This window comes from Leptodactylus fuscus, chromosome 7 (genome assembly GCF_031893055.1).
Source record: "Leptodactylus fuscus isolate aLepFus1 chromosome 7, aLepFus1.hap2, whole genome shotgun sequence".
Taxonomy (NCBI): domain Eukaryota; kingdom Metazoa; phylum Chordata; class Amphibia; order Anura; family Leptodactylidae; genus Leptodactylus; species Leptodactylus fuscus.
The window spans coordinates 72,044,135-72,166,030 of NC_134271.1; the positions used below are offsets into that span (position 1 = coordinate 72,044,135).

The following is a 121,896-nucleotide window of genomic DNA, read 5'->3' on the forward strand; positions in this document are numbered from 1 at the left end:
TTCACATCTGCATTTGGTAATCTGTTCGGGGAGTCCGCATGGAGACCCCCCGAACGGACTATCGAACGCACTGGCAAGTGGTGTGCAGTGAAAGCACACAGAACCCATAGACTATAATGGGGTCCTTGTGCTTTCCGCACGCTACCCACACGAATCATGCGGACCCCATTATAGTCTATGGGGTCTGTGTGCTTTCACTGCACACCGCTTGCCAGTGCTTCCGGTAGTCCGTTCGGGAGGGTCCCCATGCGGACTCCCCCGAATGGATTACCAACGCAGATGTGAACGAGGCCTTAATGGGTGATATAGTGGAGGTTTTTTCAAGAGATGTATAGATGTTGCTACAGATAGATAGAAAGAAATATATAAAGTACTGTGCAAATGTTTTAGATAAGTGTGAAAATAAGTAAGCAGGTAAGTAATGGCGTAAACCTTTAGTTATTCTGTAACTTCCTCTGACTTTACATTAGCAAAAAATGGACCAAGCAAAGTAGGAATGTTTTAAAAAATGGAAGTGTTACGCTAGGTTCACACTAGTGTCACCTCTCCATTGTTGTAGCTTTGCCGGGTGATGACGTGACCAATGACACGCGCAAAAAGGCATCGAGAAAAGACAGAGGTGCGGATGAGAATAATAAAGGTAGGAGAACAATAGCTTTTCTAAACGCTATTCCAACGTGGTCTTTGTAGAAAAAGGGATTCTAATGATAGAATCCCTTTAAGGTCGGGTTTACATGGCAAAAAGTTAAGAAGAATTTGAGGCAGACATCCATCTCATATCCCTCTTCATTTTCTGGCTCTGCTTTGCCGTGGCTTTCCCTCACTATTTAGGCTCAGCTGAATGAGTCCAATCAGGTGGGGGTGTTACTCTGTGGACTCTGCGGATGAATCAGCTGCAGAATTTGCATAAAATTCCAGCAGGACACTTATTTTTTCAGTGTCCTGCTTTAATGTCTGCTTTCTATTGAGAATAATGGGTGGCAGAATCAAGACAGACATCTGGCACTAATTTTGTGGTAGAAACCACCTCAAAATCGCTGCCAGATTCTGACGTGTGAACAAAGTCTTATATTCCCCCCTAATGTCCCACAAAGTTTAATGCTTCACCAACTAATGCCTATCACTGTCCCCATACTGTATAATGGCCCCCATACAGTAGTCCTCCATACAATAAAAGCTCCCCCCTATAGTGGCCCCCACACAATGTTGTAGTATAGTACTTACCTCTCTATTTGCTCTCCAGCCGTGCTCTTCCTCTGCTCGAGCACACTGTTGTGATATCATGTGCGCCCGAGTAAGATGGTGATGGAGAGGTCAGGGAGCATAGAAGTAACTACTTGACCATGCTTATCACTCATTACAGCAGCTTGTAGGCCAGCAGGCTTACAAGTCAGAGAGTGGTAGGGCTGGAAGCCTTTGACCTCTTGTTGTGCCAGAAGGCCCCTCTTCTCCTTAGTTGTGTTATTCGGTTATAATTTTAACCATCGGATTGGCAGAACCGGAAAGAACATGCTGGATTCTACCTCTGTATTCAGGTTCCAGCTTTGTACAATATCTAAGAGGGAAGAAATTTCACAAACAAATTTCTTACAACAGTGACATCCCATTGCAGTACCATGATGAAATTTTAGCTCATTAGCCATTGTTTTACTGATGACTGTAAAGATAGCTTGACTAGGTACTGGAGTCTATACACCTGTGACACTAGGACTGAATCAAACACCTAAACTCAGTGAGCTGTGCCTCAATACTTTTTTCCATATAGCGTATAGTAAAGAATCATATTTGGTGCATGGCACAACACTGCCTCTAGTGACAGAACGGGAACATTACATGCTCAATATTTTCCACATAAGAGTTTCTTACTTCATCTTAAGCCTACAATTGAGTTCCTCTGCACGCTACAAGTGGAGAGAAGGTATACAAAAGACAAACCAGCATCTCAAATAATGCCAGAAATAATCCTTTAATCTAAACACTTTCATAGAAGGACAGAAAACTCTTATAACGTTGACAATCTTAAACTGTCTGCTAACATGAGTTGGGAAAAGCAATAAAAATTATAGAATTAAGCTCCATTTAACACATGCAGTAATTTTATGTATATAATTGTATATTTTTGCTACCTTTTGGCTGACGTTTACATTTAGCATATTATATTTGATATTAAATATTCTATTTAGCAAATCCTCAGTAGAATTCTAGTCCTCATCTTATTGTATACAATACAATGTCCACTGTAGTTATGACTGTTTTGTTCATGAACCAGTAAGATTTGGGTGAACAATATGAAGCACAGAGCACTGAATAATGATACACTGAAAAATGTGTATTTACCATTGCTATGATTAAGTAGTGTTGCATCTTGACAGTGAATGAGGGTCTCTTGGAAGATCACTGCCATGTCTAGAAGCAATATATTTAGTAAGACATAATAAACAAGTCTGAATATGGAGAATCCCTGTTAAGTCTCCTGTTTACAAGTTTTAGGTAACACTGCCATTACCCATGTGATAATTTTAGCCCATGGACTTGGTTGTATATCTGTAAGCATTTACTGTCAGGGACAAATGCAGAACAAAGGGGTGACCTTGTGTGTCCTCTGCTGTCTGTCACCAACAGGAAGTGTCACAGCAGCTAGATACTTCTGGGACAATGGCTGTCTGACAACACTGATAGCAAATACAGCGATAAGAGGCTCGCTATCATTACCCTTCCCCCAGATTATTGGATTGCTCCTGTGAATATTGTCACCTCTGGGATCACCGATGATATGATGGTAAATTAGGTGATGGGCACCTAGATCTGAATGGGATCCAAATCAACCTGACTTACATAGACATTGCTTCCATGGCTAGGGTCAGCCATGGGGGAAGTCCATATCATGGCCACATAAGTACACCAAAAAAGTGGTGTCAAAGTTTTTAGACACTACATGCATCAGACGTATCATTAATTTTGGCAGTTTTCTGGTATTAATTATGCCTGTAATCTTTGCGAGAAAGCGCATTCTCCAGCAGCACAAGAACTATCAAGACCGGCATACAAATCTCCAGTCTTGATAAATACCACCATTGAGGGATTGTTTGGAATGACACTTTACTGTTAAGTCACACTTCATGGATATTGGCTACACACTGACTGCTGTTTACTTTACCAAAACAACTCCAGAGATGTGTGAACATTCCTGATGCTTCAGTGTTGGTGCAAAATACATTAAAAGGACAACTTTTAAAGTATTGCTTATGTAATCATATATATATGATTTTTTAGAACGCTTATTGGCCTAGATGTTCATATAATGTGAAGGTAGGGGGGAAAGGATATTTAAAAACCAAAACTCAGCACATTAACAAAGCCCTACAAATACATAGGTTAGGGTCACCTGAATCAAACAGTGTCTTTCCCCTGTGAATCAATGTTTCAATTGCAGAGATATGGCATTGTCACTTTGTTTTTCTGATGGTAGCCTGTCTCCTTACACTCTGGGGTCCCATACGTGCTGTCATAGATGTCAGAAACTTGATGACAATTTTAGGCACGTGATATGGGACTGCAATCATGTCAAAGACATTTAGGAGGAAGTCTACTTAGTAACAGAAATAGTGGCCGAACCATTAAACCTTACACCTAAGACAGTGGTATAATTAGGAATGGCGGGGCCCCGTGGTGAACTTTTGACATGGCCCCCCCCCCCCCCGACCGACACAGACGCCGAAGACCTCGACCGACCCCCTCCTACGCATTCCTGCGCGTACTATTATTCCCCATAGTGGGCCCTGCACATAGTATTATCCCCCATAGTGGACCCTGCACACAGTATTATCCCCCATAGTGGCCCCTGCAAACAGTATTATCCCCCATAGTGGCCCCTGCACACAGAATTATCCCCCATAGTGGCCCCTGCACACAGTATTATCCCCCATAGTGGCCCCTGCACACAGTATTATCCCCCATAGTGGCCCCTGCACACAGTATTATCCCCCATGGTGGCCCCTGCACACAGAATTATCCCCCATAGTGGCCCCTGCAAACAGTATTATCCCCCATAGTGGCCCCTGCACACAGTATTATCCCCCATAGTGGCCCCTGCACACAGTATTATCTCCCATAGTGGCCCCTGCACACAGTATTATCCCCCATAGTGGCCCCTGCACACAGTATTATCTCCCATAGTGGCCCCTGCACACAGTATTATCCCCCATAGTGGCCCCTACACACAGTATTATCCCCCATAGTGGCCCCTGCAGACAGTATTATCCCCCATAGTGTCTCCTGCACACAGTATTATGTCCCACTGTGGACACCCATAAACAATTATTATACTCTGGGGTCTTTTCAGACCCCAGAGTATAATAATCGGAGACCCGGGGGAATAAAAACATAAAAAACTACTGTTTCTTACCTGTCCCCCGGCTTCTACGCTGTCAGTCTCCGCTGCCGACCTTCTGCAATGACGTCGGACATCACATGACCTGGGATGCAGGTCGGGTTCAAGTGACGTCAGAGACATCAGACAACAAGGAAGGAGGCCTGGCAGGATCATGGAGAGGTAAGTAACAGTGTTTTTTATGTTTCTTACCTCTCCCGGTCCGCCAATCATCATACTCGGGGTTCCGAAAAGATCCCCGAGTATAATGATAGCAGCGGTAGCGGCTGTCACTGGGCCCCTAATGTCCCAGGCCCTGTGGCAGCTGCTTCTGCTGCTATGGCGATAGTTACACCACTGACCTAAGACCTATTTAGGGTTATAGCAATAAGAGCACTGCCCTCTTAATAAATAATAAATTCAGTAACCCTCAGGAGGATGTCAGATCATCTTTCATCTATATAACAGTGGAAATCACTGAGAAGATCATTCCATACAAAAATGTGGTATATAAAAAAAGAAAATACCTCTAGAAATTTATCAATTTTGAGGTTTCTGGTGTGATTCCCTCCTCATACGCTGCCCTATTCATACCTTGCAAATGTCCCTCAGCCACTCTCAGAACCCTCAGTTATAACGCATCATATTTATGTCATTGTACCTGTACTGTACATTCTGTGTGGAAACTCAGTATTGTAAAACTTGTAATGCTTGTCATGGAAGAAACCGTCAAGTTGCAATGAATGAGATAAATAAAGTGCATGTCAGGAACACATAGAGTAGACTGCTAGAAGTGTCATGAAGGAGTTAAGTCCTTGGCAGGGGGAATAGCAGGTACCAGTCAGTGATGTGATCAATGTGACATGGGGCGGCACTGAGGCAGAAAGAGGATTAAAAATCACCAGAGAGCCTGCACTAATATCTGGCGTTCCTCCTGTCTCCAATTACATGCGACTAAAGGTTACATAACCATTTAGGTGTTCAGAACGTTCACGCCTGGAACAAGGGTCTGGGACTTTATGGGGACAGGTATTAAAGGGACCATCAGCATAGTATATTTTTTTTTTCTTTAATGTAGGTTGTGAGCCCCACATAGAACTCACAATGTACATTTTTCCCTATCAGTATGTCTTTGGAATATGGGATGGAAATCCATGAAACCACGGGGAGAACATACAAACTCCTTGCAGATGTTTTTTTTTTTTGTCCTTGGCAGGATTTGAACACCAGGACTCCAGCACTGCAAGGCTGCAGTGCTAACCACTGAGCCACCATACCAATTTCTACAGTTTCAAACGCAATCTAAAGACACATCTTTTCACACAGGCCTATCACAATTTCTAACGTAAACCCTTCCGTACTATAATTAGAATCCCCAAAATTTAACCCTCCTCTGTCTCCGCTCCCACATTTCCCCACATGATATGATGCCATTTCAGGCTAATTTTATAGGTCCAAGCTCCATCCACATGTTAAATGACACGACTGGTGACAGCTCATATAGCTTTAGGTTTGTGTAATGACAGTAACCTCTATTACAAAGTGTCTGACCTCTGTATAAGCAATGCCGCCCCTGCTACCTCTTGTCACCCCCTCTACCTCATAGATTGTAAGCTCTTGCGAGCAGGGCCCTCAGTCCCATTGTGTGAAATGACTTTCTTTGTAATGTATCTTTCTGTCTGTATTTAAACCCTACAAATTGTACAGTGCTGCAGAATATGTTGGCGCTATAGAAATAAAATTTATTATTATTATACTGAGCAGTTCAGCTAAAAGTTGCTGGAAAACATATATTAAAGTATTTAAACAATGATAAGGGATGACATCTGAAGCAAAACTTCCTTGTTCTGTTTCTCACTGTTTGGGCTCTTGCTCCTTTCCCCTTCTCTCTCTCTATAGACCTCTATGTAACCTGATCTGTGTGTGCTCTCTAGCCTGCCTATACTTAAGAAGAGTCTGAGCAGTGAAGAGAGCAGCGCAGCAGGTAGGAGAGGAGCTGATAACTGGAGATCACTTTCCTCTAATAAGCTAGATTACAAAGTTTCTTAAATTCACGCAAACTATTAATTTAGTAAAATTACCTTTTAAGTATCTGGTCAAGAAAAAACAATTAATACAGTTATAATTCTACAGATGAATGTGCCTGATGGACTTTCTGTCACTGTGTGATTCCCCGTTGCCAGGGTTGTAGCTATAAAGGGTGGAGAGGTAGCTTTCAGGGTCCTATCCAGCCCTGGAGGCTGAGGGGCACTAAGGGCCTTTTCAGATAAGGCACTGGGGTTATACACAGCACATGGTTAATGAGGGCCCTATTACATATTTGGACTCAGGGCCCAGGAGCTTCTAGTTCCACCCCTGCTTGGTACTGAATGCAGTTATGGAATGCTCACATGTTTTTCTCATTTTCAGCTGCTATTGTGGATTAATCCTCAAAATCCTCAAATCAACAACTCTCGGCAAAGAGAATTTCCTTTTCTTTCTACACAAAAGTCAAGCTGCCTCAGCTTCTATCTCTCTGAAACAGACTTCCTTTTCCATCATAACACCAGGTTTGTGCTTTTTACAAAGCTTTGCTACTTGTTATAACATAACATCACACGTAGGTTTTAGCAATATTTTACAATGTAAATCTAAGTAAAAGGCCATGTATACCAGTGATATCAAGTTTTGTTCTCCGTTCACATCTAAAGCAGAACATTCCAATATTTGATACCTTTACTATTTCTGAACCCCTGATTTCAGAATCATTAGCAGAATTGAAATTCCCTAGAGCAGAACTCCACCTATCTGGGCAGGACCTATAATATATTTACCCAGAGCACCTGAGCTGAATTTGTAGATGCAGCATATTCTATATGCTCAGAACCTATAGCAGTGGTCTCAAACCTGTGGTTCTCCTGTGGTTGCAGCAAAACTACAACTAGAGATCCTGTTGTGAACCTCTAAACTATGGTATGTCTTGGGGTTGGTATTGTGTGACATACAAGCAGAGTAGTAAGAAAATGGGGAATAATTCTGCATTGCAGTGCAATTTTGTATACCATTCAGGATCTAACAGCAATAATAGCTTCAGCATGTGGTAGTCACGTATGGCAGGATCGCTCACAAATGGATGGGGCATCTGAGATCATTTCAGGTCATTATATGATTTTAGCGGGACGTTTCCTCTGCAGTTGTTTTCTAAATATTCTCTCGGTGTAATGCAATCTACATTTTCAGATACTTAATTATAGTTTTTCTTTTCTTCTCATGTCCTCCGCTAGTAAAACTGTTTTACCCTGGTATTTACCATCCAGAACATCAACAATTCAATGGCGGCTATATAATCAGCTATAATAAAAAGACAAATAATAACAGTGTATTAATCCCCTCATTACATCATATTTCCATGACTTCAGCTGAATGTACAACCAGCCGCTTGTGATGCAACCTGAAACCAAGCGAGTTCCAGGCTCAATTATAGCCGGGAACCAGGCAATTATGGCTCAGTGAATCAGCAGCTTCTCCGCAATTTGTTCTCATCTTCCAGATTCAGAAAGCTGGCGGTTTGGGGGAAATTGCCAGGAAAATGTCTTCAGTGTGGACAAGATGTTGAGGGACTATCTCCTGGGAAGAGGCTGAGATCACAGTCTGACTTTAGAGGTATTATTTTCTGCATAACCAATTTGGAAAGTAAATGAGATTTCTAGTTTTATGTCAATAAAGCTTAAAGGGAGTCTGTCACCAAAACATTCACTATTGACCTATAAACACAGTCAGATAGGAGGGCTTCATCTGAATAAAATGCTTTTTTCTGCTTACCAATCGGTGCCTCCGTTGCTGAGATATTAACTTTTGCCTTTGGTCACATGACCATACTCAGCGCCATTCATTTAAATGCATCGGCCTGTGAAAAAACTGAATTTTGACGCTAATTAACTTCTCAGCTCTGTGTAGCTTGCAGCGCTATATTCTCAGCAAAAAAACGGAAAGCTGAAGAGACCTTCCATTTTTATTTTAACATTAACATGGAAGAGAACAGATACAAACAGAAAGTCTTCCATTCGTGTCAATCAATAAGGGAAACTTCAGTGGCCCAGATTTACGATTGTGGTTATGACTACATAAGAGTCACGGCTTAAATCAGCCGTAATGCGGAAAAAATATATACAAGTGTGTTGTAAAATGAAAAAGTAAAATGTGGTATAAAATGATACTAGCTAGTCTAAAGATACTGTCACTGTGCCCATGTTCAGACCGTCTAGTTTGTGCTATTAGTAAATTGGGGCCAATGTCTATTGATCTGATCCCCAGCAGTAATTCACTGGCAATGTAAATGTACCCTGACCATAACTTGTCATAATACAATTAAGTTTCATTTACATAAAATTATAAAATTTTTAACAGAAAACGACTGTATAAAGGAGGTTCTAATAAGTGATTACAATGATTAGTATCAGGATGTACATACAGATGTTCTGACAGGCCTGTGTAATGGTCTTATTAACCCTTTACTCCAAGCTCAGGGACAATAGGACCATATAGATGCCAGCCATCTTTCAATAAATTGGTAAAAATGATATACAATTATCTGACATATTTTTTCGTCTGCCAAAAGAAGCGTATGGCAACCAAAATGGCTACCCTTTGTAACCCATATGGAGCAGTCATCATGCGTGTCTGATAAGTAAGCATAGTTGTGGCACATCACAGGAGCAGGATATGTGTAACTAGGCAGGTTTGTCATTCAGATTTTGACACTTGTGTAAATGCAGCGTTTTCGGCTCTTGTTTTGAAATGCTGTGAAAAAAACGTGGTGTTTTATAGTCCCAGGAAAGTGAACAAGATTTCATTTAATCTCATCTACATACTGCAGAAAAATATGCTGCAGACAAGCTGTGTTTTCCACAACACGTGCATTTTAAAAAAGTTAAAGTTTCTACCACTAGAAACCCTTTTTCCAATAAATACACGTAGAAATAACCTTTATTATTCTGATGTTCTTTCTTCCTTATGCTAATGAGTTTTCTTACAGCACTATGGGCATCCCCAGTGCTGCTTGAAAACTCTCCAGTGGCGGCTTTTTTTCTCTTCACTGCCTCTGCCTTCTTCTTCCGCGCTCCTTCTTCTCTGGGTCCAAAAGTGTAGACTGCAAATGTCCTTCAGCCATTTTCCCATGGCCTTTCCCCTTCAGCCCACAGGTAAATGGCCAACGGACATGCGCAGTCGGCACTTTTGGACCCAGAGAAGAAGGCGGAGGCGGTGAAGAAAAAAAGAGGCCGTCGCTGGAGAGTTTTCAAGCAGTACTGGGGATGCCCCTCGTGCTGTAAGAAAACTCATTAGCATAAGGAAGAAAGAAGTAATTCCTCAAGAATGGCGACGCAGATCAGAATAATAAAGGTAAGAGAAGAATAGCTTTTCTTAAGGTTATTCGTACGTGTATTTATTGGAAAAAGGGTTTTTAATGATAGAACCCTTTTAAGTTTACCTGTGGAAACAGCATGTTCACCAGACTTATAAGGGGTAGGGAGGCAAGCATTTAATAAACACAGTGAAAATGCAAGTGTTTTTGCTGCTTGTTCTTCTGCTGCATTTTTTTCTCAGCATTTGGCTACTTGCGGCCTGAGCTGGACATAAACTTGGGTTGGCCAAAACGGCATGACAATAGTCTATCAAAAATAGTTCAGCCATGTTGGATATTATTGTCCAGTGGTTAGCCAAGAATATGAGTGTTTGGAATGATCGTCTGTTCTTGCATTCTCGTGAACCAATTTGTACAGACTTGCTCTACATTTTACAAACTAAACATGCCACTGACAAGCCAGTTTAATTGTTAATATTGATTTTGGGACTGTTTGTCCAAATGATTCCACCATTGATCAAACAACTGTATCATGGTCTTCAAAAAAACAACTGTGTATGGCTAGCTTCAGAAATTTAGGTAACAACCAGTGACATAACTAGCAAAGCCTGGGCCCCATAGCTGGACCCCCACACACACAGTATAGCACCCCTTTCCTGCCACCACACAGTAAAAAGCCCCATTTACACACACTATAATATCCCAAAGTGGCCTTCAGAATATATAATATCCCATAGCTGCCCCTCCTCACAGTATAATGCCTCATAGTGGCCTCTTCACACACTATAATGTCATATAGGGGACCCTCCACACAATATAATGTTCCATAGCGGCCTCTCTACACTATATTATGTCACATTGTGGCCCCTATGGTGTGCGTTGCAAATACTGCAAAAATTTCAGGTTTGGCAGATATTTAGAGTGCACCACCCACAAACTATTATTATACTATTTTCAGGCCCCAGAGTATAATGATCAGAAGCCCAGGGGAAACGAGAAACAAAATCAAGTGCTACTCACCTCCCCAGCGCAACTCCATGCTGTTTTCAGCCCTTTTCAATGACGTCACAGATACACTGGCGGTTTTATACTTTGTGACACTGGCCTGACCCAAGTGACCCTGTGACGTGACTATTGAGGCCAAGGACAGGAGGGAGTCACAACGGAGAAGTGAGTAACACTCGTTTTTAAGTTTGCACTCCTCCCCTCGGCCTCCAATCATTATACTCTGGGGCCTGAACAACAAATACTCTGGCCGTGGGCCTTCCCCTTTTCTAAGCTCCAGTTGTCCTAGTGATGCAATATGGGATGCATGGGGCACACAAGAGAGCTAAGGACTGTGAGCAGGAACGGGGATCAGTAAGTAAATAAGACCCATTAATTGCTGGGACTACTCCAGCAGGAAACAGTCTATTAAAAAGAAAAAGAAACAGGTGCCCACTGGGCCGCCTAAGGCGTGGGTCCTGTGGCAGCCGCTACAGTAGTACTTACACCACTGGTAACAACCGAAATGGAAACTATAATAGTTCAATTTATGCTCACCCTGCATTCCTAGAAACAAATATAGAAGATATAGACATACAAAGGCACATTTACTGAGCCGCTACACCAGAAAAGTGGCATAAAAAATAAAGTTTCAACCCTCCAAAAAAAAATTTCCGCAGGTGCAACTTTTACATATCCCTTGCCACTTTTCAAAAAGGGGAGGATGGCATAGGCATGCTGTGGGCAGGATCATTGGCCGAGCCAAAGGCATCATCATTTTCACCAGCTCTGACCATAGATTTATATTAGGTGCACAGCCCAATTGAAGGATGTGCCTGATTTATGGAAAGGCCTACATCATAAACCGACTTCTCCTCTATTGGTACTGGGATCAATAAGGCTAGAGTACAATATACTGGTCTTGATAAGTTCCCTCATAGAATAATACACTTAACAACCTGACAAGAGAAGAAGCAAGTACTTTTTTTTTTACCAAAGGTTTTAGTTGTTAGGGGAATGATTTCTCAGACCACATGTTTTATCGTCCGCCCTGCTGTGACTAAGAGAAAGAACCCAACCCATTTGTGGTTCCGTGTGACATTCAGAAACATCTGAGGATAGTCACCACTTGCAGCCTAATGGTACACTGGCCTATTAGTATGAGGGAGATAGTTACCAGGTGCACGTCTGTGATCTCAGCCCCTCCTGGCCTCTGAAGCATGTATGTACAATGACAACATTCATACAGAGGTTCCCACCACCCTCAGAAACAGCTGCTAAGATCATCAAACACTTCCAGCCCTCACAACAACTAACAAATAGATTCTCCAGCCAACAAGTAGGTGAGCAGAGACATCCTGCAATCTGCAGCTGGGAGTCCACAAACTGCACAGACATGACTTCTTTATGATCCAAATGGATTGAATGAAAAAATGTACCCACTTAAAGAAACCTGCATTGTTCTGCCTCATAAATTAAGACTCTGGGTAAAGCATTTTACACTTTATTATGCCTTCTGCAGGGCATGAGGGGCCAATGTCTAACAGAGTTTGTCTTTGGTTATCTCTGAATCCCTTGTCATGCCCCAGGCTCTGCATTAAGCATAACATGGTACTGGTCCCCTTTAAAAAAAAAAAAAAAAAAAAAGGACTGGGCTGCCTATAAAGCAGAGCGGGTCCCAGTCCTCTTAATCTCTTAAGTGACAAGAACAGATCTGATATAGTCACCTGATGTTACCAAGCAATACCTTGACCATTTCCATCCAACTAACCAGAAAAACACTGCGGCTCAGTTATTAATAATTATCCATAATTACAATGGGAATCTAAATATTTATCTGCAGTTTTCCTTTAAAATCAATAAGAACTGCGGACAGCTCCATTGTGATGACATAGAATTGCAATGAAGCGAGGTGTCTATTTAGGATCCTTATGGTCCTAATACAAATGGTGCCTTCAAAATAAATAGAAGCCATAGGAACAAGTTAATTTAAAAAGACGTTGCCAAGGGGCACAGAATCTACCAGTCTATAGAAGTTATACATCAGTAACAGCAGGTTACACAAGTAATAGGAGCCCTAAAGTGATACTACAACAGTCATGCTATTCTCTGTATATAAACACGTGCACTATGCTAGAGAACATGCACACTAATATAAAGGTGTATTACCCAAGGAGTTATGGAGGAGGCCACATAGTTATTGCTAACTAGGTTTGCCCCACTCACAGCTCTGTAGATTCTTCAGTCTTTATCTAGGAATACTCCAACTCCTGATGTTCCAGCGAAGTCAAGACTTTGGGAAAACTCTGCGTCCTGATATTAAATCAGCGGCTGAGTAACTGGAGGGAGAGGAAACCTCCTCGGGAATAATTGGAGCTCTAACATGAATCACAGAGTCAGCCTGTGCTTCCCCCTTTACCCCCCTTCCTTTCCTTCATCTGCATATGCAGCCTGATCTCCTGGCTTCTGCTTTGGCTGAGTACATTACAGGAGCCAGGCATCTCTGTGGGTGCAAATAAACATGGCTCCAAAGATTCTTCCAGACAAGCAGGAAAAGTCATTCTGTAACATTTACGCTAAATGTTTGTAAGTGTTTCAACTTATTCAACAAGAGGTTGGCGAGAAATAGAAAAAAAGTTCCATAACTTTGTACTTTATGTTTTCAGTCAATGAATGAGAACTGGCTGAATGCATCCTGGCCTCTTTCATTTGTGTGTGTACACTCAGTGACAAAAATAAAAATGTAACCAGATGTCGGATTGCTAAACAAAAGATATGGAAATGATTACAGATGTTGTCTGATTAGACACTGGGACTTGCCACAAGAGGGCATAAAAATGGTCCTCTGCTTATCTATAAAAAAAAAGTCTCTCAGAGGCTACTTTTGGGTAGCATACATCTTGATGAGAGATCTTTGACAGCTAGACATGCTTCTACCACACACTAAAAGACATTTTGCCCAGTTGTCAGGCTTTGATAGGGGGTGTATTATTGAAAGAAACAGGATGGTCATTTTGGCATATTGCCTGCCCTCTAGGATGTTGTGCTGATAAGACCAGTAGTTTCACAACAGTACACACAGATGGCAAACCAGTTCTGTCAAAAGGATTTTTGCTGCAGCAACATACATGGTATGGCACATTTCGTGGGGGGGGGGGGGGTAGATTTACTTTGTATAGTTTGTTAAGGATACAGTTCGATACTTTTATCAGTAAAACTCCTATGGCATGCATGCAAGTAGGGATCAATGCGAAATAATCTGCAATAACTGAATTTCTGAAATTGGGATCACTGACCTCTATGCTGTAAAGAAGAAGATGTATGTAGAAGCGTAAAGCTGAGGGCCCACTTGGCAGAAAAGCTCTTTTAATTCTTGCACTTTTGTTTCAGCCAAAGCCAGGAATGGATTGATACAGAGACCGATTAGTCAACCATCAGCCAGGTAAAGATGGTAAAGAAAATTGAGAAATAACAAAGAGTACCATCCCTTAAAGCATAACCTTTAATATAAATATAGTAAAAAAAATTATAGGTGATAACCAAACTACTACTGTAATTTCCAGGGGTACCTGAGTACTGGGAGACACTATTAGTACCAGAGAAAGGTGACTGCTAAAGGTGAAATCGGGTCTTGATGGTTTTGCATATATGGGCTGTACTTCCAGGGTGAAATCTAGGATGTCCAGTTTCCAAGATATTATAAAGATAGAATTTCTATATTTGAACACCAGATATCGATACTGGGATAGCCTGAGCTAATGTGAGGTCTAATCTTATGGTTTTTTTTTTTTTAAATTTACACATTGGATTTTAACTGAACATTTACCTTTATCTCTACTCATTGGCATCACCAAGATGCTTCTAGAATACCCTTCATTAAATAATCTATATGATCATCTATACACTCTGTCACCTTTGTATGGTTATACAGCACTGAATTACTCACTCTAAGCACATATTGTGTGTGTACATACACATGTGTACAATTGTTGACATCAGGGATGGTGTTGCACATGTGTTATCACTAACCCCATCTTGGTAGTTCCGTACATGTGGATACCATCAGAGAGAACATGTGCATTATGTTTCTGTGCATTGGCTGCAACCAGTGCCATCTTGGTTTACTTATTCTCCCTTAATGTTCCTGAATTGGATGTCACTATGATTTTTAAGTCTGGCACCATCACAATTACTTGCAAGATGCCACAACAGATGAGTAGCTGCACAACAGATGAGTAGCTTAGGTTTATCAACAACTGTGTCTTTTGTTTCCTATTTCTATATACGTAATTGGGCAATGTATGTTTTATTTGAAATTCTATCATAATACCATCATGTGAGTACATGGTAATGGCTTGATGGGCTGACTGATCTATATATCACATCTGTATTGTTCCTCCATCAGGTGTCTATGACTAGGCATGAGCTTTTTGTTTAAGCCCAATGTGTATGACTATAAACTTACACATGAGGTGTTTGGCCCCTTTTAACATTGCTTTTTTATGAATTTAACTTTGTTTGAGCCACCAATAGATGCTTACATTATTATGCAACTGCAACACCCATGTTTGTGATGAGAGGTCAGGTCAGGCTTCTACAAAGATAGTGAGAAAAAAAAATACACTGCAGCACATAAACTAATAAATATACAGCAGAATTCTGGCGTGATTTACTCCAAAAAATGATGTGCATGCTTTACAGCTCAAAATATACCAACATGTTAGAAACAAAGCCAACTAATAAGTGATATAAAGTTAGACTAGACAGTCTAAAAGTATGCCAGATCTTTCAAACAGCATTAGAAAATTTTGTTAAATTTGCTGCAGTTTAAGACCGTCTAGAGTAACTTTACACTGTTTAGGTAGACGGTATTTGTTTATGTGCCCATTAGTTTAATAGTTTGTCACACAGCTGCACAACAAGCGCCAGAGAAGCCCATGCTGACTATAGAGCCCGTCACATAATCACTTTGTAGTCAATTCTTGTAGAAAGGTAACGGGCCATTTTATGAGCGCTGCTTGCAGACAGGACAGATGTGTTTGCCATTAAACCTGTAGCAGAGGGTCAGTCACACGGAAATGATGAGGAGAACAGGGATCTTGTTTCAAGTCTTGCCATTGACTTCTAGTAAAATGATCTGCTTTTTTAGTCATGAAAAGGTCCTGCTTGTGTTGTCCTACAATAGTGTGGAGCTGCCTAAAGTCGCTGTACACTATACAACCTTTTTAAAGAGAGAAGTCGGTATGTTTTATCTGAAACATCCAGAGCCATCCATAAGAGATTGATTTCAATGGTCGCTACGGGTGAACTAAATGCAAAAGAGAAGACTTTCACCAGAGTGATATTCCGAGGTCCACCAGACAGAGGTGACTTAAAGTGAATGTTAGGCTGAGGTTCCATGTTGTGGAAATGCAGTCTTTATTTGGTGCGGTTTTTTTTTTAGCCAAGGCCAAAAATGGCTACAAAAAGAATGGGAAATATATAGGACGTAGTTATACTTCTCCCTTCTGCTTAATCCACTCCTGAAATTCCAATAAATGTGTCTATTAAAAAAAAACTGTATTCATGTAAATGCAATGATGATATAGGTAAGTGATTACAATATTAGAGAAAAAGGATAAGTTTATTGGAGAAAACTGTGCAACAGACAGGAGCCTCTAGTACTTTGTTGGGACGACTCTAGCCTGGATACAAGGTAAGATATGGTTGTACATGGAGGCATACAGGTTCTGTATGGTATCCTGCTACAGATTTGCTCACATGGCCCATAAATGCTTGATTGGCATGGACATGGAATGGTTTCGATCTGGCAAATAGATCCCCGGGAAACCCTTTCTCTGTGTAGGCAAGTGTTATCTTGAAGAAAATGCCAGTTGAAACCCCTATCATGAGAGGCAACACATGTTGCCACAGGATGTCTTGCACATTACTGCTGAGCTGTTAGTGTCCCTTGTATCACTGCAAAGGGTGACTGTGATAAGTGATGGCTCCCAAGATCATCACACCAGCGTGTTTGGCAGTGTGTTGCTCCACATCGAACACAGGATTGAAGTGCTCACCCCCAGCACTCTGTACTTGAACCTGGCCATCATCAGATCCCATCATCGAGAGTACACTACCCAAAAGTAGTCTCTGGGCAGCAGGAGAATAACTTTTACACCCTCTTGTGACATGACCCAGTGTCTAATTAGACCACAACTATAAAGACTTACATAACTACATGAGACATAACTGCATGCCGAGCTTACAGCAATCTACATACATTATTTTTTCAGTGAGTGTATTTACAAAGTGTCTCAACTCTTCATGTAGATTACTTCTAAATCTAAGCTGAGCTGGAGCACAAGCTAAAATCAAAGATTTGCTTACTGATCACACTTTTCCTCTTAATAACATGAACTCCCCCATAGAACATAATCCGGTGACCTACACCAGTACCACTCAAATACAAACAAAAGTCTGTACACCAGTCAAGCCCTAGTGAACTTGTGTTAACCGTTGTTCTTAAGGCGTCTTACCAACCTACTTTATGCAACCATTTCAAAATCAAATTGAAAGAATTTAGGACAAGACATCTCATTCCAAGTTCTCCTAACTTGGGGAGGGGGATGTTTTTACATTGATGTGGTATTTGAACTTCACGGTCTTTCCCAAAGAAATTAATATGATCCAAAAACATACTGTGTACAATAAATTAAGAAACTGAAGGTTAAAAAGTCAAGCATAAGTTTATTCTATACAAAGAGAACAAATAATGTTTTCACTGAATGGGCTGATTCTTTTCAACTCAGAGGCTGAAATCCTACCCAGATTAATACTTTTAACAAATGAGATTTTGTTACAGTTTTATCTAGTGTCAGCTGTAAAGCTAAATGTCTTGGACTCTAGGCTAATACATTTTACTTGAACTGATACATTGTAGCAAACTATCAGGACAGGAAAGAGATCTGAAGTATTTAGATCACAGTGGACTCTCTAGACTGCAGGCATTTATACATTGTCTAAGCCAGTTTATAGCCTCTAGAACAGTGGCTTTCTACCTGTGGGTCGCGACGCCTTTGGGGGTCGAACAACCATTTCACAGGGGTTGCCTAAGACCAATGTAAAACACATATTTCTGATGGTCTTAGGAACCGAGACACCGCTCCCATACCTCCCAACTGTCCTGGATTCCGGGTCATGTTCTGCATGTCTCGGATTCAACTCATCTGCATTCTTAGAGGACACAGATGAGTTGAATACAGTGGTGAAGCAGGAGCAGACAGATCTTGCCTCACCACTGAGCCCCTGCGTGCTTTGGCAGCTGCAGGCGCAATGTGATGACGTCACTCACATATTGCCTGTAGCTCCCGGGCAAGAGACTGCAGACTGAGCAGCAGGGGAGTAAGGAGAGGTGAGTATCCGTGTTTTTATGTTAAACTGTTGCAGCTCAAGACCGAAATTAACCCTTAAGTACTATCACGGTGTCTATCATATACCACTACCATCCACATATCATTATGATAGACACCATGATAGTACTTAAGGGTTAAACTGTGGGGACAGATGTGAAGGGGGGGGGGCAATATACTGGGGGCCTATGAAGGAGACATTAAAGTAGGTGGGGCAGATAGAGGAGCACATTAAACTTTGGGGGCAGATAGAGGGGGCATTAAACTATTGGCAACTAGAGGGGGACATTAAACCTAGGGGTAACTGGAGGAGGACATTAAGATGAGGACAACTGGTGGAGGACATTAAACTGGAGATGGGACAGCTAGACATTAATGTCCCCTTGTAGTTGCACCCACGGTTTAATGTTCCTCTCCAGCTGCTGTTTAAACTGGGGCAGCTGGAGGGGGAAATTAAACTATGAATTATAATTACTGGTTACGTGTAAAATAACCAACTACAGCAAAAAAATAATTTGTAACAATTGTGACAAGACCAGGGGCAAAGTGGTAGAATGAATATACATTTCTCCCAGGTTCCTGTCATATACGATCTAGATGCAGCTTTGCTCCTTGCTGGAGGGTTTTTACCAAAACCCTGGTAAAAAGGTCTGGCTACTGGAGTAGGGAGAATTGGGTGAGTCTCTTCTCCATTCAGCTACTCCAGGTGTTGGGATGAGTGGGGTTAATTCCTTGAATCTTGAAATGTATGTATATAAGAGCAGACAGCACACAGGTATATGGCTCTCTTTGCTACTGGGAAACCATTTGTGAGTTAAACTGCTGTATATTGTGTTTAGGGAGCTGTGCAGAAGGCCCTGCTCTCTCTAATGAGGTTCCTGTGTTGTAGGTAGTGGTCGGATGGCTAGGATTTTATTTTGTATTGTATTTGCTTTGATTTGCTAGTAAAGTTCTAATAAAACTGGTTGCGGCCTGTTGCACCACACTTGGCTGAACTGTAATTTCACTATGGTGCCAAAAGGGCTCGTCTATTGAGGAGACGACGATCCCTGAGCTAATCCTGTTACACAATGAAAATACATCCTACATATCAGATATCTGCATTACCATTCATAACAGTAGCAAAATTACAGTTATGAAGAAGCAACAAAAATAATTTTATGGTTGGGGGTCACCACAACATGAGGAACTGTATTAAAGGGACGTGGCAATAGTAAGGATGAGAACCACTGATCTTGAAGCAAACAATGTACATTTCCATTCATGTGTAGCAAGCAGAGTTATATAAAAATGTAAATACAGATAAAAGTCAATCCTACCTCCAATGATAAGAGGAGAAATATATTCTCAGTTCTCACAACTCTGCATTGTTGCTGTAATTCTTCAGAAAGCAGAGTAGATGGCGAGGATCTTGACTTTTGTAAAGGATTCTCTGCTCTTTTCTCAATGTATTCCCAGCTACTGTATCATTTAAGTTCCTAGAACAAGGAAGGAGGTTGGACTGGTCAGGCTGCCCAAGTCAACACTGCAGCCTTTGTGCAGGTGGTGACAAGGTATTTAACAAGTCCTCTGTAAAATCTTGGGATTTATATCCACACACATGAGTCAGAGGGAGGTAAGAAAAATAATATTCAGGTTACTGAGAACGACTGCAACCTCTGGCTGAACCATGGTGCAAGGATGGTGGAGCCTACAACAACATTCAAGTATTGCTGGCAAGGAAATAGTTAAGTCTTTCATTTACTCAAAGATGATCTTGTCATAGTGTTGCTTATGGCAATACTAAAAACACATTCTTAGTTTCAGTCACTATATGTTCCCTACTATGCGCTTTCACAGGCGGCAGTCTCTCTTGACCGCTGGACTAGTCTCTGGAGTCATGGACCAATGATGGCTCCGTTATAACTAAGCTTACATCTTTGCATCCATAGTTTAAATTGTGCAAACATATTTAAGATAAAAAAAACAACTTTGCAATATGTGTGGATTAAGAATTTACTCCTGATCTGTTCATACGTCTACTAGGCAAACCTATGTATCTCCATGGTAACCGATAACAAACAAGCCCAGTATAGTCTGATCTTGAGACGCACTCTTTTTTTTCCCATCAAACCCATTCTATTTGGTAACCTAATGAATGTTAGCATAAAGTTGGGAACAGATGGAAGAAAATGTGACTGCAGGCTCAAGCTATCCATGGTTTGTTTGGTGTCTGTTACCATGGAGATGCATAAGTCTGCATAAAGTTGCAGACCCCCAAAAAGCAAAAAAAAAAAAGTTCAATTAAAGGGAACCTGTTACATACAAGTTACAGTCCAATCTGTAGGCAGCATATTATAGAGGAGCTGAGCAGATTGATGTATACGTTTGAATGAAAAGATTCAGTATAATCTAAATTTACTCATTGAAATCTCTGCTCTTTCTATTCTGAGAAGTCAAGTGGGCGGTCCAGTCTGAGGGTGACAACCTCTACTCTGTAAAGAAAAAAGAAAAACAGCACCGCGCTGTATATGGTGTAGTAAATTTAGTATAGTTGTAAATAATTCAAGTGCAGTGATTGCTCTCACCTTTTTGAGTTGTGAGAGATCACAACTGTTAAAGAGGACCTTTCACCACTTTTGGGCACATGCAGTGTTATATACTGCCAGAAAGCCCCCTCCCTCTGCTCACAGTGCTCGTCCATAGACGAGTATTATCAGGAGCGGGAGGGGGGAGTTCCTCCCCGCTCCACAGTACAGCGCGATTGGCGCCGCGAGGCAGAAGGACGTCTCTGGCTAATGGTCAGAAACGCCCTTCTGACCATAGAGCACTACGGTACCGGCACCGTAAGCTCTTTACACCGGGCACAGATCGGGAAAGCCGACAGTGCGCTGAAATCAGCGCACTGTCGGCTTTCTGGCAGTATATAGAACTGCCTGTGCCCAAAAGTGGTGAAAGGTCCTCTTTAATAAAGCAATGGAACCATTTGCTAGGGGGTTCCTCCCTGGGATGTTCAGCTGCAGTACCCATCACCAGTGGTGTAGAAGTAAATGTTAGGACCGAAAACACAGGACTGCGCTTCACCCGTTCTGATTAGGTTAGGTATAAGATTTATTGGGGTTCACACACAACGCGTTTCGAGTCAAAAGACTCTTTTTCAAGTGCATAAGAACTCTTTTTCTTTCTGCCGGCTGATTATTTTGACTCGAAATGCGTTGTGTGTGAACCCCAATAAATTTTATACTTAACCTAATCAGAACGGGTGAAGCGCAGTCCTGTGTTTTCGGTCCTAACATTAACCTCTACTCTGTGACTTTGCACACAGATACAGCTGTCAATCACTGACAGAACGGCTTCTTTAGTCCTCAGCATAGAAAAAGTAGAGAGTTCAACAGATAAATGACAAGTTATACCAAAACTATTCCCATAAAATCATATAAGAATCTGCTTAGCTCATGCTGCTATATAACATGTCTGCAGAACAGCATTTTCCATATGACAAATTCCCTTTATCACCTATTGCATATGCACATGGACCATATAAAATAAGGTTTGGAATGACTACATATTGTTGTTTCAGATGCATTGGAGCATTATAAATGCTTACAAATGTGTATATATTTTTAAGGTAGAAGAATGGTATATTTTTTATGATTAGAAACTAATGTGGTAGATCCTAAAATGAACAACGCCTCTAAAAAAATACAATTCTCATGTGTCCTGTCATCTTTACAATTTTTCAGATCTTTTTCAGTTCAAGCAATAAAAGTCCAGGAGGATGGAAGCTGCAGATAAGCTCACATGTATAACCCCATCCCTAAAAACTGGACTCCATCCAATACAACAGTCTATAGATGTTGAGAGAGAACGCAACACTCACCTGCAGGCACTATAGACAGATCAATACAGCTAGCAAGTAGCAATTGTTTATTAATTAATATCATTATCATTTGACATAATCATTGATTGCAGATGTCTATATGAAGAAGATTATCTATTCTACACACAACCTGGCTCGATAGTTTTTGCCACAACTGATTTTAATATTATGGGTACAAAAATACTTGCTAAATAACATGTAAGAACAGTTTCTAAATACCTTTTGTCTTTACCGTCCCTCCTAATAAGAAGGCCATGTTTCACATTTTTAACCTGGGAGATTCTTTCTGCTTTGCTCATTGTTGAATTTTCAATCATACAAGCCTACAATGACTTGTACGACAAAAGAAATGCCTAACAAGAAAGGCCATGGGTGTGTTGAATGTATTCAATAGCAAATCAAACGTAGCTCTTATAGGTAGCATATCCCAAAATAACATATTAGAACATTGTAGTACAAAAACTATAAGAATTAAAGATGCCTACACAAAGAAAAAGTAAGAAATATATCAGCAGCCCTTAACAAACAGCACATACATAAATATATAAATAATACAGAAATAGTAGAAGTTTAGCAATAAAAATAGCAGCTATACAAAATTTGCAGATACTAGAAAAAGGAATAGGTCTCTGTAAGACTGTGCATCATTGTTTGTCCCAATAACCTCACTAATTAGCTACGAGGCTAAGAGATTATAAGATGAAGACATCTCTATGAAGGAACATTTGTCCACAAACATCAAGGTAGAGACACATATACGATGAAAAGCAATCAATTAAAGAAAGCAAACACATTGGCCCAGTGGCCAGCATGGCGGCCTGGTGGGAAGTACTACAGGACCTACAGCATCTGAATGGAGTTTACTCCCTTATTTGCACTACCTTCCCCTAGATTCTGCAAAGCCAACACTGGTCACTATATTTTTTCAGGAACAGTTGAAGCTTAAAAGAACATGACATATATATATAGATTTGCTATTAAGTTTTCAAAAGCAATGCAAATGTGAACAAGACTCAATAACAAGAAATGACAACCCTCCTTCATAAAAGAAGAATACAAACATCCTTCAAGGACTCCTGTCTTCTTTGAGCATCGTATTAGGAAACTTGTAAAAAGTAACCAGTAAGTTTATGTTGGCACAAAACTATAATGAAATGTACTATGCACATAGAGGGTGACAAAGGAACTTCTCCTGATTAAGAAGTCATTACAGCTTGTTGGTTCTGGTGGGTCTTCCAATGTCCCATCAAAGACTCTGATCATCAGAACACCTTGAAATCTTGCCTGGATTGTAATTACGAACCAACCCAAAACTAGAACCAGCTTCAGATTTTAGAAGTTCGATGTAATCGTCTTTTGTTATGGTTGTGCCTAATGGACACAGGACTTAAACCAAACACCTCATCTGGAGGCATTAAAGGCTGGAGCTCTTGTTGCTGTATGTCTGTAGAACATAAATGATTTTTTATACCTTGTGATGGAGAACTAGAGAAAGGAAAACAGGTACAGGTCTCTGGCAGAGTCTGAAGTACTGGTGGGCTGCAGATCTCCTGCCTCAAAGACTTTGCTCCGTCTGAGGTGGCCCCCGGAGCTGGTGGAGAACTAATGCTTTCTAGAGATGAGATGCTTTGCTTCCACGACTTTTGTAGATCAACTGGAACAATTTTTGTAGTCTCTGAAGAGATACAAACTGTGTTTTCATCTGGTTCCCCTTTCCATGGAAGAACCTTTTCAGCCATAGTTGGTGATGGCGGGACAATGCGAGGACTTTGACAAACTCCCAACATTCCTGTGGATATAATAAAGTTTTGTAAAGTTCAGAACAGTGTCACTTATTTGTTGTGCTTTCAAACAACCTGACTGAACTGAATCCAAAAATCGAAGCATATGATACACAGATGGAAATTGATGTGACTCACAAGGAGATGGGGCAAACATGAATTCCATTAAATATTCACAATCAACATGAGTCAGGACATTTTGTATGTTTGGTTTATTAGCTTGTGTGGGATTCTGGTATCTGCCTATGCTCTTTTGCTCTGGTGATCAGTGAAAACAGATCTCAGATCTAGGACATCGGAAACCTATGCCCTCTCCCCCACTGCCTACTTTTGACATTTACTTGGCCAAGTGTGCCTGTTACTTCAGTGTAGAGAGAGAGAGAGATATATAAAAGGGTTGCCATTATCATCATGGATATAGCAAAGCAATTTATCAACAGTTAAAGCTCCTGTCTGTTTTCTCCGTATTTTCTTCCCTTATGAAATTCTGCAGTTAACATGCTGCGTTTTTGTAAATGCAGCTTTTCCACAGTTTTTTTTCCCCCCGCAATGTGCAGATGAGGTTAACCAGAATCTTGTTCACTTTGCCTGTACGGTAGATGCAGCATTTTTCCCGCAAAAATGCTCTGTTTCCACAACATGGGGTCTTAGACTTACAGATATAATGGACTTGAAGGTGCCTATAGAACCTGTCAAAACTGTCCGGCTCTAGCAATAAGCATCTGACATATGTCGCTGGTTCAGTTAGAGTTCAATGTTTTACCTGAGATTTTAACACCATGAAGAATCTCATCTGTTGCCCGAGCGACAAAGGTTATACCCTCATCCACTTCTATTTCTATATCTGAACATTCATCTTCTGAGTCCGGGGTGACCACAATGGATGCTGTCAGGAGGAAAACATTCAGAAATATTAATATCTGCATTGAAACACCACACAAGAAACAAGAATGGTTTGCAATGCACCAAAAGTTTAATGTGAGGACGTGAAGATACAGCAACTCTCTATACACATTACCATACTGCAGATGGCTAACCTATAGGGAAGGCATTGATGGATTATTAGCGTTAAAATAAATACAACACATGGAAGAATAAAAACATAAAAATAAAGCCCTATTTATCATTGAAAAAATATGCAAACATTGTTTTAATAACCCAAATTAAAAAAAATGTCATAGTGCTCAAAACTGCATGTATGAAAAAACCCAAAAAGATGTGTGTTTCTGAACCAAGGAAAATGGAAAATAGCCCGGTCCTGAAATGGTTAAATGATAGTTTCTAACATACACACTGTTATAGTTTCCCCTCCTTACTCAGATTATAAAGGGTTACATCAGGTGTCCATCCTTTTAAAACTGAAACCAGTGCAGAGACAAAGTCCATGTGGCACTTTTTCTTCCGCTGTTTTTCAGGCGGACTTTACACCTGACAGGACAAACTTTCACACAAATATTAGCCCCCTTGCAGATGTGCATATGAATGGTCAGTATGCTATCTGGGTTTTTACTGGATAGCACACTGACTCATACATGCAGGCCAACAGTCTGGGCCACAAAACATGGAACAGGTCCTATTCCTGTCTGATTTTATGGCCCTGCTTCGGCGGCTCCTATTCATTGAATGAAAGGGGCCATGGAAGCACGGCTGGTACACAGGTAGCACACGGATGACATCCATATGTTCCCCATGCTGTTCACTCACGACCGGCAGTAAGTACACAGTTGTGTGCAACCGACTTTAGTCTAATAATGCTACAATGGCAACCCCAGGGCAGTCCCACTATTTACAGGACTGCAAAAGTGAACGAGATTAGGATTATAACACACTTGCAATACAGGAGTTAATGTGTTAAAGGAGTTAGTTTAATAAAAATAAATGTTTAAAAAAAAAAAAAAAAAAAAGGCTTGAGAGAATTTTGGTTGATTTCAGTAACAGAAATTTCCAAAAATTCTTACATTGATTTTCAAGTTTATAAAGAGGCAAATTATGTCTTACCTGTATTTTCCCAGCTCACCACTTTGCATTGTCTTCCATTCCGTGACTCGAGCTCCATGCTGGTTCTTCTCTATGTCATTTAAGAAAAAATAATTATTCAGTATATAAACCAATATGCATAAAAAGAAAGCTTAAAATCACATGGAAAGTGTGCTGCATGGCAGAATTCAAGGGCTCTTTCTATTGCTGCATTCTTGGTCACAAGACTCAAACCAAACAGACTTCCCTGAACCCTGGAAGAGAAAAAGATGCTTCAGTGGTAGAATGGGTGTAGGATGAGACTTCCAGGCAGCAAATGTGCAGTATGTTCAGATGGACTGAAACATACTGCACTTGCCCAGGATTCCGCAGCAGCTTCAATGACGTCAGCTTCCACTGCCCAAAGGGACGTACTACATTGAGGATGGGCGTGTTTTACTGATGATGCGCCTGTGCTTAACTATTGAAGAAATGCCCCCTGTGCTTCAAGGTCCTCTTTTGCATAAAGAATAAAACTGCTTTTTAGACCCATTTTTGTGGCTCTGTAACACTATAACACTACGGTTTTAATTGTGATCACAGCATTACAGCAAAATTGCAGAAGTTCAAAGTGGCTGGGTTAGGTGATAGACTCCCTTTTAGTGGGGAGGGGTCTTAAATGAGTGGTCTTCTGCAGAGGTTTCACTGCATTGATAATCTTAAGGTTAGATCACTAATATGTAAGTTTTGAAAACTTCTCTAACTCCCACTCCCATTGTTCTGGACAAACCCTACTTGGAATTTGTACAAACAACATTACAGGATCTTTTATCTTTAACACAGCAAGATCTGTCTGACAACAGAAAGCAGTAGAACTAGCTGTTTAAATCCTATGCAGGACTGAAAGATCAATCCCAGACACCCAAATACCAACACCAGCATCAGATACAAAGCCAGATAGACTTGTGCTGAAATTGCATCAAAGTTTATCACCATAGAAACTGGTACAAGAAATAAGTGAACCACAATCAGAAGTCAAATGAAAAATTTACAAGGCAGATTGGAATCAGGAGAATAAATCAGGAGAGTGAACATCCAGGCCAATAGTCAGTTCAGGAGGTAATATGAGAGCCAAAATCGGCAGACAAACTGTTTTCCAGTATCAAGCCAAGGCTACAATCTTGCTGGTTCACTATTCTGTAAGCAAGTCTGTGATCATTTGTCTGTTTGCTAAAGGGCAATAACTACTTCCTCCAAGTCTTGAGCTGTGGGTCCTGCAGACAATGGAGGTGACCTGGAGACCTGCGTATAGAATGTGTGTTGATAGATTAATATATTGCAAATGAAAAGATTGGCAGGTTGAAGACACGTATTAGACCAGAGCTGGGAACTTTCTGAAAGAATAAGAAACTTCAATCACAAAGTCAAAATCTTTCAAGAAAAGGTCATATTCTCCATCACTTGGGTGATATTATTCTATTGAATTCTGTCTGAAAAATATCAACACTGAGAATATGAAGAGTCTTTCTCAGTTTTATGTAAATAAATCTCTTCGACCTCCAACTGCAGTATATGAAGTTACCATGTGAATACTGATGGAGCAACAACTATGCAAATTGCTTAAATTTTATATAAGGACTGGTGCAAATATAGCGAGCTGTTGGTCTAAAAAAAATCATCTAAAATAATGTAAGATACATGGATCTATGAATATGGAGTACATACAGTAGTAAGTCATCAGATACAGCTCTTGCATTAGGCTTTGGTTACAGATATGGGTGCAATACAAAGCCCTCTCCTGCTGTACCTCCCACTGCCAATGTGAACCCTGGGCAACAGCCTTCTTGTTTGATAACATGCTCATGGTGAAAGGGATGGTATCCTTCTCTGTATAGGCTCTGGAGCGAGTGGTGGAGCTGAATCTACACTATATACACTAATTATTTTATTTATTTTGAGGTACAGGACTGGATACATCAAAAATGCTTTCATATCCACATAAAGACTAGCACAATTAGTCAGGCAGTCTTTTTCTGAAACCTATTTATGTCTGAAAGCTAATAGATTATGGGGATAATGTCACTTCATAAGGAGAGACCACCTATTAGGTGTGTGGTGACTTATACAGCCATAGTCGCCCCACTGTAAGGGATCATGGGAGGAATATGCAAATCTGTCTCCCAAGATGTAAATAGGGAGACAGTGACACTGTTATGCTGCCCTCTATAGGATCCCACATTATGCAGTAAAGGCTTCTGGGAAAGTCGGGCATGATGTTCAGGGTGCTTCAGGCAGCATAACAGAGGGACTGTCTCCCTATTTACATCTTGGGAGACAGATTTGCATATTCTTCCCATGATCCCTTATAGTGGCGCGACTATGGCTGTACAAGTCTCCACACACCTAATAGGTGGTCTCTCCTTATGAAGTGACATTATCCCCATAATCTGGTCTCTCAGCCTCTCACTTCTACCAAGTCAGTTCTCTCTACATTGCGCTGACTAGGTCCAACCAGACCGAAACAGCCATCCATAGCTGAGAAACTACCTTGGTTAAATTCCCACATTATGCAGTAAAGGCTTCTGGGAAAGTCAGGCATGATGTTCAGGGTGCTTCCCATAGAGGGCAGCATAACAAAGGTACTGTCTCCCTATTTACATCTTGGGAGACAGATTTGCATATTCCTCCCATGAAAGCTAATAAGCATGATTGGAGCTGTTTCAAAAAGGTCATGCTCTATGTCGCTCTAATATACCCAGAGATGGTAAGTCAGTTTACTCAATGAGATGAAAGAAAAGGAGTTAACGTCTATGTTTCGAAAGAGCAAGGCATGAACCCCCATTTACTGTTCAGCATTTTGTCAACACTCATTATAGGAGGACAGAATAAAGCTGCTGAGTGACTGTCAGACACAACAAACAATCCAAAGATTAGAATCTAAATCAGGATCTAAAGTGCATGAGTAGAGGAATTTGATGTGGCATAAATCACTAACCACGGCAGCCATTCGTAGGCCATCCAGAAACTTTTATAAGGTTAATTAGAATGGTTTTATGATTGTTTTCATAGTTTTTTTTTAATTTCTTTATTGGAAACACAGGCTGTTCCAATCAATATGGGGAACGTACGCCAATGTATTCAGAATTTGAGGCAAAAGAGAGGTTCAGCCAAGTTGCATCTGTCAGAAATAGAGTTAGATCATGCTGTAAAACAGTTGCAGACCTGAGTCTGTGGTGCAATGTGTGTATGGAGTGTGGGTTAGGAGGTTGTATTTCCAGTTTTATATAAATAAAACTTACTCAGTTATGCATAGCGAAAAGCTTTGCAACTTTGTAATATATAGTTGAGAAGATTTCTGAAACTTCTATAAGTAAAAAAAAATGTACTGTGATTGGTTGCTATCAGCACAAAGACAGTATTTCAGACCAAATATGCTCAGGCTGTCAGCAATTAACCCTGGAATTATGTACCTGTACAAACTCCTATTTCATGGCCGTTTTTTTTTTTAACTTTTTTTCTATTGTGTCTGGGAAGTTGTAGTAAACAGTTTTGTGATATACTTTAGTAATCTATCAAACTTATTTTTAATAGAAAACAGGACGTAAAGTTCTTATTAGCAATGACCTAACTAAAGCCAGGAGACTGTACACATGTACCCAATGTAGTATGTAGAGCTAAAGCATTTACCAAAGTGGAATGGTCACTTCAAATGGCTGTATCTTCACTTTTATAAGCCATATCTTCCTGGCTTTCATATGATGCCAAGACAAAACAGTGAAAAAAAAGTGGAATTTACACTTTAATGAGTGTTGTGTATACAGCTATAGGAGCTGCCATGATGCTTTGCTTTGTATACATTGTATCGCTCCTTTTAAAAGGGACATCAACAACAAAAAAGTTAAGTTAAAATGCCCACCATAGGTTTATTGCAAATGTGTAAAGAAATTTAAAAAAAAAATGTAAGAAAAAAAATTAACTAAAAAAAGAACCCACCTCCATGCCCTTGTACATTTTAGTCCTGCACCAGTAACACAAAACTATGCATCACATACAATGCAGTGTTCCTGGCTCTCTGCAATTTACATTTCTTAGTCACCATCTTCAATATTACAGATCCAACATTTTAAACAGACACCATCAGTCCCTGATATATCCACTGCAGTCTCCTAGGCAGTATGCCTGCTGCCTCGGGGTTGGGTTTGACTTAAACCTTTCCTTCACTCCCCATATCCATAGGGAAAATGTTTATTTTTGTACAGTGTTAGCCAGTGGGTAGAAAATATAAAAAACAAAGAACTTGAGAGTCTTCAGTAGTTTTTTTTTTCTCAAGTAAATTTAAGAAAGAAGCTGAGAGCTTCGAAACGTTGTAATCTGTTATCATTAAGAGTTAGCCATTAAAAAAGGTATCAACTACTGAAGACTCTCAAGTTCTTTGTTTTTTATATCTCCCCATATCCAATCACTCGCACGTCATGTCATCTCCACCTCAAAAATGTCTCCATATACATTAAAGATACTTATTGTCACTCTGACTCACTCTTGCCTTGACTACTGTAACTCCCTTCTAAGGTCTTCCCCTTACTAAACTCAGAGACGCCTCAGGTCTGTGTCAGTCACTACATTGGCTGGCTATTCATTACAAAATACAATATAAACTTACCATCCTCATCCACACGGTTCTCCATAATACTGCATCTCCCTACATTTCCTCCCTCATCTCGGTCTATCACCCAACCCGTGCTCTCCATTCACTCAATGACCTAAAACTAATATTCTCTAGTATCAGAACCTCCCACGCTAGTATACAACTTCTCACAAGTTGCACCACTTCTCTGGAATGCTCTACCCTGGACAATCAAATTAACTCCCAATTTCTACAGCTTAAAGCGCAAACTAAAGAAACATCTTTTCAGATAGGCCTATCACAATTCCTAATGTAAACCTTTCCATAGTTAGAATGCCTGAAATGAACCCTCCTGTGTTCACGATCCTACATTACCCCACACGATATGTTGCAGTTTCACACTAATTTTATATGTCCAGGCACCATCTGCATGTTAAAGGACACGACTGGTAACGGCTCATACAGTTTTAGGTTTGTGTAATGACAGTAACCTCTATTACAAAATTGCTTGACCATTGTATAAGCAATGCTACCTCCGATGCTGCCCCTGCTACCTCGTGTCACCCCCTCTACCTCAGTCCCATTATGTGAATTGACTATTTATTTGTAATGTATCTTATTCTCTGTTCTTGAACCTTACAAATTCTACAGAATATGTTGACGCCATATAAATAAAACGTATTATTATTAATAAGCAGTGTTCAGCTGATTTTTCACCAATGGATGCCAAGAAAGAGTGAAAAAAGCTTAAATTTTAATGATTGAAATAAAAAAATGTAATAAGCAATATAAAAACAAAGGACTTCTTAGGTAAAGTTCTCATCATGTTAGAGCCTTCCTTTGGACATAGAAATTGGGATTATTGCCTGGCATATACTCTCACTAAAAGACTCTGACATATGTCCATAGTATACTGACATTTATCAACTGACAGAGGTCAAAAGGACATTATTTTGGTCTTTGTTGGGTAAACCCCTACACAAATGCTTGAATTATATGAGAGGAGGAATTCCTGGCATACATGCCAAACCTAGTCCACAACATGAGGTGAATAGAGTCACATCGAGTGATCACACCAGATCGTTTCAGGTTTCTTACCCATAGGATTTTAAAATCTTTTACCACCTCCAACAAGACCACCTCTTTACATCATTTAATAGCTGCTGATCCACTGATTCCAGAGCAGTTACAATTTTTTCTCTTGCCCTCATCATACCTATATTGCCTTTCAGGAGGGCAATATCAGACAGGAGCAGACAAGGGTGTGATTATGAGCTCTGACATTCACTTCCTCTGCTTGGAGTTCTGAATCACACCCCTGGTCTCACTCCGGCCTTCTGACACTACAGAGCTTAAAGGGGCTCTATCATTGGTAAAACTCATTTTTAACTAAGCATATACTTGCACAGCCTTTAGAAAGGCTATTCCACACATACCTTTTGTATATTAATCCCCTCAGTCATTATTGAATGAGCCCTCTTTTAATCACATGCTAATTAGCTGGCAACGAGCACTGGAAGTCTCAGTGAGAACTGTCTGCTACGAGTGTGAGAGCAAGGAGGCTGCTGCTGATAACTCATCAGCCTTCCCTGCTCTCTCACACACACAGCACACAGTGCTCACTTAGATTGCTCGTTGCCGGATAATTAGTATGTGAATAAAAGCAGGCTCATTCAAAAACGACTGAGGGTATTAACATACAAAAGGTAGGTGTGGAATAGCCTTTCTAAAGGCTATGCAAGTATATGCTTAGTTAAAAATGACTTTTCCCGATGAGAGAGCCCCTTTAAATAGCACATCAACTAACTGTGCTTGTTGATCAAGATTGTGGGGCTAGAGAAAAAAATCCAATTGTGCTGGAATTAGTGGAGTGGTGACTACTAACAGATGCAAAAAACTTGAATTGGTCAAGGTGATCAAAGGTCCTCTTTAACAGGACTTAAAACCAATGACAGCCAAGCACATAATGTAGTTACAACAATGATCATCAGGTGGAGATATAGAACACTTTCATTCTTAGATCATTTGCCAGTGATTTGTAGTCTTTTCAAAGGCAGCATCAATATATACTTACATTATAACAGCTATGTGGAACACTTATGTGCATTTTTCACATATGCTCTTTATATAATCTGCAAACCAGTGTTTTCATTTACCATACTAGCACTTGATAAACTCCCCTGTGGACATTAAACAGGAGTCCCGAAACCGATTATCAGCCTGTCGATAATGCAGGACTCTCTATACACAATGTCTGCTCTAGACGAAAAAGAAAACAGTGGGTTATATAAAAACCAGACTGCAAAATCCATCATGCTCTCACCATACCGCAGCACTTACTGGAAAATATAAGTCACAGCAGAGCAGAGAGCTATGGATTATTTAAGCAGCAGCCTCCAAATTCACAGGCCTATTTTCTAGCTTGTAAAGTCTCTGAACCCATAGGAAATTGGAGTTTGCAACCCCAAGAATGATTGGAAAAACCTGGCCTGGGAAGCACTGCTGGCACAAGATATGCAGGACACGTCTCCCTCTCCAGATCAGATTCTTTCAGTCTGTTTTCTTGCGGTGCTGGCAGACTCGGGGTAATGGGGAATTTGGATTAATAATAAAAGTGTGTGCTAGCAGAATGCTGACTTAGTGTTTTTCTATTAAGATACAATGTGGTGGGTCTTAATTTTTGGAGTTATATATTTTCTATAATATCAGCCATGTATGACCTGCATTGATCTAAGGGTTCATTTGTCCAGGTGTCCCTAAATTTCCAGCGACACTGGTATGATCCCACAACGCACAATGTGTATTATGTACTAACAGTCTATTCCATTCACATTACTATAAAGAAAAATCATATATCAGTTTCTCTTAAAAGATCTTAAAAAGCTTTGCTTTATTCCTTTGCAGTCAGTAAATGAAAAAATATTGTTTTTATACAGAAAAAACAAAACAAAAAAAACTGGTACAGACCTAATGCTTCTTCTACTACGGATTTTCTACACAGTAACTAGGAAAGCCTCTACTCATGTATATCATGTATACACAGATAATGCAGAGCAACAACTGTCTAGGCATGTATGCTGGGATTCATGTTCAGTATCTCTAGTTATTCTGTATGTGTTGAGAGCGCACAGTACACAGCACCACTCTGCTGTATAAATACAATTCTCACTCTGTTTTACTCATGATCTCCACATATGGGCAAAGCAAAATACTACTTTTGTTCTGTAAAGCAGTGGTAATTCTTAGTATCTATTATTCTCTATATATGGACACTCCACAGTACTATTTCTCTTGCTTTGTATACACAGTATGTGTGCACTGCACAGTACCGTTTCTCTTGCATTGTATATATATGCGCACTGCCCAGTACCATTTCTCTTACGTTGTATATATTTGGGCACTGCCCAGTACCATTTCTCTTGGTGCTACTTCCCTTTTTCAGTACAGTACATACTCTTCCTGTATGGACGCTGTATCTTCTATTGTCTATGCATAACTACTTCTCTTGATAGTACACAGTACTACTTCTTCCAGCTGAGCATACATTGGTCCAGGATTACTGCTAGTCCAAAATGTGCCTACAGTGGCCAATTATTAAAAAGGAGGTTTGAGAAGGTGTCTGGAAATGACCCTGCACTTTGAGTCATCGCTATTGGAGTACGGAGTAATCTGATTGGATGATATTTCTACCAAGAACACGGCGTTATGATCCAGGCCAGGGGCTCACAGCCTTTCCATAAGTTCACCAAGAGAGTGACTCACTGAACTTGTTTGTCACAATCTTTTTTACTTGATAGATTCTACAACAAGACTTTAACATACAAAGTCAAGGTTACACACACAGGGTTAAACTGACTGTTTGTAATATGATGTTTTCATAATCTTTTGAAAATACTTGATGTTCAGTACTAGTATTTGTAATGTTCTATTTGTACTACATGATTCTCACCTCTGTTGACCAAGGTGATCTTATTTTCTCACTTTTGTATTTAAAAAAATTCAATAAAAAACTTTTTGAACCATAAAAAAAGAGAATGACTCACTGGAACAAGCAGTGAATCCTGAAAGAAGGATTGAAACAAAGGAGACACTTTGAACAGCATACACTTGAAATCTATCATGATTTCCACGTTTCTCTGACATTTTACAACTTAGTCAATTTCCTTGTTATTCTATACAAACGATCTTGGAAAATTTCATCATGAAAAGTTCTGCAAATTTCTAGTATACTCTCCAATTCAATTTTCCATTTCTTTCCAGATATATGCTTGTTATCAGTGGATAGAAACTTTTCCATGCCCATTTAGGAGATGAAGCTACAGGTGTAACTTGAGTGGTTGTAGTCGCACCTAGGCCCAGATGCCTTAGGGATCCCATTAGAGGTCTCTTCCGAATATGAGAAGACCAGTACTATAAATAATGCTTTATACTTGGGGGTCTTGCTACAGACTTTGCATTGACGCCCATAAACTCCATTTTATGGGTCTGACTGATACCCCTTTTAACTTCAACAGCTTCAAGCGCTTCTAAAGACACATCCAGGATGGCCTATCACTTTTCCTACTCTAAAACCTTCTACACTCCCTAAAATTAACCCTATTCTGTGCAAGCCCTCCCCATCCATTACCCACATAGCATGATGTATTTTATTGGACTGTAACCCTACATGTCTGGACACTTTGGATCTATTCATAAAAGGACACTCTTACAATAGGCTATCAATACTCAAACTGAGTAATCCCTTTAAAGGGGTTGTCCGGGAAATATTTCCTCATTTAGCTGGTCTGGCGGAATGCTTTTGACAGACCAGCTGATATTGCGACTCCTGCGTCATGTTTGGTTCCGCCAGTCGCTGTACCGCAGTGTGTTCATCACATGGCCATGGACTATATCACATGATCATGGACTGTATATCAAATGACCATGGACTGATTTTTATCCTCTGGCAGTTAGCACAATGAATAACAACAATCAGAGATCTAGAACTAGTTCACTAAACTGAAAATAACATTTTTCTCTTAATATTTGTCTGAAACTGGAAACCACTTTTGTTAGGAAATTAGGTCTATATTGTACAGTGATAGTAGATAAACTTCTCAAAATTAATAGCATACATGCGCCATATGCTCTCTACAATAAAAGATCAAATTACACAGTTTGCATGTTGACCCCAGAGATCCATAGTTTCCTTCACATTTCATTTTGGATGTATTGGAACGACATAAAAAAAGTGCAAACAATGAACGTAGTAATTAAAGGAGTCTGACCACGGTAAAATTGGTATTGAACTAATGACAGTCTCTTGTACAGTGGCATCTACATTTTCAAAAGGCGCCTTTCTTATTCTGTATTGCAGCTCTATTTCCATGAAAATAATTTTTTTCTTCTTATACAAATTAGCTGAAAAGGCTTTAGGGGCATTTCCTCTCCTGCTGGGGCTTTGATCTCTTCTCTAGATAACCGACCCTAATTGCTGACAATGTGCGACAAAGTGGAAGGGGTCACTCAAGCAATGGGGGGAAGAACTGGGCGGCCATTAGGGATGCTTATCCCTAGCAGGAGAAAAAAACACCTTAAAGCTCTTTTCAGATAATTTTCATAAGAATAAAATGATGATTTTCATGAAAATGGAGCTGCAATGCACAATAAAAAAGACACCTTTGGAAAGTGCAGAAGCCACACTACAAGGTGCTGTCATTAGTTTGAAAGCAAATTTCCTGATGATGGACTCCCTTTATATGAAACATCCAGCAGAAATTGCAATTTGCAAAATGTTATTTTAATAAATAGTTACACTAAAATATCATTATTTCCCCCAAATTCTACAGTCCTTAAACCAGAATAAACCTGAATTATCATCCATTTTGTAGCAGTGAAAAAGCTATGTAGTAAACAACAAGCACTATGGGATAATTATATATATCGATGTCAGTCTCACAAGAAAAGGAAGGATGAGGTTAAATAAAAAAACTTACTAGTTACACTCAGGCCCTGGCTTATCCGCAAAGGTTCCATTCTGTTGGCTCTGATTTTACATCTGGGGTTTTCTTACAATTACTCAGAGGAAAAATCTTGAAATGAATCTTATTTGATAACCATCTGAGGATAAAATAACCTAGGGTAGCGGGACTGTGTACATTGCAAAATTACGTCAATAGAATCCACTAGTAAATACATGTGATCTTGATGTTTCCACTCACCATGAAAGTTGTCTTGGGAACAAGAACCTCTCAATATTATATATCTCACTGCCAGACTAAGCTAAAAATAACCTCATAAACAACCTGGACCACAAGTACAGAGTCTCATTGAGCTGACCAAGGGATTGAACAAAAACAAGGAACTGTAGGGAAAACATGGAACAAGGTGTATCAGAAATATAATTGGACTTCAAAGGACACCACAGCAAAGTCAGGAATTGCCCTCCAATCTAGCTGACAGTAAAAAGAACTGCAGTAAACATCAGCATTAGTAGCAGTTAATAGATTGAAAGCAGAGTTGGACAAATGAGTTGTTAGGAATCTTAATATATGTGCCCTTACCTCTTACTTGCATCCATCGCTCCTTTAAGTGCAGCACTGCTCAGAGTTCTTGCTTTAAATGTATCCAATCATTGGATTCCCTTTTTTTTTTCTCTCTAACACATAGGAATAGCCTTAAGAAAGGCTATTCTTTTCCTACCTTTAGAAGTCTTCACACCGCTGTTTGGTAGAAATCGCAGTTTTCTTCTGTATGCAAATGAGTTCTCTCGCAGCACTGGGGGCGGGCCCCAATGCTCAAACAGCACTGGGGGTGTCCCCAATGCTGCGAGAGATATCTCCAGCGGTGCTTCTATCTTCGCCTGGAACGGCCTCTCCCTGCGTCTTCTTCTGGTGGTGGGTTACAAAGTTCTAGGCATGCGCAGTCGGCTCTGCCCGAAGCCCGATGGAAGAGCTGACTGTGCATGCCTTGCAGTTTGAAACGCACCACTGGAAGAAGATGCAAGGAGAGGCGTTCCAGACGAAGATAGAGGCATTGCTGGTGATTTCTCTTGCACCATTGGGGATGCCCCAGTGCTGTTTGAGCATTGGGGCCCGCCCCCAGTGCTGCGAGAGAACTCATTTGCATACAGAAGAAAACCGGGATTTCTACCAAATGGCGGCGTGGAGAAGACATCTAAAGGTAGTAAAAGAATAGCCTTTCTTAATAGAGATGAGCGAACAGTAAAATGTTCGAGGTTCGATATTCGTTTCGAGTAGCCCCTCAATATTCAACTACTCGAATCGAATATCGAACCCTATTATAGTCTATGGGGGGAAAATGCTCGTTTCAGGGGTAGGCAACATTCGATCAAATTATACTTACCAAGTCCACGAGTGAGGGTCGGGCTGGATCCTCTGAGCAGTCTTCTCCATGCAGCGTCCCCGCGGCATCTTCCGGCTCTGAATTCACTCTGCCAGGCATCGGGCCTGGGCAGAGCCGACTGCGCATGCTCGCACTACAAGCGGACATGCACAGTCGGCTCTGCCCAGGCCCGATGCCTGGCAGAGTGAATTCAGAGCTGGAAGATGCCGCAGCGAAGCTGCACGGAGAAGACTTCTAAAGGTAGGAGAAGAACCAGCGTTGACTGGCCGACTGTATAGCATTCGGCCAATCAATGCTGGTTCTGCATCGAACTTTTCCATTCGAATAGCGAGTGGTATTCGATCGAGTACGAGTATTTCGAATACCGTAGTATTCGATCGAATACCTACTCGATCGAATATTACTCGCTCATCTCTATTTCTTAAGGCTATTCCTACGTGTTAGGGAGAAAAAAAGGGAATCCAATGATAGGATCCCATTAAGGTTGCCATATCTACCAATCAAACTCTGGGTATTTGGCTGAGGCAGGGGTTTTATACCTAGGGCTATCACTCCTTCTCTGCCTATGATTACATTAGTTTTCTGAATCTATATTGCTGAACTAGTACCTCACCCTGTTTTATGCTGATTTCCTGGTTTCCTAATGTTACTAAGGGTGCATTCACACGGAGTAAAATGGTGAGGAATTTGGTGTGGAATTTCAGCGCTGAAAAAAAAAGCTCCCACTGACTTCAATGGGTTTCATTTTCTGCTAGCAGATAAAAGGAACCCATTGAAAGCAATGGTAGGCTTTTTTTCAGCACTGAAATTCCACACCATTTTCCTCTGTGTGAACAGACCCTTACTTGGAATTACTCTCCTAGTTATTCCACCTCTTGCTAATTTAGCTTTATGTGAGGCCTCCTGGACTCAATCCTGACTTGGATTCTGCTATTCCTCTGCTGTTACTTTCCTCTACTCTGCTAGTTTTGTCCTCGGCCTGTGAATTACTCTTTGAATTGCGCTCCTTGCCTGCTATAGGTTTTCTAGTTTGGTCCTTATCCTGCAGTGTTTCATAGCTGGACCTAGATTCTGAGCAGCTGAGTCCATCCTGCCTCACAGTGTTCTTGTGAATACCTCGGATTAGCCTTAGACTCTACAAAACAAAATGGTGCTGGATTATAGGTATCTTACTTTCTGTCTTTTAGTCCTGCCAGTTAGCTGATGCATATTAGGACATTGATTAAAAGGCAATTCAAACACTTTGGGAATTGCTTAAAGGGGTTGTCCCATCTCAAGGATCCTATCTATACTGCTAGCTTATGTGGATTTAAGACGTTTCCTTAATATATTGCTTCAGCAAAACTGCTTTGTTTGGCTATTATCTGAGATGATTCACTTCATTGTTTACACAGCGTTTCCATAACCACAACCTGGGAATGATCTTATCTCTCCGCCCATGACAAGTGATGTAGCTCACTGCTCTCAGGAGGGGAGGGGAGCTGAGTGCTCGGAGCGACCTTGTATTTCTGAGCTGTTTATCTCCCTCTTCCAGTTATCAGGTCGGCTAATTGATGTTTGCTGATAAGGGCTGAGACAGGAAGTCTATTACTTCTGTATGTAAACACAGACCTAAAACTGAGTTTATTGCAAGCTGACTCTTGGTCATGTAGCATGTAAATTTGGGATTCTCATCACCTATCACATCCAGCTCTGCTACATCAGCTTCATATTGTGCATCTTCCAGTGATACTGATACTGTGCTAATTTATTTACAACCATCCCTCATTACTGACTGCAAACATGTACTGCTATGAAGAGAGCTAAACAGAGCTAGGTTTGCCTGTAAGACAGCAAGTGAAACCCCGCCCACCAATTTACCAAAAAACCAGGAAGTGAACCGAGCAGACAGCCTGCAAGTTGGTGAGCAGGCGAGTTGGGAAAACCCCTTTAAGTTGCAATGCCATAACAGGGGTAATCCACTTTTTTTCCAATTATCTCCAAATTACGATCCCCTTGTACCAGGAATTTGCCACCTTTTTAACATATTTGTAAAAAAAAATTGTTGCAAGTAGCATTTTTATGCTGCCCTGGCCACTTTGTGAAAAGTGGATGTGCTGTTGGCACGTCCATTGTCCCCAGCAGATTTATCATCATTTACACCTGTTGTTTATGTGATTGATGAATGAAATGTACACAAGCAATAAGCTGGCATTTCAAACTAGGTCACAGATCATTCTCCACTGGCATAGGGGATATCAAGACCAAATTGGAAAATGCCAGTCTTGATTAATTCAACCCCCCATTCCTTTGAGTTTGAATTCCATCAGCCTTTTGGTCCCAGAACAGCTATCAAAGATACTAGGGCTATAGTTATAGACATGAATTATACTAACCTAAAGTGGTTGACCCAGTGAAAACATTTAACACCTATTCTTACCATTCAGATTAAATAAACTTGTCTATAATTTTAAGCAATAAAAGTGTATTATTATGTTTGAGTAAAATTTTAGAGTGAAAAAGGGAAAAGAGTAGCAAGCAAAACTGGGAACCTTTGTAGATTTGTGTGCTCAGATAGCTGTGACCAAGGTCTCAGACCTGAAATAGCCAGTTACGGTTATGGCTTGTTCACTATCATGGTTAGGAACGGCCAAGTGGTACAAATTTTACAGCTTTTTACATACCCAGCCTCCTCTAACTTTGTGCCAAAAAACAGCAGCCATAGGTTCTTCTAAGCAGCTGCCTAGCACTCTAAATTATGCCTTTTGAAGATCATTTTATCTTCGCAATAACAGTCATTTTGACCAGGGGTGTCCACACTTTTGCATGCCACTGTATATAAAATTTACAATATCAAGGACAAATCAAGAGCTTTTAATGGTGGGAAAAGTTTGTTGTTCACAATGTTCCAGTATTAAATTGACCATGAATTATCAATTTTCTGTAGAATCAAAGTTGCCTAAAGTGGAGCATTTTTGTTGGGGCATGACAATGTGATAAGGCATAAATCCTTTTCCTCATAAATCTACTCTTTCGAACTACAGGTGAGACACAGCCAAGCGCACTCACAGTCTAACGGCATTCATATTGTTTGAAAAAAATAAACTCACTTTGGTTGAAGAGATTGAAGTGAAAATCTTTTCATACTTACCTTCTTACGTCCATCTTTCTTCACCCTTGACTTGGACGAGCAGGTGTTGTGCTTGGTGGATTTAAAAGACTCCAACCTGCGCTTCATGTTCTGCTGGAAAACCTCTTTTTCCTGCCTCTCCTGTTCATCCTGGGTCATAAAATGGCGACTGTAGCTGGCTTTGCACTTTAATGACAAGAAAACTCTTTGTGAAAGATCAATTTGAATTCAATAACCTGTAAAGACATTTTCGGAAAGTGTAACAAACCGCACCATCCTGCGTGGTTTGTAGAGGCTGCCTCTAAGCACGTGATGCATAACTGCATCTTCCCTGTCCCTCCCACTGCGCACAGTGTCAATAGCCTGAAGATCCAGACATGCTTTGCTGCCATTCTCCCGCCTAGAAGAAGAAAAAAAAGACAAAAACCCCCCCACAAAGTTACACGAATGAACAGGTCAAAAATATATGGAATGACTGAATGATGTCATATGGTGATGTCACTAGGGAATTTCCTCTGCAAATAGATATAGAAAAGTATAGTGTTTCCTTAAATAAGTATAGATGATCACGACAATGAAAACAAGATCACACATGAGTCCTTACAGAAGGTTGGTCACTGAAGTCTCCGACATGGATGCTCGGCTTGGCATGGATGGTAACGACAGTCTATCCGGTGACACTATATGACCACCCTATAAGACAGGGTTGTTTATAGAATTAGTGGGAAGGAGATGAAGAGTCAGAAGATGCATATATGGGGAAATTTTCAAAAATGAATGCAAACTACAAGTACAGGTGATCCCATAGAAAATCAATCACAAAATCTCAAGCTCAATTTGGTTTGGTTTGAATGAAAATACACCAGACTCATATCCCATGCAACCCTAAATGAAATAATTTATTATCAATAGCAAAAAGCAGTCTCTAATATATGTAAATCACTCAGCTTTCCTAGACGTGAGCGTGCCTATTTCCCTCGTTAGCTAGCAATAATATTCTTGGTTCATTTCAGCAATGCAACTCTACGGTTTAAGATTCAAGGAATACTGGGCAAAATTGCCTATGAAAACTTAACTGCAGGTCAAGTTAATTTTTACTCAGCTTTCCTACAAACAGATATTATTAATACACTTTTTAAAAAATATGTGTGAATTTCTGCAAAGCACTTGGGACTGTTTTCACACATGGTCCTCTCTGTCCTTATTAGTAAGGTATAAATGTTCCTGTCTGGTCCCAGCCCTGACTCATTGTCCATCTGGTCAGCAAATCTATTTTTGAGTTGGTATAAATTGGGATGGGCCCTGTACTGTTCCGGGTGCACAGATGCAGGATGAATGCACAATCATCAGATTTTGCTGACTCCTTTATCTTCTGTTTTCCGAGTCTCCAGGTGTTTTCATTACCACATATTTTATAAGATCCCTTTGTGTCACTTTTTCCATCCTTCGTCCCATTTCATGATGAAAAATTCTCATCTTTCAAAAAATGTTTTAGGGGAATTCACGGTTGTTGTTTTGTGTAAGTAGTTTGTGACTATTTAACACCACTTTCAACTCAAAAGCTAGGCTCAAATTCAGTTTTTGCAAGCAGATTTTTGAGGCAGGATCATTTCAAAGGGAGTCAGGCAGATTTTTTTTCCTCTAGTTGATTCTTTACTGACTGCCATTAGAATAAATGGGAGAGTATGGGAGATGCATTTTGAGGTGGTTGGTACCTCAAAATCCTCCTGAAAAAAAAGGTATGTGCATGCGTAACCTACTTATACTAACCCAAAGTGGCATTTTTGCACAGACTTTGCCACTTTTCTAAAAGTAGGCAGGGCCATCACCTGTGACACATTCATTATTAAAGGGGTTGTCCCATCACAAGGATCCTATCTATGCTGCTTGTTAATGTGAATGTAAGACTTTTCCTAAATACATTGCTTCAGCAAAACTGCTTTGTTTGTCCACTATCTTACTTTATTCATTTTTTTTTTTACACATCCCTTGACTTATCTGGTCATAAGTCAAGTGATGTATCTGCTGCTCTGAGGGGGGAGGGGCTAAGTGCATGGGAGCGAGCCTGGAAGGGGGGGGGGTAGTTTACCCTTTGGGGGGAAGGGGCCGCCAATACAGACCCAGCATCCGCTGTAATAGAGAGGCGGATGCCGGGGACGGTTAGACGCCGGCACAGATGCCTGCAACATCGCTATGCTCCTGCCCTGCATGAAGCCAGCAGCTGCAGGAGCGATGCTGCTATTCCGGGGGGGCGGAGGAGCGGAATAACAGCATCGCTCCTGCCGCTGCTGGCTTCATGCAGGGCAGGAGCATAGCGATGTTGCAGGCACCTGTGCCGGCGTCTAACAATCCCCGGCATCCACCTCTCTATTACAGCGGATGCCGGGTCTGTATTCACATATGCAAAGCCAGCGGCGAGATGCCGCTGGCCCTGCGTGCACGCTCATAGATGGTGAGACCAGTCTAGCCTTCACAATGCGAATACAGACCCGGCATCTGCTGTAATAGAGAGAGGCAGATGCCGGGTCTGTATTCGCATTGTGAAGGCTAGACTGGTCTATGAGCATGCACGCAGGGCCAGCGGCATCTTGCCGCTGGCTTTGCATATGTAACCCCGCCCACCAATGAATCAACAAAGCAGGAAGACAGAAGATTTTACAGCAACGAAGAGTATGCGACGTGGGAATACCCCTTTAAGGAGCTGGCTGCTGTGTTCATACAGTCCTATGGTGAGGCGTTTTTAGGAGGAGGAATTTGAGTCAGTTTCCTGACCAAATTCCTGACCAAAAAAACTTCATGTGAACACAGAGAAACACCTAGGCACAAGGATCCCGGGTGGATGTGTCTAATTCATGAAGAGATGCAACTGTTGTGTTATCAGATTGCTAATAGTAAGTGGAAACATTGTCATATTCACATAGGCACCAAATTTGTATGGCGAAAATACGTGATTTAAAACTAAAACTTTATTAGAATTATTTAAAACTACACATATATAGTGATGTTATACTGTTATTAGAATATAGTCCTATATTTGATGTGGTCCTTGTATTAGTGTAAACAAGAACTATATGGACTACACGCTAAGGTCTCCTACACTCACACCCATTAAGTGTAGGATAAAGATAAAGACGCTTCTGATAAAAGAACGCATGTGTAACTAGCATCCACATATGATGAACAGGACTTCTAGGAGTAACTGCCCCAACCACACCCTCACAGTATACCCAATAGCCCTCATTCACATTTTTAGAAACAGTGGAGGACATATATTTCTGTGGGATATATGAGGAGCGTGCGGTTCTATGGGATAATAACAAAGGAAATTGATGTCGTTTAAGTTGCACTCAATAAAGAGCTATATATTCACAACTATTTCTCCCTTGTTATAACTGAAACAATTTGCTACTGTGTAGACATAACCTGTTTATAGTCTATCACAGCAAGTTACAAGTTACTGAATGCATTGACATGTATACTGAACGCATTGACAAGTGGTGAGCTTAAGAAAACATATGGACCCCATAGACTATAAAATAGTCCGTGTGTTTTCCACGTGGTGTCCGCACGGAACATGTGGAGAGAAAAGTACTTAAAGAATTACTTTCCTCTCCACACCGCGTGGAAAACACACAAAGCCCATTACAATCTATGGGGTCTGTGTGTTTTCATAAGCTCACCACTTGTCAATGCATTCGGTATTCCATTCGGGGGTCCCCATGTGAACTCTCCAAACTGAATACTGAACGCAGATGTGAACCAGGCCTGACTTAGTCCTCCTGATGAAACTTATGGGTTTGCTAGAATATATCCTTGAAGACAATCTCCTGTGAGTAGAACTTAACAGCAGCATGAATCTCTTGTCTTGACTCTATTCTGGTGGGTCTTACAGGGGTTTTGGGCAATGGAAAGTTCTTAATAATGATGTATCCTTAGGATAAGTCAATATTAGATTGGTGAAAGCTGATTAGCTGTTCTCAAGAACCACAGACACCAGAACAAAAGCAGAAGACTCTGTACAGCCTGAAAAACCCCTTTAACTGATGAACTGTAACAAGCCTTACAGTTTGAACAGGGAACCAGGTCACAACAAGTTGTCTGCTTCTGGGTGTAAACAATGAAGGTCTTGAAAATGATGAGGAATTAGAACATATTAGATGGATGCAGAACCTTTCATTATACCATTATTTAAAAAGCCAAATTTTTCCATATCCACATTTTAAATGCCAAAGCTTTTTTTTATTTTGCCATCTGCAGAGATGTATTAAGGCTATTTGGCATGTTTGGGGTACATTTAATGTGCTGTATAACTTGTTATTTTGGGGGGCTTTTGCTGTTCCATAAAAATAGCTGTATAAGGGCTTGTTTTTATGGGATAATTTATTTTTATCTGATAATTTATGGTTTTTGTATGGTCATATGAACTAGAAGTAACAATTCTGTTTGGTTTTTTTCAAAAGTTAAAAAAAATCTTTGGACCTAGGGTGCCAGCAGTACAGCACATTATATTAAGGCTTTTCTGCCAGCAGCATTCATGAACAGCGGAGGACTGGAAGCCAGTTAAGCCTTACATAAAACTATAACATGCCTAATATAACAGTCCCATGAAGTTTTTATGTTGTATTTTATCCAGCAAATGTGACTGGTTACAAACAAAGTCACCAATTACAGCAACATAAAAATAACCACTATAAGCTCTTATTTCCAGATACTCAGAAGCATTGCAATACTTTCAAAAACATTGATAGAAAGTCGGAGCAGCAGGGAAGGATACATATAAGTGGTTCAGAGCACACAGTTGTAACATCACACCAAGAAAGTAACAGATAAAGTATACATTTACAAGAACCAGCATAGAAGGAAAATGACCTGATAACTGTTAGATAACATTTCTGACTGCACTATACACAATATACATCTACTACTGCATAGAGGGACATCAGCCCTGCCAGAGATTAAATCCTGCGCCTGCACATTGTAACGTAAGCAAGTGTCTGAAGGTGGGTGTATGTCCCCGGCTTCAGATCAGCGCTGCACATGAGCCAAGTGCTGTGTGACGTAATTTGGGCCAACATGTGTGTACGTGTACCCCGAACTACAACAAAGAGCACCTGGTGTATCCGCAGTGCTTAAATGAAGTCAAGGATATACACAAAGCTTCGGATTGAAGCTTCACTTACACTTTGCAGGTGCCTGATTTCAGTGGCCAGTAGCACTGATGTCACAGAGGCCATGGAGGTGGACCTGAAAAAGGAGATGGGGTTGTGGGGAGCTTGACTTTATGCGCTAGCTCTCCACTTCCATGACTGAAAAATGCTAATTTGATACTGAATTATAAAGACAAGTGATAGAACCAGTGCTGTCAAGTTAGGCAAACAGCGTTTTACAGCAGGTGATATGGTCTGCCCAATCCCAGTGATGGTACATAGGGTAAAATTGTGGTGACAGGTTCCCTTTAAGGAGTAAATAAGTAAATAATAAAAAGGCTATTCAGGCACCGTAAAAGTTATTTTAAACTACCCCCCCCCCCCCCATTTTAAAATAATAACCTAAAAAAGAATGTGCTCTACTTACGGATCGTGCACCCTGGGCGGGCATTCAGGGTGTGTCTTCATCTTCGTCCACGCCTCTTCTTCCTCCGATGTCCTCTGGTCCTGTCCTCCTCCGGCGCTCGCAATTGGACACTGGTATAAAAAAAATAGCCTGGGCGCATGCGCAGTAGCATGCGGCTTCTACTACGGCTACTGCGCATGCGCCCAGGCTTTTTTTTTTTTTTTTTTTATCAACGTCCATTCGCGAGCACCGGAGGAAGATGGGACCGGAGGACATCGGAGGAAGAAGAGGCATGGATGAAGATGAAGACACACCCTGAATGCCCGCCCAGGGTGCACGATCCGTAAGTAGAGCACATTCTTTTTTAGGTTATTATTTTAAAATGGGGGGGGGTAGTTTAAAATAACTTTTACGGTGCCTGAATAGCCTTTTTAAAGGCTATGCACGCATATGTGGGGCTCTATCAGCATGATTTTGCTGATAGAGCCCCTTTAAGAAAAGGTTTATCACTGTTTGCAACCATACCTGATCTGCCAAGCTTAAAGCATCCCGAATATTCAGCTTGTAGCAAACCTCCCATATCTCATCTTTGATCCTATATGCAGATTTCCTCATCAGCAGTTGACTCAGGTATTTCTTATCAAACTGCTCCCACCTATGATACCAAAAAAAAAAATTACATTTAGAAAAACAAAAAAAAACAACATTTTATCTAATAACTATGTATACCACACAAAAGACAAATTATATATATATTCTGAGAAGTTCTGCAACTTTCTATCATAATTTATGTTGCAATTTCTTACCAGTAACATACAGGCCTGGAATTTAAATATTTTGAATTAAATTAAATTGAAATATTCAATTGTAACAAATCCTCAGCTTTGAGAAAATTATAGGAACTGTATAGGTTTTTAGCCAAAGGATGCAAAAAATGATTATATTCACTGACAGCAAACAGAGATTTTTCAAATGGGGGAATTAAACTCCAAAATCTATAATATTGTTTAAGAATGTATTAAACAAAAGCAGAAATGTATTAAATAAATAGATACCAACACTGCCTGAGGAATCCAGTGACTTATAATAGGGTCTAATGGGTTCCAACGAAGTGTCTTGCTCTGACAACAGAATCTGCAACTAAGACTCTGAATAAAGATTTCTGATGCAGTTATGAATACAGCGTAAGACCGAGGCCCCACATGGTGTAAACTGCGCCAGAAACGCCATGGGAAAAAAATGTGGCATTTTACAGTCCCTGCAAAATGGATTCTAGTGAATTCTATCCACACATTGCGGGAAAATACATGCAGTGGACACTGTTTTGGAATTGGCAGCATGTCAATTATAACTAAGGAAACGGTTTGCAGAGGAAACGTCTGCAGATTTTCTGTGAGAAGTGCTGCAAGAAAAACCGCGATGCCCCACCTTGCGGAAATGCAGCTTTTTTGTTTCAGGTTTTTTTGAGCAAAAGCCAAGAATGGCTAAAAAAGGAATGGGAAACATATAGGAAGTACTTATACGTCTACCTACTGCTCAATCCTCTCCTGGCTCTGGCTCAAAGTACAGCAGCAAAATCTGCAACAAAAAAAAGCTGCATTTCTGCTATGTGGAGCCTTATCCTAAATGTTGATATTGTGTTTCACTGCGCTGTGTGTCTAATGTATTAAATATGAAAATGAATTAAATCATCAATCTCTCTTGTCAGGTCAGAAAGACAATAATTGACGTGTACCAGAATGCAATATTAGGGTTCACTTACTTGTCCCTCCAATGATGGTAGCCATGGTGACCAATTATGTCCTCGACAGCAGCCATAATATGGTCAAATGCCTGAAGAAAACAGAAAACATCAACTCATTTTCAGGACAGGATAGGAAAATATATATATTAGATTAAAATAACAATCTTTATCAAAACCTTTTCCTAGAGTGTTTATCATGTAGATTTTTCTTAATGAAGATGCATGTTAATGTATGTAAAAATGTGGAAGCAATTTTCTAATATCCTACTTTGCTGAGATATCAGTACTTAAATAAACTGCAGGCTTGTGGCCTGTAACTTTGCTATAGCCAAGTTTCTGGAATTGCTTTTAATTTGCAAGGTTACAAGCCTTGTCATCCATGATCATCCACTATGAGATACCACTGTCCCTTTCATAGCCATACCCAAAAATAACTGTGAGCATTCCCCATTACAAAGTCATATTCTCTTCTTCACTCTCTTATATCTCTATCTATATCTCCCCTCTGTTCCTACAAACCACAGAAAAGCTGACCCTGGCTTTGCGGTTTTCTGATGACACTTAATTAAATGGCATGGATGATTTGCTGGGGATGGAGGATGAACAGCTGCTATGGCCGAACATCTTACATGCTCGTGTAATTCTTCACTTAGCGTTGGCTTGTGGTGGTCTCGTCTCTTCACTTTTAGCCACTTGACAAGAGGTTTGATGGTCAGACCCTGAAATAGAACAGAAGATTGTCCATTTTTATTTTAAATCAAGTCTGTACATATGACTGACTCAATTTGTATAGTAATAGACCTTCACCTACTACTTTCTGAAAACATTAGGTTGTACTAGTTCATGTGAGGAGAACATGTGCTCACCAGAACCTTGTAGTCTAGTGACATATGAAAAGCCATGATAAATGTTTCTCATAATACAACTGGAGAAATCAGAGATGGAGGAGGACTTAGGAATACTAGTGAACAGTAAGCTGAGTAATGACACCTAATGGCAGGCAGCTGCTGGAAAGGCTAAGATGATCTTGTTTGAAGACCACTGGAATGTACAAGCATTGACTGATCTCATATTGAGCTCTAATGGGACTATAGGACCACAATATGGATTTGTTCTGCACAATACCCAACAACTCTATGTTGTGTAGAAAGGTTTGCATTGTGTTGTCTATGCTGAAAAGTTACTCTAAAGTTTTTGTAAAGAAAATAACCATTGGCCACCATTTCTACAGTGTAAGAACCTTGTCAGCCTCCCAAATCTCAGAGCCTAAATGACAGTGACCTATGAGAGTAGAATGACTAGGATCAACGTGGGTCAAAGCCTAATTCTGAATAAAGTAAAACATGTATTTAGTATTGTCTGAACTTTCAAAGGCTTTGAGAAGTTGCTTTAAGGCTAAGGCCCTACGTAACAGGCTACAGCAAAAAAGTGCTGGGAGGATAACCGCAGCAATGCATTGTGGTTTTTCTCATTTCGCTTTTCACAGAGAGTCCTCAGTGGTTTCATCTACAGACTTTTTGCTTCAATTACAGGTAGTCCTCGACTTACGATGTTGATCCGTTCTTGCGCGGCGTCGTAAACCGAATTTCGACGTAAGTCGGAAACCTACCATACCGACGCCGCATAGGAACGGATCACAGTGATTTAGTGTGCAGCGGCTCGTAACAGCAAGCTGCCAGCTCTCTTCCGATGAGAAAGGACAAGCCAGCTGTAGAACCAGCATTGATTTGCCGCAGGCTAGTCCTCGCTACTCGGGAGTGCTGGCAGTTTTCTGTTACAAGGGAGCTCTCATCTCTAGTTGTCTACCTGTATACCTATAGGGAAACTGCTGGCCTTTCCGTAGGTATAATTGACATGCTAGGATTTCCAAAACTGCGACTGCATGTATTTTTCCGCAGTGTGTAGATGGGACTCTTTAAAATCCCATCCACTATGCAGGGACCAGAAAACGTCATATTTACACTACGTGTGGCCCCGGCCTAGAATATCAATTCTAGGTGCTTTCATGGCTTTGAAAAAATTCCCTCATAATAGAAGGTCCCCAGACAATAAGTCAGTCACAGGATGATGTGCTATTTTAACTCCCAACAAAAAATTGTAATCTGTGGAAGAGCCTGGCAGTCAGTATTTGATTCTCCCACGACCCTACCACAGGCACTACATAGTATTACACGATTGCCACTGAAATAAATGCACTGTTTGAAAAATATATTTAACTTCTGTGTCCTCCAGAGAGAGATACAAAACTCCTTTTGTATCTCCTTTTGGCTAAGGCCCAACATAGCGGAAACTCAGTGTTTTTGGCTGGTGCAGAAATGCAGCAGAAAAAAAAGCTCTGTATTTTATGGTACCAGCAACGTGAAAAAGTTTTGGTTAATCTCATGCACACATTGCGGAAAACATGTTCATTTTAGCTGCAGAATTGCAAGTGTTTTCCCCATAGATTTATAGGGGAAGAATAGAGAAAAATGCCACAAAAACCCAATGAAAAACGCTGCAGAAAAATACATTTCTGTACAGATTGAGTTATATGATACATTGTGGCAGATATATTATGTTTTGTACTACACTAGATTATGTCAGATTTTATGGTAGCTTGGGGGACAATGATGTGGGGAAAAAGGGGGCAATGAATGCCAGGTATGAGCTGCTGTACATTTCCTTCACGAGGCACAGTCAGTGAGTAGGTGTGCCTCATTAATGAGGAGACGTCACACACTGTGATGGAAGTATGAAGAGTGACATTAAAGGGGCTCTATCATTGGGAAGTTATTTTTAGCTAAGCACATACTTGCATAGCCTTTACAAAGGCTATTCCACATGTACCTTTTGTATGTAAATCGCCTCAGTAGTTTTTGAATGAGGCCGTTTTTATTCATATGCTAATTAGCCTTCTCTGTGCACCTTGATGTGTCTGTGTGCACCCTCTGCTATTCTCTCTGTGTGTGAGAGCAGACAGGCTGCTGCTGATGACTCGTCTCCCTGCTCTCATACACATAGAGAATAGCAGAGGGCGCACACAGACACTTCCGGAGTGCACACAGGAGGCTAATTAGCATATGTATAAAAACGGCCTCATTCAAAAACTACTGAGGCGATTTATACACAAAAGGTATGTGTGGAATAGCCGTTCTAAAGGCTATGCAAGTATGTGCTTAGCTAAAAATAACTTTTCCCAATTATAGAGCCCCTTTAATAATACCAGTCTTCATAAATCTGCCCCACTGTCTTTATGTATATATTATAAATGTTTTATTATGTAAACCTATAACCCTCCAACTATGGCAAATGTACAACTTTCAACTAGCTGCATGATCAGCCATTGAATACGCTTCAATACACTATTGATCATATAATGATAATATATCTAGACAATTTATCAGTCATCAGTGTATATAATTCTTTTTAATATAAACCTTATATTATATATGATATACTCCAGAAAAAGGGAATATGTTCCTTTACTGAACTGATATAAATGAGTCCCTGACTGCTAAAGATTTTGTTGCTTCCCTATGTCCCTATTGTGAGATGATAAATAGATATGTGACACCCATTGATGACTTCTCAAACTGGAGATGACTAAACAGGTTAGGCATGGTTAAAAAAATGAATTTACAGATGGCAGCCACTGGAACCACAATGGGAGAGGACAAAATTAAAAATAATAATGATATGTTGTGCCAAACGGAATCCAATATAAAGGAAGCTTTATGCTGAGATCCAAAGCCAAACAAAGGAATATTTTGTGTTCCTTTGTGTTGTATTCTCAAAAGCTTTGTAGCCGATGAAACAATAACCGTATCATACAAAACAGTAAGTTTCCCACACACTATTCTGGAGTGGCACATCTGTCTAGCTATGCAGTTATATAATCTGCTGAATATCCAGGCACATTTTATAAATCTGGGAAAGGTGACATTTCATATATATACATATATATATTTCATGTATACAGTAATAAAGATCATTCTGGCATTCTGGTATAACCTTCTGGTATCATCTGCTAGTACATAGACATGTCTGTACATCTGGTACATTATATTATTATGCATTATGAAAAATTATATATCCTCTCTGACCAAGTGGGTTTTATCTTAGGTAAGCAGGTCTCAGATAACGAAAACTATGTAATATTATTCATTGGGCCCGTCATCATCGCATCTCCCTATTAGCCTTAGATATTGAAAATAGTTTTGATAGCTTTTCCTGGAGCTACCTTGCTCATGTTCTGAGGTCCATGGGTATAACCAGACAGTTAAAAAGGGCTCTTCAAGCATTGTTTGCCCTTGCTATAGAGCAGGGGTAGGGAACCTTCGGCTCTCCAGCTGTTGTGAAACTACAACTCCAAGCATGCTCCATTCACTTCCATGGGAGTTCCCAGAACAGCAGAGCCAGTATGCATGCTGGGAGTTGTAGTTTTGCAACAGCTGGAGAGCCGTACGTTCCCTACCCCTGCTATAGAGCCTCTAGAAGTTGCCTTTCGTTCCCATTCTGACATAGCAGGGAACCTTGACTATAAAACTAACCTCTTTTATATGGATTACTTGGTCCAATATCATAAGTCTGTTGTTCTGTCTCCAGCTTACATTTCTTGATGTGGTTGAGTGTTACGTTTTGGCCCCCTTGGCTGAGAACACGCAATTCGATTAGTTACCATTTGCATGTACTAGGCTCTGTATGCTCTACTTTTACTTGGAACCGTTTTATTTGCTACTGTTTTGCACTACAATTTTATTGTTGCTGTAATTCAATAAATACCTTTGAAAGTAAATTATATATCTTCTTATATTTAGTAATATGGACCATGCGGTCAAACCTGTAAATCTTCTGATATGTTATATAACGAAAGGATAAATTATCAGCATACGCGTAATGGATTTTAATGTCGTTCCAGTGCAAAAGAAGACACATTAAGCATGGTTGCCACAAGCTGAGCTCACAACAATATAATGTATTATTTGGTCATAACCCTAATCAATGAATGACAGCTTGTGCCCTGTAAGAAATTAGTTCTCACCCTGATGGGCTCCAACATGTGAATAAAGGGCGCCAATACTGCCAGATGTTATTAACCCCTTCCAGGGTTTTCTGCAGAACCAGTTTTGCATCATGAAAACCTCACTTCTGAATGTAACCACAGCAGTGAAAAGGTTAACACTTCAGTAATAATTAAATCACATCAGAACTTTCAGATGGAAATAAATAAGGAAATTAGAGACAGATCTGATTGAACTATTCCCGTCTACAAAGATGCTATGAATGAGGCGTCTGCTGGAAGGGACTGGGGTACAGCTGATGTATCCAAGGCAGTTAGTGAATTAGGAAGCACATTATACAAACCCAGACAATGTGTAAGCAAATTATACCCTGAACAGAAACTAATGGACATGTCACATTATCATTTTAACCTAATCGTCCCTGTCACATCCTTAAAGGGGTTGTCTATTCTTACGTAAATAATCTGTAATAATCTTTTAATGAATGTTATGCAACTTTTCAGTATATATTGTACTGTGTGTTTCAGTTCAGTTTGTCATAGGTACATGAATAGGTACATTTGGTGGCTAAAAACTCCATATGGAATTATTACCTCTTAAGATAAGATAAGATAATCCTTTAATAGTCCCACATTGGGGAAATTTCAGCGTGTTACAGCAGCATAGTAATAGAGATACAGGATAATACAGAGTAATATATTACAGACGTAGACACAGATAAGCTGAGAAGAGAAGATATACTAGGAGTCCATGGCAGCTAAGGAAAAACAGAAGAGAAAGAGGAAGACCTCATGGTCATCCTCATAATCATTAGTTCTCTGTGCGGAGTGCTCTTCGTTTGGTCTGATGTAGATTATACAGCCTGGTCGCGGTTGGAAGGAAGGACCTGCGATAGCGCTCCTTCTCACACTTGGGGTGAAGCAGACGGTCGCTTACAGTGCTGCCAAGTCCCATCAGGGTCCCATACATGGGGTGGGATTTGTTCTCCCGCATGGAGGTCACCACAGACAGTATCCTTCTGTCACCCACCACCTGTACTGGGTCCAAGGGCCTCCCCAGGACAGAGCTGGCCCTTCTAATCAGCCTGTCATGTCTATTTCTGTCCCTGGTTGATATACTGCTCCCCCAGCAGGCCACACCAAAAAAGATGGCTGAAGCAACCACAGAGTTGAAGAAGGCCCTAAGAAGTGTCCCCCGGACTCCGAAGGCCCTCAGCCTCCTGAGCAGGTAGAGTCTGCTGTGGCCCTTTCTGTGCAGCGCCTCCAGGTGATCAGCCCAGTACATCTTATACATAAGGGCTTGTTGCAATTGTATTCAGTCTATATACAGTAATGTACCATAACAGCACAGATCTCTGGCCTGACTAGACAGTTTGTTACTAGAGATGAGCGAGTAGAGAAATATTCGAATATTCAATTCGAGTAGACCTCAATATTCCACTATTTGTTCGAATATCGACTTCCATTATAGTCTATAGGAAAAACATGCTTGTTTCAGGGAAACCAAAATTCGACCAATTGGAGTCACCAAGTCCACAATGACACCTTAGGAAATGATGCCAACACCTTTGGAAAGAAACTGGGACAGAAGTGGAAGCATGTCCGGGGGCATCTAACACACCTAAGTTCCAGTATTATTATTGCTGCTGCTGCTACTACTGATTTAGCCAGCCAATGACTGCATGTTTTTTTTGCCAATGCCTACGTTGTCCTATTTCCTGTCCCACCAACCCTGCATAGTTATTGGTGTAAAAAAAAAGTGCTAGGGAAGGTTGGAGGGGAATCGAATTTTCACTGCGTGGTATTTGACCGAGTACGAGTATCTCGAATACCGTAGTATTTGATCGAATACTACTCGCTCATCTCTATTTGTTACCATATAGCAGTACATGTACAATGTGTTGATACATGATCAGAATATACCCATTACAGCTCAGTATTAGCAACAAATAGTGTATTATTAAGGGGCCACACGGTGGCTCAGTGGTTAGCACTGCAGCCTTGCAGCGCTGGAGTCCTGGTGTTCAAATCCCGCCAAGGGCATAAAACCATCTGCAAGGAGTTTGTATGTTCTCCCCGTGTTTGCATGGATTTCCATCCCATATTCCAAAAAAGACATAATGATAGGGAAAAATGTACATTGTGAGCTCTATGTCAGATTACAGTAACTTTATATGGATAAATTTGTATCATTCCATTCTATTGTATTCATTACAATCTATGGAAAACCTTAATCATAAAACATGAATTATTATTGGTATGATGGATGACTGTGAAGAGTTAGTCTGCAGCCAGACTTTAAGTGACTTCATTTACTGGTCCCAGGAGTGAATATTTATGTCCACACTGCTGTAACACAAGAAAGAGTGGAATCCGGGCTTTGTTCTATTGTACATGTGACTACTTAGACAGACATACACATGGTTGGGGTAGGACTCTATATCAAAAAGGTTAAGAGAGGAAGCATCTGCACTCTGCTTGCTTAAAGGGCCCATCATACTAAAAACGAAGTCCGAACTGCAAGCACCATGCTATAGAGCAGGAGGATTAAGCAGAATATATAGATTTGTACAAAGAGGTTTGATATAACTTGTTCTAAACACCTGACCTTAGGTCTTAGGGATTGGTCCTAGTCAGCATGTAAACAGGACAGGCAGCCTATCATTGAGCAAGACCACCCCTACATTTTGATCATTGTAGGTTAAAAAGTTATGTTTTCTTCTCTAGCTGTTGAGGATATTTGTCTCTAATCACATGTGACCCCATGATACACTATGGCTATGACCCCATGCACACCAGTGATCACGATCCATCATATTATAACTGTTAATGGTGCATAAACAAAAGCTATACCTGGAGTTAACAAGCATTCTTCTAGCAAGATGACATTACACTATACTGCAGTTGTCTTCAATTTCTGGTTCTCTACCTATTGTATAGCTATTGGTTAGATGTCATTGCCCAAAAGGATCTATATGCAATAGTAAAATCCAATTTTAATTTATTTATTGAGAACGCTCCATAATGAATGACTCCAATACTAAACAATCATTGTGCCTACACATATAGAGCTGCTTTTTCTTTATACAGAAATGGGAGGGGGTGACTGAATGTGAATTTCACCAGAGGAAGGCATGGTGGATTTTTAATATCTCTGACAATATTTCTTTTGTACGTTTTCTTCAATGGATGTTCTAACTATGCATTGCTTTGGCAGAAATTGGAATATTTCATTTTTAATTAAGCATTGGTGCACGTGTACTATATTGGTCGGCTGTCCATTGCATTGTCTACCATATTATTATTACTTAAGATGCCCTTGGTTATTCTGCCAACTTTTTGATTTGAGGCTTGTGACTTCTCCTTATCATATCTGTTCTGTAGTCACACTCATTTCTCTAGTGATACTGAGCTTGTATTTATTCTGAGCTTGTTTTTCTGTATTTATATTCTCCAGCACTGTATATGCCAGGCAGTTTCCTTGTCTCTTACCTGCATTGTATACAGTACAGACCAAAAGTTTGGACACACCTTCTCATTCAAAGAGTTTTCTGTATTTTCATGACTATGAAAATTGTAGATTCACACTGAAGGCATCAACACTATGAATTAACACATGTGGAATTATATACTTACCGTATATACCACAGTATATGCCAACCCGAATATAAGCCGAGACCCCTAATTTTACCACAAAAAAACTGGGAAAACATATTTACTCGAGTATAAGCCTGGGGGGGGGGGGGGGGGGGGAGATCCACCATTGCAGATAAAAAGTCTGGTCATGTGCATTGCAGCTTAGTAACTCCATGGGGATCATAGTAATAGTGGTTAACCCCATCATGTCCCTCACATTAACCCCCTGTGTGCCTCACATAAGAGTTACTGATATGTGGGACATATGGAGGTAATAATTAGGTATCTTCATAATCAAGGTTCTTCATTAGTACCCTCATGTGTCTCACATATTAGTAACCCTTATATGGGGCACACAGGGGTTAATATGAGGGACATGATGGGGTTAACTGCTATAAATGTGAGGCACATGGAGTTACTGAAACTAAAATAACCCCAAATGCCTGACATTAATAGGCAGAGTAACTAAAAGACCTGTGTTTGTCAAGTTACTGTAGCTTCCTCTCCTCCATACAACAGACATCTTCCATAAGACACAATGAATCCTGGCCACTCATCTGCAGGGTATATGCTAAATCCTAGTGTGCTAAAGGACCTCTGATGACGTCATAACCATGTGATCGGACTCTGGTGTGGGCGGAGCTACTAGGATTTAGACTCAATCTTATCTGCAGATGTTATATACCAGTGGGTACAGGAACTTTGATGACATTACAGTCACATGACCTCATGACAAGCCAATCACAGAGCAGTAGCACTAAAGGACCTCCCCCTTCCAGTTTTCTGTGCTCAGTGGACTCTGACTCGTGTATAAACCGAGGAGAGCTTTTTCAGCATGAAAAATACGCTGAAAAAGTCGGCTTATACTTGAGTATATATGGTAACAAAGTGTGAAACAACTGAAAATATGTCTTATATTCTAGGTTTTTCAAAGTAGCCACCTTTTGCTTTAATTACTGCTTTGCACACTCTTGGCATTCTCTTGATGAGCTTCAAGAGGTAGTCACCTGAAATGGTTTTCCAAGAGTCTTGAAGGAGTTCCCAGAGATGCTTAGCACTTGTTGGCCCTTTTGCCTTCACTCTGCGGTCCAGCTCACCCCAAACCATCTTGATTGGGTTCAGGTCTGGTGACTGTGGAGGCCAGGTCATCTGGCGTAGCACCCCATCACTCTCCTTCTTGGTCAAATAGCTCTTACACAGCCTGGCCCGCCACAGCATGTTTAGGGTCATTGTCCGGTTGACAAATAAATGATGGTCCAACTAAACGCAAACCGGATGGAATAGCATGCCGCTGCAAGATGCTGTGGTAGCCATGCTGGTACAGTATGCCTCCAATTTTGAATAAATCCCCAACAGTGCCACCTGCAAAGCACCCCCACACTATCACATCTCCTCCTCCATGCTTCATGGTGGGAACCAGGCATGTGGAGTCCATCTGTTCACCTTTTCTGTGTCGTACAAAGACACGGTGGTTGGAACCAAAGAAAATCTGAGCTGCTGTTAACCTGCGATTTCTGAGACTGGTGACTCGAATGAACTTATCCTCCGCAGCAGAGGTGACTCTTGGTCTTCCTTTCCTAGGCCGCTCCTCATGTGAGCCAGTTTCTTTGTAGCGCTTAACGGTTTTTGCAACTGCACTTGGGGACACTTTCAAAGTTTTCCCAATTTTTCGGACTAACTGACCTTCATTTCTTAAAGTAATGATGGCCACTCATTTTTCTTTACTTAGCTGCTTTTTTCTTGCCATAATACAGATTCTAACAGTCTATTCAGTAGGACTATCAGCTGTGTATCCACCTGACATCTGCACAACACAACTGATGGTCCCAACCCCATTTATAAGGCAAGAAATCCCACTTATTAAACCTGACAGGGCACACCTGTGAAGTGAAACCCATTTCCGGTGACTACCTCTTGAAGCTCATCAAGAGAATGCCAAGAGTGTGCAAAGCAGTAATGAAAGCAAAAGGTGGCTACTTTGAAGAACCTAGAATATAAGACATAGCTTCAGTTGTTTCACACTTTTTTGTTAAAGTGGCTCTATCATTGGGAATGGCATTTTTAGATAAGCACATCCTTGCATAGTCTTTAGAAAGGCTATTTCACACCTACCTTTAGTATGTAATTAGCTTCTCCATGCACCCGAAAGTGTCTGTGTGCACTGTCTGCTCTGTGTATGCATAGCAGAGACGAGTCATCAGCACAGCAGCCTCTGCTATGCATACACAGAGCCGACTATGATCACAGACGCTTCCGGTGCATGGACCGAAGCTCATTAGCACATGAATAAAAACTGACTTCTACAAAATCTGCTGAGGCAATTTACATACTAAAGGTAGGTGTGAAATAGCCTTTCTAAAGGCTATGCAAGGATATGCTTATCTAAAAATGCCATTTCCCAATGATAGAGCACCTTTAAGTTTATAATTCCACGTGAGTTAATTCATAGTTTTGATGCCTTCAGTGTGAAACTACAATTTTCATAGTCATAAAAATACAGAAAACTCTTTAAATGAGAAGGTGTGTTCAAACTTTTGGTCTGTACTGTATATTTAAACTGCTAAAGGGTTTTCAGGGAAAAAATAAGACAATTACGTTAAACAATGCTGCTATGGGCAACATGAACCCAGCCCAGCTGGCCTTACATCCACCGTTTAAACGTTCTGGAGTCGGATGTTTACAGGATTTATATGCCAGCTTAGAGCCTCATTCTCAGCTGCCTGTTAATATGGCAGAGGGCAGATATAGCACTCACTGTGTTAGCATCTCCTCAACTATCTTGTGCGCATGAGCAGGCAGTCTCTTTACAGTCAGCCGAGCTCCATTTGGTTGGCTTATTTACACAGGCAGCTTTTCTCATACACTTCTGATAGTTCAATATAGTGGAGGCATCAGTGTGATGTCTTTTAACATTATGTGCATATAAATAGCTTTTACTTTTCTGATCTTGCTGAGTGCATTATTGGTTTTGGTTCCCTTTGTTGCCATACAATAACCAATTACTCTTGGAGTTTTGCAGCTTTTTAAGTTATTGCACTACAGACTTGTAGAAGAGCAATATCACATGGTGAGATCAATATACACCATACAATCACACAGCATATGCTACATAGCTACTATTTCATACTTTGTAGCGATAAACTCTGCCAGTGGGTGTCTCTAATAAGGTGGTATATGCACAGCCCTATAGTTTTCTATTCAGAATACAGAGCCTCTCTATTCTCAGTGAGCCCTCAATAAAAAGCATATTCTGCCACGTTCCATCAGGGATAGAGAGCTATATACCGGTAGTTCCCATACCAAGGGTGAGGAAATAGGGGACATCCCATCCCCATTAATGGAACATGCTGTTATGATGTCTACCTGCTTTTAGTTTGTATTTTAGATTACAGTCACTTTTATTATTGGAACACTAAAGGTTACTTTTTTTTAGTATATATTATATCTGAGAACTCTCCACACCTTTTGTATATTCTTGTCCCAGTTTCCTATAATATATGGAACTTATAATGAGTAATACAAATACAAGGGATGAAAATTGAGAGACATACTTTGGACCTGTGTTCGCGGGTCAATTTGTTCATGTATTAGTGCCGGCAATAGCTGTGTGTATGGGGTTAACATGAGGTAAGTGTGGAATTTAAAAGTAAATGCACTTTGCCCATGTATTCAACACCTCTGATGTAACACCATAAGATGAAATATTGGTGTGGAAACACATCTGATGTTTGTTACTTAAGAGGACATAGGTGACTATCATTGTATAGGGTATAGGTTTATGGATTGATGGGATCCCAAGAGATGTTTTAGAAGCCAGTAGACCCCTAACCATATAAGAATAGTTCCCTCTATTAGCCGGATATTGCCTATTTGTAAACTGTTGGAGACACATTTTCAGGAATATTTAAAAGGAAATTATATTTTAGCTTTCTTTTTTCCAAGCTTTGTTCTTTTTTTATTTGTTGTCTTTGTCTATTCCTATTGGTAGGAGATCAAACCTGAAAGATCACAAATCTTAGTCGTACACAACAATAATTATATAAATAACGACTATAGGTATTTTAAAGTAAGTTTTTCTATGGTGTGAGTTAAAGCAAAAGGAACACATTTTCTTCTAACATTTTGGTTTGGGCTTGACAGTGCTCCCTCTCTCTTATGGTATGATGTGCAGAATAATTTAATAATTCCACCACAGGTCTTTCCACGAATCCACTACATAATTTGTATGAGTTATTTATGGGTTTTGTGTCTGATTGTGATTAGGATTGATGGTGGATTTTATCTTTTGTACCACAAAGGCAGAAACCACCGATGTAAATCTGCAGGTTTTTCACAACATAATAAGCATTCTCTGGATTTAATAAACCAGCACATACTTAAATTTTCACACTGATTTTTGTCCCACTATATGTGGATAGAGTTTTGAAACCCCCCATCCACATGTGTTGTACTATAAATTGCTGTAGATTTACAGTACAGAGTCTACAATGTTTGGTCTAACAAATAAGTTAGATATATTTTTTCCTTTCATGACCATCCAATAATCCATAATATTTGATAATCTGGTGTCTATTATATCCTTTTGATACTAGATTTTACAAAATGTTACAGTACTCAGATTCTGCCATCTAGTGGAGATGTTATCGAACTGCAAGAATAATAAAATATGGAATTAACCAAGTACATTTTATAAAACAAATCAGGTGGATTAAACATTACTGACCCACTTTAAAATTATTAAGAGCTACTTAATGTATTTTACCTGAACAGAGATTTGTCAAATGATAATATAGCAGGTAGTGGCCGTGAGAGAAGATCCCACAGATTTATTTATATGGCAGAGCTGTGATCATTAGCTCAGTGTATACTGCATATACTATGTGATCTCTTTAGACCACGTTCTGACTTGGAGGAATTGCAGGTTCTACAACAAAGAAAATCTAATAATCTCCAGGCGCTGACTCTTACACAAGATAAGGACATTACAATCCAGAAAGTATTGAGAAGATGTAGATGGTGTAATGATTTCCCTGCATAATCCAGCACCATGTTATACAGAAGGTTTTGTACCGATTTTGTTCTGAAGCACACATTACTCAGATATAGATCAGATCTGTACTATTTCTGTGAACACTTCACAAACCCGAGTCAGTTGGCACATACAGTACATACAAACATTACTTATTCTCTACTGATCCTATGTTACATCCTGTGCTCCAGAGATGCACTCGCTATTCTGCTGGTGATATCCCTGTGTACACACTATGCATTACATTGGTTAGCCTGTACTGATTTAGAGTTACATCTTGTAATATACTCCAGAGCTGCATACATTTTGTCAGGAACAGGGCCGGAGCATCCGCATTGCTGCTATGCAGAGGCTACCGGCCCTCTCCTGTCTGCACTCCAGAATTCTCCGCACCTGGGTCTGAGGAGGCAGGCCAGAGCCTCTGCAGCGTTGTGCGGGGGTTGTCGATCTTCTCCTGAGCCAGACGGGTACTTCCAGTTTTTGGCCTAGCAGCGGGCTGAAGCCTATTTAAGGAGGGCTCTGGCTCTGAACCGCTGCTGGCTATTTAGTCATACCTTGGGTCCTGGTAGTAAGCGTTCTCCTGTTATCTGATTACCTGTGTTTCTGACCCCTTGCCTTGACCTCTGACCCTGCCTTTGCCTCCTGATTTGTGTACTATGGCTGCTCCTGTTTATGACGCCAGCTTGCCTATAGACCTCTGCTTCCTGAACACCGTTTTGTACTGCTCTACCACTCCTGTTAACGACTCAACCTGCCTGACGTTCCCTTTGGATTCCCCTCTGTACTGCTTTGCCATCTTGTTGACGACCCGCACCGTAAGACTACACTTTTACTCTTTGTTGCCACCTGCTGACCACCCGCCTCAGCCTTCTGGATCCTAGGGCCTACTCTGCTACCCAAAACATCTGCTGGTAAGAGATCTCAGTGACTGGTTTGCTGTGATTTGTGGCGCATTGTGTGTTTGGCATTTCCTGACCCATACCACTCTGCCCAGTAGTGCAGCCAAGTCCATCACCATCTGGGGCTCTGGAGAACAGCATTGTGGGGATGGAGTTGGTGCGGCCCAGGGGGCGTCGGACACATAGCGCCGTGTTAACCATTTTAATCAGTGTATCTAGTTCTGGTTTTTACTTTTGGCTCAGATCTGCATCTGCTACCCTAACACATTTTTACTGGGGAATCACTTCATTAAAGAGGACCTTTCACAATCGGGGGCACATGCGGTTTAATACACTGCTAGAAAGCCGACAGTGCACTGAATTCAGCGCATTATTGGCTTTCCCGTTCTGTGACCCCAGTGTAGAGCTATCAGTGCCGGTACCGTAGCTCTTCCCTGACAGAAGGGCATTTCTGACAGTCAGTCAGGAACGCCCTTCCTCACAGTAGCGTCTATAGCGCTGTACTGTGAGAGGGGGCTTTGCTTACCGCCCAATGATGACGCTGAGCGGTGAGGATCGCCCCTTCCCCCAGTACTCGTCCATAGACGCGTACTATCAGGAGGGGAGGGAGGCATTCCTCACCGCTCTCACAGTTCAGCGCTATAGACGCTACTGTGAGGAAGGGCGTTCCTGACTGACAGTGATGGGCTACAGTACCGGCACCGATAGCTCTTCACCAGGGGCACAGAACATGAAAGCCGATAGTGCGCTGAATTCAGCGCACGGTCAGCTCTCTAGCAGTGTATTAAACTGCATGTGCCCCAGATGGTGAAAGGTTCTCTTTAAAACTGGTCTTGATGCCCCTGTGCTGGGGAGTGTGTGCTTAGTTAGGCACATCTTACAGGAGTCTGTGCCTTTTGGCTAAAATCAACATCAGCTCCTTAATGACATAGGTTTCTGTCATCACTTAAACCTCTTGGCTCTGTCTTGACCACTTTGACAAAAACACCACTTTCGAAGATGCAGGCAGTGTTAAAATAATCACAAACCACTTGTTTGTAACATTTTCATGCAAAAAGTGGTGTAAATTTAATCAACTTCCCCGGACTGTATATTTCAGAACTGTACTCATTGTTCTGCTGGTAGAGTCTGTGTGTGCATACATTACCTACATTAGATCCCCTGCATATGACACTTTATGCTTTGAAACAGAGGGGCATCAACAGAAAGGGAATTACTTGACCCTGTACCAGATGGGACTTGTCAAGAAACACCTTGTTATGAAGTGGGAGAGGATGTTGGTCTAGGACTGTCGCACAGTGGTTCACAGTCTCCTCATATAGTATTCCATCATGGACTGTCCGGACATAGATGAAAAAAAGATTTCACACCCTTCTCCTTCCCCTCTCTTTTTGGTAGGTCTGTCTTTTAATAAAGCTTGGGGTCTGTGACTGCCCTCCATTTTCCCCTTTTCCTACTCCCCATCTTCTGTCACTTACCTGTTGTAGCATTCATACAATGTTGCTGTAACATATGAGTGTAATGAATAGCCTAGGATCTGTACCTTTATTGTATATTGTGCTTCTGTACTGTTTAGTAGACCTGTGATTTTTATTGTGCTGAGGTCCAGTTTGCACTGTCACAACCCCATGTATTTTTGCAATTTGATGACTGACTGTATTCCATCAACTCGACACAGCTGTCTGTGGATGGGTCTTCTCTTCGGAGGAACTATTCTGGCTTGGCTTTAATCCAAACCAACTAATAAGTGGTGTAAATTTAGACTAGACAATCTGAAAGTGGGAGAGATTTTTCAAACAGCATTAGACGCTTTAGACAGGAGATTCTGTTGCAGTTTGAGACTGTCTAGTCTAAGTCTGTACTGTCTAAAAGCTATCTGTTCTGATCCTGAGTTACATCCTGTATATTTTTTTTTAATATAAAAATGAAATGTAACAATACTCCACATAGCAATATGCATGGCAATATATAAAACAAATGTACCATCATAACATGCTCATAAACAGCAAATGAACACATAAATCGCTAAATCTTGTATTGTACTACAGACCTACACTTACAATTCTGCTACTGTAGACACTGGGGCAGATTTACTAATACTGACTAAAAGCTAGACAGTGCAAACTTAAAGGGACTCTATCACTGTGGATACACATTTTAAAGAAGACCTTTCCCCACCTGGCGCACATGCGTTTTTATATACCTCTAGAAAGCTGGCTGAATTCAGCGCAGTCAGTCAGGAACGCCCCTCCTCACAGCAGTGCCTATAGCGCTGTACTGTGAGAGCAGTGAGGAACGTTCCCCCAGTAATCGTCTATGGACGAGCACCATCAGGAGGGGAGGGGGCATTCCTCACCGCTCTCACAGTACAGCGCTATATAAAACCACATGTGCCCCAAGTGGTGAAAGGTCCTCTTTAAATTAAAGACACGTCGAAATAGCCATTACAAAGGCTATTCTACTCCTGCCATTGGTTCAGTCCTCAACACCACTGTTTTTTAAATAAATAGCTTTTTCCATTTATGCAAATGAGGCTCAGAAAGGATACTTAGCCATACCCCTTTCCGGCGAGGTCACAACCCCTTTCAGTCAAGTCAAAAAAAGTGTCAAGACACATGATAAATGTGGCACACAGCATGCTAGACAGTGTTTTTTGGTGCAAACTATGCCAGAGTTTATCACTGTGTACAGCTATTATTCTCAACCAAACTCAAAACAAGAAGCAAATTACAATTCACCTACCTGAAACATGACGGTGAAAAATACCACAACAATTGTAGTTGCTACAAAATAGTCTTTAGCCTTTACTTTTTTCCCATCTAGCAAAATGACCAGAGCAAAGGCAACTGCACCCCGAAGACCTCCGTATGACATCACAACTTGGTCTATTCTGTCCAGTGGAAGGAGTCTAAAGTGGTTTAAAACGCAAGTCTGTAGCACAACACCTAGAATATAAAATGTATTTATTGCAAATGTCAAATTGTTTAACTTTGAATTTGTCACCTATGGGAAAATTTTAAGAAGATGTTGCCTTTAAAAACCCTTTTCCAAAGGTCAAATCAGTGGCATAAATACCGCGGTAGCAGCTGCCACAGGCCGGGACATTAGGGGGCCCTTCAGGGCTCTATTTACTTACTGATCGCTGCTACTCCTTACTACCTACTGCGCTTCCCCGCCAGCCCTACTATCATTATACTCTGGGGTCTTTTCAGACACCGGAATATAATGATTGAGGGCCAGGGGAGGTGAGGGAACATATAAAACTTTGGTACTTACCTCTCCTGCGCTCTGGCATTTTTTGAGCCTATTTGGTGACGTCCCAGATGTCACGTGGGCCAGGCGGGCATCATTATGCACTGTGACGCCGGCCTGGCTCTCTTGACGACTGGTCCAACAATGAAAAGGGCCAAAAGCATCAGAGAGTACGTTGGAGCCCAGGAGAGGCAAGTAACACAGTTTTTTATGTTTGCCTCCTCCCCCGGACATCCAGTCATTACACTCCGGGGTCTGAAAACCCCCCGGAGTATAATAACCGTTCATGGGTGGTCCACTATGGGGCATAACAGTGTTTAGGGGCCACTATGGGGCATAATGGTGTGTGTGTGCAGGGGCCACGTTGGGACATTATACTGTGTGGAGGGGCCTCTATGGGACATTATATTGTTTGGAGGGGGTGCTATAGGACATTATACTGTATAGAGGACACTTTAGGACATTATAGTATGTGTAATTTAGGTGTTATACTGTGTGGACAGCCAGGAAAGGGGGTGCTATGGTGTGGGGGGCCCGAAGTCAAAAGTTGTCATGGGGGGGGGGGGGGTCGAGTCTTTGCTACTTATGCCATTGGGTCAAATCCCTGGAAATTAGATGTTTGCAAGCAGCTTACAGCTGCTTAGGAGATGATGTGGAAAGCCCGAGGGCCCACGTGGTGTTAAACACTATGGAAAAAAATGCGTTGTTTTGAACTCACCGCAAAGTGGATGGCGAACCCCATCCCCACTTTACAGGAAATTACATGCAGCACAGCACTCTGTGATTTCCTTAATAGCTTAAGTTTTGGAAATCGCAGCATGTCAATTATATCTACGGAAATGTTGCCGGTTTCCCTATAGGTACAATTGAAGCAGAAAGTCCAGAGGAAACCTCTGCAGACTTTCTATGAAACGCGCTGCGGGAAAAACCGTGGGTTGCTACCTGGGGCCTTAGCCAAAGGAGCTTTTTTTGTAGCAGATTTTTCTGTATTTTTTTGACCCAAAGCCAGGAGTGGATTGAGGCAAAGGTAGAAGTATAACTACTTCAATATATAAATTGTTGTTATTTGATTGTTTTGGCTTGTGCTTTTTCCTTGTGTTGAGTATTTACATATGGTCAATTCCTATATGAGGTGTTTTTTTGTGTATAGCATCTGAAAAAAAAAAAAAGTGCAGCAAAATCTGCAACAAAAAGAGCTGTGTTTCCCACCAGGGGGCCTCAGCCAAACTAGCCTTTACCGAAATGGGAAACACTGAAATCTATTGATGTAATCCCCTTATGCAAGATGTCCTCCAAAGCAAAAAGGCCTATTTGTAACAGCTCTGTTTCTGCTCAGGTTTCCACATTACCAATATTGTACAAAATGCATTATATTCCACAGTCAAATTTCTGCTGTTTGCTATTAGAAACAGTCTGCAAGCCTGTCAACAGAAACCTGTAACAACCTAGTTGCACTCCTACAATGCAAGGGATTAACGTGTCTATAATAAAGTACAAATCACCAGAACAAGTTCTGTGCACACATTAACCCGTTCAGAACATCTAAAGGACGGGTGGTTTCTTTTCTATGTCAGAAAAAGGTAATACTTGTCTATGACAAACCAGATAATGCTATGTATTTTTGTTGAAGGGAAAACAGTACAAAAGCTCACCAACAGCCCTGAAGACAAAGATGAAGATGAGCGTGGACAAAACTAGTGCTGTGTCCCATGTCCACTTGGATGTGTCCACTGCTGAAATTCCGAGGAAGATGAAGATGATTGTCTCAGAACTGCTAGCTAAGGTCTTCATTGTATATTTGACGGTGGTCCTGGATTTGTTGGAGATGTTGGCTTCTACATATTTTTTACAACATAATCCACAGAATGTCACTCTGTCAAGAGAATAAAAAGATTTCTACAATTATAGCTCTAATGACAAAATTAGCATAATGCACTATACATACAACCATGTATCTAAAGACCAGAGCAACCACAAAACCCAGCAGTGTCACATGATGCCTGTCACTGTAAGACTGATCAAAATGGAAAACACAAACCAGCAATACTATTCATTCACAGTGCCAACTAACATGTGATCATAACCTGCCTTTATCCAAATCTACCATTAGAGGGAGCTCTAACTTTGCGATTTCTTGGGGCACCATTTTTACAATTTTTTTAATGCATGCAAATTAGCATTCTTTTCAGAAAAAGGTCAGGAGGTGTAGAGGTCTCCTTAGGGAGGTGGCATTTGCAGGTAACCCTTTGGTGTACAAAAGCTTACAGACCATACACACTCAGCTAAGGATTCTGGGAAATGAATAAGCACATAAGTTCTCCTTGGAGGTGTCAGCAGCGGTATTAATCAGTACCTAGTCTCACTTGTGTGCACACAGAACCGAAAGAAAAACTTCAAAAACGAAGGAACACAGGGGCTAGCCCCCGACTGACGATTGCTTGAACCTTTAGCCTTCAAGTACATGACCATGTAAAGTGTGCGGGTCAGTGAAAATGGCACACGGATTGGTATCCGTGTGTCATCCATGTTGTTTTCACCAACCCATACATCCAAATGAATCAACAGATCCACAATTACAGGCAGGTATAGGATCTGCTCCATAATTTGCAGCTCTTCAATTCGGCATGGACACACAGTCACAAAAACTACCGCAGTGTGTGTTAATGTGTGTTAAGTGTTTTAGTGTTAAGCTAGTTTTATGTCGTTAGCAGAACAGTGAAGGTACCGTTTTTGGATGCAAATGAGCAGTTTAGTGCACTCGGGTGAGGCCACACCTGCTGGAGCATTCTTCCTTTGGGATCACTACAAATCGCTATCCATGGCACAGGAGTGTCTTTATGTTTTGGGGATGACACTGAGTGGCGACCACAAAAGAAAAGGGATGCTTTGGCAAATGTGGCTCCTCTCTGAGTGCACCAAACAGCTCATCTGCGTGTGGAATAAAAGCTTATTTTCAGCAAAACTGTATTTACACCCAAACAACCATGTTACCTATACCACTAACCAGCCCTACAGCATCATATAAGGTGGTAGACTCCCTAGATAGGTAATAGGTAACTATGTAATATATACCATTGTGAATCAGAACTCTATCGTATGACAAACATCATAGATTTGTGAGTAGCACACTTTCAGGATGGGTTATTTTAGCTACCGAGCACAAAGTGCTTTTATTCACAGAGGGCAAGCAAAAATGTTTGCAAATTTCACTGTACATTGAAACTTTATTTACAAAAACTAAGTGACCCCTGTAATGTCAGAACCACATTGGAGACAGATTGTGTGGGCTCTGGCTTACAACATTTTCTTTTTGCTTCAGAGAACCAGGTCACACAGATGAATCACTGAACAGCATTCATTTTACCTTATCCCTTTCACATCTCTTGTGACTCAGCTTTTTCTTGTTTTTGTTTTTTTTTAGTTTTTTTTTTTTTAATAAGGTAGAGGAGAAAGCGAGAAAAGAAAAAGAGGTTGCGATAAAAGAGAGCCGCATCCACATTGAAACTCTATTCCATGCTATAATGCTGTTAATGGCCTTTATCTCTATACATTTTGTGTCATTAAGGACAATATCTGTCCGTTCTGTACATTATAGTCGAATCCTTCATTTCTGGCTACAAGATATTCAGCTGTCATATGTAATACACATGCAGCTACTTCCAGGTTTATCTGGGCTTTGCACAACAGTCGGACAGGGTGGTCCTCTATCCAGCCCACTGACTTATAATCACTCGCTACTCCATATTTTCTACTCTTAGCCACATCCATTACAATGTCAGTCATGGTGTCTACCAACAATGCTTGTCACAAACAATTGCACCCTATCTCACAATACCAGTCATATTGCTCCAGTATACAATGTTTTACCTCACACTGCAAATCACAGTGTATTACCTCACAATCTTTGCAAGAAAACTCCACCTCACAAAGCCAGTCCCAGTACTCCACCTTGTAATCTCAGCCATGGTGTTCTACCTCACAATGATAGCCACTGTGCTCTGCCGCACAATGCCAGCCACAGAGTTCCACCTCACAGGGCCACACATTTCAAGTTGATCCACCCCATAAAGTTAATTTCAGGGCTCTATTTCACAAAGTCAGCCATAGTGTCCAACAACATACCAACTAAAATGCCAGCTAAACAGTGTTTTGACTCAAAGTCCTTGAATTGTCTATTGAATAATACAAAGAAGTGGACTTGGCAGAGGTGATGAAAGGTCCTCTTTAATTTTGATGGCCACTAAGCCTGACAATAGACTGGCACTCACCAAATCTGTAGAGGTTTTCTTTGTAGCAGTCACCACATTTACATCAAAGATATTATTACTATAGAAGATAACATCTCTATAGATAACACCTCAGACAGGAAAATATACAGTATAAAATTTATTCATGTACCCCTCTGCCTTTTCTGTGTTAAGAAGTCAAGGAGACAGTCCCATCAGTGTTTGCCTGCTATATCTGTATGCACATTCCTACAAGAAAAGCGGTCAGTCACTTAGCAGGACTTCCCCACTGACCTTTCAGTATAGGAAGAGCAGATACATAAATGAAAAATGACAAGTTATACTTAATCTTTTCCCATAAAACTATATATCAAACTGATCTGCTATACAACATACTGCCTGCAGACTAGATGACATTTTTCATATGACAAGTTCATTTTTAAAAGGGGGTGAAAATCATTTTATGGAAGAAAAAAAAAAAAAAGGCATTTAGTCATAGTGGATGACAACTCGGGATTATTCCACCCATTTACAAAGGCTTGGAAATAAGACATATCATTTAACTGACAATTTTCCAAAAGACACAATTCATCATTCAGCAACTTTTAGACCATGTTTCTTTGTGCCTGTTACATTCTGATGTGTAATACAGAACGGGTCCAGTAGAGTCTGGGAGAATGCACTTACGCTAATATAGACGAAAGCGACACCATTTCCGCAGTGAGGTGAGCGAGATAGACAATCAAAAAGATGAATAGAGGTTCTATGATACGGACTCGTTTTGTAAACCTGGTAATGAGGGCAAGTAGGAAAGCAAAGACTAAACCAACAGCTGTTCCTCCAAGACTCACCACAAAGAAGGAGCCTGCCGGGAAAATTGAGAAAACATAGTAAGACATGGAAAAATGGAACAAGAAGGCAAAGTGAATTAAATATCTCCTCAAGATCATGTAGTCAAATGTGGTCATCATGTTATGATCACAATCTAGGAAAAGCCTTAAAAGTTCCTGGACCCTACACCTGGCCCTCTAATACTGTGAGTGCAGTCTGCGGTACTAACATTTGGGGGTGTACATACACCATACACACTTTGACATTGTCTAATCAGTGCTGACCATGTCAGATTGCATATCGATACACCATACAACAAGCAGATTGGTAATGTCCCATTGAATAGGAGACAAATAGCATAACACTAAGTTCTAAGGAAATATGTTCCAGAATTATTTTATGGGATATACAAATGTTTACTAAAATATATCTTTTTTTTTTAATTCAAAGATTTTTATTGGGTTTTTCATATATAGGGAAATAAGAACAGAAAGGGGAACAGCGTAAAAACGTTGTACAAATATAATCGTGAGGGTAACAGAGATGTACGAACACTTAGTACAAGAAATTGCTGTAGGGAAAATAATACAAATACACATTAGCAATAAATGCATACGATAAAAGTAAAGATCGAAACAAAATGTCTAGGAATAGCACGGTAAAGAGAGGAAAGAAAGAAAAAAAGGGGGGGGGGAGGGGCCGGGAAAGGGATTCTGTCAGTGATCCAGGGTAGCGTCGGACTTCACAATTGGTGCTTCTTCCTCCAATAAAGGTGCCAGGGACTCCATGTTTTTGCGTATCTTTCATGTGTTCGCCAGGTCCAGCTCAGTAGTTCTTCCAGCCTGGCGATTTCGTTGACTGTGTTTTCCCAGAGAAATGTTTACTAAAATATATCTGACAGGTTCTCTTTAACAAGAAAAAATGCGGATGATTATAGGTAGTGCATGCGTATATATTGTAATGATGTGTAAGTCACATATAGTTAGGTCCTCAGCTCTATAAACCGCTCTATTCTGGATCATTTGTATAGTGTCTGCAGTGGTAGAAGGAAAGCATTAGGTGTCTGATGAATAAGCACTCCTCCAGCACAGTTACTCACCCACGCCTTTCATGTAATCTGAGGCCTGGACATTTCGTGGTCCCATCTCAACAAAAGAATTAAACACCTTGTACAAAACCTGCACAGTGTAAAAACACGAGAAAAAAACACGATTAATGTCAACCTTTATGACCAGACTGAAAAATTAGTCTTCACAGCCAAATTTACAAAGAGAAATCTGCAAAAAAAGAGAAAACTATTAAGTGCTAATTACAGTATTACTGGCGAGTACAATCACAGCCAAGAGGATTACCGTATATACTCGAGTATAAGTCGACCCGAATACAAGCCGACCCCCCCTAATTTTACCACAACAAAACGGGGAAAACTTATTGACTCGAGTATAAGCCGAGGGGGGAAAATGCATGACATTCTATTTGTGCTCATGTTAATCCTAGCCGGCTTCAGGCCTATATGGTAATATCCCAGATGTCACGTGGTCTGGGATATTACCATATAGGCCCAAAGCCTGTGGTAGTAGTAATAGCCTGGTACTGCTATTACAGGATTTGGGACATGACATCTGGGATTTTTACCATATAGGCTTGAAGCTGGCTAGGATTAACATCGGATCCCGGAGAGGTGAGTAAAACTGTTTATTATTTTTTCCCACCTCCCCTGGGGCTCCGATTATTATACTCGGGGGTCTGAAAAGACCCCCGAGTGTAATAATAGTGGCAGTGGGATCGTGGCTGGGGCTCAGGCTTACTCACTGCCGGCCTCCACGGCCTATAGTATAAGGTGACGCGGGGGTCGGCAATGAGCAGGCCCAGGGACAAACAAACATGAAGATCTCATACTTACCAACCTCACGCTGCTGATCCCACTACCGCCACTGCTCATCTTCTGCCGCCACTGCTCATCTTCTCCCACGGCTGCTCCTGTGTCTCAGCGTAGGGGGCGTGATGATGCCACCTGTGCTGAGACGCAGGAAGACGTCATCGACACACGCCGGGTGCGGGCCTGAGCTAACGTGCCCACGTCACCTGGCGTGTGTTGTAGCCGAAGGGAGGGGGCTGGGACTAGAGCGGAGGCAATTACCGTATTGACTCAAGTGGTAATTTCACTGGTCCGCAGTAAAAGACATCTGTGGGAGGCCGCTGGAACAGTGCTTCTGCCGATAGGTGGTCGGTGAGGCAGCGCTACCTCCAGGGCCGCCTTAAGATGTTTCCAAGGCAGAGAAGATGCTCTGGAAACATCTTGGGGCGCTCCTGGAGACAGCGCTGCCTCACCACTCACCTTTCGCTGCTGCAGCGGCCTCCCATAGATGTCTTTCACTGCGGACCAGTCATGTGACATTTTCAAATACTGTATTGACGCGAGTATAAGCCGAGGTGCACTTTTTCAGCACAAAAACTGCTGAAAAACTCGACTTATACTCGAGTATATAAGGTATTTCTTCCGTAGTGTGTTTCTTAAAGGGGTATTTCCCATGAACATTAACAGTTAACATTTAGTGTTTACACAGTAGAGCAGACCTGGGCAATGTCCGGCCCTTTGACGGATTCTGCCCGGCCCGCCTAGCTTGTGGGATCAAAGCATAGCTCCCAAGTGTCCCGCTTTTATACTCTGGTCCCGCGCAGCTCCCTGCATGTCCCTTTAGTGTTTTACTTAAGAAACTTTTCTCCCGATCACCCCCACTCTTATAACAGCGACGTCACGTGACTAGGGAGGCATGTCTTAGTGCCGGCTGGACAGTGCAAGAAGATGGAGACATGTGTGGTGTGTGTCCTAAGGTACTGAGAGGGGAGGGGAATGTGAGATGCAGGGTGGAGAGTGTGTGTGTGTGTTTGTGTCTCTCTGAAGGTGTCTGTGTGTGTGTCTCTCTCTCTCAGTAACCTAGGGGCAGAGATGGAAAGGGAACATGAAATTGGGGGCAGATGGAGAGGGGGACATGAAACTGGGGGAGAGATGGAGGGGGAGCATGAAACTGGGGGAGAGCTGGAGGGGGACCTGTCTGCCTCTAGTCGCCCCCAGTTTAATGTCACCATCCAACTACCCCTACGGTTTAATGTCTGCTTCCAGCTGACCAAGTTTAATGCCCCCCTCTAGTTGCCCCCAGTTCAATGTCCCACTTTATCTGCCATTAATTTACTGCCCCCCTCCAACTACCCCCACTGCCAACGTCCCCCTCCAGCTGCTCCAGTTTCATGTACCCTCTAGTTTCCACCAGTTTAATCTGGGGCACCAGAAGAGAGACCTAATACTGTGGGGTAGTTGGAAAAGAACATTACAATGTGGGGACATATAATGTACGGGTGACTGTAGGAGGATTATACTGTGTGGGGGCACATGAAAAGATGATTCAGAATGGGCGGGGGTCAACATAGAAGTGGGTGGAGCTAAATTTGCCATGGCGCGGCCCTCTAGAATAGTTTTAATTTCTTATGCAGCCCCATGGGAAAATTAATTGCCCACCCCTGCAGCAGAGCAAAACAATGCGTCTCTGCAATGTGGGGCCATAGCATTAAGGTGGAGTCTTTCACCAGCATTATTAAACGGGTAGTCCCATCTCAAGGATCCTATCTATACTGCTAGATTATGTGGATTTAAGACTTTTCCTAAATACATTGCTTCAGCAAAACGGCTTTGTTTGGCAGCTGAGATTATTCACTTCATTGTTTACACTGCGTCTCCATAACCATGGACCTGGGGATGATATTATCTCTCCGCCAAGGGCAAGTGGCGTAGCTCACTGCTCTCAGGAGGGAGGGGGGGGGGCAGAGTGCTCAGGAGCAGCTTGTATTTCTGAGCTGTTTATCTCTGGCTCTTCCAGTTATCAGGTCGGCTAATTGAATTTTGTTGATAAGGGCTGAGACAGAGAGTCTGTTACCTCTGTATGTAAACACAGACCTAAATCGGAGTTTATTGCAAGCTGACTCTTGGTCCTCTTGGCATGTAAATTTGGAATTCTCATCACCTATCAAATCCAACTCTGCTACATCAGCTTCATATTGTGCATCTTCCAGTGATACTGTGCTAATTTATTTACAACCATCCCTCATTACTGACCGCAAACATGTACTGCTATGAAGAGAGCTAGCAGAGCTGGCTTTGTCTGGGAGACAGCAAGTGAAACCCCGCCCATAAATTTACTGAGAAAACCAGGAAGTGAACAGAGCATATAGCATGCTAGTTGGTGAACAGGCGAGTTGTGAATACCCTTTTAAGCCACTAACACAGTGAGATAGGTTAGGCTTGACTGAATGTAATGCTTTTTTTTCCCCATGAAATTTTTTTCCTCCGTTGCAAAGATATTTGTTTATTTCAAGATATACAAATTAGCAATCTGGAGCACGGAGGGTGGCTCTGTTGCTCCAAACTGCTACTTCCCATACTGCCCAGAAATGCCTTCCTTCTCCCTTCCCTTCTTTGAAGCAACTGCACCAGGGGATAAGCTGAAACCTCACCTGTCCATCAACATAGGAGCAACAGAGCAGTGCACCAGATTGCTCAATTACATATTTTGAAATAAGTAATGGAGGCACAACATTTCATGGGGACAAAAAGTTCAGTTGAGTCTAACATAACTGTGTTGCTGGAAAGAAAGCAATTTGTCTGTTGTGGTAATGCGGGTAACAACAAAGCGAATGAGATTTCATTTCAACTCATGCACATATTGCAGGGAAAAAAAATATGCACAGAAAAAAATGCACAGAAAAGCTGCATTTTCAAAAATGTTTTCCATATATGGTAGATTTAATAGGAAAAATGCATCAAATTTGCAAAATACAAATAATACTGCAAACAGATGTAATGTAGCTGGAACTTAGATGTCACATCAGCCTTGGTTAAAGGAAAAATCAGAGACTCTGCAACAACTTCCATTGTATTGCACAAATAATAGGTCAACATTTGTTCCAAGTGAACAATAAAGGTGAGTTATGAAATCACCATAAAACAATATACTACAACTAGGACACAGGTTATACAAGCTTTCCTCAGGAGCCTGAAAAGCTTCCCACCAGGTCTTTGTGACTATTGATCAGGTTTCTCGTATTGCTCAATTACAGTACAATACCCGCACAGGGCTAGGTGGTTCACTTAATTATCAACCTTATTATCTGTAGGAACAAAAATTCTTATGACCTGAGATTCCCAAGATACAGCAGCATACGGTCATCTACATGCAATGTTAGATGTGGAGCTCCATCATGGGTCACATGAAGTTCACTTAAGTCCTGTTGGTTTTGTATTTTGTTGTTTCATCAGAAAATACCAAGGGATAATAGACTGAAAAAAAATAAATTCATGGAGCCTATATGATATGAGATAGGAAACATTATAGACTATTTATAAATAAAACATAAAATGGTGCTGGATAGTCCTCTGGTGCTCACTGAGCAAAGATTATCCCTAAAGACAGCAGGGATCCAGACCAAAGTGCCAAGTACTTACCCATTTACCTTCTAGGCATTGATCTTAAAGTAGGATCTGAAGGTAATTGATATAGGTTATTAGGATCAGATGAGTGAATCAAGTGAGTGGTTTCAGGTGCCACCGCTACAGTATATGAAACAGAGGCTGTATACAGTGTATGGAATTTCGTACACTGTGGCAGTGGCGCCTAGAATTGCCTTTCTGCTCCCATTATCCTGAAAAACAACAGAGCTGCTCGCATTAGACGAAACCTTGCTATATCTGGGACTAGGAATGGAGAAGTGGAGCACAATCTCTTGTTTTTTTGTCTCCAACCCAGTAGGTCCCTGTCTGTTCCTAAACTCTCAAATGTGTTTCTCCCACAGAGATTGGTGATGGAGATTTCTGGGGCATACCCATTTCAATGGACCACTACTTTGAGCTACATCAGGTTTCAGACTTAGTACTGATTTAACTTGGTTTGAGGGATGATCCATCTTTAAAACAAACTTCATTTCTTCCTATAGTCATGCATTAACGGTTCAGATCCCCAGGGACTTTATCATAAAGCAATAGTCCATGGTTAAATTAATTTAGACTGGAAACCACCACAGATCTCCAAGTCCATTCTTTTCAATATAGCTGATTGACATAGACATGGTGAAACTAAAATGTAGGTATGCATGGAGTCAGCTTTCCTTCCAGCCCCCTGACAGGGGTGCACTGGATGGAGACAATCCCACATGGTACTTCATTGCATATGACAGTGGACCCTACCTCTTAGATTACCCTGAGGCTCTTTTTTAAATCCTACATCTCTCCATGACCATCTCTGATCTTTCCGATCTTATGGTATCCCCAAATTCCACCTAGTATTGACTCCTTCCCACACTCCTTTACCTGCTCCCTTATGAGATTCCAGTCAATGTGTGTGGGCCAGGGGAAAATCAGACATACTCTGTCGGTCATATATGTCATGTTGGGGTCCCTTCGAACAGACCCCCACACAGCCATATTGGGCAATGGAAACAGGGTTTACAAATTACCCTCTCAGATTCAGATTACAGGTTCAACACCTGTATCAGATGGCACCTCAAGGAAGATGGGTACAAAGTCCTATCTCAGTAATATAGGGTCCCTCTAAAAGTTCATGCATCAATGTCCTTGATACCAACTTGAGGATCGATGCAATCAATTGGATGGTGATAATCTCCATATCTTAGGAAGTTGCCGTTCTCCATTTAATCTATAGGGAAATTTGGAGGATCATTTCTTCATTTGCAGACTTCACTCCCCATTTCTCCCCAGCCTTCTTTTTCCACCATCTGAGCGGTATCCTTTTGAATTCCTACCGGGTGTCGATTGTATGTCACTTGGTAAGTACTGCTGTATCTTGTACACCAGCATTATGATGATGAATGGACCCTCTTACTGTCTAACAGTGGAACCACAGAGTTGAGGAAATCCGACTCATGGAAGACTTGACAACTCAAATACATGACAGATCACAATCCTTTAAAAGGACCTGATTTTACAGGGTATTGGATGAAGTCTGCAACAAATATAAGGTTTTATTGTCATACTGTCCATTATGCTGGTGTTAAAGCCAAGAGACCCGAGCCTGGCCCTCTACCTCTACTTGGTTCACCACTCTACTCTTTTTTTTCCTCTTCTCTTTCTTTTCTCTTCTGTTATTTCTATTTCACTCTCCTTTGTATCTTTTCACATTTCTACAGGCTAGAGACCCCTTGAGTGCTTGTTAGTTGTTACGCTTAGACCAGTTATGGGGATTCTGTGCCCCTAACATCTGCTCTGCAAGAATAAGTGCTCATACTGTATTGTATCTGTTATATTTGTGAAGGATTAAAAAAAAAAAGTGCCTAATAAAGATTATCAAGTTTAACATACATGAAAATGGGCTGCACTAAACAAACTACCGTATTTTCCGGACTATAAGCCGCACATAAAAACCTACGATTTCCTCAGAAATCGTAAGTGCGGCTTATAGTCCGGTGCGGCTTATATATGGATGGAAGCGGCGGCAAAGACTGCGTGCCGCTTCCATACATACATAAAAGGCACCGTAAGGGTGCATTCACACTACCGAACGCCGGCGTGTATCACAGCCGTACACGCCGGAGTTACAGCAGGGCTGCCGGACACTTCCTATTCATTTCTATGGGAGCCGGCATGCGAGCGCTCCCTATAGAAATGAATGGAAAAAAGCAGTCTATTCATTTCTATGGGGAGCGCTCGCATGCCTGCTCCCATAGAAATGAATAGGAAGTGTCCGGCAGCCCTGCTGTCACGCTGAAACAGAACGTGAAACTTACCCAGCGGTGCAGGGCAGGCGGGCGGGCATTCAGGCCTCCTCTGCCTCCGATGTTCCGTCCTTCTCCTCCGGCGCTCGCTGATAATGGCCTGGGCGCATGCGCAATATCATAATGCTTCTACTGCGCATGTGCCCTGGCCATTATCAGCTTGCGAGCGCCGGAGGAGGACGGAACATCGGAGGAAGAGGAGGCCTGAATGCCCGCCCACCCTGCACCGCTCGGTAAGTTTCACATTCTGTTTCAGGCTTTTATTTTAAAACGGGGGGGGGGGGGGGGGGGGGGGGGGTAGTTTAATCTAACGTTTACGGTTGGGCTCTATCAGCATGATTTTGCTGATAGAGCCCCTCCTCGCCTGCCGAGCGCTTCCAATAGAAGCGGCTGGCACGCGGGGGGTTAAGCGGCCGCTGGCAAAGTCTGCCTGCCGCCGCTTTCAATAAGATATAATGCGCACCGGACTGCGGCTTATAGTCCGGTGCGCCTTATATATGAACCGAGACGGACTATAAGGCGCTCATGGGCAATGCGGCTTATAGTCCAGTGCGCCTTATAGTCCGTAAAATACGGTATGTGTTGTATTGTTATCTGTAAAACAGATCTACCAAAAGAATACATCCTTATCCTGCATTTTAAAAAAATGTGAAAACTGTTTTTTGGGGTTTTTTTTAATGTCTCACTTCTACAGTTTAGAGTACTAAGAGATTTTCATCTTGACAATCTAAGTGCGGTGTTAACATGGAGAACTTGCAGGTCCAAAACCACATCCAAATTGTCTAATCTTTATTCAGAGGAAAGATATCTCAGTCTATTCCACCATCCACTTGATTTGAGATGAGTGTCCATGTGCCATGATTGGGAAGAAAGCAGCAAGTCAATGCCAGAAACCCCAAATGGGCAGCTGAAATCCAACAGCACGTTCCTTTTTTCACCTTATGTTGGGAAAGAGTCAATAGGCCTTCGTACACGCATTAGATGGACAACCACTTGTGCTCAAATTGATAGGTACGGCAAACAAATATGTAATGTATGTGGTCAGTTTAAACATACCAGAACTCACAAAACCATGGCTAGCACAAAAAGGTATACACATCATTTATAAAAATATAAATCAATTTTATTTATAAATATCCATAAAATTGTATAAACAGCAGGGCAGATGGAAAAATGCCAAAGAAACATAAAAAACAGACATCAGAGATACAACACACAAGAACCACTACACATAATCACAAATATCACATCTAATAGTACTCATATCAAAGTATGACAGCAATCGTCAAGAATATATGTATGTCTACAGATGTACCAGATATACAGAAAATAATCAAATAAAGACCAGACCATGCAGACTGTAAATACAAGTGTGCAAGGGGGTATATGTTATATATAAAATGTGACTGAGACAACCAGCCAGAAAACATTTATCCTATTAGAATAAAGTTGTCTCCTACAGTAGTGATAGTGGTAATAAAATTATGATACATATTCCAAAAACAATTTGAGGGCGAGGAGACACAGATAAATGTCCTATCACAGCTAGGAAGTATGCTGGTAATGTATCAAAAATACCAAATTCATATCAAGCAATAGTCCCTCGTAGCAACGCTTGGGATAATAGGGATAATTTAAGTACCTGTGGTCATGGTCTCAAATGGTAGGGCCCAGGTATAGGTGACAGAGCCCAGAAACACCTCAAAGCGTTTCACCTAAAACATAGGCTTCCTCAGGTACGTCCTACTATGAGATGTCATATTTGTGTTGTATCTCTGATGTCTAAGTTTTTTAGGTTTCTTTGTCATTTTTCCATCTGTCCTGCTGTTCATACAATTTTATGCATATTTATAAATAAAATTGATTGATTTCTATTTTTTTTTTTTTTTTTTTATAAATGATATGTATATCTTTTTGTGCTAGCCATGGTTTTGTGAGTTCTGGTATATTAATATATGGGTAGCCTTTATTCTTTGAGGTCTTTTTGTGTTTTGTCAGTTTTAACATTCGTATACATACCCAGCAGCAACAAAATATAAAGAACAAAAAAACTTTGCAAGTCTTCAGTAGGTGATACCTTTTTTAATGGCTAACTCATAATGATGACAGAATATAACGTTTCGAAGCTTCCTCTGAGCTTCTTCTTCAGATATAACTAAAAACACCTTCTAGAGGCTGCATATTTATAACTGGACACAGGGGTAGGATTACAGGAGGGAGGGGGGAAGAGGCTTATTACTATATACTTATAAAAACAAACAATCAATTGCCAGATCCCAGGTTCTTATCTTAATGGCTGTCTTAATGATTTGTATAAAAAGACATAAACCCACGTGAGATGTTCATTCCATTGTCCAGTGTCTGGAATAGGGTCATGGCCTTGTACTCATAAATTAGTCGCTGTTTCCTTGATTTAAAGTTCCCTTTTAAGATCAAGATTTTCATGTCATTGATGATGTTATGATCTTCCTGGCAAAAATGATTTGGCACGGGAAGATCAGTTCTCTGTTGTTTGATTGTATGGCGATGTGAATTAATTCTCATTCTGAGTTTCTGTCCGGTCTCTCCAACATACAGATTTTCAGTGGAACCAAAACAAACATTTTCCTTTTACCAGCAGCAACAAGACATACATATATCTACATATCAGAAGTATAGATGCCATAGAGGCAGTTTATACACCGACTCTTACTCCACCCTATTTGTTGGTGGGTCACATACTTCAGTCCCTGTTGCACCATACTGTGTTGTCACTCCACAATGTTTCCTTCTTGGAGCCCCGGCAATAGGGAGGAGTAACATGACAACAGTGCATGCGGCTGCAGTGATAGCCATGGGGATTGAACTAGTATACACTGCCTCTGTGAGACTGGTCCAAATGCACTAGAATGGGGGGGGGGGGGGGGAGTAGAGATAGAGGGTGGTTGGTTTTCAACTGGTCAAATTGTGTTGTGACACTTCTTTTGCAAGCTTCAGTGCTCACCGACGTCACAGATGCTATCATGTAACCTGAATATGAATCAAGTAAATGGTGCCGAATTTTAATGTGATATATATTTTGTTTATATTGGAAAACTGGATGACGCTTTTAAATTGTAGGAGATGATATATAGTTCCTGATATTTTAGAGACAGGTTCAATGTCCTGCAGGTTCAGTCTGTGCTGCTGTGCTGTTTAGCTTGTTAAGCTCTTCAGCACAGTCACAACGACAACACTGTGTTGTATAGTACATCTGCTACACATTAGAGCTGCACATAATATGAATGCTGACAATGGCAACAGTTGGTTTACAGCTCTCGTACCATCTGATCCTATAAATGATCCTATCAGCCATATAGCCAAGACGATGTCATGACAGCAAGTGATAAAGGTCTGTGTGTCATTCGCAGCTGCTAAATAAGTGATGAGGCCAGCAGGGCCACTGAGACTACTTCTGATGTTTGCTGATGGAAATGTCATTATGCCTGAGATTCCAACATCAACACGTAGTATGACCATCCCTCAAAAAGAACAGCTCAGACACCGATACTTCTACTACACCCATATGACTGCATCTAGACACATTCACCGTTCAGGACACTGAAAATGCCAGGTGACAATCTTTGTGGGAAATATTAACATTTTCTGGGTCACCCCAGCATTCTTAGGAATAAATATGCATGTGAAACAACACGACTGATATCAACTTGACAAGAATATTTTACAGAGCAATTACATTCTGACATTGACAATCCCAAATCATTCTGACCATTATTTCCCCAGACATAAAATAATCTACTGGAAGAAAACAGATCTGCTCCATTGACTTAACAGTATGACAGATGTGGAGTTATAAATTTCTGTTACTGTGTCTGAATGGAATAAAACATTAGCTACTAAAGCTCCCGGTTACCATAGAATCGTCTCGATGAAGATCACTCATCGTTTTATGGAGCGTTAGGAACATTGCTCACAGGTTCGATAGGTCACAATTCTGCCTTCCCTCTCTGTTTCTGCTGATGTTGAGCCTCAAAAGCCGAATTATCTACGTGATGAGTAATGTCCTTGTCACTGCTTTACACTCTCTCCGAGTATGCAGCAGTAAGGCCGCACATATACACGTGTATGCCTCTGACTTCATACAGACAAATATAGAAGATTGTCCTGCTGGATTCTGTAGAGACAAATTGTGTAATGCTCCATGTACCATTGCAGTAACCCAATGGAGGTAACAGACAATGGGAGTAGTAGTGACGCTGGAGATGTCACAGGGTACGCCAAGAACAACCAACCATACTCCTGAGCCCAGCTTACAGGTCAGACACTGAGAAAGAGGGCCTGCCTGGTGGTGGTAGAAGTTGTTCCGCTGTACACTTCCAGTTGGAGAGGGGCTAGGTCTCACCCTTCGAAATGTGGTGGTGTTTGGAAGGGCCCTAAAGGTAAGTGCAGGTATGACACAGGAGGCAGGGGTGCATTTTAACAAAAGTGAACTTTACTCTGAGAGCAACATAACTCTCAACTCGTGCAGATTCCTAATGGGGGTAGTAGTCTCCAACTTGTTGGCTACACCTAGGCTTGGGATAAGGGATGACCAGACGGAGATGGTAATGTGGTGCCTTTTCTCCACTCCAAACTAATAATAAACTTAATTTCCCCTAGTATTAGGATCTGTGGCTCAATACAAGGAAGTCTCCAGGGCCCAAATACCTGCTTAGAAGCACGACTTCTATGCTCCTCTTTAGGCTGACACCCAGTCTCTTATGAAAGGACAGATCTTTTTTTTTTATGTAGATTGCGAGCCCCATATAGGGATCACAATGTACTTTTTTTTTTTTCATTTAAGTATGAAATCCAGGCAAACACGGGGAGAACATACAAACTCCTTGCAGATGTTGTTCCTGGCGGGATTCGAACCCAGGACTCCAGCGCTGCAAGGCTGCAGTGCTAACCACTGAGCCACCGTGTTGCCCCATGACAGATAATTCTTCCCTGTCTTGGGATGTCTGGTGTTTGTCTTGGGCAGGTTTCTCCTCTTCCTCAAGGACGGTTGAGAACATTTGAGGATCAGAGTGGTCAGTGCCAGCACCCACTGAAACACAACTGTTCACTAATTAAATGCCAACTCTAACGGTCCTAAAGAGACTAGTCATTAAGAAGGAATCTTAAAAATTGCTGTACTGCTGATGCAAAGCTGCTATTTCATTTCCTTTTTGGGAAAACTTCACTTCAATCTTTTCCCTGTTTCAGATCCGTTAAAAAGCACACAGATGGCAGTCATATACTGTCTGTGGTTTACAAAATGGACCAAATCAGAGCATATCGCATGCAGTCTGTATTGAACATGGACAGTACACGGCCATTAAACATGTATGTATGAACACTTGTAAGGTCAACGTTCACATTTCTCCTTGAGTTTCCTTTGGTGTACACCCAAAAATCAGCAGAGGACAAAGTTTTGCACGAAGGACTTTTTTCCTCTGGCGGTTTCCCCTCACTGACTCAAACAACAGAGATACAATACTAGCGTGAACCGATTAGCTAAAATTCCATAATGCAGAGGGGCAAATAATACAATGTCTGGTGTAAAGATAACTTTTCATTGCAAAACACCAGAACAAGATCCATATAGACATGTAAGAAACACAAGTTGCTGAAGGATTTTAGCTCTGAAGCCTGCAGAACTGTGAGAGCAACTCTGGAGTAATATGTATAGACAGAACCTTCTAAGCTTTAGAATTATTAAGACTTTATGAATATTAGTTTACAACAAAACACCAAGGACTCCTTTAGACCAGGGCCCCACATGCCGCAGCATTTTACAGTCACTGTATAGTGGATGGGATTGTAACAAATCCCATCCCCACACTGCAGGAAAATACATGTAGTGGACACCCTGCAATTTCCAAAACTATTGCAGTTTTGGAAATCACAGCATATCAAGTATTTCTACAGAAGTGCCAGCGATTTCTCTAGAAGCATAATTGAAGCAGAGAGTCCACAAAGGAGACCTGCAGGAAAAACCATGATGTGTTGCTGCCACGATTTTTCATAGTGTTTTTTTGCTGCAGGCCGTTATTTGGGGCCTTAGCCTTAAGTAGCCTACATTGACATGATTCACAAAATATTAGTCTATAAGTCACGTACCACAGTGACGGCATCATTGAGTAGAGATTCTCCAAATACTATGATAAATAGGGTCTCATTGACATGGACTTCCTCGAACACGGCCAGCACAGCAACGGGGTCAACAGCTGAAATAAGGCTGCCGAAGAGCAGAAAATCCATCAAACCAGCTTCCACATGGGGGTCTACAATGAAAGCAATGTTACTTTATTTAGTAATGTAAGCGCCACCTTTTACATAAGATACTACTAGAATTTTGACATCAGATCTGGATACGAAGTACAACAATAAAATTTTTTTTACCAAACCCTGTGTGAATAAGTGCTAATGTAACTTGTGAAGTCCTTGTGGGCGCCTGCTGGAATCCTCTGTCACCAATGGAGAACATCTAATTATAAAACTGACAATTCAGAACAATGGATACATGTTGACCTCAGACTTTATCACCTCCAGGACACATAGGGATGAGGTAAAGATGTTCAGACTAATTCACATTAACAAACTAAGCCTACATTCACACGGCTGTCACATGGCTGCATTAAATTCACTATATGTAAATGGAGGCTATTTGCAAAACAGTTAAAATGGACCATTAAAAAAAAGGTCATGTCTTTGTCCGTTTTCACAGGTCACTCAATACATGTTTGTATGAAAAATCTGTGAAAACGCGCATCCCTCAAGTTTACAACAGCCGTGAAACATGTCGTTTTTTCACAGCTGTTTTGTACAATGATCGTCTGAATGTAGGCTTAGGCTAAGATCACACTTTGCAATTCACAACTAAAAAACATTGCGGAAAAAATTGCAGCACGAACAGACGTAGCATTTTTAACTACTTTTCTGTTGCCTTTTGATTATTTGACTCCCCTTGCAGGTTAACCATTGCAAAATTACTGGCATCTAACACCTGGCAAAATTGAAAGGTATCACAGGGGGCATTCACACTACCGTTAGTTTTGTACTTTGTTTGAATCCACAACAAAATGTTAACAACAAATACTAAAAATCCTTAATAAAGCCTTAAAAACACCATTGATTTCAATGGGATTTGTTCTATTGTCCATTAATGTCCGTTTTCACCAACTCTGCCACATGTCTGTTTTTTTTTAACGAACATAACAACAAGGGGTGCAGGACTTATAGGTATGTCCATTCAAAATAACAGACTTATGACGGACATTAAGTGTCCGTTATTTTTTTTAACATTAATGTCTATTGCTATTACTTTCCATTCTTTTGCTGCGCATGCTCAGAAAGCAGAAACAAAAAAGAAAAAATGGGCAGTATAAAAACGGACAATAACTGATGCGAATGTGTCCGTTTTTATTAACTTATCAATTACATGATATGTTAATGTCCATTGTTACAGGCGACCTTTTTTTGGGGGGGTTTGTTTTGTTTTAGCAGACATTATCACAACAGACATCCAATGGCAGTGTGAACGCTTCCTTATCCACGCACTGCATAAATAAACCAGCAGCACAAAACACAGCATTTCTGCAGCTCTTTTTTGCAACATGTGGGTGAGATTAAGCAAAATCACATTCACTTTGTTGGTACTGTAAAACACGTTTTCATAATGTTTCCATAATGTCGGGCCTTAGCCGCTGCATTTTACAGTACCAACAAAGTGAATGAAATTCTGGCTAAACCCATCCACATACTGGAGAAAAACACAGCTGCGGAAAAAGTGGTAGTATCAAAAATACATGTGTTTTTGAAAACACAGCACATCAATTTTAGCTGCAGAAACTCAAGTATTTTTGCTATAGATTTAATAACATAAGATAATCCTTTCATAATAATAATAGTCCCACCATGGGGAAATTCAGTCTGTTACAGCAGCATGGATAATACAGTAATATATTCCAAGAAAGAACACATACAAGCTCATAGCAAATAGAAAAGATACTAGGAGTCATAGCAACTAAAAGAGAAAGAAAGACTTCAGGATCATTTAGTTCTCTGTTCGGAGTGATCTCCGCTTAGCCTGATGTTGATTATACAGCCTGACCGCAGTTGGGAGGAAGGATCTCCGATAGTGCTCCTTCTCACACTTGGGGTGAAGCAGTTGGTCGCTGACAGTACTTCCCAGTGCTGTCACAGTCTCGTACATGGGATGGGAGATGTTTTTCAGCATGGAGCTCACCATGGACAGTATTCTTCTGTCACTCACCACCTGTACTGGGTCCAGGGGGCCCTTCTAACTAGGTGAGAAAACCGCACAAAATCACAATGAAAAATGCAATGCATTTTTGCTGCAATTTTTTACGCAGTGTCTTTCAACTGTGGTTTGCTACGGCCCCATGTTATTGAAATGTAGTATTTTTGGCTGCTGTGGAAAAGGAGTGGAAAAAAAATGCTGTGTTTTACAGTACCAGCAAAGTGAATGAGATTTTGGTTCCTCTCACCCACACACTGCAGAGAAAAAAAAAAAAACTGAGGAAAAGCTGTTTTTCCACGAACTTTTTTTTGCAGTGGAATTGCAAGCGCTTTCACTATAGATTGAATAGGGGAAAGAAAAAAAAATTGAGAAAAGCACAGCAAAACCTCAATGGAAAAATACTGCAGTAAAAAAAAAAAACAATGCGTTTCCGCTGTATTTCCCCCCCCCCCTTTTTTTTTTTTTTTTTTTTTTTTTATAAAGTGTTTCCTGACATGGTGATTTGGCCTAAGGCTGGGTCACAGGTTGCAAAAATGCTGCTTTTTTGGTGCAGATTTTTATGTTTGTTTGGAGGCAAAAAACAAGACTCTCTTCAGAAGCAATGGGAAATCTAAGGGTAAATTCACGCTGAGTTTTTTGGTCAGGGTTTTGAGGCCGTATTTGCCTCAAAACCCTGACCAAAAAGACGGCTCCCATTGAAATCAATGGGAGTCGGTCAGGTATTTTTTCCGAGATGCTCATTCTTCAGGCCTGAAGACACACCCTCCTCTGGATTAGGCCCATTCATTGGGCCTAATCTGGAGCAGACTATGCGGCTGGATGACAGTGCAGTACACCGGCTTTCAATCGCGGCTACCCAGTTTTTGGATCAGAACCTGAGGTGGCCTCTGCCTCAGGTTCCGATCCAAAGAAAACCCCGCGTGAACTTACCCTCAAGGAAGTGCTTAAACTTCTCCCTTCTGCTCAATCCATGCCGATCTGTGGCTTAGCAAACCAAAGCCAAATTGCAATGTGTGAAACTTATGAAGTTCCTCTACCTGCAGCTTAGGGGATAAATGTATGATCACGGGGGAATCTCCAAGCTGGGACCTCCAGTGATCATAAGAACAGATCCCTATGTGTTAATACAGCACTAAAGATAGACAGTGTTTAGGCATGCACACTTAGGGTCCATTCACACAGAGGAAAATGGTGAGGAATTTGGTGTGGAATTTCAGGTCTGAAAAAAAAAGCCTCCCATTGACTTTAATGGGTTCCTTTTTCTGCTAGCAGGTAGAGGAACTTCATAAGTTCTACACATTGCAATAGCAGAAAAAGGAACCCATTGAAGTCAATGGGAGGCTTTTTTTTCAGTGCTGAAATTCCACACCAAATTCCTCACCATTTACCAGATCCTGAAGATAGGTCATAAATGCTGTTCATTTCTTGAAAATGAGTTGATATCATATACAGTGCAGCGATTTCTCCTGTGACTGTATATGTCAGTGAGTCACCGATGCACATGATATCAATCATCTTCATCAGATCAATCCAAGGTCTTGACTGAAGTCTATATAATGTCGAGATAAGTTTTCAGTTCGCATTATTAATTTATGCATTTAGTAAATTCACCAACACAGGAGTCCTCTATCTCAGAGAAATCTCATTACACATAATACATACTGTGTAGGCATTAAAGGGATAATCTGAGACTAATGCTACATTCACACGACAGCGGTACAAAACAGACGTCAAAAATAGACATATTTCATGGCTGTTTTGCACCTCAGGGACTTCGGTTTTCATTAATCCCCTTATACTTTTGAGTGTATTGAGGGATCTGTGAAAACGGGTAAAAATAGGACATGACCTATTTTTTGTTGATCCGTTAAAGCAAAGGTCAAAAAGTCATTGATGTCAATAGCCCCTTTCATATACAGTGAATTAAATGCAGCCATGTGACAGCCATTAATATACATTTGTCACATAGCTAATTATCACTGTGCGAACGTAGCTTGAGATGTTGATGGATTATCATTGGGCGTGTGGAGATGTGTTATTACTGTACTTGTAACAAACTGAGCAACTGTGTGTCCATCACATGACCATGTGTCCATAACAACGCCATGGACATATTTTTATCCACTGGAAGTAAACAAAGAATAACAGCAAGCAAAGATGTTTTACTGCGACCTGCTATGTGAGATCTTAGCCTAAGGCCCCATATTGAGGAAACAGCTTTTTTTGTTGCAGTTTTTGCTGCTTTTTTCTTTTGAGCCAAAGCCAAAAATAGCTACAAAAGGAATGGGAAATATATAGGAATCTCTTATAAATCTACCTTCTGCTCAACCTACTCCTGGCTTTGGATCAAAAAACCGCAACAAAATCTGCAACAAAAAAAAGCTGTGTTTCCGCAATGTGTGGTCTTAGCCTTAACCCATTTACGCGGGAGGTTATATATTTTTGAGTTCCAATAATGGAACTCTAGGCATAAACGGGTTAAGGGGTTTTCTGGGAATTGCATACTGAAGTCCTATTCTTACGACTGGTCACCAATTTGGGGATCTGACATCCAGAATCCCAATTGATCGGCTGTTTGAAGTGCTGTGGCCTCATCCCTGTGCTGAACATGTTCACCAGTCACATGCTACAGTGGCAGCTCAGTCCCACTGAATGGATCTGAGCTGCAATACCAAGATCAGCCCCTACACTATGTATGGCATTGTGCTTGGCTTGAACGTTGCGGCCTCTTCCACCAGTTGATTTGTGGGGGTCCTGGGTAATGGAATCCTACTGATCAGACAGAGATGATCTGTCCTCAATGTAGGTCATCAATATGCAAGTCACAGAATACTCCCTTAGGCCAGTACCCACGCGGCATTTTACAGTCCCTGAAGGAGGATGGGATTCTAACAAATACCATCTACACCTTGTGAAAAAATATGCACTGCACACACGTTGCAAGTTACAAAACTGTTGCGGTTTTGGAAATCGCAGCATGTCAATTATACCTACGGAAACACTGGCAGTTTCCCTACAGGTATAGTCGAAGCAGAAAGTCAGCAGAAGAAACCTCCGCGGACTTTCTGTCAAGAGCGTTGCAGGGAAGGAGCAGGGAGGAGCGGAATAACAGCATCGCTTCTGCCGCTGCTGGCTTCATGCAGGGCAGGAGCATAGCGATGTTGCAGGCACCTGTGCCGGCATCTGGGCATCTATGCCGGCGTCTACACTCCCCGGCATCTGCCTCTCTGTTACAGCGGATGCCGGGTCTGTATTCACATATGCAAAGCCAAGCGGCGAGATGCCGCTGGCCCTGTGTGCATGCTCATACACCAGTTTAGCCTTCACAATGCGAATACAGACCCGGCATCCGCTGTAATAGAGAGAGGTGGATGCCGGGTCTGTATTCGCATTGTGAAGACTAGACTGGTCTATGAGCGTGCACGCAGAGCCAGCGGCATCTCGCCACTGGCTTTGCATATGTAACCCCGCCCACCAATGACGCAACAAAGCCGGAAGAAAGAAGAATTTACAGCAACAAAGACTGGTGAGTATGCGATATGGGAATACCCCTTTAAGAAGAGGGTCCAGTGGAACTGCCAGAAGGAAAAGGGCATGCATAAGGGTTTTGGCTTCTGTCCAGAAGGGGTGGATTAGGGAACAATCCCAGAAAACTTGATACAGTGTGACCTCTGCAGTTTGGAAGCGCCAACATGTAGAGGGAATATTAGGGTTAAGAGAGTGGAGTAAGGCAAGGGTGTGGTACCAATGCATGAGTATTTTATATTGGGTTTCCCAAAAAGTCACACATGAGGAGGACTTAGCCGCACGGGACCATATGATGTGGCATTGACCAGGTATGATTTGCCTATCCAGGGCCCCAGCCCATCCAGCCATATATTTGTGAGCCAGGGGCGTTTGCTCCTCCGAAGAGGATAGAAGCCTGTAGATATCAGAGGTTACTGGGTTTTCCATCTCACAGCATTCACCAGTATTACGTTTAAAGAAATTAGTTTCAAAGTTATATTTTATGAAAATGGGAATTAAACCTTAGTCTCCATATATACCGGACATTTTGCTTTGTCATTAACTGTTAGAAAACAGAGATAGTGGTGAGAAATTAAGACCCAAAAGTATATGAAAAGTTTCAAAACCTTACATGGAACCTATTTATACACATCTACCACACACTATAAAAGTCAATTAATTTTGGAATCCCCATCAGCCATTAAAATAAAGATATTCAAATCCTCTGTTACATGGTGGTCATAGATGCTGCCCCCTGCCCCCAATGAAATAAACAGTTTGTCCAGTGTTTTTAAGATAATGGATTATTGCACTTACCCATAAGCCCCAACAGCTTCACACCCCACAGGGCTATGCCAGTAGCAAAGGAGTTCCAAACTGTGCCCACCACAGCATACATAAGAATGGCACCAATATTGTCGAAAAACAGACGACTAGGCATGAAGTAGCCAGAGTCCAGGACTATTGGGGGAAGCAGGAAAAGGAAGAACATACTAGGCTCTAATTGAAATTCAGCCCTCTGGGCTATGGCCAAGACAATCCCTCCAAGGGCCAATCCCAGGATAATCAGCAGGCAGCTCTCAGGAACTACGGTGGTCACCTTCCTGGACAAGTGGAACACTGCAACACAAAGTAAGACTTATTCAAGAGAACCTCCTGGACCAACAGTCATCTCCCGAGCTTATAAACTAACTTCTAGATTTTACACACATTAGGGCTGATTTGACAGAATATAATTAATGGGAAACAGTTAAGGGTAAGTTCGTGTATTCACCTCAAAATCCTGACCAAAAAGACGGCTCCCACTGAAATCAATGGGAGCTGGTCCGTTCTTTTTTCCAGGAGCTGTTCCTTCCAGCTCACAGAAAAAAGAAGCGACATGGTCATTCTTCAGGCCATTTTGCCTCGCAATACGGCCTGAAGACTCTCCCTCCTCCCAACTAGGCCCATTCATTGGTCCTAATCCGGAGCGGAGTGCGCAACTGGATGCCAGTGTAGTGCACTGGCATTCAGTTGCGGCTACCCGTTATTTGTCTGGAACCTGAGGTGAACCCTGTGTGAACTTACCCTTACATACCATAAAAGCAGCCTATGCAACTGATATGGTACCCAAGAAGAAAGAAAGTCTTAGCTCAAATTATAGCAAGAGGTGCTGGCTGAATTTAAAAGGAACCTGTGACTAGATGATGGTCTCTAAGCACAGATGTAAGTGAATTAATGACAAATGATACTGAATCTTTTCCCATACAATCCCTTTAAAATATGCTTTATTTGACTCTGAGCAGCCTTGCAGACCTCAGCTCCACTGTTAAAGTGATAGTTCAGTTTCAGCAAATACCGTAAATGCTAACATTGTTGACAGAAGAATTTCCAATAGCTTATCAATAATGCACATGCATGGTCAAATAGGATCAAGGATTAGACCTTTTATTGACTTATTAATAAGTGAGACAGTTCAGGTAAGATGGTCTAATGCTGTCCGAAAAGAAAACGATCCTTTACAAAGTCCTTATATGTTGTAACATAAGATTTCCTGGAGGCAATTGAAATGTTTGCAGTTATATAGCATAAATGTTATAGTCTTGGTTCACATCTGTGCAAGGGTTTCCATTCATACACTATAAAGAGGTCCGCGTGGTTTCCGCACAAAAAGGGTGAAAAATACGGAGAGAAAAGCACTACCTGCAGCGCTTTTCTCTCTGCATTTTTCAGGCAGAGAGGTGAACGCCGGGCGCAGATGAGGTTAGATACACAAATGAAAAAAAAAAAAAAAAACATGAGCCAGTCCCAAACTTTCTGCAAATAGGATTTCTTCTGGTTTTCTTGTCTACAACACCTGCAACGAATTCAATAGCAATGTAGCTTACATTCACATCTTTTGTAAGTAGGTCAACTCTTATCAAAAGTAATTATATGCATTTATGACTTAAGCAGAATCCATATGTAAAGCAGCATTTACAATAACTGTATATCACATGACCATGGACTGTATATCACATTACCATAAATTGGTTTTTATACCCTTGGAGTAAACAATGAATGACAGCAAGCAGAGATCTAAAAAGCTGTGAGGAACTGTCACAGTAAGTATGTGGAAAATGAGTACAGATACATTCCACAATATGGCTGGCTCTCCAGACATACTTGAAAGGGCACTCATAAGAACAGCACTCGCAAGTTTCTCCATAAAAACATTTTCTAAAAGATCTCAAGTCTGGCAATGAATGGCTTGTATTGGTCAAGCCCTTGAAATTAATTTACCACCATAAAAACTAATTACAAAGAGCGGTATCACCAGGCTGACAATGTTCCTGCACACAGCCAGAGTGATAATTACACGCTCCGAAAATAAGACACTGTTTCCTTAGTTACTGAAGACACTATATAAAGTCATGGAAAAAAATGAGAATCCTTTTACTACAAAAGAGAAACCCCTAGGAAAAGGAAAAGGGATCAGTCACCTCATATTAGTAATGCCATTATTGTTCAAGGGAACAGATAATATCCTCAATACACAGGGAAGGATAATATGTATCTGAGAGTCAAGACTAACCTTTACAACCACATTTTAATGGATGCTGTATACCAGATTGTGGTTCTCTCAGATCACCTGTACAATATCCCATAAAATCTCAGCTAGCATTCACTATATCCACTAAATGACTCTTTAACATGCTAATCATGGGACGAAAGAAAAAACATCCTGAATGACTTACAAACAGAATACAGAAGACTGTCATCAAATGTTCAGTCTAAGGTATTATACATACACCCGAATGTGTGTAGCATTGATATGCCTTGTCACAGGGTATCATATATACCGTATATACTCGAGTATAAGCCGACCCGAATATAAGCTGAGGCCCCTAATTTTACCACAAAAAAACTTATTGTCTCGAGTATAAGCCTAGGGGGGAAATACAGCAGCTACTGGAAAATTTAAAAAATTAAAATGGTTGGAGTTGTTGGGTGCAGTAGATGCTGGCTGAATATATGGTATCTGCAGTGCTCCTATTAACCCCTTCCTGACGGAACAGGAGCACTGCAGATACCCTATATTCAGTAGACCAGGCACTTTCAGACACAGGGATACCAATTGTGTATGTGTTTCACAGTCATTTTCTACCTTTAGGGTGAATTCACACTGAGTAAACGCTAGCTTATTCTGAACGTAAAACACGTTCAGAATAAGCGGCGTCTAAAGCAGCTCCATTCATTTCTATGGGAGCGGGGATACGAGCGCTCCCCATAGAAATGAATGGGCTGCTTCTTTCACTCCGTGCAGTCCCATTGAAGTGAATGGGGAGTGCCGGCGTATACGGCAAGCTATGCTCATGCCGGAGCGTACACGCCGGCACTCCCCATTCACTACAATGGGACTGCACGGAGTGAAAGAAGCAGCCCATTCATTTCTATGGGGAGCGCTCGTATCCCCGCTCCCATAGAAATGAATGGAGCTGCTTTAGACGCCGCTTATTCTGAACGTGTTTTACGTTCAGAATAAGCTAGCGTTTACTCAGTGTGAATGCACCCTTATATGTATTCTAGGGAAGTAGAGATTTAGAACTTTTATTATTTTTTTATTATTTTTTTAAAGCTTCTTTTTTTTCAATATGTTATGGGAGATTCTATACATTACTATTGCGGCTGATCATAGACCCCCCCCCCCTCCCAAAAAAAAAAAAATTTTTTTTTTTTTTTTTTGCCTGACTCGGGTGTAAGCCGAGGGGGGCTTTTTCAGCATAAAAACTGTGCTGAAAAATTTGGCTTATACTCGAGTATATACGGTAATTTCTATGTGTGTGTATATATATATATATATATATATATATATATATATATATATATATATATATATATATATATATACACACACACACACACACATAGAAATTCACTAGTTGTGATGTACTCAAAACCACAGATCCATGTTGCCTTGGATCATTCCTTCTAAACAGCTATTGATAGAATCATGTAATTAAAATGTCTGCCTAGTTGCTGGTGAAATCCTATCCTGTCGGAGAAGCGAAAGCATCTTGTCACCAGTCTTTGTAAGCACATTTTTTTGAATCCTGCAGTGAAATGTCCCTTTAGACTTTTGCTCAGTTATATATAATCTGCGGTCTTGCACTAATGGCAATTGAGAGATCTCTCTCCATTTTAGAATGTTGCTTGTAGTGAATAGGTCTCTCAAAAAGAAAATATTTTGGGAAAATAAATAAAACTTAAACTTTTATTAGAATATTATGTAAATAAATCCTCTCTTGTGTGACTATGCCCCCTAACATATAGGACAGCTGAAGATAAGCCAGCATATAAGAGTGAGTGTTGGTAACACCTAAATGTCTTGGATAGTTTCTACACATAGAACTGATTCTTCATAAAGTATGATTGTACTGGCTGGTACCTAACACACACACCAGTACATTGGCTGAATCTAAAAATGTGTGTGTTAGGTGGCAGCCGCTACTTTAGGATAGTTTACACAGAGCACACACTTTTCAGAGCACACCTCTTCAGGGTTGAATCTAAAGTCTGCCGGATGCCCCTGATTCGCATAAGTGTCAGTAATACAGGCCAGTGTGTGACTACACTCATAGAGCAAAATCTAGGGCATCAGAAAGGCACATCTTTGAATACAATGTTTTAGATGCTGCCAGTGACTTATTATCTGCTACAGGGCAGAACATACTTTATTACAAAAGCGCATCCCTGAACACATTATTTTGGATGCTGCCAGATGTTTACAAATCACCAAATATATTTCAACACCAACATAATGCGGCGTCTGACAGAGAGGTGTAGAATTGAGAGTGGGAAGTTCCCTCATGATTCATTGGGGTCTTTCCCCAGACACTCTCCATCATATGCTGTATAACAATCATAAACAGCGATCTTTTTATAATCTTTGGAACAGTAAGCCTCTCCTATGTTTTCTAGTATCCTTCTTGTAGCCCTTAGGCCTAACTGACAACACTTAGGGGTGGAGTGCAGGCAGAGGAATCGTCTGGAATAAGCCAAGGTTCAGAGGCAGGCTGCAGACAAACAAGGTTGTGGACAAGCCAAATGGCAGAAGGGAATACACAGGAGCAGAGATTGTAGCTCCTCAAATACTGTGGAGGAGCAGGAAAGGGACAATGGGTAGTAAGGATAATTTGTTGGTGATTCCTGCTGGAAGGTACTGTATGCTGACAGGCACAGGCCGCTGGCATTACAGAAGGAAAGGCCTCCACAAAAGGAAACAGAATGGTATAGACACATATACTGGTACTTCGGCAAAGTATACCTGCTCCTCTTTCTATGAGTCTACTGTTGAGGGGATCCAGTCCCTTGTAAATCTTGGGAGCTGTAAAATGTGGTAAGATGTGATCTCAATAAGAACTCAAATTCTCCTTGGCTGATAAAGCAGTCCTTTTTGGCTTCCAACAGAATCTCTTTTCAGTTCCTGTGGTAGGAAGGTGCGGGGTCTACTGTTAGTACTTCATAACCTTTCCTGTCTTTTAATACCTTCTAATATTGCATGGAATGCATTACCGCTGTGTTACCAACCTTGACCAAGATTTTTATCATGGACAAGATATCCTTCCACAATGGCCAAATGTTCTGCTTCAAGCTAGGTTCACTCTAGCTTTCCAGTCTGCGTACTAGACTTTCTCCCTAATTCTGCTTAAAAATCGGCAAGAACTGGCGGGACCCAGAAGACTCCTTTATAGTCTATGGGATCCGCGGGTTTCCACATGCAACCACTTTTTAAGCGGACAGGGTTTCTGTCTTTTGGGTCCCCAAGGGAACCCGAAGAACGGAAACCCAAACGCTAGTGTGAACCTAGCATAAGTGCAGTTGAAACAATACCTCCAGGGGTGTAACTACCAGGGTAGCAGCAGTAGTGGATGCCACAGGATGGGGACATTAAGGAGTGCAGTGGGCCCCTGATTTTTTAATAATTTTTTTTTTTTTAAATAGGAGTAACCCCAGCAGATAACAGGCCCTATTTACTTATTGATCCTTGCTCCGGCTCACGGCTGCGGCACTTCCCCTCCTGTGGAGGTGGCTGTGAGCAGGAGCCAAGATCGGTAAGCAAGGCTGCGGAACCGTGACGTCTGGTCCAACATTGAATAGCTATGCGGGGAGTGTGAACCTTAGGTGGAAGCAATCAGGTGTATTTGTCCAATACCACTCTCTCCACCATCTGTGCTAAAGTGGTCTCAGGCTGAAGCCATTTCTTCACCAGATACATGAAGGTCATGCATCTGGGATCGGGTGGGAGACTCTCAGAGAAAGTCCAGTGGTGCACTCTCCCAGCATGTATGTGCAGCGGTCTGTAGCCTCTGGGTCTCTCTTGCACCAACATACTCTCCTGCCGTCCTCTGGTCGACCACAGCTTTGCTGAGCTGCATCGGTATCTCCGTAAGCTGCAAGTTTATCTCCTGCTGTTGTGCTTACGTTTGCCCTCTCGGCTTCCATCAGGACATTTTGTGCTGCATGTATACAAGCATGAAGAACAGGGTATATCAAAGTAACTCATTTAAACAACATCTAATACCCACTGTAGATCATCAAATAATTGCATTTTCAAAAACCCAGAATGAGGGGTAAACGGAAAAAAGGGGTAGAAAATGCTAAATTGAAACAGACAATTTTTATTAAATATACAAAACACAATAACAAGTTAAAAAGGGTGACAATACCACATCTACCAGCAGTAGGTGTGGGGGATAAATCCAGCAAAATGAGTATAAATAGGGTAATTATTGTTCCCAGTATTTGAAATAAATGGATTTGTACAAAATCAAGTTGTAAGCTTATAGTAATCGCCCAAATGTAAGGGTGATACAAATCCAGGAACCTATCAAGGTATATATGAAATTTCAACATCAATGACCTTCATGCATCTCTGACACAATTCACACAGTGAAGTAGTAAGTGCATGTCAGTTAATACAAATGGAGACATAATGTTGCAAAGAAAGCCTATCCAGGTGAATACACTTCATGTTAAAAGTAGGTAGTGCACATGTCAATGAGGTGGAGGTAGTAGTTATAACATGCTAGGTAAAAGTGTGGACAAAAAACAATAGGTAACTGAGGTCATAAGTATAACATACCCATAGATGAATTGTAAAAATATTTGCTGGTTTAGCCCACACACCAGGCCCCAACGCACGTTTCAGCTATGAGCCTTCTTCCGGGGGAGTCATAGCCGAAACGTGCGTTGGGGCCTGGTGTGTGGGCTAAACCAGCAAATATTTTTACAATTCATCTATGGGTATTTTATACTTATGACCTCAGTTACCTATTGTTTTTTGTCCAAACTTTTACCTAGCATGTTATAACTACTACCTCCACCTCATTGACATGTGCACTACCTACTTTTAACATGAAGTGTATTCACCTGGATAGGCTTTCTTTGCAACATTATGTCTCCATTTGTATTAACTGACATGCACTTACTAGTTCACTGTGTGAATTGTGTCAGAGATGCATGAAGGCCATTGATGTTGAAATTTCTAATATACTTTGATAGGTTCCTGGGTTTATATCACCCTTACATTTGGGCAATTACTATAAGCTTATAACCTGATTTTATACATATCTATTTACTCCAAACACTGGGAACAATAACTACCCTATTTTTACTCTCATTTTACTGGATTTATCCCCCATACCTACTGCTTTTGCCTGGTGTGTGGGCTAAACCAGTAACAATCCTCACAATTTATCCATGGGTATGTTATACCTCTGACCTCAGTTACCTATTGCTTGTTGTTTATATTTTTTCTTAGCATGTTATAACTACTACCTCCACCTCATTGACATGTGCACTACCTATTTATAACATGAAGTGTATTCACCTGGATAGGCTTTCCCTGTAACATTACGTCTCCATTTGTATTAACTGACATGCACTTACTACTTCACTGTGTGAATTGTGTCAGAGATGTATGAAGGTCATTGATGTTGAAATTTCATATATACCTTGATAGGTTCCTGGGTTTTTTATCACCCTTACATTTGGGCAATTACAACTTGATTTTGTACAAATCCATTTATTTCAAATACTGGGAACAATAATTACCCTATTTATACTCATTTTGCTGGATTTATCCCCCACACCTACTGCTGGTAGATGTGGTATTGTCACCCTTTTTAAACTTGTTATTGTGTTTTGTATATTTAATAAAAATTGTCTGTTTCAATTTAGCATTTTCTACCCCTTTTTTCCGTTTACCCCCCATTTTGTGCTGCAGTAGGATGACTTGCCCAAACTGTTTTACAAAGTCCTCCATGATGGTGGTCTCCTTTTCAATCTCTCCTGCAGCTTTAACCCAGGAATGTGTATGTCTCTTTAAGACTGTTTAACAGGTTTCCCCAAATCCAAAGCACCACATGTGGGGAAGTTAGCTTGGTACAAGCAGTGGTGCAGACCCAAACAGTCAAGACAGGGTCACAAAATGTGCAGCAAACTGGCTTATTTAGGAAAAAAAAACTGGAAAATAAATAAACTTGAAACAAAACAAAATACAGCCTTAACTTCAGGCAAAAACAAAATAAATACCTGCTCGTCTGAGCCACTAGCTAAACAGAACGGATAATCTCACTATACATGTGGTTTACTTCCAGCCACACAAACAAAACAGGTGCAATTTTGTCGCACTAGACTCAGGAATACAGGACAGAACCATACACCTCCTTTCACCTCAAGGAACTGCACTGCAATGTAAGCACTGCAGCCTTTTTCTTTCCCAATAATGAGCCAAGGCTCTACACCTGGGCTGAGGCCTACTCCATATCTGCCCTGGACCACACATATGTCAGAAACCTGGGGCTGATATATCTGGACTCCAGCACTCTGTCTGTCACCATCTCACAATAGATATACAATATATTCAAAATATATAAATTCAAATCAACCCCCTTTCTTTAGAAGACATAAAATAAATAAATAATGTAAACCACATACACATTAGGTACGCCTGTATCTGAAAACACTCCGTCTGCCAACTTATAAAAATATTTTTCCCATGCACTGAACAACATCACCTCCCATATAAGAATTTAAAGAAAAAGTGATATAATAATAGGCATTCGGGGCCACACGGTGGCTCAGTGGTTAGCACTGCAGCCCTGCAGCGCTGGAGTCCTGGTGTTTAAATCCCGCCAAGGACATAAAACCATCTGCAAGGAGTTTGTATGTTCTCCCCGTGTTTGCATGGATTTCCATCCCATATTCCAAAAAAGACATACTGATAGGGAAAAATGTACATTGTGAGCTCTATGTGGGGCTCACAATCTACATTAAAAAAAAAAAATAATAGGCATTCTACAAAACAGTATAAATTAAACATTATTACATCTGGCTCTTCAAAAAAATATGCCTTATGCAGCCCAGTACATGGAAATATATATATATATATATATATATATATATATATATATATATATATATATATATGTAGCAGAATATGGAGACTCAAAGAAAAATTTTCTTCAAAGTTTTAGATTTTTTAAGGAGTTTAAAAAAAAAAAAAAAATCTATGTAGATTTGGTACCACCATAATCATACCAATTCATAGAACACTGGCGACTATGAACACTGTAAAAACAAACACCATCAGAAAGTCCCCAAGAGGACCCAAAGAACGGAAACCCGAGGTGTGAACCTAGCATATGTCACTCACTTTTTCCTGCACTGTTTTCAACTAAATGTTCTGCAGAATAAAGCCATGATCTACCATTACATGGTCACTGTGTGGTGGTAATATTGGTATACTCAAAATGGGCGTCCACTAGTATGTGTATACTTCTGGTGCTGAACCCCCTAGCTATATGTGTGCTGACTGATTATACTTCAGGGTGACTGTGGGTAACTCCAGGTTCTGAGCTCCAACCAAGCTGTTACCCTAGTAGTTATATCCATGACAACATATCACTCCTAGACAATGTCTTCTGTACCGTAGTGATACAGCTGCCATCCCGTTCATATCATACAGTTACGCAACGACTATATCCAGAAAAGCATCATATGGCATGAATTAACAGAGCAGCTATATATGTTATTTATGTAATGATCCAGTAGCTGAGCACAGAGCAAATTTCCCCTCAGGCAGGACTGCTGATGTTTGCAAGACTCACGGTCAAGGAGAGAAAGCCAAGAAATGCAGTATAAGCCAAGATATCAGCCCTACGGGCAAGAGACAGGAGAAGTGATGTGACAAATATACATGGTACTTCAATGGAAGTCACCAGGGACAGGGCTTGTTTAAAACAATAAATGGCATACTAATACTTGACGTGACAGATAAGGCAATGATTTGTTGACAGTTGGGGGTAATGACACCCTAAAACTTGGGGAACAAGGGTCAAAAACACATTAACACTTTGAGTGACTTGAAAATGTTAGCATGTCACTGAGGAAACAGAAAAATTATTCAACAAAACTTGTAGGACAGGACAATGACACACTGACTGTTAGGGTGATGGAACAATGACATGACTTTGGTAGGCAGGACAATTACAAACTGACACTTGGGGTAACATTACGACACAGCAACAACTGGGATACGAGGACAATGGCACATTGACACTTAAGTTGATAGGACAATGATATGCTAACACTTCGAATGAAAAGACAAAGGAACGTTGATGATAGAGGTGAAAGGACGATGAAATGCTGACACTTGGGGTGACAGGGCAATGATATACTGTATACTGACTTTTGGAGACAGGACAATGACATGCCAACATTTGGTTCAGGACAAGGATACACTGGGACTGAAGGGATAAGACAATCACTTACTGACACTTGGAGGAATGGAACAATGACTCTCTGATACAGACAAGGGCACACATCACAGAGAAATGGCTGAGCAACACTTCAATGGATTACTTTCAAGGATCTGATGTTATCTTTCACGTTTTCTACACGCCATCATTTCCAGAAAATTATGTGAAATTACATCTCTTCTCCCAGGAGCTCTATATACACTGTCACTCTGAACAGCATCATTAAACCCATTTAGACTCTCAACCCACCCCCAACCGCTCAGCACAAGCTCCTGCTCCAAGACCCCTCAAACTTCTCATTCTCTGCTAAGTCACTTAGTAAACACAGATGATTTACCTAATATGAAAGCAATAAATAGTACTCCAGCTTGCTGAATGTGCACCATGGTAACACTCGCTGCATAAGGACATTTTTTTCTGCTCTCATAAATCCATGACAGAAGTAGCAAATCCAGGATACAGTACAAAATGTAACAGAGCTATGTGCAATATTGTATCTAAATATTAATAAGTCTGATAAACACAGCTCTAGGAGCACCAGTATTACTAGGTAGTATTACGGTATTAATAAGGGAAAAGATCATTTTACAAGGGATGCCACAAACAGCAATTCCCTAATGTACTATACATGTACACAGCAGCAATTCCCAACAGGGCACCCATTGGTGCCTCAGGAAACCAACAGGGGGATGCAACACTCTGAATAGGAAAATGCCTTCATGCAACATTATCTGTGTCCTTAGAGAATTTTTTGTCTTTTAGTAAAAAGTATTTTGTACAGATGCCCCAAGGAGATTTTGCATAGGTGCCCTAAGCCTCAAAAACACTGGTACACAGGAATGAAATAGCTCCTGACTTTACTGCCTTTGACTAGGTTAATAAATCGTTCTACTATTAAAAGTCTTGTAAGAGAAATTGGAAAGCATTTCTGAAACCCCGTCTGGAGTCACAAAATTTTTTGGCACATGCTAGTTCTACAATAAAAATTGTGCCTTTTTATAATTTTTCTGCCGTCTACACAACAACAAAAAAAACTAAATGGGTGGTAGGGTCAGATGGATATGGCCTCCATATCCTGACACATTTAACATTACTTACGTCAGGCTATACGACAGGCAAGTAGCAACTGAAATCAACTCCATTTATCAACTCTGTATCTGGAGCATATTCCAGTTCCTGGTGTGATTCCCCAAGAGGTGCCGCAGGTCCCTTGCCTCTGAATACTCATGGCACATTTGACACCAACGAACCATACATTAAGACTGGTCTTAATGACGTGCCCATTGTTTCAGTTTGCCACACTCTTCCAGATCTGTCAATGACTGAGAACATTCTTATTTACATGGCACCACATATCTCCGACCTGGACTGGGAGGTTCATTGACTTTTTCGTGCACCAGAGCTTGGTAACTGTTCACATTGTAGCCACTAACTATATATCTTTTAGGGCTGTGGTATTTTTCCTCTTCGTTATATTCTTATTTACATACAGCAGTAAAAATATACACAGAACTTATTAATTCTCAGCAATACATAGGGCAGGCATATATCGTCTATCTAGTGGATGTTCACAGGTAAAATTCGCAAAAGTTTACAGTATCTGCCATGCAGATGAGATTTCATACGTCATCCATAGGCTGCAGAAAGTTTACGCACGGAATATGATCTGCTGTACTCGTTTTTCCCGGATAGCACACTCAGCCATTCAATTCTATGGGCCTGTACACAATACCGTGAATTACACGGTCCTGTGTGTGGGCCAACAGTCCGGGCTGCAAACTATGGAACAGGTTCTATTCCTGTCAGATTTTGTGGCCCTGCTCTATTCATTGAATGAAAGGGCTGCGGAAGCACGGCCGGCACACGGATGACATCCGTGTGTCCCCTGTGCGCTGCCCATGCCGTTCATTTGCGGTAGATGGTTAGCATACGGTAGTGTGCAACCATCTTATATCTGCATGTTTCAGACAGTTTTAGGGCAGAGAAATCCACTGTGTGTGGACCCAGGCAAGTGTAGACAATCCTCTGTGAGCTGAATGCATCAGATTCATAAAATTTATCTCATAACAGTCTCTATAGAGAATCAGTGCATGCAAAATGTATTACGGTTTATCTCATAGAGGACTGTTTACAATGCTTGCAATATTGTAGCAAATCCTCATTAAGTTAAGACATGTCTCTTTCAGCAAGCACAGAATATTAGTGTGATACCAAGTACTGGGAATCGAGAAGCCATCCAGTTGGGCTAGCACTTCTGCAGTGACTAATACTAATTCATGCCATGACTAAGGCCTCATGTACACGACTCAAAAACAAATTGCTTTCAGTGGGGCCATTCACATGTCCATTTTTTTGGATGGTTTGTTTAAAAATAGAGCACTTGCTATTTTTGTCACTTATCACAGATCTCAATGCACTGAAGTCCATGAGGGATCCACGAAAATGTCTGCCCCACAGATGTAAAATGGGTGTGGAAAAAACGGACACTGCATTAGTTTTTCATACTCATTTTCACAAAATCCATGTGCATTACGCCTTGCAGAATGAAGTAACAGTAATTCAGTGGCTTAATTTGTAAGTTTTAGGTTGGAAGCATATCAGAGCAGAGGGATCAAATGAAGGAGAAATAAAGTTAACAGATGATTGCAATGACAGAAAGGGATAAATTCACAATGACATAAAGAGATAAATTCTGCTGGGGAGGGATAAAGAGATTTAAACATACATTTCATTAGATTGGCAATGCTGGAATAAATGGGCAGATTAAGTGACCACATTCTACAAGGGACGTGAATTGATCCAGTATGACAAAGAATTCTGTACTGTGCGCAAATATAGATTTCCTCTCTTTATCTGAATGATAAAGTGCCTTGTACAGGCTATTCCCTTCTGTAGCTTTTTACTGGCATGCTGAAAGTGGCAGTATAGAGTTCACAACGGTGATTTCACAGAAATACTGTGCAAGTAGAACAAAACCTTCCCCAAAAACTGCCGACATTTCTCCAATAAGGGTAACCACAGTAGGAAATTGCCTTGTCAGAATTTCTCTAAAGCAGTCTGGTGTAATGGTATTATCAAGGAGAAATTCAGCTTTTCTCTTACTACCATTGCCTTCTAAACTCAACACCAGATATCTACTGTCTTCACTTTCTGGGGTAGGAAGTAACTGGCTGACATATGCCATTGTTAAAGGGATTCTACCATTAAAACCTTTTTTTTGTGGATAAGACGTTGGAATAGCCTTTAGAAAGGCTATTCCTCTTACATTTAAAGGTGGCCTCCGCTGCGTATTTCCTTAGAAATACCGTTTTTTACCCGTATGCAAATGAGTTCTCTTACAGCAATGGGGGCGGGTCCCAGTGCTCAAAAAGCGATGGGGCGTCCCCACCGCTGCCAAAGAATTGTCTCCAGCGCCGCCTTCTTCTTCTAGGCCTCGTAGTTCTCCCTGGCAATCAAAAGATCCCTCTCTCACCCTTACTGTAGAGACATGTATCTGACTTTACTTTGCTAAGAGGGCTGGAACTAGAAGTGGGTGAAGTGGGCATCTTGTTGTGGCTCCAATCAATGGATCTTGGACAAGTTGTGTTAATGCCGTATACATGAAAAATATATGTTATTCACACACAGACGAGATACAACCTTACAAACACACATTGATGTTACAAACACATCGACAATTTCAGTACAGCTAATTGTGCATGTTACTCGGTTGAAAGGGTTGCCTGTCAGGAAACAATCTTTCCCCCTACGCCCAACAGCAGCACAACTGGCCTTGTGCTGCTGTTTGGGCTAAGGGAAAACAGATTATCATTCATAATCTTTCATTTTTACAAAAGGCTCAGAATGGGTTAAAAAATAAAAGCAGCAAAATTGACTTCAATAACTCCCTGCTGCTGCAGTTCCGATGCTGTCTGGGTTCCCTGATGCTCAGTACTTTCTGGTTATTCTTAAGCAAACAGAAAATGATTGCTCATCCAAGGACCGAAAGTAGAAACCAGTGGGGGATCAGCGAAACACTGAAATGGGATGCTTCTTCCATCTTTTAGCCCATTCCGTTTTTCTGCAAAAATGCTTTATCCAACAGACAATTTCTAATCAGGGCTTGTTGTACATCCCACAGCCATCAAACTATTTTTTATAGACCTAGGGTGGAAAGACACCTTCTAAAATCACTCTGCTAAGGTAACAAGCGAGGTTGATTGGTTATCAGTGACCAAATATACTCACGAGTGCCGTAACTTAAGTCTTGTGGGCCCCGATGCAATCTTTTGTCCAGGGCCCCCTACCGCATTCCTACAGCAAATTCTTGATTGTGATGGTTATGGGCGCTAAGGAGTTTAATCCACCTTAGTGTGGTTAGGGTAATCTGTGGATCTCCTTGGTTTATGGGCCAGATAGAAGCTGCAATCTCAATACTTATGCTAGTGCTTATGGGCCCCCTAAGGCTCCTGGGCCCCGATGCAACTGCACCCTCTGCACCCCCTCAAATTGCGCCCCTGATACTCACTGTCCAGCCCAGACTCTTCACCCATAAAATGTAATCATTAATAGGTGAGTGCAGGTATAGTGACATTACTGATAGGGCAAGTAGCTAGCTTCTTCTATTACTTAGCACAATATAGAAGATGTAAGGACCATGGTATGATGAAAGAAAGGGGGCACAGTGCAGGGTATGAAAGGGCACAGCTCAGTGTATGACATAATGGAATTGTATAGAATAGGAGGTAACAGTATTTGGTATGATAAGAGGGCACAGCATACGGTATAAAATAGTATAGTAAAAGGTAAAATATGGTATGAAAGGGAAAGGTGCTGGTATGGTAAGAGGGCACAGTATAGGGTATAAGATAAGAGCACAAGGTATGAGAAGATGGCACAGTATAGGCTATGACAATGGGGCACAGTATATTATAATAAAAGGGCACAGTATAGAGCATGAAGTTAGTACCGTGTAGCAGTCTCTTAGGAGGCAGTGAGTGTTAGAAGAGGCTATTCTCTCCTCATGTGCCTCGGTACTCACCTATCTTGGCCAGGCTGGCCACCAGGATCCACACGGCCACCAGATAGGGAGTCTGCACCATGTGCCATTCCCAGCGCACCACCCGGAAGCCGCCCGGGCTCTCAGCTTCCTCCTTTTCCCGGTCATCCTGTGAGCAGAGCACCGGCAGCCCCGGGAGCAGCAGCCCCAGCAGCAGCCGCTCCATGTCCCCGTTCTCCTGCAGGACCCAGAAGATGCTTGAAAGCCGGCGATACGGTGACCTCACCCACCAATCAGGAGGCGAGGAGAGGCAGGTGAGTCCGGTGACGTCACCCACCATGTGCTCCTCAGCTCCAGGTAGGCTCTGACGATTGGTCCTTGTGTTATTATACACCGTCATTTATACACGTACATACACTACTATACATACATATATACACCTATTATATACAGTGATGTATACATCTAATATACATACATACAGGCATACATACTACTACTACTATACAGGCATACTATACATGCATGCAGTGATATACAGTATATACACATCTACGATACATACATATATACACCTATTATATACAATAATATATACACATCTACTATACACACCTATTATATACAATAATATACACATCTATTATATACAATGATATATACACATCTACTCACCAATATATGTAATTGTTATACACTGATATAGACACATCTATAGGTAAATCTACAGTATACATCTGGTATACAATTATATAGCTTATATACAAATATATAGCTAATAGCAGTTATACCCAAACCTTCATAGATAAATATACACATCTATTATACACATCTATTCATAAATTTATATTATACTTAATCTATTATACATTGATATCCACATGTACTATATATAAATCTAACATTATGTATATGGCCATATGCCCATGCAGACAGTATTTTTAGCCTGTGTTCACATATCTGCTCATCTTTTTGTTTTTCTTTTGGTTTGTTCCACTAAAGGAACAGAATATTGTCAGTGATCATTTTATTGACAATAATAATTGAAGCATGCTGAGCTATTTACTCGCCTTCCTGGAAATTACTATTGATGACTTATTCTTACAATAGGTAATCATCAGAAACAGACTGGACACTGCAGAGCTGGACCACCTACATAATATGCTGAGCAAACACAGTGGGGAGAGTTTATTAAGACTGGTGCTTCCTATGCCAGCCTTAAACTTCTCTGCCACTACAATTATTATTACCTCTGGGGGTTATTTGCTTCATAATTGAAATCTACACTAACCAAGTGCTGACATAGATTTAAGGAATCATTCACATACATTTTCTGGTAAATCTGAAAGGCCAAGGCTTCCCTACTCTGGCCCGTCTTGATTCCTGCCCCACTCACTTTCTTATAAAGTTGTGATGGGGGCACAAAAAATAACACAATGGTGTTTGGTGAAAATTTTGGCTGTATGTCAAAGATGTGCCTCTTCTACATTAGCTTCCTGGCACAGATCTCTTTACTATGTCGTCCCCCCCATGCCCCTAAAGGCCTGCTAGATAATATAACAAGAGAGCTGCAGTAGCCAGGCGTGGCCACTACACAGTGTATGATGCTATGCTTTCGATGGATGCAGTGTTTTGCGTTTTATGACCTATCCTAAGGAATGTCATTGAAGGAAACATGACGTAGCATTTTTCTCATGAAAGAAAAAACTATATGTGTCTCTGTATAAAATAAGGAGCACGCAGAGGTACAGTATGGAGCTATAGAATACTAGGGATTAAAGGGGTTGTCCAGGAAATACAGTATTTTACATGGAGCCCGGGAAAGGTGGAAAATAAAGAAAGAAACATACTCACCTGTCCCCAGTGTTCCAGTGTCTCTCACCGATGTCCTGTCCCGTGGCGCCACTTTCGGCAGAAGTCATTCCCTCACATGACTGATGTATGTGAGTGACATCTTGGGTCCTTTCCTGAGGCAACTAATTGGTATCAGCGGTCACATGCGGCGATGGCTTCCGCCTGAAGAAGCGCAAGGCACTGCAGGAATGGACAGCAGCCTGGGACATTGGTGCGCCAGGGACACGTGAATATGGGTTTTTTATGTTTTTTTTTTTACCTTCCCTGGCCTCCAGAAAAAAACTCTATTTCCTGGACAACCCCTTGTAGCTTTCTAGAGGAGAGTACTGTACTTTGTCTAGGCATCACTGACAGCATTCAATCAATTAGACTTTTTTGGGGTGGTTCTTATTATTTGTGTGATTAATTTTTTAGAAATTATTTTGGAATATTTAAATGAAATGAGATCTGCATTGAACTTATTAAAAAAAAATAATCTAAATCCAGTTGCAAATGGCAGAAAATAAAAAGGGCTCAGAACCCACCACCCTATTCCCATAGTGATTGGGCACTGGATCTTTAAAGATCCACACAGTCTCTGTTTGCATGTAGACAGCATGTGACCACAGCAGCCAGGGCAGGTGTTACAGTTTGGTAAGCCAGGCTGACTGGGTCCACGGCAACTTGAGATGCCCACAATGAGTGCGTCCATCAGTACAGAGGAAAGCAGATATTGCTTTTTTTTTTTTCTAATGTAGATTGTGAGCCCCATATAGGAATCACAATGTACATTTTTTCCACCTATCAGTATGTTGTTTGTAGAAAGGGAGGAAATCCACACAAACACAGGTGGAACATACAAACTTGCAGATGTTGTTCCTGGTGGGATTTGAACCCAGGACTCCAGCACTGCAAGGCTGCAGTGCTAACCACTGAGCCACCATGTTGCCCCTTACAGCAGCTATTGCCTTCTAACACTTTGTAACTGTTAAGTATACCCAAGACTATATACGTAAGGTCTTTGCTAATAGATGCTTATACTGGACATCTCTGGGGACCTCATGTCATGCCTGAAGAATGGGAGTCCATTCCTGTTAGCATCACAATGTGCATTGATTGTGGTAGCAAAAGGGTTATAGAACCAGGATAAGCATTTTAGCAGCCCCACCCACCTGTCATTTACAGCCATTGTCTAGCTAGTGATCATGTTAGCACAACTACAATGCCTGTGTGGTCACCATCACATACATATATACAGACAGAAAAGGGTTAAGCTATATCTGGCAATGAAATGAAAGTAAGCGAAGGAACTGGCTCTGTTGCTAACACCAAGCACTGCAAAACAATGATGTTAGGAGGCTCTGGGTGAAGGCCCAGGCCAGGTCATCTTAGATCCCTTGTCTCTTGGGTGGTCTACTTGAAATGGACTGGTACATCTGAATAAGTCTGCCACATTTCTTTGTCTGCCATGATTACATAACATGTTTATGCGGTGAAGTAATAAAATATGAATACAGTATTTTTCCATAAGAGGTATCAGCAGCTCAGTCATAAACTGATAATATTCTGGAAATACACTTTTGCCCTTGGGTACAGTTCACAGAATAGAGAAAGCATGATTTGGATTTGATGTTACTGCCCTCTAGTGGCAACTTGTATTATTTTTATTTAGCTTGGACTTTTATACCAGAATTCATAAAAAAAATGTGATACACCTTTTTTTTTTAACATTTTGTAACTGTTATGTATTCTCAAGTCTATATACCTAAGGTATGTGCTAATAGAATTCACTAACCTATTTCACAGTGCTATACAGATATTGTCAACACTGTCCCAGGTAGAGCTCACAATCTAAATTCCCTATCAAAATAAGATAAGATAATCCTTTAATAGTCCCACCATGGGGAAATTTCAGTGTGTTACAGCAGCATGATAATCCGAATACAGGATAATAACAGTAATATATTACAGAAGCTCAGAATAGCAGATAGGAGAAATAGCAGCTAAAGAAAAAGAAGACTTCAGGATCATTTAGCTCTCTGTGTGGAGTGATCTTCCCTTGGCCTGATATAGCCTGACCGCAGTTAGGACGAAGGATCTTCGATAGTGCTCCTTCTCACACTTGGGGTGAAGCATTCGGTCACTGACAGTACTGCCCGGTGCCGTCAAGGTCTCATACATGGGGTGGGATTTATTCCCCAGCATGGAGCTCACCACAGACAGTGTCCTTCTGTCACCCACCACCTGTACTGGGTCCAGGGGGGTCTCCAGGACAGAGCTGGCCCTTCTGATCAGCCTGTCAAGTCTATTTCTGTCTGGATTATGGGATGGACCAGAGCAATAGACACAACAGCGCAAATGTGAACATAACATAATAATGATGATGGTGTATAAGTTACCGTATATATCTTCTTTTGTGTATTCATATACAGTCATTAGAAAAACAAAGTAGACCCTTTTGGAATTCTATGGTTTTACATATGTTTATTCAATGTTTATTAGAGGATTTTTCAAATATAAAAAAATAATACAACACAAGAATCTTTTGGGTCAATGGGCCCAACCAAACAAGAAAGTAACAGCAATAGCAAGGGACATGAGTAAATGGGTATCAGGGTGTAGATATAGAGAAAGGCGACCCACAGGGCAGCAGCATATTATAAAACAACATCAGTGTTACCACTAGTGAGCATCGATAACAGCTTCACGGGGGAAACCAGAGGAAAGGTGTAACCACATGCCCAGGGAGACAGGAAGACAATATAGTTTTAGGGCTAGTTCACACGTGAGTATAAGGGGAGGTTTTTGACAGCGGAATTCGCGTCCAAAACCTCCCCTTATAATGGTGGTCTATGGAGACCGCCGGGCTTCTGTTCTCCGCTAGCGGCGAGCTGCTGCTAGCGGAGAAAAGAAAGGACATGTCCTTTCTTCAGGCGGAAGCCGCGCTGTCTCAGTCGCGCGGCTTCCGCCCCCCGCAGCTCCCTCCTATGTCGGCTCATTCATTTGAGCCGACAGCAGAGGGTTAAGCCGCGACAGCGATGGTCGCGGCAGGCGGGTTTTGACAAGAGAGAGACGCGGCTTGCCGCGTCTCTCTCTGTGTCAAAACCCGCGCGGGCAGTTCACGTGTGAACTAGCCCTTACTTATCAGGGCATAATTTAAAAAAATCAAACAAAAAAACATCTAGTCCTTTAGGTTAAAGGGGCTCTATCAGCAAAATTATGCTGTATGAGCCCCACATATGCGTGAATAGCCTTTAAAAAAGCTATTCAGGCACCGCTAATTATATTTTAAAACTCCCCCACCGTTTTAAAATTGAACCGCCAGAAGAAGACGAAGCCGCGGAAGAGCCAGGACCGGAGGGCGTCACCCAAAGAAGAAGAAAGAAGAGGAAGGCATGCCAGAAGATGACGTCGGTTTGTGCATCACCGTCCAGCGTGCACGCTAAGATATGATTTACATATATGTTTTTATAGTTTTATCTTAAAACGGTGGGGGGGGGTTTAAAGTAAGATTAGCGGTGCCTGAATAGTCTTTTTAAAGGCTATTCACGCATATGTGGGGCGTATACGGCATAATTTTGCTGATAGAGCCCCTTTAATGCAACCTGAGATGAACAAGAAGACAATAGATCTTCTCAATCGCATTGCAGAGACCCCAATAATCAATCATCCAGCAATATATTGCAGCTGCCTGTAGTCTGCTGCTATGTGGGCTCATATCCCTGGCTGACAAAACTAAAAGGGACCTAGTTCAAAGTAAGAGCCAGGCATCGGACTACTGACAGGACAGAAACAATCTGAGGCAAGGGTTAGGGCTAGTTCACAGGAGTTAACGCGTGCGCATTCTGGCACGTATACACGTGTCAGAATGTGAGCGTTCAAAACAGATCACATTCATTTCAATGTGTCCTTACAGGCGTATAATGCGCGTAATTTTGCAGCCGCATGAAGCTACTACTGAAAAATACATTTACCGTATATTGGCAACATTTTAGAAATATGTGAATGAGTGTCGGGTAATATTTGTGTGTAGCTGAACAGTTGGCCTACAGAATACATTTTATTGGTGGGCTTTAGGCAGTGATGAGGTCTATTAGGTGCCATGAGTGTCCAACTTAAGTTATATCTTGTATCTATAGATACGGGCCATACTAATATAACTTAGGTATATTCCAGTATGTAACTCTATATATACAGCTGAGCTATATATCTTCTTGTATAGTGATTTGGACTGCGGTTTTCTAGGTTTTTGCCTGCAAAGGGCAGAAAATGCAGAGAGAAAGCATTGCTTGTAGAGATGAGCGAGTACTATTTGAAATGGTAGTTTCGAATAGCACGCTCCCATAGGAATGAATGGACGCAGCCGGCGCCAGCCGCATAACCCCCTGTGCGCCGGCCGCTGTCATTTATTCCTATGGGAGCGTGCTATTCGAAATTACCGTTTCGAATAGTACTCGCTCATCTCTAATTGCTTGCAGGACTTTTCTCTCTTGGGAACAGAATCCCCAGGCGGAGACCGAGCGCAGGTGTGAACATAGCCTAATTGTGCGTTTTATTGCACGGAATATGCTGAAGAATGACTGCATTGCATGATGTTGGGCAGCACACAAACCAGTCCATTCAATTCAATGGGAACACCAGTGATAGCCAAGTGTTATATTTCAGCTATCGCCATCACTCCCACTGAAATGAATGAAGCACTGCCTGACCACCACTTCATTCAAAACTGAATCAGATTCCCTTTGATCAGTTTCTTCTGATCGATAGGTTCTGAGTGGTCCTGTCTGCAGGACTTTTTCTTTCATTAGAAAAGCAAACAAGTATGATAGAATAAAGTGTCCCTTATTTTTTTTACATTTTACTAAATACAGAAAGAGGGGGCTGCATCTGCATTAGTGACTTTGTCACCATTTAAGTAGATTGCTCTCATCTCATAAATTATGAGAACAATGGACTTTAATGACAGTCATGTGAATTCAGCCTAAATAAAGCAGCAAATATGCAGCTATTACTGTGCAAGTGAATAAAGGTCTTAGTCTGCACTTTGGGTCCTTTCTGAGAGAAAAATTAATTTCAAATATTTATAACACTTTTGTATTACCTGTATGTATTATAGTAGTAGCTACTAACCTCCTGTAGGTGGCGTTGCTGACTTTCACATTCACAGTATGCAGTCTATTAATGGATATTCCAGTGCATAAAATAGAAAAGAGTTTACTCTTTACATTTTTCACTAATAAACCACTCATTTACTTTACACTGTAAGCCATGGTTGTAGGAAGACAAGGTTGTGTTACAAATCTAGGCCATTTTTGTTGGCAAAGAAAACTATCTTTGCATATATGTTATTTTGGATCAAGCATACTCTGAATTTGGAACAAGGATTCCGGGGGAAGATTGAAGGGGTTGTCCCATGTAAAGCATCCTATCTATACTGCTAGTTTATGTGGATTTAAGACTTTTCCTAAATACATTGCTTTATCAAAACTGCTTTGTTTGGCCGCTATCTTAATTTATTCACATCATTGTTAACACTGTGTTTCTATGGCCACTGGGCTTATCTGCTCATTTCCCAAGTGATGTAGCAACTTGCTCTTAGGGGGGGAGGGAGAGGCTGACAAGCAATGGAGCTCCTCAAATAGGGGAGGGGGGAGGTGAAAGCTCTAGGATTACTGTGCTGTCTATCTTCAGCTTTTCCACTTATCAGCCAGTTTAATTTAATTTGGCTGATAAGGGCTGAGATAAGGAGTCCGTTACCTCTGTATGTAATGCAAGCTGACTCAAATCCAGCTCTGCTACATCAGTTTCCACATCAGCTTTATACTGTGGTAATACATTTACAACCAGTCCCTCATTACTAACTGCAAACATAGTAAATAGCAGAGGAAGAGAAACCCCGCCCACCAATGTGCCGAGAAATCCAGGAAGTGAAGAGAGCACAGAGCCATGCAGGCTGCAGAACAAGAGTTATGGGAATACCCCTTTAAGGGTACCATAGGCCCTAAGCTGTATAGAAAGTGTGGGCTACCAGCTGTTCACACCAAAGATCCCTGTGACAGAATAGCAGCCCTCCATTCAGTATAATATTCCACAGTGATCCCCACACAGAATAATGTTCCATAGAGGCCCTCCTTACAGTATAATGTCCCATAGTGGCCTCCACTTAGTATAATTTGTATATCGTTGGTCCCGCACACTCAGTAGTAGTAGTGGCGGTGCAGGAAGAGGGGTCCTCCAACGTATTTCACAATGTATAGAGATCATTTGGTATTTTCAGCAAACAGTGAAATTGTGTTTTTATTTTTCATTTTTCCAAGATATAAATCGTAAAAGATTTTTTTTTTTTTTCAATAAAAGATTTTTTTACATAACATGTTAACAAATAATTTTGTTTAGGAGATGCAGATCAGATTACGTGCAACATATCGGTCAAGACTTTGACCTTTGTCTGGCTTGATCTGTAATACTATATGGAGGGTGTTGTGAGGCACCAACTGTTTGCTGAAAATACCAAAGGTGTGTGCAGTGATCTCTGTACATTCCATTTAGTATAATGTTACTGAGGCCTATGGTTGAGTCTCAGAGGTAACTTAGGTTACACCAGTGTCATGAGGCTTGCATCTATGCCGCATAATGCTGGCATGATCCAAGTGATTGCTGAGGCCTCAGCAGTCCCTGCATGTCATTCAGGAGACTGGAAGATGCCCAAAGAGGATGTGGACCTGAGTGCTGGAGCCCAAGGGAGGGGAGTAACACTGTTATGTTTTCTCACCTCCCCTGGGCATCTGCTAATTATACTCCGGGATTTAAGATTATTGTTGACCTCTTAGGTGTTACAGCAAAATGGAGGTGAAATTGTAAAATTTCAATATTTTTTTTTCTTTCAGATTTTTCATTTTCATTCATCCTTTCCTGCAACACATCAAAAGTTAAAGGGGAAAAAATCAATATTTATCATCATGATTCTGCAGTTTGTAGAAACATCCTATATGTAGCCTTAGTATGCTACCTGAATGAAACTTGGAAATCTCATGTAACATTTTACTCACAGTAGACAATAGAGCATATATTGAAAGTAAGACATTTGTCCATTTCACAAAATAAAATAAACTCGTTTAGAATTTGATGACAGCAACACATCTCAAAAATCTTGGAGCAGGGCCGTGTTTACCATTGTGTAGCATACCCCTTCCCCTTTTTTACAACAGTCACTAAAGATTTGGAATGTGAGGAAATCAATTGCTGGAGATATGGAAGAGGAATGTTATCCCATTCTTGTCTGATGTCAGATTCTAGCTGCTCAACAGTCCTGGGTCGTCTTTGCCAGATTTTTTTTTTTTCGTTTCATGATGTGCCAAATGTTTTCTAATGGTTAAAGGTCCTGACTGCATGCTGGCAGTTCAGCACCCGAAGCCATGCTGTTGTGATGCATGCAGTGTGTGGTATAGCATTGTTTTGCTGAAATATACAAGGCCTTCCCTAAAAGCGATGGGATGGGAGTATATGATGTTTTAAAACGTCTACATACAAATCAGTATTGATAGTGCTTTTCAAGATGTGTAACCTTCCCATGCCATAGGCACTAATACAACCCGATACCATCAAAGATGCAGGCTTTTGTACTGTTTGCTGATAATAAGCTGGATGGTCCCTCTCCACTTGAGTCCGCAGGTCACGGCGTCTGTGGTTTCCATGAAGAATTTCACATTTTGATTCATCTGACCACAATAGTTTTTCATTTTGCCTCAGTTTATTTTAAATGAGCTTTGGCCCAAAGAAGAAAACGGCATATTTTCTGGATTTTGTTGATACAGTGAAACCTCACCAAAAGACCACCCCTTTACCTAGACCACATTTTCTGTGATGGATTTTAAGTTTCCTATATTAACCATCTCCTTTGACAAGACCACCTCCCTAGAAGCCTACCATTTTAATGCAATTTTGAGTGATTGTCTCAAAGAGGTTCCTTCATTGTATGATACAGGTTTAACTTGCATTTCTGGATTGCAATGGTTTCTGAAAGCATTACTGAACCCATGCAGTGATTTGCAGTTTTTAATGCAGTGCCATCTAAGGGAGCCTTTACACGGAGTTTACGCTCCGCTCATTCTGAACGTAAAAACTCGTTCAGAGTGAGCGGCGTAAAACCAGATCCCATTGACTTTAATGGGTGCCGGCATACTCGCGTATCACATTGAAATCAATGGGAGGTTTTTTTACCTATTGCTTTCAATGTGATACGCGCGTATCACATTGAAAGCAATAGGTAAAAAGCCTCCCATTGATTTCAATGGGTAGTGCGTGTATGCCGGTACCCATTAAAGTCAATGGGATCTATTTTTTACGCCACTCACTCTGAACGAGTTTACGTTCAGAATGAGCGGAGCGAAACTCCGGGTGAAGACTCCCTAAGGTCCTGTAGATCTTGAGCATTCTGTATTGACCATTGGCTCATTTCCTTGTGCATATGAATTTTCCTAGATTCTCTGAATCTTTTGATGACATTATGTAATATAGATGATGGCATTTTCAAAGTCTTAGCAATTTTATGTTGAGGAACATTTCTCTGAAATTGCTCTTCAATTTATAGATGCTATGTTTTCACAGATTGGTGAACCCATGACCATCTTTGCTTATGAGAGACTCTGCCTCTCTAACATGCTAATTTCATACACAAACACTTCATTTAGTTGAAAATTGACTCTCTAGCAGGTTTTTGTTAGTAGTACCATTTACTTTTTCAGCATATATTTTTTTTTTAAATTGTGAGAATGTAGAGGAAATTTAGGCTGACCAAGTTTATGCTGGGCTACCTGAGAACACAGACCCTTATTCCAGTACTGGGTCACTTAGCTTTGATGGTGCAGTAGTCTTCATAAAATCACAGGTTATTAGCTGCAATTAGTGGGTTATGTAGCTGTGAGAGCTAAATCTGGTTCGCTGCCTTGAACATTCTGTTGAGTCCTTGAGATTCATTAGCTGTGGATTAACGCCGACTGCCAGCCCTTGATTGACAGAATGCTCCCTCTGCAGAGAAAAAGTACAAAGCTATCAATTATCATCTATTATTATCTGAAGGGCAAGTTCACTGATGAATATCAATGTCCGATAAATGCAATAGACATTTCTAGGGCTCGGTCCATTGTACATATGTTATCCATAAGGAGAGTGAAGAGAGCCACTGTTAGATACCTCTGTCTCCTCAAGACATCTCAGTTTATCCCCCTTTAGCCTGTTCACACAGAGTAAATGCGAGCCGATTATGGCAAAATACATGTGTAAAAAATACACTTGTAAAAATCAGACTCCCATTGACTTCAATGCCATTTTTTACATGTGTATTTTGCCATAATCAGCTCGCGTTTACTCCGTGTGAACGGGCCCTTACATAAGGATTTTAACATATCCAACACTTCTCTTTGACATTGGACAAAGTCAGGACACCACCATACAGATCAGGTGGTTGACTGATCCTGCTAAAACCAGTAGGTTCAGCTCACATTTATCTACATATATGGCTACCCATAGACATAACATTTTTGGCAGATCTTGTCAAAATAGTTGGCATTCTCCATCAAAAATCTTGTATCTATGACCATCTTTCTACTGTTCGTAAAGAGACACGTACAGTTTAATTATGACTTCCTGACGTCTCTCTCCCTCACATGCACAAAGCTCAGGAAAACATTTCCTGTTAATTATCACTCAGAAGAATGCCTTGGGCTTTATTATGGCAAATTAAAGTATCTTTTCAGCTGTTCCTTCCTTTGTTTATCATCTTGACAGGAAACAGGGTTAGGGATGGAATGAGTGTACATAAGAGATCATTAACCCTGTGCATCTTAGATGCTGGGAGCAGTGCAAAGGGCATTTTACCAGGAGGCCCCACAGATCCAAGCCAGGGATGCAGCAGTGCATACTATATAAATTATTAATCTTACTATTTATATTATATATTTATTTGTTCTCACAAAAGCCCAGTCTGTTTAACTCAGAGGATGGTCTACACTGGATGTAACAGTAACAAATCCTACTCTGTGATAATTATTAGGCTGGTTTTGTTTTCTAGCATCTGGATGTAAGCAAAAGTTTTACTAACTAATGCAGGTCTTCAATGTTCAGCTCTTTGCATCATTTAGGGGGCGTTCACACTTGCACCTGGTGTCCGGTGTGTGCATTCTGCTGGGTTTCCATCTTCAGCCCCAGAGAAACTAGACAGGGGACAGAATGGGTCTGTAAAGGTAACCGTCCGTGTCCGCCTGTGGCCTGTCCGCAGGTAGACCGTTTTTTTTAACCGGACACAAAGTCGGACATGCAAGACTTTGTGTCCGGCTAAAAATCTGGGTTCCCCGCATTCCAATAGTAGCATTAAATTTTCACCTTGCAATGATTAGGGTGGGCGGTCCTTACAATAGAGCATGTGACTACCTGGTTACCAGTAAAAACTATATTTCCCAGGTGCACCTTACTCTATGTGCTTTCTAACTTCTGCATTGTGGCACATGCATGGTTATGTAGCCCTGATCTAATAAGCTCCAATAGAAAAGCCAAAGACAAACTGAGCATGCTCCCCTTGAATAAAGATGGACTACAGGTCATATCCAATGGCAAGAGGGCTTAAAGAGTGGTAGGGAAATGGGGTTTAATTGGGCATTTTCTAGTTACATGTACACTTTTGCTTTTAATGGGTGACAATTAGATTTTTGCATTGAAAGCAATAGGGAAAAAAGCCTCCCATTGATTTCAATGGGTAGCGCGCATATACCGGCAACCCGGCACCCATTCAAATCAATGGGAGCTGCTTGTTACGTGCTCATTCTGAACAAATTTTACGTTCAGAATGAGCAGAGCGTAACATCGTGTGAATGCTCCCTAATATGCAATATGATTGTTGATGTGGAAATACCCCTTGAGTAGGCTCACAGTTGAAATCTTTTCTTTAGCTCCCACCATTCCCAGGCAATCAGTGCTTTTAGATTTGGTGCCCCATATGCTTTTTAAGCTGGACTTTAGACCGACGAAGTGGCAGATTTTAAACATTCGTGCGTAAACCTACAAATGTTTGTCCTATATGTTTGTCCGTATTTTTCGGACTATAAGACGCACTGGACTATAAGAAGCACCTAGGTTTTAGAGGAGCAAAATAGGGGGAAAAATTTTGAAGCAAAAAATGGAAGATTATGAATGATAATCTGTTTTCCCTTAGCCCAAACAGCAGCACAACTGGGGTATTTCTGCCCCTGTGAGCTGTTAGGACAGGTGGAACTTTTAATTAACTAACAGCTTTAACCCCCTATAAGAGGCCGTCAGACCTCCTCCCCCCTGTGTTAGTACCAAAGTATACAAATACAAAAACAATATATACAATGACAAGGATCTGGGAGGGAGCCTTGTGCTGCTGTTTGGGCTAAGGGAAAACAGATTATCATTCATAATCTTCCATTCCCCCTACGCCCAACCAGCAGCACAACTGGGGATTTAGCAAGTATAGCTTTACCCCAGGGTGGGTGATCTTGGCAGACCGATGCCAATACAGAATGTCCAAACGCTGTGGAATCCGCCGCACGCCAATCCAGCCTGTAGTGCCTGGCGAAGGTCAGCTGTGAACTCCAGGAAGCATCGGCACATATCTGTTCCATGGAAAGGAAACGTCTTTCAGCCCAGGACGTCGCCACTGCTCTGGTGGCGTGGGCACGGACAAACTCTGGTACCGGAAGGTCTTGAGCACGCAGGGAGCAGGTGATGGCTTCCCTGATCCACCTAGACAGGGTTACTTTTGATGCTTTGGCGCCCCTGTTGTGGCCAAACACATTGACCAGTAAATTTTGCAACCTTCGGAAAGGGGCTGTACGGTCTAGGTAAATACGCAGTGCTCTGACCAAGTCCAGCTTGTGCATCTTCTCTTCCCACTCAGAAGTGGGAGAGGGAAAGAAGGCCAGTAAAGAAATTACCTGGTTGATGTTCTGAAGTGAAGGTACCTTTGGCAAGAATCCCGGGACGAACCTTAGTTGTACCCTGTCTGGGAAAAAGGTTATAAAGGGTTCCGCGGACGCTAGGGCCTGTAGTTCTCCAACCCTCTTGGCGGAGGTTATTGCCAACAGGAAGGTAACCTTGTATGACAGGTACTTCCAATCCACTTCAGATAAAGGTTCGAAGGGGGGAGAGCAAAGCCCCTGTAGAACCGCAGCCAAGTCCCACTTTGGGACTGGAGGTTGTACCTGGGGGCGGAGCCTGACGGCCCCTCTTAGGAATTGCCTGATTAGAGGATCCTGTGATAGTCGAGTCTCCAGGAGAGCGGACAGAGCTGAAACTTGAGCCTTCAGGGTGGCTGGTGCAAGCCCCCTCTCTAGGCCAGCTTGAAGGAATTCCATGACTGAATTTCTATCCAAGCTGCGCTGCTTATCCGTACACCAACTTTGGAATATCCGGGCGATCCTCTGGTAGCTCCGGTTGGTAGATTCCGCTCTTGAATGGGCTAAAGTCCTTAGCACTCCCTGGGACAATCCTCTATCTCCACATATGGCGCGGTTAACCTCCAGGCAGGGAGGTTGAACCTGTCCAGGTCCTGGCAGAGCTGTCTGTTTAGAGTTACCAGGTTGTGGACTGATGGAAGCCTCCAGTAGTTCCCTCGACTCATCAGAATGAGGTGGGTAAACCATGCCCTCTTTGGCCAGAACGGCATGATCACTATTGCCGGAGTCTGGTCCTGCCTGAGTTTCGCCAATACCATCGGAATCATCGGAATGGGAGGAAAAACGTATGCCAGTTTGAACCTCCAAGGTATTGACAGTGCATCCACCGCCAAAGGGTTGTCTTCCCGGTACAGGGAGCCAAACCTTTCTACTTTGGCGTTGTATTGGGTGGCCATCAGATCCACCTCGGGGAGACCCCACATCTCAGTGAGCTGGTGAAAGATGTCCGGATCCAGGGACCATTCGCCTGACGTCACTAGGCCTCTGCTGAGCTAATCCGCAAGGATATTCAAACGTCCTCGGATGTGAACTGCCAACAACTGGGACAGATTTTTCTCTGCCCAGGCAAATATCAGGTTGGTTACCTGCAGGAGAGAGGGGGATCTGGTTCCCCCTTGCTTGTTGATGTAATGGACTGCTGTTAAGTTGTCCGTTCTTATCTTTACAGCTTGTCCCTGCAGGAGTGGTGCAAACGTCAGAAGTGCACGGTGAACTGCTGTAAGCTCGCGCCAATTGGATGAGCGCATTTTCTCCAGATGATTCCATGTACCTTGTACCGGGGTCTCCCCCAGATGCGCCCCCCATCCTGTGAGGGAGGCATCTGTTGCCAACAGGATCCAGGAGGTCTGGAC

The 121,896-nt window shown here is 41.3% G+C and overlaps 1 protein-coding gene across 1 annotated transcript; it reads right to left on the minus strand.

Annotated features, from left to right (window-relative positions):
- Positions 1-21,978: 21,978 nt before the first annotated feature.
- Positions 21,979-106,965, minus strand: SLC9A5 (solute carrier family 9 member A5). Its single transcript, XM_075282078.1, has 16 exons — positions 106,782-106,965; positions 91,296-91,598; positions 84,830-84,993; positions 72,027-72,105; positions 70,784-70,961; positions 67,523-67,743; positions 65,361-65,563; positions 48,685-48,774; positions 48,074-48,144; positions 46,837-46,966; positions 41,363-41,451; positions 41,032-41,158; positions 40,780-40,944; positions 25,724-25,793; positions 24,489-24,611; positions 21,979-23,733 (listed from the first exon to the last, which is right to left on the minus strand). The coding sequence occupies exons 1-16, from the start codon at positions 106,963-106,965 to the stop codon at positions 23,270-23,272; spliced, it is 2,661 nt and encodes an 886-aa protein (XP_075138179.1). The 3' UTR covers positions 21,979-23,269.
- Between the last annotated feature and the right edge of the window lie 14,931 nt (positions 106,966-121,896).

Coding starts and splice junctions, on each gene's coding strand:
- SLC9A5 (XM_075282078.1), bottom strand. CDS start 106,965: ATGGAGCGGCTGCTGCTGGGGCTGCTGCTCCCGGGGCTGCCGGTGCTC. Junction 48,775..65,360: donor TTTTCACCGTCATGTTTCAG/GTAGGTGAATTG, acceptor GTTCTATTTCAG/GGTCTGACCATCAAACCTCT. Junction 23,734..24,488: donor TCATGGTGTTAAAATCTCAG/GTAAAACATTGA, acceptor TTATATCCACAG/GAATGTTGGGAGTTTGTCAA.